The sequence below is a fragment of the Xiphophorus couchianus genome, chromosome 3 (assembly GCF_001444195.1).
Source record: "Xiphophorus couchianus chromosome 3, X_couchianus-1.0, whole genome shotgun sequence".
In the NCBI taxonomy this organism is placed as follows: domain Eukaryota; kingdom Metazoa; phylum Chordata; class Actinopteri; order Cyprinodontiformes; family Poeciliidae; genus Xiphophorus; species Xiphophorus couchianus.
The window spans coordinates 7,307,245-7,445,745 of NC_040230.1; the positions used below are offsets into that span (position 1 = coordinate 7,307,245).

General features: G+C 37.3%; 12 protein-coding genes across 31 annotated transcripts; 7 read left to right on the forward strand and 5 right to left on the reverse strand.

Annotated features, from left to right (window-relative positions):
- Positions 1-2,546: 2,546 nt before the first annotated feature.
- LOC114139779 (vitelline membrane outer layer protein 1 homolog) lies at positions 2,547-6,951 on the reverse strand. The gene is made up of 4 exons (XM_028009867.1): positions 6,688-6,951; positions 4,376-4,488; positions 3,549-3,855; positions 2,547-2,633 (listed from the first exon to the last, which is right to left on the reverse strand). The coding sequence occupies exons 1-4, from the start codon at positions 6,892-6,894 to the stop codon at positions 2,631-2,633; spliced, it is 630 nt and encodes a 209-aa protein (XP_027865668.1). The 5' UTR covers positions 6,895-6,951; the 3' UTR covers positions 2,547-2,630.
- A 5,889-nt stretch (positions 6,952-12,840) lies between these two features.
- Positions 12,841-24,694, reverse strand: brd2b (bromodomain containing 2b). 2 transcript variants are annotated; one of them, XM_028013041.1, is made up of 12 exons: positions 24,553-24,694; positions 21,005-21,293; positions 20,649-20,786; positions 19,613-19,757; positions 19,124-19,287; positions 18,482-18,979; positions 17,226-17,354; positions 16,888-17,133; positions 16,527-16,780; positions 15,691-15,998; positions 14,970-15,095; positions 12,841-14,379 (listed from the first exon to the last, which is right to left on the reverse strand). In XM_028013041.1, exons 1-12 carry the CDS (start codon positions 24,582-24,584, stop codon positions 14,249-14,251), a joined length of 2,460 nt encoding a protein of 819 aa, XP_027868842.1. In that variant the 5' UTR covers positions 24,585-24,694; the 3' UTR covers positions 12,841-14,248. The 2 variants fall into 2 exon arrangements, with proteins under 2 accessions (XP_027868842.1, XP_027868841.1); XM_028013040.1 differs by having other exon boundaries at positions 15,682-15,998.
- A 1,299-nt stretch (positions 24,695-25,993) lies between these two features.
- Positions 25,994-37,595, reverse strand: tap1 (transporter 1, ATP-binding cassette, sub-family B (MDR/TAP)). Of its 3 annotated transcripts, none has more exons than XM_028012495.1 (13): positions 37,530-37,595; positions 35,136-35,468; positions 33,929-34,136; positions 33,685-33,799; positions 32,844-32,974; positions 32,461-32,666; positions 31,969-32,166; positions 31,136-31,264; positions 30,861-31,055; positions 30,614-30,787; positions 29,840-29,999; positions 28,591-28,727; positions 28,273-28,503 (listed from the first exon to the last, which is right to left on the reverse strand). In XM_028012495.1, the coding sequence occupies exons 2-13, from the start codon at positions 35,454-35,456 to the stop codon at positions 28,273-28,275; spliced, it is 2,205 nt and encodes a 734-aa protein (XP_027868296.1). In that variant the 5' UTR covers positions 35,457-35,468; positions 37,530-37,595. The 3 variants fall into 3 exon arrangements, with proteins under 3 accessions (XP_027868297.1, XP_027868296.1, XP_027868295.1); XM_028012494.1 differs by lacking the exon at positions 37,530-37,595 and adding an exon at positions 37,229-37,508; XM_028012496.1 differs by lacking the exon at positions 37,530-37,595 and having other exon boundaries at positions 25,994-28,503; positions 35,136-35,456.
- Positions 35,565-51,640, forward strand: notchl (notch receptor, like). 4 transcript variants are annotated; one of them, XM_028012492.1, is made up of 11 exons: positions 35,565-37,167; positions 42,790-42,931; positions 43,235-43,567; positions 44,454-44,665; positions 45,019-45,349; positions 46,564-46,739; positions 47,284-47,345; positions 47,433-47,556; positions 48,050-48,147; positions 49,091-49,422; positions 50,008-51,640. In XM_028012492.1, exons 2-11 carry the CDS (start codon positions 42,873-42,875, stop codon positions 50,507-50,509), a joined length of 2,229 nt encoding a protein of 742 aa, XP_027868293.1. In that variant the 5' UTR covers positions 35,565-37,167; positions 42,790-42,872; the 3' UTR covers positions 50,510-51,640. The 4 variants fall into 4 exon arrangements, with proteins under 4 accessions (XP_027868293.1, XP_027868290.1, XP_027868291.1 ...); XM_028012489.1 differs by lacking the exon at positions 35,565-37,167 and adding an exon at positions 40,401-40,668 and having other exon boundaries at positions 42,775-42,931; XM_028012490.1 differs by lacking the exon at positions 35,565-37,167 and adding an exon at positions 40,402-40,668 and having other exon boundaries at positions 42,787-42,931.
- Positions 51,641-51,757: 117 nt separating this feature from the next.
- Positions 51,758-67,598, reverse strand: LOC114141730 (meprin A subunit beta-like). 11 transcript variants are annotated; one of them, XM_028012476.1, is made up of 25 exons: positions 67,403-67,596; positions 67,207-67,304; positions 64,558-64,576; positions 64,425-64,451; positions 64,282-64,307; positions 64,094-64,178; positions 63,531-63,648; positions 62,986-63,164; positions 62,569-62,787; positions 60,554-60,715; positions 59,914-60,144; positions 59,357-59,806; positions 59,092-59,265; positions 58,892-58,997; positions 58,724-58,768; positions 57,728-57,769; positions 56,619-56,678; positions 56,162-56,200; positions 55,663-55,704; positions 55,064-55,111; positions 54,930-54,971; positions 54,764-54,811; positions 53,920-53,967; positions 53,658-53,702; positions 51,758-52,830 (listed from the first exon to the last, which is right to left on the reverse strand). In XM_028012476.1, the coding sequence occupies exons 2-25, from the start codon at positions 67,273-67,275 to the stop codon at positions 52,752-52,754; spliced, it is 2,403 nt and encodes an 800-aa protein (XP_027868277.1). In that variant the 5' UTR covers positions 67,276-67,304; positions 67,403-67,596; the 3' UTR covers positions 51,758-52,751. The 11 variants fall into 11 exon arrangements, with proteins under 11 accessions (XP_027868277.1, XP_027868282.1, XP_027868279.1 ...); XM_028012481.1 differs by lacking the exon at positions 56,619-56,678 and having other exon boundaries at positions 67,403-67,598; XM_028012478.1 differs by lacking the exon at positions 56,162-56,200 and having other exon boundaries at positions 67,403-67,598.
- Positions 67,599-84,842: 17,244 nt separating this feature from the next.
- Positions 84,843-86,345, reverse strand: LOC114141612 (apolipoprotein A-I-like). 2 transcript variants are annotated; one of them, XM_028012254.1, is made up of 4 exons: positions 86,261-86,345; positions 86,104-86,152; positions 85,809-85,959; positions 84,843-85,703 (listed from the first exon to the last, which is right to left on the reverse strand). In XM_028012254.1, the coding sequence occupies exons 2-4, from the start codon at positions 86,141-86,143 to the stop codon at positions 85,127-85,129; spliced, it is 768 nt and encodes a 255-aa protein (XP_027868055.1). In that variant the 5' UTR covers positions 86,144-86,152; positions 86,261-86,345; the 3' UTR covers positions 84,843-85,126. The 2 variants fall into 2 exon arrangements, with proteins under 2 accessions (XP_027868055.1, XP_027868054.1); XM_028012253.1 differs by having other exon boundaries at positions 86,104-86,155; positions 86,261-86,337.
- apoa2 (apolipoprotein A-II) lies at positions 85,173-109,853 on the forward strand. 3 transcript variants are annotated; one of them, XM_028012258.1, is made up of 6 exons: positions 85,173-85,177; positions 98,177-98,185; positions 108,560-108,628; positions 108,711-108,755; positions 108,985-109,195; positions 109,380-109,853. In XM_028012258.1, the coding sequence occupies exons 3-6, from the start codon at positions 108,577-108,579 to the stop codon at positions 109,534-109,536; spliced, it is 465 nt and encodes a 154-aa protein (XP_027868059.1). In that variant the 5' UTR covers positions 85,173-85,177; positions 98,177-98,185; positions 108,560-108,576; the 3' UTR covers positions 109,537-109,853. The 3 variants fall into 3 exon arrangements, with proteins under 3 accessions (XP_027868059.1, XP_027868057.1, XP_027868058.1); XM_028012256.1 differs by lacking the exons at positions 85,173-85,177; positions 98,177-98,185 and adding an exon at positions 108,330-108,366 and having other exon boundaries at positions 108,455-108,628; XM_028012257.1 differs by lacking the exons at positions 85,173-85,177; positions 98,177-98,185; positions 108,560-108,628 and adding an exon at positions 108,423-108,555.
- Positions 88,785-90,183, forward strand: LOC114141611 (apolipoprotein A-I-like). Its single transcript, XM_028012252.1, has 4 exons — positions 88,785-88,885; positions 88,973-89,024; positions 89,135-89,285; positions 89,371-90,183. The coding sequence occupies exons 2-4, from the start codon at positions 88,985-88,987 to the stop codon at positions 89,945-89,947; spliced, it is 768 nt and encodes a 255-aa protein (XP_027868053.1). The 5' UTR covers positions 88,785-88,885; positions 88,973-88,984; the 3' UTR covers positions 89,948-90,183.
- Positions 95,752-97,700, forward strand: apoeb (apolipoprotein Eb). Its single transcript, XM_028012251.1, has 5 exons — positions 95,752-95,870; positions 96,016-96,081; positions 96,169-96,322; positions 96,401-96,688; positions 96,775-97,700. Exons 2-5 carry the CDS (start codon positions 96,039-96,041, stop codon positions 97,085-97,087), a joined length of 798 nt encoding a protein of 265 aa, XP_027868052.1. The 5' UTR covers positions 95,752-95,870; positions 96,016-96,038; the 3' UTR covers positions 97,088-97,700.
- Positions 102,883-104,030, forward strand: apoc1 (apolipoprotein C-I). Its single transcript, XM_028012259.1, has 4 exons — positions 102,883-103,052; positions 103,326-103,393; positions 103,493-103,628; positions 103,708-104,030. Exons 1-4 carry the CDS (start codon positions 102,898-102,900, stop codon positions 103,766-103,768), a joined length of 420 nt encoding a protein of 139 aa, XP_027868060.1. The 5' UTR covers positions 102,883-102,897; the 3' UTR covers positions 103,769-104,030.
- A 4,609-nt stretch (positions 109,854-114,462) lies between the features above and the next one.
- Positions 114,463-116,341, forward strand: apoc2 (apolipoprotein C-II). Its single transcript, XM_028009147.1, has 5 exons — positions 114,463-114,567; positions 114,843-114,903; positions 115,609-115,765; positions 115,853-115,957; positions 116,107-116,341. The coding sequence occupies exons 2-4, from the start codon at positions 114,855-114,857 to the stop codon at positions 115,935-115,937; spliced, it is 291 nt and encodes a 96-aa protein (XP_027864948.1). The 5' UTR covers positions 114,463-114,567; positions 114,843-114,854; the 3' UTR covers positions 115,938-115,957; positions 116,107-116,341.
- A 3,277-nt stretch (positions 116,342-119,618) lies between these two features.
- On the forward strand, positions 119,619-121,855 carry LOC114140561 (trypsinogen-like protein 3). The gene is given in 5 exon segments (XM_028010632.1): positions 119,619-119,709; positions 119,796-119,937; positions 120,221-120,474; positions 121,260-121,393; positions 121,524-121,855. Coding segments are annotated over 5 exon segments (756 nt in total). The 5' UTR covers positions 119,619-119,669; the 3' UTR covers positions 121,710-121,855.
- Positions 121,856-138,501: the final 16,646 nt, after the last annotated feature.

Genomic DNA, 138,501 nt, shown 5'->3' on the forward strand with positions numbered 1-138,501 from the left:
AATAATTATTGACGGACTACCTTTATAATTGACTTGCATTGATAGTATAATCCTAATCCCTGAGCTAAACAATGAAGAAAATCATACCACCTGCTGAAACAGTTCAGTTGGGTTTTTTTGCCATTTCCAGCTCTGAATAATATAATACATGCTTTTTTTTATAAAGTTCTTAGTCTTACCTCGTATACTGATCCGTTATACAGCATAAGAACTGGAGGTGCCGCCATGAAAAAGATAAAGTGGCAGCCACAATTCTATGAACACAATGAACGCATGAAGCAGAGAAGAGTCTAATGGAGAGGTGAGACTTATGAACCCAAAGTATAATTTTCTTAGAGAAACCCATATTTCTTTCAGATTTGCTCCATCTGGTTATTACCTTCATTACCATTTGAACCTCAGAATACATCAACTTGATAGTTATTTTCCCACAACAACACAATAATCCATTTCCCCCACTCTCAGATCAAAACAATGCAATTTAGGCCCAGGGCTGACCCTCATGCATCAATATTTCACGTGAAAACACAAACACACATCATAATATCCCTGTGGTGTTTACGAGCTACATTATATTTACAGTTGAGTCAACACAGCTGGTGTGATCTATAAGCCAAGAGCTGTGAGCCCAAGGGAGTGGAAGGTCATTAAGGAGACGGCTTTGCCTCCAACCAAAACGCCAACCATCAGACCCGTTCTGTTCCCTACAGGAGGCATTAATGGCTCTTTAGGCAGACTGGTGAGCCGCTGGAGAGCTGCTAAAAGATGGTCAGAAACACCAAGAATCTGCGGTTTGGGATATTAAACTCATGACCCAGAGCATTTTCATTTCTTAGGTTTCACTCTGAGAACCAGAGGTAATGTTATTCAATGCTTTGCTGACGGCAGGTTGTTCTGAATAATGAAGTTTACTTGCCAGTAAAAATAAAAAAAAATACATATTTTTACGACTGCTAGTGTTTGGGAAGCAGCAGCGTTTCTATCAAAACAAGCTCTGTAGGTTTCTGCACCCAGAGGGTTCATAAGGTCCAGTAAGAGTTGGAGCTTTAGCCTTTATGCTTGGTATGGAACTAATTTAAAATCAGTGCTGTCCAAATATCTGTATACATTTTTTTTATCAGGTGTGTCTGCAACTGATGAGATGTGGGTTCCAGTAGTGCTTTATGCAGTGCTGCCATCTAGTGATCAGTTAAGACCTTAATGTAAATAAAATTCATAAGATGCAAACTACAAATGCACTTTTTTTTCTGTTACTTGCACTGACTAATATATTCCTCATTACTACTTAAAGAATAGGTTAACAAAAGCTATTATCCCTCATGTCTAAGAATTGCATTTGTTCTTAAATACCAACCCACTATTTTACAAACTTCTAAGCTAACAATTGTATTTATGCTGAGATTACCTTATATACAGGTAAACTAATTATTTTATTTTTTTAGCAGTTTGGTATACTGGTTTAGTTTGGAGCCTTTGATAAAGAGGGCTACACAAAAATGCGTGCCACACTTCTCAGATTTTAATTTTTAAAAGATTTTACTCCCATAGTGATTAAACTTAATCTTTAGGCCCTATGTGTGCCTGAGATCTAATAATAATGATAACAATTTCCTTTTGTGACAGTGCTGTTATACAGAAAAAAAAAAAAAAATGAAAACACATTTGAAAAACTCAAGTCAAATAACTAAAATGACAACCTGAAGGCATTTGAGACGTATTTGTAAGGTGGAAAAGTTCAGCTAAATTTTCAGCATAATTTCTTTTTCAGAAATAGCATTTCTGGACTTAAAGCGGTAATTGACCAGGGATTGATGATATTTTTTGGACTCTCAGTTCATTTTAGCTAAAAGTAAACAGCAGACAGAATTTAGTGACACAGCATTTATCCAGCTGACATTAGCATCTTCATTCTTTCATGAGGGCCAACAAAGTGCACTTAAGCCTCCGTCTCTGGCCAGTGAGCTCCGAAGTTTAATATGTGGTCAGCACCGGAGTATTCATTATCACAGTCAAGGGGCAACACAGCGGTACGTCAAAGACTGGAATCACTTTGTCCTGATTTGCAAAATCTTTGAAAAACCATTACCTCATTGTTAGATAACATCCTCAAGTTCTCCCCCATGATCCTACACACACTCTGTTAGCCGATTAACTCCTCCCAGATTAATTAGAACCATTACTTCTGTGTTTTCCAGTTGTTGTCTTATCAACCTTTGTCAGACTTAAACTGTAAATTAATTAGCACCAATTCTCCTGTCATTTGGTAATTACCTCAGCAGCAGCAAGAGTTCAGTGAAAGGCTTACATCAGCACCTTATGCTTCTTCTAACTTTGCTGAAACCTCATTGGACATTAAGTGATAATACTCCCACACTGATGAGGTCTTCACCTGAAGAAGAGACGAATAGTTTACCTTGTTCAACAAGGAAGAGTTCTTATTTTTTTTAGGATTATTAATATTGATGAAATAGGTTTGATTTAAATATTAATACTTTTTTGTGCAAAACTGCAGAAAATGTGGTTTTGAAAGTAATCCACCAAAAATCTGTGATTAAAGATGTTTTATTATAGCTTTCCTGTTATAATGCTCTTTAGTTTGAAGGTATCAAAGACGTTCTAGAATCAGTTGATCACTGTGGAAAAGAACAAGAGAAATACTCATCAACATCACAGACAGATAACTGAAAAGGTATAGAGTTACATATCAAGTTTGGTGTCATAATTCAGAAATAATGTTCTAAATGAAACCCTCTTTTCTCTAATCTGCCTGTGCAGAGATGTGAAAAAGCCCAAATTCAATGGATTTTGTTTTTATCAGACCTAAAGGTTTCAGATCATAAAATAAATTTTACTAACAGACAGGATGAACAGCAACCATGAACAGCAACATAATATACAAGATTATGTTGCTGCATCTCAATTAAATTTAAATACAGACTTTGATTAGGCCACTCTAAATCCTTAATTCTTAGAGTCATTCAGAGATTACCTTACTAATATGGTTGCGAGTATAAAACCTAAGTTTTCCTTAAAAACCTATAGTAATCTCTGATATTAAAATTGCTTTGATAATTAAAATTTTCATGTGTGAGAAAAAAGGCACAAACAGAAGAAAGTTGTGAGAGGGAAAGCAGATTTGCCCTGCAGTTTGTTAGTGATGATTTATTGACTTCATGTTTTCCAAAACTATTTAATATTTGTAAAAATGCTATAAATAAATTATGTAGGCAAACCAAAAGTCTATGAAATTAGGAATCAACACATGAATGTGCTTTCAGATCAGTTGCTTGGTTTCCAAATATCCCAAAAGTCCAAAAAATAGATAATTTGTTTGAGGAAAAAAGAGTTAACAGATTCAGTTTGGACTATATTTGGATTTTTGGGTCAGTACTTAAGCTTAATGTGATCACGGAAAAAGTTATCAACGATGAAAACGTTATATTCTAGAAAATGATAGCCAGGCTTTACTCAAGGGAACTAAAAAGCATTTCTATTTTTAAATCTTCTTTTGAGTTTCAGGGTTTTGCATCAGAAACCTTTTAACACACCTGCTGAGATTTGTTACAACAGAAAAGCCGGACATCGTTGAGAGAAGAGTCGTCCAGGGCCCACTGGTACTCCTCCATCTTGGTCTCTATGCCGCAGATGCCTCCGTTGGTGCAGTCTTCACTCCAGTAGCCGTAGTCACCCCACTGCATGCTGGGCGCCTCCAGCGTTGGGTTGCTGCTGCAGCGGAACTTGATGTTGTTAACGGCCGTGTCGTCTCCTAACGGTCCCTGTTTGGGCTCCACGCGAATCTGGAAAGATGTCAGCACGCCGCCAGGGCAGTACTGAGGATGGGACCATTCTCCGGTACTAGACAGAAGGTGTCCAAATGCAGGAAGTTAGAATTAGAAAAGCAAGTATAATGACAATACAAGAATTTTGGTATTTTCATGACATTTTGATCAGCAACCAATTTATAACTGAAGAGGATTAGGGCAACTGAAAAAAAAAAATCTAGTTTTAAAACTCGATTTTAAAGCTTGTACCAAATTTTGGACTGGATTTCAGTGTGGATAAAGTGCAGGTTCACAAATGTTATATCAAGAAACCAACTGGAAACAACATTTGAACTTTTGTATATCTAATTGTATTACATGATAGTTTATGAATGTTCTGGAATTATGGAATGTTGTACATAATACCATCTCAATATTCTGAGCCTTGATATTAAAATTAAACTACTAATAGAGGCTGGTCACTTCTTTACGAGTGAGGAAACGTACAAAATCAGACAGTTATGGAGTGATGTGTCTGTCAGTGGGTTAGAGACCAGTTGAAATAGATTTGTATGGTCTCTTTGCTTTGTTATAAAAAAGTTCAACTTGCTCACTGTCCAGTGTGTGACTCGACGTAATACAGGAAGCTGCGGCTCTCGTCTTGGGAGCAGATGAGGCGGATCCCATTCAGGGCGGTGTCGTCCCCCCCGTACTGGTTGGTCTCCACCTGAGGAAATATGAACCAGTTCTCAGACAGAGAACTGGTCTGAGAACCAGTTCTCTGGTTCAGAGAACAGTTTATCTCTGTTCTGATACAGCAGCTGAGGAAAATCTAATCAGGTTAAATCATAGATGGTTTAGCTGGATTTTTGCACAGTATGCACACAGGGCTGTGAGTTAATGTCTTGTAGCAAGAGGTTAAACAGAACCTTCCACATTTATTGATACCCCTAATGAAGATATGAACAAAATATTAAGTTAAAAAGACCCCCTGTAGTTAATTTTGTCAGTGGGGGAAACAACCTTTTAAGAAATTATTGTTTGGTTTTTTTTTTATCTTTGGATGCACAGCTAGTGGCAGTGATGTTAATACTTTGCCCAACTCTTCAATAACCTTTCATATGTTATCTTGAGCATCCAGAGAAAATAACCTGTAACCTTTACTATTTGCACAACCTCTTAAGCTTGTTCAGAGTCCTGGATTCTCTCTCATGATCTTTTCTCTTCAGGTTACACCACAGATTGTCTGCAGGATTCAAGGGACGTTTTGACCGCTGGGATGACCATGGAAGAAGGTTGATTTGTCTGTGATGATTTCATCACATCTTTTGGATAACTAATTGATCGATTGATTCATTCTAGCCTTTACTTATACAGGTACACACAACAACAAATGCCATAGAGTGCAATACTTCAAATCAACATTACAAGCAAGACAAGAATCAAGTGCCCTAAGGATAGCAAATTCCAGATTAATGTTCCAAGCAGAACATTTTATAATGTAAGAAATGATCTTATTAAAAGCTTAGTGATTACACAGTACAATAACTCAATGAAGAGTCTGAATTAATATGAGTTGAGGCTACTGAATGAGAAACAGGCCCACAGCATCATGGATCCCCATTGTACTTAACAGTGAGCATAATGTGCCATTCATATATTTCTTTCTTTCATGCCCATTTACAGCAATTGATCCAGAGCAGCTCAGTCTTAGTCTCGTTTGACCAAAGCACATTTTTCTACAGAGTTCAGCAAATTTCCTATGTTTACATTTGTGATGTGATAGACAGAAAAGACTTCTCACTGACAAACTCTAACATTATGTCTTGAAATATATTTTTTTCTTTACTGAATAAATATTTAGTTTTTTTTAATTGTCATAGTAATTTTATGAAATAAAAAAATTATTTTTATATTATTTTTTCCTTTTAGATGTTGAGTAATGTGAGTGTATGTGTGTTGTACATCTGTGTTTTAGAGGCTACAGGCAGCTCTGTGCAAAGGTTACAGCCTAATCAAAATTTTGAGAAATTCAGGAGGTTCTCACTTTAGGTACCTTAGGCCAGTGGTTCTCAAATGGGGGTAGGTGTACCCCTGGGGGTACATGGAGGTACTGCAGGGGGTACGTGAAGCTTTTCAAAATATCTTTAAAAAATCAGTAGGCTCCTCATAAGTCTTGGGAAAAATTAGTTTGTAAAAAGTTCGATAAAATATAAATGTGTGTTCATGCACTGAATTATTATTTATGTATATATTTAATTTTGTACCATTACAGAGACCAATATAAATTAGCAGCGTTTTGCATATTTCAGTTTTGACTGGTTTTATACCTTCCTGGTGGTCACCGTCTTCTATTTTTCTTTTTTGTTTAACCATGCAATGTTTGCAATTTGGATGTATTTGTCAGGTTCACTGATATAAGTTGTTTGGCTTTAATAAATCAGACAGTGATTTTACAGCACTGTACCTCTTTTTTATTCCAAAAATGTTTTGCCCGTGTCAGGGGGTACTTGACTAAAAATATATTTTTAAGGAGGTACATCACTGAAAAAAGTTTGAGAACCACTGCCTTAGGCAATTGGGTTTGCATTGTAAAGTTATGAGAAATTAGAAATATACTATTAATTTATGAATTGCATTACGTAGTTGTCGTACTATTCGTATGGTTAATATTGAGTTAAAGTTAGTAAAGATGATACAAAGTAAATTAAAATAAGCAAAAAACTGACTAACGTCATTCTAAGCTACACTAAAGTTAGTATTTGATCAAATTTCTATATGCCAAGCTACATGAAGGTCCTTGACTTCAATCATTAAAAGAAAAAATATCTATTTTAAAGATTGTTTTTAGATTATGGATTTCAGTAGGGGTGAATTTATATTTTAAATTGAAAATATTTGTAAATGTACATTTTTATTCCTTTACCCTGACACTGAATCCAACAGCAAAGAAGTTATCAGGACACATCTCTGGCCAGGTCCAGTCTCCAAATCTCTCTCCGTTGTTCACAGTCAGCACAGATCTGTACTGTCTGCTGTTAAAATCTTTGCCGGCTCGCTGCAGAAACTCCTTCTCACAAAAGCCGCTGGAGGCCACAGCTAGCAGGACCACGATACTGAGCAGACTCGACATGCCGGCAACAGGAAAGTCAGTGTCTTCCCTCTGGAAGGCTAAAAAACAAGTAAGAGCTAAAGGTTCCAACTCAAAGCTCTTATAGCTTCCCTGTAGTTTCTGGTATCAGCATGAATCATTTACAGAGTCACATTACGGAACGGCGTGGGAATAAACAGCTGGAGGTGGAGAAAGAGAAGACGCAGGGGCTCTATTCAGCCTTCAGTGATATTTTGCAGCTCAGCAGTGGATCTTATCACCAGAAAGAGAAAAACAGGCAATAGAGTTCTTTAACCTGCAGGCTGCAACAAAAAGTTTGTGTTAACTTTAAAACGGAAAATGCAAAGACTAAAATAATACATCATGCATCATGGGTAAGAAGATATATTAAATAGGAGAAAGTTACTAAATTAAATTATTGACAAGGTGTTCTGGCAATGTAAATAAGGCGTTCTACAATCAATTAAACAATTCTACAAATTTAGCATCTGACCAAATATAGCTATTTTAGTGCAGGTTTCTAAAACTGGCTGAGAAAACTTTAAAACTCTGCCAAATGTTGAGGCTTTATGCTGGATATTACCTTATCGAGATAAGGTGACTGATATTACCTTTGGTATGATCCAAACTGTTCGCAACCCTTTCCTGTTTCCGTTGTGCTTTTTAAATGTCCCACATGAGCAAGAGTATGCATCAAAGATTTAACTTTACCTGTCTTTGTACTTCCTGCAACCTCCAACTATTACGTCATTTAAATAGATTGATTGATTTTGATTAAACTCTCACAGCTTTCTCTGTATCTAATTGAGATGAAGTTGTGGATAAATATCTGTCCAAATATCTGTCCAAAACTGAATCCAATAAAATTACTGTATATAAGATTTTTCTTTTCTGTGTATTTGATTAAGAACAGTGGGAGTTTTTTTCCACAAACAAATGTGAAGCATAAAAGTTTCCAATTTAAAAAAGCACACATATACGACTTACAGAAACAAAGTCTATTTATAATTTAAATTTGTTGTCTTTTTGCAGGTGAGCTCAAGAAGGTTTTATTTCATAGAAGCAACTCTGAATTTATTTAAGAAAATGTTTGTTTGTCTGACAGCATTTAGCTTTACATACCATACAACATTTATAATACAGCATGTAATGGCTATTAACTAGAGAATAGAAAGAAATATTCATCTTTGTGTGATCACTTTTGCATAATGTCCCCTTCCTAAAATAATGGCCTAAGTCATTTTTGATGTGATCTTTTCATGTGAATTGCAGAGAATAAAAGTATCTCCACAATGAAAAATCTACTCAGGTGCATTGAGGTTCTTTTCTTCACAGGAGTACTTGCTTTATCCTTTATTTAACATATTAATCTAATAATGTTTTAAAAATATAAAATGTAGTTTGGATGTAGTTATCTTCTTCTTTGCTTTATTTCATCATGGTGACAAGCCATCATCCAAAGTGTTTTTATGTGAAAAACAAGTTTGGTGTAAAATGAACAGTCTTGTGTCAACTGGAACATGTTTAAGTTGGAGATTATGTTCCGACAAAAACTGGAAGGCTTTGTACGATGATGTCATCTAAGACTTTGTTGACAGAAATGATAAGGCAGGAGTTGTGCCAAGTTGCTTTACATTTTGCTGCAATACGTCAGCTTGTCACTTTCTCACAAATCTGTTACCTGTAGGACACAGCTTAAAGGGACATGTATAGAAAAAAATTCTATCCCTCCTTCAAACTCTAACTCCAAGCCCAATTCCAACCCTAATTTCAACCCTCCTTCCAACTATTCTACAAACCCTAACTCCAACCATAATTCTGAGCCTCCTTTCAGTACTCTTTCCAACGGTGAATCCAAATCCAACATTCCTTCCTTCCCTCCTTCAAATCTTCATTCAACCCTCCTTCCAACCCTCATTCCAGTCCTCCTTCCATACCTATCTCCAACCCTTCATTTAACCCTCATTTTAATCCTACTTACAATCCTAATTACAACCCAATTCTAAAACTTTTTTCAAGCCTCCTTCCAACCCCAAGTCGAACCCCAATTTCATCCATCTTCCAACCTTAATTCCAACCCTCCTTTCAGCCTTAACTCCAACCCTCCATTAAACCCTCCTTCAAACCTTAAGTCCAACCCTAATTGCAATAATCATTTCAACCCTCCTTCCAAACCTCTTCCAAACCTCCTTCTAACCATAAATTCAAACCTAGTACCAACCCTAATATCAACCCCTTTTCCAAACCTCTTTCCATACCTAATTCTAGCCCTCCTTCCAACCCCCATTCCAACCCTAGTTCCACCCTCCTTTTAAAACTCTTTCTAACCCTTTCTTTCTTACATTTCTGCAAGTCTTCTCTAGTTGACTTCAAATGCTACGACAATTTTCAGTGAAAATATTCAGTTTAAGGCATTCACACTGAATTTTCACAGGAAATGCAAACTTTTCAAATTACACATTTTCAATCACTTTTTTGCAAGGAAATATTTCAATAATACGTTATTGACATTTAAATGTGAAGTAACATGTAATAATTAGATGGGATAATAATAAAATAGAATTTTTCTGTCAGCTTACACAATAAAGTCAGTGGGTAGAACTAAAATTACAGTAGAAGGTAGTCTGCAAAAAATCTGCTTAAAACAACAACAATAAGCATAGAAATAATTATTGATAAATGCAATTTTTATTATTAAATTTAATATAGTTCTAACATAGAAATATGAATTTCATGGCTTATGTACTTACAGTATTAAATTGTGACACTTTTAATTAAAGACACTTTAAAAAAACAGAAAAATCTTCCTTGCTTGTTTCAGATTAGATTTTGTAATCTGTAAATTATAATCTGAAGTGTCAACCTTCTCTTCTGGGACAACTGAAACTCTGACCTCTTCATTCTCTCCTCTATGTTGCCTTCACTTCCCAAAGACAAACACTTGAACAATGCTCTCCTGACATTTGGAGGCAGTGAGGTGTTAAAAATTATCCAAGCACAAAATTAGCTGAATGACCTGCTGCTTTAAAGTCAAGAACAGAGAAGACCCTTGTGAGTTAAACAGATTTCCTCAGAGCACTTAATCAGTCGTGTGGGGATAGTTTTCTTTTAAATGGAGAAAATGAAGCCAATGAAGTAGAACCGGAGAGTTTTAGAAGATAGAGTTTAGGAGGAGAACTGTTAAAACCTTAACTCTTATTAGTCCATCTCTCAGTTCAGACATAATTAAGAAAATAATCAACAAAGTACTCCAGCTGAAATAATGCATCCCACTTCATTAGTGACCAAACTCTTTATAATTGTTTTCATGTCATTGTTGGTAACTGACTGAATGATTCCTCTGAGAAGAAAGAGTAATTAAGCTGGTGTTCTAGCTTCAAACCAAAACGCTGATTTGGACTTTTTTTGTACTAGAATATTGCCTGCAAAATGCAGACTCCTGTCAATAAATTTATTGAATTGAGATTTGTCCTGGGATCAGTTCCCAAGAGGTTTTGCACAGTTAAAGTACAAATTTTCACAGGAAACAGTAATGAATTGGAGACTGACAACTTCATTATAACCTTTATATACAGTACAGACCAAAGGTTTGGACGCACCTTCTAATTCAATGGGTTTTCTTTATTTTCATGACTATTTATAAGGCAAGAAATCCCACTTATTAACCTGACAGGGCAGGTTGACCTATGAAGTGAAAACCATTTCAGGTGACGACCTCTTGAAGCTCATCAAGAAAATGCAGAGTGTGTGCAAAGCAGTAATCACAGCAAAAGGTTGCTACTTTGAAGAAACTAGAATATAAGGGGTATTTTCAGTTGTTTTACACTTTTTTGTTTAGTGCATATTTACACATGTTTTATTCATAGTTTTGATGCCTTCAGTGTGAATCTACAATGTCAATAGTCATGAAAATAAAGGAAACTCATTGAATTAAAAGGTATGTCCAAACTTTTGGTCTGTACTGTATATATTTGAAGTTTAGTTCTTAAAATGAACTTTGAAATCATTACTCAGTATCTAAGAGATTGATATGTCCTCAGAACATGCCTTAAAAAAAAATCTGCTGAGTTTGGGATTAAGTTTGAAAAGTCAAATTCATGCCTCAATCTTCAGACACTCCTGAAATAAAATAAACCATGTATCCCATCCATCACTGTGAAAATAATTAGATTCAGACCAAATAAATCCAACAGAGGTATAGTAGGGCATTGTTATTCTGTGTTGGCAATAAAACATAACTCGGCATGACAAATGTCATCGCAGATTAGGCACCGACTGCCAGATTGTTTTATGTCTGATTGTTCCTCTGTAAATGTACAAGTGATGACACAGAAAACTAGAGAATGGGAGGCACAGCTTTAGAATCCTAAATGTTGTGTTTTAATCCAGGATTCTAACAACTTATCCTAAAAACTGAAGAAAAATATTCTATTCTATGATTTAATTTCATTGTTCGACAACTCAAATGACCACACAGGAAAGGTTTTTCAATGTAATCACAAAATAAACAGGATAATCTTGACTCTCATTGGGCGCCATGTACAGAAAGTCAAAAGTGTGTTTATATTACCTGTTGTTGACAACTCCAACTTAAACTTAAGCCATTTCCTGTTAACATTTTTCACATCAAGCTTGAATAAAGAGAACAGAGGCATACCATGTACTGAACCTAGAGGAATGACAAAATTCACTCTGGAATGGGGAGAGGATGCATTAACATGTTCAAATTGGATATTTTAAGTGGAGATTTACAGCTCTTCTTGATTAAATAGAGCATTAAAATTAAAGGCATTACTATTGCATTTAATTCTGAATTTACAAATTATGTTTGTGTCCCTTAAATTTGAACTCAAAGTCCAAATCACACATGGTGCAGTTAAAGACTCTCGCTTGTCCCCACACAGTGGGCCATATATGACAGAGGGGAAGGCGAGCGTTGATCTGTGTCACATTATGTCAAAACCGTATTATGAAGAGGATGTTTTATCATCTCATCTCCTGCTGGCTGCTTTTCTGTCAAACCTCTTTGGCTGAGTTGTGGTGTTTGCAGGAGCTCTTCAGCGATTAATGATTTGTTCTCTGATGTGTCATTTTACTCTTATTTTTTACTTATCGACATTAACATTGGTTAATCTACAGTATTAAACCATACAGTTCATGGCTGGCTCAAGGTTGAATGAGGCCTCACTTCCTGTTAAGAAAACAGATTATGTGGAATCTGGGGACAAAGTTAATGGGCTGAGCTTAAAAATAATCACAGATTATTTGTTATTTGCTGAGACGCAGCTGTGAACAAACCAAAGCTCAAACACAAAGAAAAACCTAAATTTGTAGCCTCATTAGATGGTGATTCTTCACAAGATACACTTATATGTAGCTAAGAGGAACTAATTAGATGAACTATTCATGGAGAGCTCCGCGAGGAGGAACTTCAGTAACTGAACAGTATTTTGTGTTATAGTCTTGCCCTTACAGTACAACATTTTATTCTTAAGTTTTTATATATTTTAATACTTTTTATCTTTGTGTGAACCTACATGCCTCAATGTTATGCCGGTGTTTTGATGTTTACTTTCCCATTGCTTAACATTGAGAGATATTTCTATTCTACTCTACAAATGTCATTAAAATTTCTTGTATACCTGGAATCAAGTGGAATGTATTTATGACTTTTTATTATGACCCGTTTTGTAAAGTGCTTGAGATGACAATGTGAATCGGCACCATGTAAATAAACTGGTCTGAATTTTCTTACACCTTGACAGTTTCTAAAGTCCAAACAGCTCTTCCTGACATTGAAACTCATCTTTCACTTTGCAATTTTGGATTTATCTTTAACAAAGGACAGCTTGCAACAGAATGAAAATGTTTCACCTTGAACTGAAAGCCAGTAAATTCAGCATATAGACTGTAACATATCTGCTGCCACCTAGAGGAACCAAGTTATCATCACAATAAAAATGACAGTTTTCGAACAACTCCAGCACACTGGGTTTTTAATAGAAACTAGAAATGTCAAACAGAGACACAAAACTCACATTAGTCCTACAGAAGAGATTATTTGGTGTAATTTACAGTCCAATGAGAGGGTTTCCTCTAATAGAAGTAATTAGCTTAACAGGAGGCAGCAGTCTTAACAGTGTAAACAACTACTGGAATGACATTAATACATAAAAAGGGGAAAAAGTTGAAAAAGCAGAAATACATTACTTTGTGCAACAGCAAATACAGTTAAAGTATTTTATACAAGCGTTTCTTTTTGTGAACATTCAACAGCAGGTTCAACTTTTTGTAGTTTCAGGATCTCACTTAAATTCTTTAAGGGGGAAACTTAAAATAACTTTTTTAATAAGCAGCCACACTTGTTCCAGTAAGTGCAGTGCAACCAAAAATATTTGTTTGAAAAAAATGTTTCAGTATTAAAGATGTGTTCAATAAATAGAACATTCAGGAGCCCGATAGTTTTGATGCTTTTGTTTTTCTGTTTCTTTTGAAGAAGGAAAAACTGTAGCAGTTTTTCAGTTAGTGTTATTTTAATAATAAAAAAAAGAAATTTTAGGAGAACTCCCACTAAATCAGTCAAATCTGGAAAATGTGCAACTTACTGCTAAACTTTGTAATTACAGTAAGTCAAACTTATTCTATACAGTTCTACAAACCCACTACTGTACAGGATTGATGACTGACTACAGCAGAAATGTCACCGCAACACAGAGAGGAACAAGTCGTGCTTCAAACCGTTAAATGTAATTAACTTCGGGTTTTTACATAAGTATGAAAAGCACCATATGGTCGCTTTTAAACACCACTAAAATGCTGTTGGATCTGGAACATGAGAAGGAAGCACATAGTTCTGCTAACATCTGGTTCCTTCAACATTTAAAATCAAACCGGAACTGAAGTTAAATTTAAGAAAGCTAAGGTCCGCGACTAAAGGTTTGCTGGTTCAAACTCCAGGATGTTTTGAGATATGGGAAAAAATAACTTGTTCATCTGTTCAGGATAAACTTAAGTGCCAGCCAATTGCAGATCTGAGTACAGTCCGTTTTTCCACATCATTTTTTTTTTCTTTCTTTTTTTTTAAATAGCGCCTCCCTCTTTGGGGATAATAAAAATCTTCTTTATAAAAGAAACAATAAAATTGTACAGGTATTTACAAAGCCGGGGGAGGAAAAACCAAGGCATTTTGTGTTTGGGGATTTGCATCTTTTAGTCCCACATTCACAATAAATTTAGCTGATTTCTCAGTTGGAAAAAAAAAAAAAAACAAAACAAAAAAAAAAAAAAAAACTGTTTCAGGGTGTATTGTGTCCTGGGCCAGCCCAAGTCCCTGAGTTATCAGTGCTTGTTTTGTTTTAAGCTTGTGTTTATGAATTCAAGTCGAGTCTGAATCACTTGTGTCTGACGACGAGGACGAAGAAGAGGAAGAGGAAGAGTCTGAACTGGAGCTGCTGCCGCTGAGGCGTGACGGCTGGGCGTGCGCCTCCACAGCGTTGGGCTTTTCCACTGAGAAGAGCAAATAGAAGTTAGAAAGAGACTTACTTATAACAGGAAGACCATGTTTGCACCAAAATCACACCTCTAAAGATGAGCCAATGATTTTCACCACACCTCCAACACTGTCTGAGGATTTATGGAGATATGAACCAAACATGGTGTGCCTTCCGGCCAAATATCTCTGATGCCCATTATTTTTAGAAAGTGGAGGTTTTCTTGTACATAACTTTCCCACATAATTGTTCGGTATAATTGCATTAGTACTCTAATGAACACATGATGACTTCAGGAAAGGTTGGCAACAGGGAATAATAATTCCCACTGTAAAAATGATAGACTTACGCTGACTGCTGGTCTCCTTCCCAGACTGATTGGAAGCAACAGTTACTTATTTTTCATTTTAAACATGAATGGATGGATTTAAGTGGTTGAATCTTATCAAAACTCACCTAAACCACAAAAATATATGTATAAAAAAAGTTTTGTATTGGTAATATTTACTTAAACTAGAGTTATTTTCTTTTTTGAATCTAAATTTTTTTGAATGTTTTCTTTATAACAAGGGAAATTTGCATTTGAACAGCAGAGTGTGAGCTCACCTTTAGGCTTAGTGGTTTTTTTCACCGAGTTGAGCTGTCCACTGACGTCCTGCAGCCTCCTCTCCAGCTCCCTCCTCTTCTCCAGAGTCAGCTCCTCCTTAGACATACTGCCTTTATTCTTCACTTCTGCAAATAAACATTCACATGTTGATTTTGGAAAACATTTTTTGCAGTAGATACATCTTTTGCTACACATGATGAAGCGTGCATTAGTGTTATTGCATTTTAGAAAGTAAAATGTCCTTAAAGGACTGGAAATATTTGTTTATTTGCAACTTTTAATACGTTTGTTATATTGTATTGAAAAGGCTTAAGTGGTCAAATGAAAAATCTGCAGAATCTTCCACATTTTTTTATCCAATCAATCGATTAATCATCAGAAAAAACAGATTACTAAAATAATTGTTAGTTGAACTCCCAAACTACATTCAACTTTTAAATGTGGATCTCAATGAATCAAAACATGACGAAGGTTATTTTTTCCTGCAATGTAGTTAAAAGGAACATTTGGATTTTGGTTCATTTTTGATGAATATGAATTTCAGCTAAAGAAGTCAAATAAATAAAATGGATTCTTGATACTCAGTTCTGCTTACTGTAAGTACGTCTGTGTTTTGTACAGTATATAAGAATAACCCTTTTCAATTGTTCTATAAACACATAAAAACAGGATAGAGGACATTACCAATCAATAGATGGAGGCGTTATCTACCTTGCTCACCGTAAGGCTTACGGGGTTTCTTTCTCAGACACGTCATGACGTAGCGCTCCAGCTCCTTCAGTGTTGACGGCTTTAAGGTTTCAAAGTCGATTTCGATCTCCTCCGGGTTGGTGTCCCTCAGGGACGGCTCCCTGGACTGGATGATGTGGACCACCCGGCCGAGCTTCTCGCCTGGCAGCTTGTTGATGTCGAGGCTGAGCTGGCGCTTCTCGTCGTACGTCATGGGAACGATCTCCTCCTCTTCCTCCGAGTCGTAGTGGGGAAGCAAGGACGGGGCCAGCGTTGGATAGAAAGGTTTCTTTGCCGTCCTGGAGGACGAAATGAACAGCAGCAGCTGTCAGAGGTCAGGTTTGTTTTCGATTAAAAAAGAAATAAGTTGCATGAAAAAGACGAAGGTTTTGTACACTTTTCCCATAGTAAGATTCAAGAACTCAGATAGAAACAATACAAATGAACTAAAGAATTTTTTTTTTTATAGCAGGGATAAGGTAAACTAAAATATAGTAACGTTATGTCTCATTCGCATACACCCTGTACACTGGTCAGAAAACAAAACACTTAAAAAAATGTTTTAAATCACCCAATTTCATGAGCTTCAACATATAAAACATTTAAGGCAAGCTTTATTTCAATTCTACAAATCAATAACAAGGAATAATAAATGTTCATTACGATCTAAAATTGTGTTACGGTAAATTACATTCCCTATCCCTAACCCTAACCCAAGCACTTTCCAGGACCTTATACAGAAATCAAAGACTTTGCAAACACCTAACTGAAACTGAAGCGCCAGTAGAAACCCTGCATGGGGATTAAGATTGTTTTCTGCTACTAACTTGTTGTTCTTGTTGCTCTTCTTTGTCTGGGCTTTCTTCACTTGTGAAACGCCTGCTCTGGCTGATTTGCTCTTCAACATCTTGCCCGGCATCTTCCATTCCTCTGAACCGGCTCTGCTCCGGCCAGCACGGCTACGCTTCTCTATCTTCTTCTTTTTCTTCTTCTCTTTCTTCTCCTTTTTCTCCTTTTTTTTCTTGGGTTTGACAATGGGACCTTGGGACAGAGCAGCCAGCTGTTCATGCACGGCCCGGAGCTGTAAATAAAAAAAACAAAACACATTTTATAAATTAGTCTCTTTCACTGGGATGTTTTAGTGAACTAAAAAGGGGATGCGAATGACACGGTGGGCGGAACACTTACTTGAGTACACACCTGATCCTGTAACTCAGCCAGGCGGTGTGCACGCTCTTCTTCGCTGTCTGAGCTCAGGCTGCTCTCGCTCTCTTCACTGTCGCTGCTGGGCTCGCTCTCAGAGGTGGAGGAGGACGACGAGGAGGAGGACGAAGAAGATGACGAAGACGACGTGGGATGTCCGATGACGGACATGGCCGTGTGTTCCATCAGCGGTTCGTCTGGCATCTTGGCAAAACGGAACTCAAAAACGTCCTTAGGAAAAAAATAAATAAACGGTTCCTCATTCCTCAAACTGAGCGTCAGACATGAAGCGTGGTCTGGTCCAAGCAGAAAGATCCGCTCACCTGCAGCTTCCGTGCCATCGCCACGACGTCGTGGTCCGGTGGGTTGTATTTGTAGCAGTTTGAGAACATCAGTCTGACGTCGCTGGCAAACTGTTGGGCGTCCCTGTATTCACGGCAGTCCATCTTTCTCTGATATACAGTTTGAAAAAAAAAACATGTCAAAATAACTCCCAGGAAGCTCTTGGTTTAAATTACCATATTACAAAACAAATATATGAGACCTAAAAAGAAAGCAACTAAATCACAAAAAAATAATTATAGAATTTCAACAAATGTTATGGTCAAGTTAAAAATCAAATAATCTAAGTATTTTGTAATAAAAAAGAAGCACATATACTACATACTAAAGAAAAGAAACGATCCATCTTTAACAAAAATAAAATACTCAACTTAAAATGCTTAAAACTGATGCTACATTTCAAATTTGAAGGAAATTCTGTAGTAGTTGTGAGATTGTGTTCTACTTTAACTTAAAAATAAAATAATGTTCAGGATAGTTTTTTATTTTGAGTAATTGACCAACTACCCTGCTTGATAACAGGCTTATATTTAGCTTTATCCTTTAGTTCTAATGGACCATCTGACTGTAGCAAACAGCTATGAAATTACTTCAGCAAACACCAATGCCGACTCCTCTGTGTAATGCTTTGATATAAATAATTTAGCCCATTAACATGTTTTTTTTGTAGTTCCCATTATTTCTGTCCAAACATAAATCAGAAAAAATATTATTAATTATTAAACCCAAATTGCCTTGCTTTCCCCTTTGTTTGCTTTGTAAATTCTTGGATAAATTTATGTTCCCTGTATAAAGATGATATTTATTATTCTCAAAACAGGAGGATCTATTTAATGTGAAATGATACAGCAGCCTGCAGCAGGGAGACCTCTCCCACATAGGAGCTGGACAAACACAGACAAAAAGTAGAATTGGCTAAATACGTTTTTTTATACCGAACATGAGCGCAGGGGACACTGAGACTTAAAACTGTTGGGAATCCCAACATTTGTTAAATAAACTCTGCAGATACCAAATTACATGATACTCCACACTTTTCTACATATGTTTGCCAAATTCAGTGACACTCTGCATTTTCAGCTTCGTTTTGTCTGGATTCAAATAGGAGTCCAAACTTTGAGAATTATTTCATTAGACCATTTAACAGTTTATTAAAAGCAACATTAACATCATTTTAACAAGGAACAAAACTTTTTTTCCCCTTGCTTGTGTTGCTTTTCTATCCAGTCAGAGTTACCTTGATGGTGCTGAGGTCCATGGGACACTTGATGATGTCATGGTAGTCGTGAAGCCCCAGAGCAGTCGTGTCTACAGGTGTGTAGAAGGGCCAAGCATACGCCGCATGCTTCTTTGACAGCATCTCTTTGAGCAGCCCACTGCAGTACCTCAGCTGGGGACTCAGCTTGCCTTTCTTGGAGAGCTGAGGCTGGACAGAGTCGGGCAGGTCCTTCTTAGGCGGTTTGATGGGACGGCCGCTGCCCACCCTTCGGCCCGTCCCGGCCATCATCGGCTGCAGGAGAACGGGACCGCCGGAGCTCCTAACGAGGCCCATGCCAGGTGGGGTCTCCAGGCTCATGCTGCCCATGGAGGAGATGGTGTGCATGGAGGTGTCATGGACTTGACCCCCGTGACCTCCTTTCCCCAAGCCCACCATGTGCGTTGATCCCGACATGCCAACAGTAAAACCCAAGGTGGAGGGAGTTGTGGTGTCCGCTTTACGTTTCACACCTTTTTTCTGCACAAAAGAGAACCGCAATTTTGCTTATTTCTCTTATAAGCAAAAGCAATCACTCTAAACTTAGTAAAACCTACAAATAATCTCTTATCATATACATTTAAGGCACAGCAATCAAAAAACACATCAAGTATTTATACACACCTTAGTGGTAGGCTGTGTAGGAGGCAGGCCCATGATGTTTGCTGGTGGCAGACTTTTGGTTAGAACAGTCTGAGGAGAGTTGGCCAGCATGGAGTCACCAGTATCAGAGGAGGAAGGTGAGTAGGCGGACTGAGACACCGCTGGCACCTGCTGAGCCCGAGATGCTGCACACGGCGCAGAATGTAACACATGAGGAAAAGATACTACTGCTAGCAATTAATAAAGATAAAATAAATAAATAAATAAATAAAGCCATAAAACAAGTGTTATGTTCTCTTACACATTTTTTATTAATTAGATAATGAATTCTCATCAAAAAAAGGAGGAAATGTTTCAAAATTAATCTGGTTTAATCACATTATAAGAAAATAGCTGATAACAGAAACTTAGCTGAGAGTGAAAAGTTTCATGAGCACAGTCTTCAGAAAATGTTACATAAATTAAGATGGTACATTTTCAATACTCTTAATCAGACAATATTTTTCTCACAGTTAGACTTGCGGCCTCTTCCTCTGCTGTTCTTGCTACGAGGAGCAGGAGGAGGCAGCTCAACTTCCTCTTGGGGCATCTGAGCTACCTTCTGGAGGAAGATCTTCTCCAAGGACTGAGCCATCAGCACAATGTCATCAGTAGGCTAAACAGGGAAAACATTAGACTTTAGAAATATTGGTATTCTGCTACAAATGTACATTATATTATCATTTGAGAATGCCACACTGGCTTTTAGTGTAGAATGAGAATTAGTTACAGCTGAAAAGAATTAGTTGACATAATCAACTATGCAAACTGTAGTCAATATGTCTTTTTGTACAGGCATGTCAGAAAGGATTTAGGGGGATCATAACTGTAGTTTCTCATTTTGCATGTTTTTTTATAATTCTTTTTTTAGCGTGAGTCTGTGCTACGAATGTGTAATTTGTTTGTAAAAAACAAACAAATTGTTAGCTCGTTATTTAAATCAATTCATTTTTTTAAAATAATAAAACACACACCAAATCAGTTTTAGTAGCAGCAGCACAGTGGAACACTGTCAAGTGTACAGAAGATGGACACAGATGGACGGAAGGATGGGTGGATCTTAAGTGATCCACAGACTCACTGAATACTCCTAATAATTACACAGAATAATTCATAAAAATACCTTCAATAAATTCCACATTCCAAACTCAAAGACAAACATTCATGGATGACAGTTCTAGTTATTTCTGTTATTTGAACTGTTGGTTTAGAAAAGCAGTTCCTTAACCATTTCTCATTTTCTTCTTGTTTCAATGAAAACCTTAACTGGTCAATACATCAACTTGTGTATTTTCTGAGAAAAGCAGTTTGATGTTCCCAGCTCAACACATCTGAAGATGTTTTCTAGGTCATCAACATCTCTTATGCTATTGAGATTTAAAAACTGGCTCACAGTGCAATTCTGCCCCCAGACAGGTTTATTGCAAAGCTGCAGAAACTTCCTTTTTTTGCTTTGGGTTCTATTTTAATGTTTTCTCCCTGAGTAAGTTCAGAAATCTCAACCTACCTTGTTGTAGATGTAGCAGTTAGTAAACATTGTGTTGAAGTCCTGAATGCACTCTCCGGCACTTTGGTAAAAGTTGTTTTCCAAACGCTTCTTTATTGTCCCCATGTCCATCGGCTGTTTGATGATTTTATAATAATCCTGGAAAAGATGAAACAATGCAGTACTTAATTTGTTTTGGGATTTTAAAATTTACAAGAATGTGATAGACTGTGATAAACTATTCATTTTCTAGTCAAGTAAATAAGTGAGGAAGTTTACCCAAAAATGATGCATTTTTAAAAATATTTTAACAATGACGTTTGAGTTGATTTAATGCAACAAGCAGCAAAACCCATCATGGAAAAGGTGTGACCTACTGGCAGGTTTAGTCTGTAAGCATCCACAGGCTCATGGAACGGCCAGGCAAAGTGGTGCCTCCACAAACACTTGATGAGAGTTTTCTGGAGGTACTGCAGCTGGTTGGTCATGCGGCCTGGACGGCTGGGGTCCTTTACCGGGGGCTGCGGAGGGGCAGGGGTAGCCTGCGTCATTGTGTGTGGCAAGGAGGGGCTTTCAAAGTCCTCGTACAGCAGGGAGGGCTTGCGAATGCGTTTTCCCGAGCTGCAGTGCTGATCCAACATGCCACTGGACAACCCAACCAGAGAGCTGAGGTCAGAGAGAAACGCGAGAGAAAAAAAAGAGTTTGAATTATAGGAAGTCAACGTATCTGTGACAAAGACATCAAAGGGAAATAATCTGCCTTTATACACTTGACCCACTCATTCCAATTAGCCACATGAAAAGAAAAGCTGTCCTCCCATTCGCATAACTTGTCCAGGGAACTGGAATTCCTTCAACACTGCTACTTTTACCACTTTCATGAGAACCAGCACTGCATGGAGCCAACAGCAAACACACTTTCATCGATCATGTGATAAGGCTGGCAGATAAGGCTCCAAATCTTATCTGTACACTAAATAAATGATGACATTCAGGAAACAACTATTTTAACAGAGAGTAGTCTTAATTTTGTCATCAGTTTAATTTAGAGCTCAAGAAACTCTAGTTAGTTCTCAAATTCTATTTAAACTTGATTTGCAATAGTAGTAGTCACGCTGTTTACATTTGATTTTATATATTATTTTAAATAACACAAACTGCAAAGCTAACTGAAACAGCTGCAATGACTAAACAAAACAGAAGTGAAGTAGCAGCAATCTAGTTTACTCAGCAATATAATAAATCTTTTTACAAAGCTTGTATTGTTTAGAGCTGCTTAAGTTATTTAACTATTCTAAACACACTGGGTGTGGTTTTATTCTACAATGTTTTAATCAAAGCATATATTATTTGTTTTAATTAATTACATGGCTTTTGCAAGAACATTAATAACTCAAAGTATAAAGTATGTAAATCAGGAACCCCAGCTTTAGAAAATGTTAGCCACAAAAATGCAAAATGAAAAGCAAACAGACAAAAAAAACAAAACATTGTCTCACCAAAAACATGAATCAGTGTTGCACACCACTTCAGTCCATGCCTTTAAAGATAACTGGTAATTATCTATTGGACAGTTGACATGACCAGGTTGTAGGTTTCTAAGTCTTAATTGTGTTAAATAAAAAGTGAGACCATGTCAGTGTCCTTTACATGCCACAACATCCATCACGACCATATTCTATAGAGACCATATAACTACCCAAGCCACAGAGTTCAGCCAGTCAATGTTGTTAGGAAAATGTCACGTCAAACTTAATCCCATCAGGTAAAAGCAAAAAAAAAAAAAAAAAAAAAAGTACTATAAATCTAAAATGAGTATAAACACCACAATGTAAACAATCTGGACTACATATGATGTAAAAGGCCAAAGAATAAAAATGAAACTTTAACATGTTTTTTAAAAGGTTGTGTAAGCTACAGTCACTTTAAGATACAAGGTTAAACAAATGAAAAACGCTGTTGCCAAGTTACAAGCTGCATGTCTATTTAGCAAATAGCTTCACTAATAAACTAACATCTGCTCATTATACTCCCAAATGCTAAAATATAGAGCACCAAAAGGCAAAAGGTGAAATCTGTGCAATAAGCATGTTTACTTGAAAATTAATTATAAACTGTTTAATCTGCATTCAAATTTAGAAATCCGCATAACAAAAAAAAATTACTCATTTAATATAATTACTGAGTTTACTGCTTATTTGCATTAGGGTTCTTTATAGTTTTACCAAAATAACATTCAATTTATTCATTCACCGCCATGAAACACAATATAAATGAATATTTCTGAAAAATAAATAGTATTGCTTCCAGAAGCAATGAATGTAAATACATACATATTTTATCATTTCTTGTAAAATTTAAGACCTTGCAGAAAGTTATAAGTTTGTGATGTGCTAATTAATTTACTGACATTCAGATAGACTCATCACGTCCCTACATCCCTCTAACTAGAAATCAGATTAGGCAGAAATTGGATCTCACCCAATAAATCTAAAAACTCACCTGGCCCACTGACATAGAAGCTGTGGCAAAGCTTGTGGCCTGATTTTCAACATGAAATCAGAATGATGAAATGCAATAGGCAGCAAAAAAAATGGCCTGTATTTGCAGTAAACACAGTAGAATTTATTTCACTTTATAGCATTTCTAAAATATGGAATGAGAACATTAATTATACATTTCTTTACAAAAAACAAAGTTTATTTTACTCCCAAAAATCAAACAACTCCACCATGTAATTAAAATAGGTGATATTGCAAAAGAGTTCATTTGAAAAATTTGTTACAGCAGGGTACACTAATGGTAGCTTGCTGCTGTGGTTAGTTTTTTTTTCCCTGCATCTTTCAAAATGTGATTTTTTTTACATTTTTGCCACATAATGCTTTTCTGTAATAAGCTGGTAAGATGAATGATGCTAACAAGTTTACCATATCTTTTTTAATATGCTAAACATCATTGACTCACTATATGAATTATTGTCTTATACACACAAACCTGTGGAGTCATTTGTCATCCAAAAGGATTAAAATTTTAGCCTTATGCAAATAATATTTTGCATTCTACATGATTCATTGTTTGAAAATAATCAAATTAATGTTTCCAGTGTCTTGTCACCCTCACTGTTTTGCTATTAACAGCGCTATATCTATGTTTTAATATGTAATATCGCAATTTGACAATACAAAAGCAGTACAGTTGCAATTACAAATCGGACTGCGAGACTTCCAATCTCCTGGCTGATGATGGCGTGGTTTGAACGCCCCGCCTTCATTGTTTGTAAACACACACAGTCCTCAAAGACGAAAACATGTCTTTACTTACTAATTATTATTTTTTTGTTAATATCATAGCTTTACCGGCAACCTGGTAAACAGTTCTTGCTATTTCGTCGCATCATAGAGGAGTCTAATCCTTCAGAGCTGAAGCTGTCGCTAAGGCATCCAATAATATCCTCCCAAATCCAACGGTTCGTTGAAGGGCTATCGATTTGCTCTGGTTAATTGCGTATGTGGACGTACGCTCGAGCAGTTAATTGTGAAAAATCATCTTAATAATGCTTGCATAAAGATGGAGGATAGCATTGCCAGGCTCTGTGAGCGATGAATGACCCGCCTGACAGAAAGCCGGCGGGGAGCAGCCTGCTGAGACAGCCGATGGGGCTGCAGCTGTCATCTACCGACTGCTGCTTGTACACTGAGAGTTTATATAGCAAACGCATGACCAATTCCGGATATACTTTTAGAATACGTTAGCCAATTGATACAGAAATAATAGCCAGTTTTGAGAGCTAGCTAAATCCGCCTGTAACCGCTGGCTCAAGAAGCTAACGGTAACGCTGACGATAAGAAAAAAAAAATGTCCGTTTTAGAAAGCACATGAAGGCCAGTAAAATATCTTAAATCTACAAAAAGCTGCCTGAAATTACCTGTCTTGAGGTGGGTTGACGGCCGCTTCCATTAGGTTGAGGGCGGACTGTTATTACCATCAATTTCTCTCCTTTTTTCAACCGCTGTTGTCGCTGCTGTTCAACCTCACAACCACTACGCAGCTCTGAAATGAAATGGCGACTGGCTGCTTCCGCTTGAATCTATAAATACTCGTCACGTGGCAGTGTTGCGTCTGTCCGGTGACGTCAGCTGTACCTCTGGGTTCTCATTGGCTGGTTGCTGTTGTCTGTCAAACACACCTAGCGCATCAGTTCACTGAATCCAAGCTGTCATGCTGCTGTGGTTGCTTTATTTTTGAGGTTGCTCTTTCTTTATAGATATAAAGATTACTGTTGGCCTGTACAACAACTTTTGAACCCAAACAGTCTTTAGGCATGCATACTCCATATTTTTAATTCTGAAACCCTTAGGGGTCTTGAGCAAATTTTGAAGTTTAAATTTAAACGTTTACTCTGAAGACATATTTTTACAGACATAAAACCTGTAAAAACAAACATATATATAGAAAAAAATTGTATAACATAATAATTAAAGGTGAAAAAAGACATTACACAAGAATCAGTAATCATTAAATCTGATAGTCATAGATATTGTCTTGCAAAAGCAGCATGAAGGGCCATGTCATCTTAATGTGCTACCATTGTCAATTTATTTTTTTTATTATTGGTGTACAAAATGATCAGATACATCATAATTTAATTGTGGAGCTTTATTAACTTAAGATATTCACTTTTGATGACAAAATATTTCAGTTAATTATTTCCCAAATTTTCAGCCAACTTGAAAAGCTAAAGTTGCAAATCAAGCTGACTATAAATCTAACTAACAGAAGGGAGAGGTAATGGAAGTAACTGTAAAATTAAGAACTAGAAAAAGTTAGCTCCATGTAAAAGTGTGGACTTGCATGAAAATGGCCTCCCAAGGAAAGTTTCACACAAAATTGTTTGCTTACTTCTCCTTCTTTGTTGCTTAGGACAGTTGGAAAAAAAAATGTTTGAAGAAAAGGTGAATTCCCAAAATCAGGTGAAGAAATGAAAGCCAAAAGGACTATGATTGGTCACCATGAGTGGAGATTCAAGCATGTGGGAGTGAACTACAGAAGCTTTTCATGATTAACACTGGGAGGTTTGAGTGTTTATATAAATGTAATGCATAGAAATGCCAAATAAAAAAAATATAGAAATCTGTTGTGAAGCCAATGTCCGTACCCCCAAAAAACAATATTTTGCCAGTGAAAAATCAAAAATTTAAACTTGGATTTGTAAAAAGCTTTGCTGTTTTTAGCTTGCCTAATTGATATTATTTTTTTGAATGTCAACTGCACAAAGAGGAATTGAACAATCTTGTTAATTATAACATAAAAGTACATAAAGAAATATATTTTCCATGAAGCTTAAATGTTAAAAAAACAGCAAAACAAATAATAATAAAAACAGTTTATTGCTATATGTCTGTTTGAATCCAACAAAACAATTTCACATTAAAACATTTAGAAATTTTGCAATAAGAATAAAAGACAGAAAATGTACTCAAGCATATGAACAGAATCCTCACAAACCAAATTCTTTTCAAAATAACAGACATCATTTCTTTACATCTGTTTTGTTACCAGGTGGAAAAAATGAGATTTCTCAAAGCAACAGATATGTTTTTAAATGCTGCTTTGTTGTACAAAAGTCCCTTTCAATGCCTTTTATTCGTTTTCTGGTTTTGTGTATTACTGTATTTGTTATTATCTTGATAAAAGTGTTTATGAAGGACACTAAAGACTCTTTTCTAACTAAAGTGGTTGTCGGGGTGATTTCGAAGCAGGATATTGGAAAGCAACCAGGCTAAAAAAAAAAAGAAGAAATAACTCCCATGTTTGAAAAAAAAAGAGAATAATAGAACCCAGAGCTTCAAATTGAAACCACAAGTGAAAAAAAGGTTATTGATCAGATAGCGTTCCTGCTGAGTAACATTTCAACATTGCTGGTCAGCTTTAGGGAACTATGCACATGATGATTATAGGTGATTTATGAATGCCTTTGATTTTTATGCTTTGTCCTTGTGGAACACTAAGTGATCTTTATCTGTTAGAAGTGTTTTAAAAAATATTTCTATTTGTATTTGCAAGCATAATGATATTGGTGATTAGATAAACATGATTGCAACACAAAAAAAAAATAAACAGAAAAATGTTCTTTTCTGTTTTTTATTATAAAAGTTGTCTTTTGATTGTTATTATGGAGTTTCTGAAGTTGTTGTACAGTTATCCATATCATATATTTTCCTGCGCCATGTAACCAGCTCAAGAATGTGAAATACAGAACAAAAATATAGAAAAAAAAACTGACCACATAATGTTACATGAGAGGAATCTTTCCACCTGCTGGCCTGGCCCATGTGAGACAGCTAATAGGACCTCAAATTTGTTGTGAAAATCATAAAAGATAGGATTATATTTTAGCTTTACTAGCATTTGTAGCATTAAAGGAATGGTTGGTTTTCTTTTGTACTACATGCAAGATGAGTTTGACTTTTACTTTCCTTCCCCTTTAATGTCACGAGGACACCAGTGTCCTCATGGATGCATTGACTTACATGTAAGCATTTTGGAAGTGACAATTAAGGGGTTAAATAAAATCTCTGATCCAAACAATCCACATTTTTTAAAAGTAGCAAAATGTTGTCAAAAGTATTGTGGTATTTTCAGGACTATAAGTATATAAATTCAACAACGACGCATAAGGGAATCTGCTTCTGCAAAGCAGGTAATTCTTCTCACGATTGAAACATGTCAGTTGATGCTTTTAATTGGCATTTGATGTGTCATCCTGAAATGTGCCATGAATGAAATAACGGTTTGCTGGACTTCAGCTGTTTTTTAACAGAATAAACAGGATTGCTGGGGCCATGTTTTGGAGAGTTGGCTGCTACAAAAGAGATTCTATTTGAGTGGATTAACAGAAAATATTAGAGGCACTGTCTTAAATCACCTGAAAATCAATTTGTTTTGCAAAAAAGGTAAAAAATTATTTCCACAAGATGGAAATACTCTCGTTTACTCTTTTACATGGAAAGAGTAAAAGGCATGATATGTAATTTCTTAGCTTTACTGTGAAGCAGAACAAGCTCAGGCATGTACCTTGTCTGTTAAGTGCAAGATTAAAATTAAGATAAGTCTGTACTTTCTCCTGTGACATTTCTAATGATCAATATAAATAAAAGCCCTGAATAAATTAATCGTTAATTTTTGTCATTTAAGTTTCTGTTCTGTACAAAATAAATATATTTCACATTCCAATATTTTAGGGCACAACATGTGTGTTTTTACAGCCTTGTAAAAGCTGTGCAGCAGGATTTAGAAGTGGGCAATTTGACAATAATAAAACATTCAACATGCATGATTCTTTAAGTTTTGTGGCTTTTGTGAACAAAAGATTATGTTTCTTGTCTTTCTATTTCAATGAGATAGGATCTAAGGATTTAACTTCCTGTTAAAACATGTTGGCAATGCAAACCCTTTTCTTAAAGATGTAGTTCTCTTCCCTTTCAAGGTGCAATTGTCTTACGGAGTCAAACTCAAGCAAATATTTTCAGTAAAAAGTGTTGTTTCATATTAAGAGCATTTTTACCAATATGAGTTTTGCTTAAGTTTTCACCTGAACTCCAGATAACCATCCAACTTTAAGTCATTTTACAGTCACTCAGGCAGGTCACTGCTGACCACTGCTTTCATCTGTTGGACGTTTGAAGCCCTCTTCCTGTTTCTTTACCATTTCTGAATAAAGGCCACCTTTCTCCAAGAGAGCATTATGACTGCCCTCCTCCTCCACTGTCCCGTTGTTCAGGACAATGATATGACTGGCTGTCTTTGCGACACTCATTTTGTTGGAGATCATCAGCACAGAGCAGTTCTCTGCCAGCTTTGACAGAGCTTCACGGACCTGAGAAGTAAGATAAAGATTTTTCTTTAAAAAAGAAAAGATAAATAAACAAATAATAAAAATTCAGGCAAGTGAATTATTTTGTACCTGGTATTCATTTTCTGTGTCTAAATCACTAGTGGCGTTGTCCAGGATCAGGATTTTCGGTTTTCTAATTAAAGCCCTGGCAATGGCAATGCGTTGCTTTTGACCTCCAGATACTTGACCCCCCTTCTCACCAGCATCTACGTAAAAAAGAACACATACCATTAAAAAATAACATTATTAAGTAGATATAAATTTTTCAAGATATAATATAGACAGCTAATAAGACCTCATATTTTCCAACAGGCCTTTTGATTTTGTCTTGAAACTGAAAAATAATCCTAGAAATCACTGCTTTGATGCAGAGAGCTTATCATTCACAATCAGACATGGCACTGAACCAATAAGCATTTTTTGTGTGATAACATGCCTTAAGTGAATAGCTTAAACCTTACACATGCCAAGTTGTTGTATAATTGCTTATTACAGCAGCACAGTAGATTTCCCAAAGATGCAGGTATGCAGGAAAAGGTTGTGAAATTTAAGAAGAAAGACATTTCTCTTAAATTTCACATGCAAAATCGCATGCATTATGCATGTGATTTAATTTGCATGCATAATTAAATCGCATGCAAAATCACATGGGTTAGTTAGTCCCCTAACAAATACAAAGTTGTGTTGTGTTCTTTTTTTATGTGCATTCTCGCTAGATCTTTCTTCTGTATGGTTTCAGACATAATAATGTAGTTGCAGACAGACTTCTTTTTCTCAGTGTCTGAGCCAAATGTAGTAGAGTAGATTGCTGCTTATGCTGGTACTTCAGAAATTCACTCATACACCATAAAAATTGCGTGAGGGACAAACAATATGTGGGAAAACTAATTGAAGGCGGACTTACAGAGAGCAATGAAAGAAGTTTTTTCAATAATGTTTTCACAGCTATGAAACACAAATATGTGTAAGAAAACTAAAATTTGTATCTGCTTCCATTCACTTCTGCTGTGTTTTATACAACTGCTGCACTTCTCACCATTATAAAATATTTTGGTTAGGGATAGGGTTGGCAAGTTCTCATTGCCAACCCTAGGCTATACATGTTCACATAATCTTATGCTGAAGCTGGAGAGTTTTCTATCATTATTTCCTTTTGTTCTTACACTCAATTTGATCACTATATCAACAAATTAAAAAATATATTTGAAGTTTAGGATAAAGTATTGTGAAGCAGTAAAGTGACCTGTTTGAAAAGTCTTATCTTCACTGTAATAACACCATGAGTTCTTCTGCTATAGAAATTAAAGGTGGATCGAACCTGTGTCGTATCCTTTTGAAAGTCCAGTGATGAACTTGTGGGCACTAGCCTGCTCAGCAGCTCTGTACATGTCCTTGTCTGATGCGCCCTCGCAGCCGTACTTGATGTTCTCCCGGACAGATCGAGCAAACAACACGCAATCCTGGCTCACCACAGCAATCTATTAAAAATACATAAAGAAAGAGGGTTTAGTGGCTGTAAAGCATTGTTTAATCAACCAAGTATCATGAAGGAGTTTAGGAGTAGTTTGAAATTTGATTGAACAGTTTTTAACAGATTTTTACAGATTGGGGATGATCAATTTACCGATTTCTATTTGCAGATATCTATATAAATATATATGTGTACACATATGTGTGTGTGTTTTTTTCAACTTTTTAGTGAGAAAAATGCATTTGTATATGTTTTTATGTATGTTTTAAAGTATGTTTTTATACATCTTCACATTTCTTACTATATTTTTTGTCATTATGATTTTAATTTAGTCTTCAGTTTCAGAAATTTGACATGCAGGATTAGTACCATGAGGTTTTGTGATGTCACAGTTTTTGACCACTAATAAACAAGTTTTCTCTTTAATTCTAAGTATATTATTGAATGAAATCTAAAGAAGCTCTCTGAATCCATTACTGATGGATCATATTAACATATTTCTTTTCATGTAGCTATCCATTACAGCTGACTGCAATGCGGCAAGAAAATAAATTAAAAATTTGACAGGGAAGTTAAAATATTCCATTTGATTATAAAATTCTCTGTTCACCACCCACCCACCTTTTCATGTAGGTACTGGTCTTTGTAGTTTTTCAGTGGTTTCCCATCCAGCAGGATTTCTCCAGATTGAGGCTGGTAAAACCTCTCAAGTAGCTTCACACAGGTCGTCTTCCCTGATCTGTTTAGTCCAACAAGTGCAGTGATCTGTCCCGGCGTTACCTCCAGAGTCACATCCTTTTACAAAAGAGAATTTAGGTAAAACAAACAGTTTTGGGAAAGATAAAAAACAGCAGAGAGGGGCACACACCTTAAGTACAAGACTGTTCTCATCTGTCTTTCCAGAATACGAAAAGCGAACATTTTTAAACTGAACATGTCCTTTGAAATTCTCAGGAGCCAATCTGCCAGGAGGAGGTATTTGAGGTTTCCTATCAAGATATTCAAAAATCTTCTCCGAGGCACCAATTGCTTTTTTTACCTCTGGGTAGTAGCGCATGACAGCCTGGAAGAAAAAGAGAGGAGGTTAATAAAAAACTTTATGAATAAAACAAAATGTTTGTCTTTTCAGGGTTTGTGGCTCACCTCAACAGCGGAAGCAAACTGTAGCTCGTAGAGAACAAATGAGACCAGGTCTCCACTGCTAACAGCCCCCCGGGTCACCAGGGTCCCACCATAGTACAAAATACACACCTTCAAGGCCAAAGTGGTCATCTGCAACAACAGAAATGCCAGTTTTCAGAGAATAGTCAGTTGCTTTATTCTTTTGCAATATGACCTTGATCCTGCTAAAATTCACTAAAAAACAGCCATCTTTGAATTGTGAAATGAAAACAGTAGCTAAAACCTTTGCTACACCCGTTCATATTCTACTGGCGTTCGTGAGTGTTGCCCTACGTGGTGAGTTATATTAATGCTGTAAGCTGTGGGGAGATGAGTTTTTGTTATCTGTTCTAAGCGTGTACTCGGTGAATTTGCTAGAGCCAATTAGCCAAATGCTAGCTGTGTTTTGCTGCACTGTGATATTTGAATGCCGATGTTTATTCAAGTGTTCTAAGAGTAAACTTTGCCTTATAACCGGTTAGTCAAGTCAAGCCTAGCTCCTAAATCTATGTTTAAGTTTGTGTTTATTGAATATTGCAGTACTAAGTATTGATGTTTTGTTTTTACTTTATTTACAGTTTAACCGGCATGTCCTTTAAAAGCACTCGGCAATAAAATTAACAACAAGGGCTATCTTATGTTCTTTGTAACATAGGTCATGGAATATTTTTTCCCTTGGTGGACATATTTATTCCCGTGGCAAAACCAATGAGATTGCCAATGTAAGGTCTGAGATTATTTTCTTTTCTACATTAATTTCAGGAGCTAATTTAAATAAATGCTTAAAGCAGGATAAATATCAGGAATGTACTCACGCTGTTGGCCCAGGTAGAAGCTGCGTAAGCTACGGCCTCCTTTTTGTTGAGAGAATATGTTTCGTCCAGTCGTTGCCTGTACTTCTCTGTCTCTCCGTCCTCGTTGGCAAAACTCCTCACTGTCTTCATGTTGGAGAAGGTCTCGGTGGCCACCTGGTTAGCCTTTGCCAGAGAGTCCTGAACCTTTACAGCAATAGTCTAAAGCATGAACACAAATTAAATTAGTTTACAGAATAGACTTTTGCAGCATATAAACAAATATCATCCAACTTTGATATGTTTAGGAATTTATCAGGTGAAAAAAAAGAGATTCTGTTTTCTTTGTCTGCTGAAGTGAACATAAATGCCCACTGACATTATTTACTAATAAAATAAATATGTAATTAAGTAATATAGTATCATAGTAAATTTATAACAACACATCTGATAAAGTTTACAAAAAATAAATAAAAAATGCTATTCCAGTTGGAACGTTTCCTTGCGTGACGTCACCTGGTGGAAATGTCCAGTGAGCTCAGGGATGACCCAGATGATGGGAAGTCCCATACAGGTCAGCAGAGTCATTTTCCACGACTGGCTGACCATGAAGTAGAGCAGGAAACCGAAACGAGCCGTGTACCACATCAAGAGACTCAGCTTCTCGCTCAGTGCTTCGCTCATGTCGTTGGTGTCCGTGGTAATACGGGACACAAGCTCACCTGACATAAAACAGAGGTTACAGTTCAACATGAATGCAAGTTTTCAATTGCCATTATGTTGCATTATTGTTCCCTAATTATCTCAAATGCAACACTGAGACTAATTTGAAATCTGCAAAGAATATTGTAAAAATAGTTTTATCGACTCAGACATTTGCACATTGAAATTATTCCTACCTGTGGAAGTGGCATCGAAGAAAGCGATCTCCTGCCGGAGAACGGCCTGGAAAACGGCTCCCTGCACTGAGGTGTGAATGAGGCTCATGGTGACGTTATAGGTCAGGTCGCACATAAACTCAAACACAGCACTGAAACACACAGAGAAGAGGTTGAAAGCACACAAAATATCACTGAAGCATTTTATAGGTGGAATGACAGTGTAATTCCACATGTACAAAAAATTTTAGTAAAAGAAAAATAAAGACAATCACATTCATCACATTTTTAGCCTTATAAGTGTTAATTTACGATACGTTATGAGGAGAGTTTGTCTTCTTTCAAACAATGAAAATTCTCTTGTGGTTCTGTGCTAAAAGCCTTTTAAATGGCAGGAAAATAATTGTTAATAATTGTATTGCATTATGATGAGAAAAAAATAATTGGAACACTTTTTTCTCATTCAGTTAAAACTAAAACTTTTCAAAAATATTTTAAACTTTAGAAAGTGCAAATAAATTCTAATTTTTAAAATGAAAAAATTAATAAAATGAAAATAATGTCTGAACCATGACTCAAATGAAGATGTTCATATCAAACTGTAATTTTACAGTTAGATATGAATCCACCATCCTTCAGGAGGTATTTTAACAAATCACTTAATTTAACTCCCTTCTCTGACACCTGATTGGCTATTAGTTCTACTATCTTAGCAATAAATAAGCCTGTGCAAAGAAATCTGAAAATAAATCCAACATCTTCCCGCTTTAAATCAAAATGTAAAAAACATTTCACACATTACGATTATAGTAATTAAAAATGAGTATGAAGAAAATTTGTGATGACAGATTTGATGCTCTACCTGGCGAAAGTCAACACTGTCATGATTGTGATGGCCTGGGAGAATGCATCGGGTGCTTCTTCATTTATGATCCAGTCTGCCATACGACCAGTGTACTGGGGAATAGCCATCTCGCCTGCGTTTAATAGTTAAAAATATTACTGTATAAACTTTTGTGCTACACGAAGCTCAACAAAACACTAAACACTGATTTAAAAAACCCTGAAACAGAGGAGATTTTATAGAATGATGTCGACCAATGTACCGTAAGATGAGAGAACAACTAGAGCCAACACCACAATGAAGCGAGCCGAATACGGCAGCATGTATCCCATAAGCCTCTTCAGAGAGTCTCTACTGTCCGGTCCAGGCTTCTTCTCCTTCTTCTGTGACGGAGTTCTGGTCATAAAGGACGAGATGTATCGACTCCAGTAGAGCCATGACACCGCTGTAACAGCATAGCCCTGTAACACCTGCAACACAAAATAGTACATCGATTTTCAAGCCTCAGATATCTGAAATAATTTAAAACTAACTGTTTAAAGTAACTAAACTAATTAAAAATCACAATGACTACAAACTAATAAATCATTTCAAATTAGTTCAGGTTGGGACTGTGAATTGTTTAGATGATGTTTGTAGTTTAACCATGAATATTTATCATTGTGACATTAAAACACTTGAATGATAAAAAAATCAGTATCAAAATATTCAGGTCAGGCTTTTGAAAGATTGATGATTGGCTAGGAAGCTGCAATGGGTGCACCTGCTGACCTAATCTGTCATATTTCAAACAAGTCAATTGGTCCAAATGGTAAACAGAGCAAAATATAAAGGAATAGAATGGAAAACATAGTTTTCACATAAGATTTGAGTACTGTCTTTTAAATTCGTATCCATAATTCATGAAAACACTAAACTGAGGGACAAACTCACCACACAGTTAATGTACATGGCTATAAAATGGTTTGATGATAGCAACCACAGTGGTTAAATTAAATAAAAAAGGAAAATAGTTCCTACAACTGCATGATAGTAGAAAATCCTGCAATGGCAGTAATATTATTAAGTAATGCAATGACCAAATCAGTTTCAATATACTGTATGCTTATTTTCTTCTTTTCTTTCTTTCTTATCTGTGCTTTCATCATTCTGAGACCATTAGCATTTTGGGAAATGCTAAAGGTTCCATCAGCATGTAAACACAAATTTATAATACTATTATCCAATAATTATTGCATTGCAAAGAGTCATTTGTGATATGAATATTGAACACAGTGACATTATGATGTTAAAAATTCATAATACATTGTGCATAATAAAGGCTTTCTTGCCTTTTTTACTCAAGAAAGATTTGGAACATCATATTGTTCTCTTTGGGAAATGTTCAAAAATTAAACTCTTTTTTTATTTATATCAATCACCCCATTAATATACATACTGAACAGAAAGCAACAATCAGACCCACTCACCCGTTCCCAGGAGTGCCATCCCCACAGTTCTTCAACAGTGGATTGGCCCAGCTGCCAAAGGAGAGTGATGTACACCGGAAAGTGGAAGCAAAGGACGGCTATGCTTTGAAGTCCCTCAAAGCTTCTCACCCATGGGAGGCCTCCAGGGTAAGTGAAGGCAAGAAAACCCAGGATGAAGGCCCTGGTCAGAGCTCCCCCCCACAAGGTGATGAAAGGTTGGGGGAGGAGGAGAGGTGAGAGCTGTGCTAGACGAATGGCGTGCACAGCGCACACGTCCATGCAAATGCAAACCAAGGGGAAGAAGTAGCTCATTTTCTGCATTACGCGTAGATACTGCAAAAATAAACACAGAGAGAGAGAGAGATAGGCTCAGCTAGAAAACATACACAATAGACTCAATAAGAAAAATATTTTGATTCCAATCCTCACCTTGCAGAAATTTCACTTTTATAGACAGTTTCACTCATTTGGGGAAACAATATTGCTTAAGACAAAGTAATAGGACGAATATTAAAGCAGTCAGATATGTCTGTGTGAAGCCTGTGAATTATGAAAGCAAATCAAAATATATCTTTAGTTAAATTTAAATCAGGTGAGTCGCATGATAATAACAAAATTTTTGAGTGTTTGAGAAACACTTTTTTTTCTTAACTAGTGCTGAAGGTGAAAAAAGACTCACACCGGTGGTGAAGAAAAGTCCTCAAAAAACTATGTAGCACATCAAAAACACAAAGCTGAAGTTAGTTCTGTCTCGTGAAAAATTTGTTTCAACAGAAAACTTTATAATTATAAAAACAGGCTTCACTGAAAAATGCAAATATTAGTTGGCTACAAAAACAAGATTCGAGGCTTTGGGATCTGGGAAAAGTAAGTGTGTGAAATTGAACTGAAACTTTTATGAGTGATGACAAGAGTGAAGGGAGAAAAGAACTGGTCAAGACCAAACGTATATCAATTTATGTACTATGGTGGTGGGAGTGTTTGATTTGGAGACCTAGTGTTTATTCATCATGGATTCACCAAAATAAACATAGGTAGTCTGTACTCGTATGGTGTGTAAATGGGAAAATCCTCTACAGTTGAAGATGTTTGCAGCAGATGCTTGGCAAAGCATCACCAGAAAAGATGCATGCTTCAATCAATTGTTACATGTAGGGTGTAACAGAGTCCTAAATATGATACAATATAATGTTCACAAGGTGCAAGCAACAGGAGTGCAGACAAAAAGTTTATGTTCTGTTCATGTTTTATCTGATGAGAGCAACTTCTTACACATGGTAATGACAAAACCTGAAACAGCACTATTACTTTACCATACATTCAACATTGGCTTTCTTCAGGGAACTCTTCCATAAAAGCCAAATTTGGTTAATCTTGTCTTGGCCAAAGATTATTCCACCCAAGATGTAGATCTCTGTAGAGTTACAACAGCTTCTTCATTTAATGTTCTGCTTACCTACCCAGACAGTCTGGTAAGTTTCCAGCCATGCCTAACATTTCAGGTGGACTGAACAATGCAGTGAGATGTTAAAGCTTGGGATATGGTTTTAATACTTTGGACTTCACCACCTTATAGTCTTCTTTACACTGTTTGGTCTCCAATATTCTATAGCAAACCTCTATGACCTCAACAGGTCAGATTAATTTACAAACAGGTGGAATCTTCCTAATTAGGCATCAATTCAAGGCAATTTGTTGCTCTGTATTTTATTTAGGGGTGTCGGAGTAAAGGGGGTTCCACTTAATAATTGTACATTAGTTTGTGTCACATGCAATGCCAATTAAATATATAAAAGTTTGTGAATATGACAATACAAAACAAGAACTCATTTCCGCAGAGAGATGCTTTTACTTTCACTTTGACCAATAAAATGTTTTTTTTGTTTTTTACTTTCGTTTTTATCTACATCTATCTACAACACTGTTCAGCTTCAAATGCGGCACCGGTCAGGATGATACGAACAAAACAACTCAAACTCCCATGATGAATATCATAATTTACTTCAGACAAACCGTAAATATGCAAGCTACGGTGAGTACAGTAGCTAACACTGGTAAGCTAATGTTACTACGCCGAAACCCAGCAGACTTACTTGAATTCCTCTCCACAAGGTAAGTTTGCTGCCTCAGAGACTTGACAGACTCCAATAGTAAACCTGAAGTGTCAAAAATAAAGCTGTAACGCGTCTGACGTGGACAGGCTGTTAGGAACGTGCATGAGCCAAACGGTCTGATAAAGGTGAAACTGAAACCAACTATTTATACCTCTATATCGGAAAGTCCCCTGCAAGTCTGCCAAACAATGAAGCCCATCTAATATGTGTTATTTACAAACTACTGGCTTTAGGAGAATAAGGTGTTCTTTTCAATCCAATAAATACAAGTATACTTTACCTCACTGTTGCAAGACGTTTAGGTTATCGCAAATAGTTCAACAGCGACCCCCTGTGGTAACTTTCTAGAACTCCACTGTAACGTTATCACCAGAGTTGATTTCCTCCTTAACAATGTGTTGGTTCCCCTTCCCTGGTTCGTTGAGGCTTGAAGGCTCCACTACATCTCTGGTGGGTCGCGTACCCCAAAACTCCAGTAAGAGTAAGCAGCACCAATTCAATAACTCTCCAAGAGATGACTCAAGTACGAGTAAAAAAGTATTTCTAAACTGATCATAAGACTAAGATGAAGAAAAAATTGGAAAAACACAATTACAAAGTAGGAAATTCAAGTAGAAGAAAATGACTCCCTTTTATTATTTTTGACCCCCACAAAGCACAACAAGCTCTACAGATAGAAAAGAATGACAAAGCTTGGGTACAACAAAATAAGTCTTGTTTCATCATAAACTTTAGGTGTGTTTGTGTCTCATGGACGTTTGGTTGAAATGTATTTGTTCTTCATTCAATGAATTTATTCGCAGTGGGTAGACTATCCAGAACTTTTACTCAAGTGAGAGTAGCTATACCTTACAGTAATATTACTCAAGAAGATGTAACTACATCAACATAATTAGTTAGTACACACCTTTGCAAAAAGTTGGTGTGAGAACAATGTAATCTGAAATTATTGCTTCTGTGAAATGTTTTTATTTGCTCTGTTACATTTTTTTTTTTTTTTTTACATTTGGTGTTTCTAGCATTTTATACCATACAGACAAGATGGCAAGTTTGAAACTACAGGATGTCCTAAAATTGTCACCTATCTAAGTCACAGCTTGCTTTGCTTTTCTTCCAGTCTGGCTGTTTCTGCTGTTTGTGTCATCTGGATCCCTAAAACACCTTGATCTTTGACAGCTTCCTTCCTTATTTCCCCTTCTTTCATGTTTGAAGGATGGCAGAAGTAAAGTCATAAATGGTCGTACTATTTTAAGCTCCTTTTCTAGTTACCTATAAATCACCCAATCTGTTGTGTTTGGGTTCAACATACTGTTTGTTGGAAAAATAACAGAAAAGGGACATTGTATTATTTCACAATCGGAATTCTTTATTAAACACAGAGGGAAGGGAGTTCATAAGTTCCTTACTTCTTCCTACTCCTTTTTGAGCATGTTAAGATTATTTTAGAACAAAAATATGTATTTTTTGCATTCCTTGCTCATGTCTGTGATTTTATACTTCTATCATGTTAAAAACAGAATAAATAAAAATAAATAATTTATGGTTCAGAATTTTCCTTTTTTAGTTATTATTAGAGATTTCGACTAATCTAACAGTGATGTTTTTGGGTTGCAAGAGAAAGAAAGAAATCTGGGGAAAAAGTATGAATGTGGAGAAAATCCAGACTTCATCCTGAAAGACCCCAGGTTGGGATTTGACCTTCTTGCTGCAAGGCAATAGTATGGCCAACTGCACCAACATGCAACCCCAACCCATGTTTTGGTTTTATGAATTTGTAAAGAAATCCAAAAGCTGAAAAAAAAAATTAAAGAAATACTAACGAAACAGGAGATTTCAGAGAAATGAATGAGCTATCCCTGTTTGGGATGTATGTAATCATACATGTATGTAATCATACATTACAGGAGAAATCAAATTCAAACCTTAGAACTACTACATCTGAATTTATGTGATATAACTAAAGCTTTGTTGCTTAACAAACTCTGATCAAGTATAAATGAAAAAATGCCTCAATGACAAATTATACAGTTTCAAATAAGAGTCTACACATTAGTGGTTCTGTTGAAAAAACTAACAAAAACAATTAGTCCTTTTTTTGTCACTGAATCAATGTACTTAAATTAAAGATTGTATTTTTAAAAAACATTCAAGGTGAGATTCAACTAGAGCATTAAACGCTTGATCTATTTTGAGGTTTTAAAACTGCATTTTTTCTGGGGTGGCAATAAAAGTGGATGGCACAGTAATTCATAAAAAGACATTAACAAGGGAAATACAAGACTGTGCAGTAATCAGATAAGTCAAACTGTAAGCTTAATCAAGAACTAAAGCTATAAATCTAAAGATTGACTATGAAAAAAACCTGGGAGCCAGTTTCTCTGCTGTTTTGTGTCTTTGGACCAGAAATGTACAGGTCCTCCAATATCCCATCTTACATAGCTGCAGGGCTGCAGGGTGGTTAGCGCCTTTGTCCATGGTGGAAAAATAAAGCTATTTTTTTAAAATATAGCCACAAAAAAACTGTGGCTAGGATTATAAAATATGTATTGAAAGCTGGTTCCATAAACTCAGAAGGGTTGAATACATACAGGCACACCACACTTGTCAGAATAAGATTTAGAAATAAATGAAAAAAATATGTCTGAATTTCATTTTACTTTGTATCAGTGTGTCATATAAAATACAAACAAGATACACTGATGCTTGTGGCTGTAATGCAACAAAATGTGAAAATGTGAAAGGGATGATAAAATGTTTGCATGGTGCTGTTAGAGTCCGGTTGTAATCAACAATTTGTTGTTGAAATTAAATGAATCCAAATAGTTCAAAATTTTAGAGAACATTGGTAAGATTGGAAAAAAGGTCAAGATTTTTCTTCATTCCATTGTCATTGAATTTGGTCAAGAATCAAAATAAGGTCATACTTAGAACATTTGTGACATATGTGACACTATTTAGTAACATTTACTGATTTATCTTACAGAAAGGGCTTGGCCATTATTTCTGGATATGTGTGTGTGTGTTTAGATTCAAAAATCAAATTCAAACCACGCTGCGTCCTCACGACATGAAGAAATAGCCCTCCTAGCAGTTCTCCAGTCACATTATTGCAAAAACACACACAGGGGTTAGCGCCCTTCCTATGCTTCTGCACACAGTGGCAGGAAGTTGTCCAGATATCCGCAGGGCCTCTGAAAAAAAAGGAGTGAGCGAATAGAGTGAGCAGGGTGGCTGATACAGCGGTGATGACATTTGGTGACTTGACTTAGCGCGAGCAGCAAGACCTCAAGATGTTCTTGATGTGATGGATTAGGGATAGATTAGAAGAACTTTCAAACCCAGGTTTACAGAAGAACGTGACATGAACATGCTGAGTCTCAGGATGTTTGTCCTGTTGGGATTGAGTTGCACGTCTCAAGGTGAGTTTGGCAAAATATTTCATAAAATCATATTTTAATGTACCAGCTCTCTTTTTTCCTGTTCACATGGCTGGAGGTCCTCAAATAAGAGTCTAAGAAAATTTACTGTGTAAAAAGGCTGATTCTCATTTTAACTCCTATTACTATTCTGCTAAAGATTAAGGGAATATTTTGGCGTAACAATCTTCAACAGGTTTTCTGAGATTCTCTAAATATGTATTTACATAAAAATGAGGGCTAATATTTAATTCCTTTTGAATCACAGATAGACATTTACTGATCAAATGAATCATAGTGAAGTAGTCATCTAATTTCAGCTCTATTGTCAACGGGCTCTTTTCCCTTTATGGTCTTGCTAACACCTGCCAAGTCCATTGTCCAACTCCATCACATTCCACATTGCCTTGGTGACAACCTTCGACCTTTATCAAGTTCCCAGCCCACTCCGTTTCCTTTGGCTATTCGCTCCTTCTGGAAACTTCCTGTTTATGTCGGGCCCATTTCCTGTCCCCTTTAGCTGGCTGTATTGCGACCCACCTTGCGTGGCTTGACCTGCATTGTGGTGAATAGTTGCTGATGGTTTGAAACAATGAGTAGTTGAATGCATGGGAGAACCAGCCATCTGATAAAAACACGTTGGTTTGAAAACCTAAGGTTATATACACAAATACATTAACCCCGCCCCAGTTGTTTGGGTTAATTTATGTTTGCACAGTTAGGTGTGAATGTGGGGCTATTGTTCTCCCCAGATTATTCATTCAGAAATGCACTAATTGGGCATGACATCATGACCTCTATGCCCTTAAAATTATTAACAAAATGATTTAAAAATGTACCAAACTAAGGATTTGAGAGAGTTTGCCAAGGTCAAGTTGTGCCAGTTTGGTTAGACAATATCCAAAACTGATGTGATTGTGGTGTGTTTCTGGTTTGTAGTGATTGACGTCTATTAAAATCAATCTAGGGAAGGCACCATGGTGAACTGTTGTCAGAAACGGTGTTTCCCTTTGGTCTGTATAGTTGTGGGTCTCTCAGAGTGTATGCTGACCCCTGTTCACATTTGGACATATGAACTCAGAACTGGGTCATGAAGTGTGACCCAAAACATAGATCATGTTTTGGAATTGCATCTGCGTGAATGTGTGTTGTTCACTTAAAACAGTGGTTCCTAAAGTGTGGGGTGTTACAAATAAAAAAAGAAATATGTTTGAAATACAACTGACAGCAGAGAATACTCTACAATATAGAACTAAAAAAAACAGTTACACAAAAGTGTTTCACTGTAAAGATGGTTTGTAGTTTGTTTTGTTGAATCCTGAAGTGTAAAATAAACTTCAGTGGAGTTTGAAAACAAAATATGTGTATAGGTTTATGTCTGGTTGAACGATGTGTGTGCCCAGTTGATTTTGTTTTTCTTTTTTTGGGGGGGGGTTATTGTAATCCAGAGGGGCGCCCAAAAGAAAATCTTTGGGAACCACTGATTTAAAAGTTAGTAAGCCGGTGGAGGCAGTGTGATGTTTTATCAGTGTTCTACTTAGAATCCAAATAGATTCTCGCTTGATACATACCACCTTTTTAATCATTGTTGCACACCATGTAAACCCTCTGTAAAACGGTATATACATATTCTGGTGTCTTTGACCTCTTCCAGCAGGATAATGCTCACAGCCCTAGAGTAAAAATGGTTCAGGAATGAGGGAACAACCAAGAGGTGTTGATTTGGCCTGCAAATTTCCCAGATATTAATCAAATCAAGCATCTGTGGCTTGACTGCTGCTAACATTTTGGTGCCAGATACCACAACACACAATCAGGGGTCTAAAAAAGTCCACGTCTCAAAAGGACAGGATTGTTTTAATAGTAAAAAGGTCATCAACTGAAAGGAGGGCAGTCATTAGTTACGGGCTGCTAGTGTACATGTATGTTGTTTTCAGATAGATCAGTCTGCTGCAAGGTTGGATCCTTCTAATATAGAAATTTGCTGCAGTATGCAATTAAGTACAACATAAAGCCAGTTTGTCTTTTTTAGTAAATTGATGTATAAAAGGTTTATTTCAACAAGCCTCTAATTGCTGTTTGCGTCAGCTTTTCATTCATCCTAATCAGTATCAATTTCAGCAGCTGGGTCCAGTGATCCATGGGACCAGTGTCGCGAGAACAATTGCAAGGAGAAGTTCGGAGATGGGACATGTAACCGAGAATGCATGGAGTCACGTTGCCTTCGAGACGGATTTGACTGCCTGAAGAATCGTGGTCACTGCAAGTAAAAAACCTTTGTGACTAAATTAACTTTTCTGAACTGTAAATTATGGAAACCCTTTTAGCTTAATAAGGCAGATTTTAGTGGCGTAAAATAAGAATCCCCATCTTCTATTATTAAGATGTTACATATCAGCAGATGGTGAAAAAACATTACCTGCAGGATTTATTTTACATACGACCTGGTACAGATATTTGTAAAATTGGAGGGTGTGCTTAAACACTTTATTATTATGATCCTATTATTTCCATCACTAACATGTCTTTTCTTCTCATCCCTTTGTTCCCCATTCATCATATCTCTCAGTCCGGGACACACTCAGTACTGTCGAGCTTATTATGCCAGCAATCGCTGTGACCAGGGCTGCAACAACGCTGCCTGTGGATGGGATGGAAGTGACTGCTTCAGAGAGCAGAGCCCTCTGTGGGCTAAAGGCACATTGCTTCTTCACACCAAAATCCCAAAACAAAATCTCTCCCTTGCTGTCACTCCTCTACTCTGGACCCTCAGCGTCATCCTGCAGTCACCCCTGAAACTGAGGGGAAACATTTCCCTTGCAGCAAGCTTGAACTTGTTTGATATTTACCCTCAGAAGTTTGCTGACATGCTGGCTCACTCTTCACCAACAGATTCTAATGGGTAGGTAATACTCTATGTGTGGGATTTGAGACTACACCATTTTCTTATTTTGACAGTAATAGTACTAAAGACAAAGTTAGTTATGCAAAGCAAGCTTAATGAAACAGTAAGTGATACATGTTTGATGATAGATTATGCATTAAAAATAAGCATTTGGCAAGACTCTGGCTAAAACAAAGCAAACATTTTATATACATAAGAAATGGTTTAAATTCCTATATAATAACACATAAAATGAAAGGGTACCAACTGGACTGCCTTGAAGACCTCCATTAATCCAAGTAGGGCAACCTTAAAATTTGTTGTTAAACTTTTTCATGGTGCAATCAACAAATATTTTTGTGTAATTTAAAGCCCAACAAGAAGAAATGATAAGAAAAGTTAAATTAAGCAGTAACTGTTTGTTTAAATATTAAAGATAATTTGGTTCAAATTTTCAACAACAGCAAGAGATTTGTGTCCAAAGCTAATGCATTTTGCATTAAATTCAAATGTATTACTACATTGGTTAACCTAAAAATGTGCAGAAACCTGGAGAATTATTAATTAATTAGAGTAAGGTAGGGTTAAATACTTAATCCAAATCAACCAAAAAGATTAGTGGTATTGACTTAAAAATACAACAAGCAAAGTTGGAGTGACCCACAGTCATGTACTTCATTTTTATATTGATTAGTGATAATAAAGTATTTCTCATACAGCTGTGGACCTAGTGGGGTGAGGTGGACTACATCAATCATTTATCAAGACAGCCTAAACTGAGCAAACACAGAAAACTAAGGGTGGCAAAGACAACACCTTGGGGATCTTCATTAAGCGCAAGAAAGGCATAAGATTTAAGAGGTATCTGCTCTTTTGTACCAAATTTCTCCTGTTTCCTCTCTAGTTCCCTCCTGTTCCTACAAGTCGACAACAGGCCTTGCTCCAGGTCACCTTCTACCTGTTTCCCGTACGCTACTGAAGCCGGCAGTTTCCTACGTGCCATGATAATGACAAAGCCTTCAACGTTCCCAATGCTGCAGGAGCTGCAAGTCATTATCAGCATCAGAGGTGTCCAAGAGGAAATAGGAACCAGAGAGGAACAAGTGGAAGTTGAAGGTAGGCTCTTGTTTCCTGTCACCTACACACATGCTCACACACACTTCCATATTTCAAATGTAGCCAATCAAAACAATATAAAACAGCTTTGTTTTCCTGGTGTGCAGACTGGGGTGTGAATTTTTTCAATTGTATTCACAACCAAATAAAAAAAGGTATCAGCACACAAAGATGATTTTCTATGTCTTCACAAAGTAGAGGTATGAATAAACTGTAGAAATAAATTAAGCTTAAATTATTAGACAGTTTTTTTAGACTGAATGCTCCTTTCATCAGAGGTGAAATTATCTTAGATAACTGATGCTACTTTTATCTACTTGCATATTTTAATGTTTCCATTATTTCATTCAAAGAGCAAACCCCTGCCTGGATTTGGGCTGTAGCTGCCATTGCAGTTGGACTTCTGATTTTGATTCCTCTGGTGGTCTTTCTGGTGATGAGGAAGATGAGATTGCAGCGATCAGAGAACAACGGCAGTGTTAGGGTGAGACATCGGTCTAAAGTTGCTAACGATGATGACAGCAGCAAATCCAAGGCCTGGATGCAACACACACCACACCAAGAGCAACGAGTTCGATATAGCAGAGAAAAGGATAAAATTAGCCTTCGGAAGAAAAAGAAATACAAGGAAGCAGAGAAAAAGAGGAGGAGGGAACCGTTAGGGGAGGATGCCATTCGAATGCGGTAAGTGTTGCTGCTTCTAAAGATTGTGATGTGGTCTGAAAGAGCTGTGTAACCAAAACATTTGTCCTCTGCTTTCTTATGATTGTGGCTAAATTTTATTTTTGATTGTCAAAGTTTCTCATTTTAGAACACATTTAAAAATTGTGTTCTAAATGCATTTGCCTAAATGTATATATTTATTTCACACTAGATTCAGAGTTTTACAATATTTTAAGAAATACAGCAAAGCACTAAGATGTGATTTAAAATGTTAGACAGTACACTGCTCATTACAAGGTTTATTTGGTATACTAGATATGAGGAATTAACTGATAGGTGTATTGTCTGATAACATATCTCAATTTCTCTCAGACAGTTTCTTTTTAATGCAACAAAGAATGCTCAAATTGACCGTTCAACCTCAGAGTTTCAGTAGGAGTCACTGGAGTTTGATTGTCCTACAGATTTGTTTTGTTGAGCCAAAGTTAGTGTCTGCTGGAGGAGCTCCATCATCTGGGGTAGCCAAGAGAACAGTCAATACTCCTCCACATTAAGATTAATTGTTCAAGGTGGCATCAGGATATGGTCACATATACAAATAAATCAACTCGCTTGTGTGGATTTATTATTTTGTAGAATTTTTATCCTGTTAGCATTCTGTTTCATAGAGCCATGTGAAAAATTTTAATAATCACTCAACCACAAGGTTGACAAATTCTTGTAATTAATATTATTGAATTGGATGGAAATAAAGTAAATCACTTAACATAGGAACAGAAAGAAAGAAAAGCTTTATTTTTATGAAAAATCTAGATTTATTACAAGTGTCCTTTAACGTACTAAAACATTTTTTTCCAATGGTGACATAACTGGTGACATAAAAATTAAAAACTACAGTACTGATCTCAAAGAGGATTGATAAATAGTCAATAATTAAGGCAAACAGAAGAGCTCAATATAAGATTAAAGAGCTTTTGAATGCATACCAGTGTTCAAAATTATCTTCTACAGAAAAATGAAGATTATTGTATAGTTGTTAGATGTTTATATTCCCCAAAATCAACATAATCTACATGTGTAGATTTCTGCACATGTACAGAAATCTACTGTACATGTGCTGCAGAGCTCCCTGTGCATTTGCGGATAAAGAAGTGGTTAAAAAGGAAACCTAATAAACAAATTGTAACAGGATATATTGGAAAAATATGATTTCATAATACTATCTTTGCTTACAGGCCTATGAAAAGGGATCAAGAGCCAGGAAGTGACACAGATTTTACCCAAAGCTCAATGGAGGACATCAACATAATGTGCTCCAGGCGACTGGAGGACCCATCCATCTGTGACCACAGGACCGCGGACCAGAGACACTTTCGGCCTGGAGCTGCTCAAACCCGCAGGCCAATACAACGTAATCGGCCATATTTGTTTTAGAAAGAATACAACTTTTCCTGAAATGTTGTGCTAACTGTCTTGACAATAACTTTAACATTCAACACAAAAACACAATCATGACCGCTTGTTCTGCTCTTGGAGCGAATTTGCCAGAAGGATTCAAAACTCCTAAATGTTTTCCACTAGTAAAAAGCTTTTTGTAACTCTTGAATCCAACAAAAGTAGAAGAGGTTTTAGTTTTTCAGTTTTGCTTCATTCTTGATTTCAAATTAGAATATATCTGTTGTGGGGTTTTTTTACGCTTGAGGTTGAATTTAGCCCAGTTTATGCCCTGAGTAAGTATAACAGTATAATTTATCATCACTATGACTGTGAATTTATAAATATATAAAATGTAAACACTTCTTTGCAAAAGATAGTACACACACAGTCCCTACAGTAATCATACAGGCCCTTGCATAAAGCTATTTTAAAAGAAAATTTTGTTTTTAAGATTCACATCCCTTTTACTTTTGCCATTTGAATTTAGCATCACTCATTCTGAACTTTCTTTTAAACAGCTCCACCTAGAGGATGGGAAAGGAATGCCATGCCTCCTCCTTTGCTCAGTCCCCCCCAGCAGGTCAGTCATTACGAGTAGTTAAGCTGAAAACCAAATGTGTATTGCGGGTGTAGTCAAACGTTTATTTTAGTAATGTTCTGTTGGCAGTCAGCAGAGTGGTGTGGTCCCGATGGGTCTGTGGTTCTGATCCGAGCTGTGCGCAGTGGGCTGGACAGAGTGGTTCTGGAACTGTTGCAAGCTGGAGTTCCAGTAAACAACACAGATCATACTGGTAATGCTTCTTGACAACATCACTAGTTAGTCTGGGACATGATAATGTACCTCAGCCCCCAGTCTTCATGTAGAGAGTTTATGTCAAACGGGTGTAATTCACAATCATCTTTTTCTGACACTGAGGGGGTCGAGTAACTTGTGACTTACCCCGTCTCTCTCACATCCTCTTTTTGTGTCCCTTCTGTCCCTCCTACCTGTCCTTCTCCAGCTCCCCTACTCTCTTCTTCTGACTCAGAGCAAAGTTAATATTCTTGTGTTGATGGATATATTAGCTTTGTGTTTAATCTTTCTCCTTGCTTCAGCTCTTCTGTCCTTTTCTTTGTCTTCAACCCTCTGTCCTCCTGTGTCATCACCCCATCCTCCCCTAATTAGAGGTGTTCTCCCTCTTCATCCCCCATCTCCTTACCATCTGGGCTTAACTCTGTTGTGTAATGGTTGTTCACTGGCTGACTTACTCCCTCACCTCCCCTCCACTCACACTTGTCTCTCAGGGAGATCAGCCCTACATTGGGCATGCTCAGTAAATCACCTCTCCCTAGCAAGGACCCTCATTCGCTATGGAGCTGCTGTGGACCTTCAAGACAACAAGGTATGTGACTAAGCTTTATTATCCAGACATTGTCCAGGAAAGAATTCCCACCTGTTAAACCATAGCACATTTTTTATGTGATTGCTGCAAACTTCAATATATTTTTGGGGGATTTGTTTCACACCAATTTAAATTAACATTTGAGCATTTTTGTGCAAATTCTTTTGAAAATGTGTTTCAATATTTAAGCTGCCCTCACGATGTGTTGCTCTTACAAAGCTAGACAGCTAGCTAACCTTGAGTTGAAAATAAACCAGTCCGTGATAGTTTTCTAGTTTTATTTTGTAACTCTTTTGTTTGTTTTTTCTTTTGTAAAACTGTAACAAAGCACCAAAGTACACATCAACCACAGACAAGGTAAAGAAAACAACTAGACTACAGCAAATGAATGACTCCCAATTATCACCAATTAGCTAACAATGTAGCTTTAAATTTTGGTTGGGAAACGTAAAACTTTTCTATAAAATATTACACAATACTGAAATGACAATTAATAAAATTAACTTACAGACAAATAGTGTCCAAGAAACAAACGTGTCTTAAGGACAGTCGAAAACACCAAGCGTACAACTGGACGAGTTCTGCTTGACTGACCAAATTAAATACATAAACAATGTCCACTAGGTGTCGATAAAGTTCTATAATTTAACTTACAATTTACCATTGGAAAACTAAACAAAACATAACGATGGAGTCAGCACAATATTGATTTTAATTCTATCTCCCTTTAATTGGCTACCCCTAAAACAAATTCAGTGCAAACAGTTTCCTTTGGTTTGTGGCTGGGAAGTTTGTGGCTGTAAGTTGGCAGAATGTCTGAAAGCTGAAGGGGTATAAATCTTTTTGAAAGGCACTGTATCAGTTTAGAATTTTATCATCAAAAGATTATATGTAATAAATGATTTTGAGTACAGTTGCTTATACAATTATTTTTTTCTGTTAGGGTGAGACAGCGCTCTTCCTCTCCTCCCTCCATGGCTGTTATGACACTTCCAGGCTTCTCCTGCTTCATGGTGCCAACCTGGAGCTGCATGACCGGAGGGGCCGTCGTCCAATCGATGTGGCCAGAGAGGCCATGCACCATCAGGTCCTGGAGCTCTTGCTGGCTCACCAGATCCAGAGAGGGCCTGTTCCTGTTAACACGGCCAGCGATGTGATGTGGGAGGAGCGTGCTCTAATGTACTCGCCCTGGGTCAGTTCTCAGGGTCTCCCTGGAAGAAGCGCCTCATTCTCTGGGATGATAGCCCATCGAGACATGACCTCACCACCTCAGAAGTAAGCTTTCAGAAATTTGACTCAAACACACATCATAATTATTTTGTCAGACTAACCAAATAATTTTAGCAATTACAAATGATCAAAAATGATCAAACTATTTCAGAAAATGGTTGTGGGGGTGCTGTGGTCAGTTTGATGTAGAGCTGGTACGTACAATCCAATGTTCAATAATTTCAGTGAACTCCAGTTCAGAACCGCACAGCATTCTGGGGGACGTAGGTAGAGGAAAAGCTATAGACGTCTAACTTTGGTCAGCAAAGCAAAGTTCAGGTTGGTAACTTGACTAACTTGCTCTCTCTTTGGTTACCTAGCAACAACCTGTTGCCGCAGCAGCGGTTACATGTTTCGCTGCCTCATAACTGTTTAAAAATAAAAAGAACGAGGTGGAGTGAAAGGAGAGAATGATTACAACAGCTCAAGAGGAAAAACAAAAAACCAATCAAAAATATCGACTGATATGTTTTCAGCCATACAATGGAGATAAATTAAGCATTCTCTTTTTCTTAATTTAAGTTGTTCACCATAATTCTTTGATGCCTTCATCAATTTAATCATGTTTTCATGACTTTTCTTCGTTGCCAGTGATTGGTCAATGGGCCGAATGCAGTACCCACCGCCCCAGAACTGGAGACCCCAGCTCAATCAATCAGCCACGGCACTCGTTCCTCCAAGAGTCATGGGTCGTTCCCCTCGGCCAATCAGTACCTTACAGGAGGTGACATCAGAAGACGAGGATCGTGACAGGCATCACGAAAACCCCCGAGCCACTACACCTCACTTCCTCTCTCCCCAGCCAGCCCCTCGGCAGCGCTCTTTCTCTTGTACCCAGCATGCACTGCAGCGCCGCTCCAGCGCTCTCCAGCCTGAGCCGAATTACCTCATTGTGACAGACAGAACAGCCAATGAGCCCATTGAAAGGGTGGTGGTTTCACCCCCACCGACCACTGCCGCCCAACCAGATCGCCAACCAGCGATGAACGTTGAAAATACCAGCAGAGTGAATCAGGCCGCAGTGAGTTCAGTGAATACTGAGCAGAAACCCAACACAAACAGCTCCACTGACTCCACGCAAACAGTCTTGTAGGAAAGAGAAGCAGGCAGTGAAATACAAGAGGACAGAACTCAAATCAGCCATGTGCAAGATACACTGGTTGAGTCAAGAAAATAAAAAAAATCTCTTGGACATCTTGTTATTAATCAGTGTTTAACAGCCATGTTACTCCTCAGAGACATTCTTTACCACTTTTTTCACTTTAGGCTTTTCCTATTATGCAGGGAGACGTTGTTGTAAATATTTTTTGGGATGAATCCCACTTCCTTTCTAAAGTTTTTTTATATTTTTTTTCTAATCAACTAGACTTTCTTGTAATCTTATGAAATGGTCATAGTCCACAGTCTTCCAGTCTTTCTGTAGTTTTCCTTTGGAAAGAAGTTAAAAAACAGTCATAGTTGAAAGAAAAACCTTCAGGAAGACTGGAGAGGTATTGATAGAGATCACAAGGATATGACTCCTTTAAAAGGGAATTATAATACAATGAGAAATGGTTCAAGATGTTTGCACAAGATTGTGGATGTTGCAGCAGCTTGTGTTCTGATTATTGCAGAATGTTCAAGGAAAAATAATTTTAGAGCTGTGTCTAAAATCAGAATAGACCTGATAGATTATGTACAATAAACCAATTTCTTTTACATTTTTATGTGGATTTCATCATATTTATTTAATATCATTGCACACAAAGCAAATTATTAACATACAGTATATCGGAAACCAGTGTCTGTTGGCATTTATTTTGTCAGATGTAATGGGACACTGTATTAATATTAAAATTAGGTTTCGATCTTTTCTTTTGCTAAAGCTTACAGTTTTAGCAGAGCTCTGCAGTTATATATTTTTCCCAATACTCTTTATGGATTATTTGGAATACTTGCTTGCATTTACATTGTGTTCTCAATCTGTTTTTGTTTTGCACAGAAATTCAATTCCTAGTAAGGTAATTCAGTTATATCTTATTAAATTGTTAATTGATGCAATAAAACTGTTTCTATTTAGATTTGCAGTGCAGATTCAAAGATCTGCACTACTTAAAATGATCTGCAAAGCAAGTAACCCTAAATACAGTGCCAAAGTATACTTCTACTATCATGCCAGGTTTTTCTTTTTGAATTGCACATTCATATCAAAGGCACTAAAGGGAAACTATCGAGTTTTATTGAACTAGCTGCATATACTCCATGTGCATGACCTTAAACTAATAGTTTGTACATTCAGTCTTCTTGAGTTCACATCTGACACTTGTTATAGAGAATGTGATGAACTATGAATAAAATTAAGTTGTTTTAGTAGGTGTTTATTGATATTTGCTTATTTGTATCCTTCAAATAAAATCAAATTAACTCACTGTACAAAAGTATCAATGAGGACAAGACTACAAAAAACAAAAAAAATACACAGCTTTATAAACAAACTTTACCAACAGAAAAGAAAAGTGTATATTTCTCTAACACCAGTGAATAGACAAGGCATAAAGTGTTCAAGGAAGCTGACCTGTGCTGGTTATGTTCATATGACCACAACTTCACTGTTTTTCCGTATATATGAACTATTGAGAATTTTTCAAATAAAACATCCAAGTCTGGTTAAATCTACCAAAATCCCAAAGGAAAATGTGTTATTATTTGAAATAATACATAATCTCAAAGATGGTGGCAGCATCACCAACTCTGGTGAAAAAAGTATTAGATTTTTTTGTGTGTGTGCAGTGAAAATAACATCTCAAATGTATTTGATAAAAAGAAACGACATACGACTAATTGTTCAACTTTTGCAAAGCAAAAGATCACACATACCTAATAAAAATATGTCCTTTACCATTAAGCCACCAAGTACCCATGTTTAAATGTATTAGCATGTGGTTAAATATTTGTGAAAAGATGTAATCTTCAAACAGAATATTATGGGTTTGATTCAGAAATTGAAGAACTGTGAATAGGTGTATTTGTTATCATAAAACAAAATTATACTTCAAACAGGCTTTTGCTGTTTGAAGTAATCTTCAAAAATCTGCATGCATATATCTAGTAAAAATGAAGTCCCCTCACCAAAAATAGTTGGATAGAAGCTACAAGTTCAGGCATTATATGTATATATACCCTGATTTCCTAAGGTAATACAGTGTTTCCTAGTTTGTTGTTGAACAAAGAATTCACAATTTTCAGACAAAATGTCAACCTGCTCTGTCATTATAACATATATGCATAACTGGGAGAAATTTCTAATCATTTTTGCTGCCTATGTAGAGACAGAAGGTTTATTTGGGAGGCGTACATCATGACAGCAGAAGGATCAGTGCCAGCATGACAGTGAGGATGGGAGAGGCCACCATACCAGGACAGAAGCAAAAAATGCTATAAGAGAAAGAAAAACATCCTGAGAATATGCATCAATTCAGCCATGCTGTATTAAGTTTAAGTATAAGCTATGTGTTTTAGTGCAGTCGTAATAAAATTTTGTGTTATTTTACTGCACTTTGAACGTATGTGATTTTCAACAACCAGGTCAACACTGAAGAGGATCAAATACAATTTAGAAGGTGTTCCCACGGAAAATGTATTTCATCAAACTTTAAAATGTCGATCAGTTTTAAATTGATCAACATTGGACTTTGTGAGGGCCACCATGTAAAACAGTTCACGTATAGACACCATCTACAGTACAGACCAAAAGTTTGGACACACCTTCTCATTGAATTCAATGAGAAGGTGTGTCCAAACTTTTGGTCTGTATTGTACATAAGTGCTATTTGTTTCTCTTGACTGTTTTCTTCTCTATTTGTAGCTTCAATCACATATTTAAATAAACTAAACTGTCACAGTTTGGAGCTCTAATAAAGAAATTTCCAAATAAAAATCCTAAGTGATTTTGAGCATAATGACAAAGGTTTATTGTTAAACTCAATGTTTACATATTCAGTTGACTTTTTGTTAAAAGTGTGACATTTTAGCTTAAATTGCCATATTATAACTGTTTTTGGATTTTCTTTATTAAGACATTTGAAGACATCCATTCAAGGTGGATACAAAGTGGATTATTGTGGGCATGACATGAAAGTAAAAAAAAAATCTGAAATGAAAGCAATAATACTTTACAGAGAAATGGACAAATATGAATGACCCATCACAGGCACCATCTTTAAGGCTTTGAGAAATGAAATGGTCATTAAATTTGGGAATACCTGTCATCTGTCGTAGTAGGTGGTGGAATCGTCGTGGTTGAGATTCTGAAAAAATAAAAGCGTTATTGCACAATGTAATTCTTGCTGCCTATTAATATCTACAGCAGCATAATTTCAGCAACAAAATAAATTGTGATGTGTGAATTATGTTATCATTACCTTGACTAACCTTCTAAAAGTTGAATTTAAACATTTGATCATCTAGCTAAAAATACTGCAATATTTTCTACTCATACAAGCAGACCCATTAATCTGGGTATACCTGTTGTCTGTCGTCGAATCCGGTGGTGGAATGATGGTGTATGGGGTTCTACAAAAGTCAAAGGATTATTTTACAATTTTATTTTTTAGCAGCCTGTATATCTTTAGTACAGCACTTACAGCTAAAACATATATGTTATGTCTGTTTATGCTACGTATCTGTGTTGTATAGATTGTATCGGAAAAACTGACTTCACTTGAAACATAAATTGGTAAAGGCATAGATAATTCTAATTAAAGATTAAAAGTAAGCAATTTTATTTGTAGAAGCGATTACTTGGGGAAAGTAAATAGTAAATTTAAACTATGTCAACCTTTTGCTAATTTATCAATATGAATGTGTCCTAAACTAGTACGTTTAAAATCTTTTGTTGTTATCCTTAGATGAATTCTAATGTTGTTCAACTAAATAAAACCCTTTCAAAGCTTTGAAATATGCTAGTCATTTTTAAAAAAACGACTAGCATAAAACTACAAAATTTTGCAGTTTTATCAGATATTTGGGTTTTTGGCAGGTCACACAAATCCCAAGTGTTGCCACTGTATGGTTTTATTGCTTCCATTGCTTAAAAAAAACATACTTTTTAAGCATGGTTTTATTGTCCTTGGATTTAAAAGAGAAAGTGATTCAAGATATTTGTATTTAAAATAAAATGGGTAAAATAATTATCATGTCTTATAAGAGATGGATTAATGGTAGGTTAGAACTTGTGACAAAAAACAGAAGTGAAAGTTGCAAACACACATTCAACTAAGCAATTAAAGAATATTAAACAACCCATCACAAACTGTACGTAAAAGGTTTTGACAAATAACTTAAATAAAGTCATTAAATTTGTGAATACCTGTCATCTGTTGTGGTATCAGGTTTTGGAATGGTGATGGGTGAGATTCTACAAAAACCAGAGAACCATTGAACAAAATAATCTTTTCAGCCTATTAGCTGTGACAAAATACGTATAGCTACAATATCAACAATCCTTTTCAGGAATTTGTGTTGGTTGGCAAAACCTTTTGTCTGTAGTGGGAGGTGGATGGATGGTAGATGAAGTCCTGCAAAATTATATCCAAACATTTAAATATTTAGTAATATCAAATATATCTAGCAGGCTTTGACAAATACAGTGGCCATTAAATTTGAATACCTGTCATCTGTTGTTGTATCAAGTGGTGGAATGATGGTGGATGAGATTCTGGAAAAAATCATTAAAAAATATTCTAAGATTAGTACCAGGCTTAGCCCTAACCCTAACTCTAGGAAATTCTGCAAAAGAAACAATGTACAATACAATTTTTGCAGCCTATTACTTCTAGCAAAATACTTGTAGTTTTATGAATTGGCATGTATGTAAAGAATGTTACCATTATAGCTGTGATATTTTACTGACCTCAAAAAACCTTTCTTAACTTGTTTGCAGTTTTTCTGACAATCAAAATGTCCCTAACAGATTTTATCCTGTACTTGCAAACATTGTGACGTATGCTATTTCATAGAAATCTGAATCGATAATTCAAACTCAAATGAAAAAAATAGCAATTTCATTTGTAGGAGTGATTGCTTGTTAAATGTAGGTGGAGAATTATTTTAATTAGGCCCACTTTTTGGTAATATTTTTACTCATCAAGTCCTTTTGAGGGATTTGTATTAGTTATGTCTTGTAAAAGTTGCAATGCTTTATTTCAATTAGTCTCTGCATATGGAGATATTGGAAATGTGAAACTATGGCATCAAATGTGGCACTACCTGTTGCCTGTAGTGGGAGGTGGATGGACAGTAGATGAAGTCCTGTAAAATTATAACCAAACATTTAGCTACAAAGCAAAAATAAATACTTGACTTACTATTGATGTTACATACCTTACACAGCTCTTAAAATGTCACTTTCTCATTTAATCAGATCAAATTTTATGTTTCTGAGACAGAATTGTATTTTTTTTAATATTATGCAAATGCCAGAATAACCTTTAGTATCTTCAAATTCAAAAGTATACACACTTTAAGAATACTGTTGTGTGACCATTGGAAAATCCCTAGCCTGGTAAAAACAGCCCCCTGTACTATACTTTGCTACATTCAGGGACTCCAGGTTCCTGGAGGCATAGATTGTGTTGCGGTTTTAAATTTTACCCAACAGTGTAACAGTGGCAATACTTACAGTATATTTCCATTATATTCTACTTACAGTATAAAGGTATCAAAAGTTTGAGAAATATGAAATCAATAGGCATCAGATGTGGCATACCTGTCTGTAGTTGGAAGCGGATGGATGGTAGATGTAGTCCTGTAAAATTATAACCGAATATTTAAAGTAAAAGGCATATTTGTGTGTTTATATTATAGCTATAAGGCTAAAAAAGTTGATTTTGCATAATAATTCCTTTAAGAACAACAAGCTTAAATAACTAAATTTATACTTTGATTGAAAAGTAAGAAATTTCAGTTCTGATCAATACTTCACAAGTATTTTTTTTTATTTTTTATTTTTATTTCTACAACAAAAAAATGAAGGTAAAACATCTGTCATTTCTTGTTAGAGGTGAAAACTAGTGAGAACTAATAAAATTCTGAAAACAATATACCAGCAAAAAAGAAAGCAATAAACACATTATTTACAGAATAATTAAAAACATGGACAACCCATCACACCCACTCTGTCTTCTGCTTTGAAAAATATGATGGCCAATAACATGTGGGAATACCTGTTGCCTGTTTTTGTAGGAGCTGGTGGAATGATAGGTAGAATAATGGTGGACCACGTTCTGCAAAAAAAAGAAAAAATAAATCTGACTCATATTTGTAGCTACATCAATTGTCATGTGTTTAAAGTAAGCTATCATTGAAGCTATGGACTATAGATGATCTCATAAAACATTTTAAAACCTATTGCTAGGTTTACAGATAATTACATATAATCACAGATAATCACAATCTTGTCTAACATATTTTATTTAATAAAAAATGTGAACGTTCTATTTAAAGCTGAACATTTAGTAAATTATGTGTGGGAAAGAATTTTTTCAAATTATAACAATCAAACAGTCGCTCAACAAGACATGGGTCTAGTGCAAACAGTGCAAGAACTGGGCATTGGGACTGCACTGTAATTCAGGACAACCTCTGTACATCTATCAAAACTGTGATTCAGAAAGTAAATAAATAAAATGTGGGCAGGCCATATCCTGAACTATTGTAATCAATTTGATTCTGATTTTTAGACCCTAATATTTTGAAGAAATTAGGTTTTAAATGTGTCAATTCATGGCATATAAGATGTCGTTGCCTCTATATGTTTTTTCAACGAAGAAATTAGACATTGTAAATTGAAAGATTGTATTAAAACTAATTATTCTCCAGAAGCCTCATTCCTAAATTATTTCCCATTAAAATAAAATCTAAATACAATTACAAGCTGTATTTGGTGGTAGAAATATTTTTGAAAAAAATTATTTTGAGAAGGATAAAGTTACTCGGTTCTGGCAAGACATTTATGGGTTCAATCACAGAATGAAATGTGATTGAGTAAGCATAGCGTTTTTTGAAAATTAGATGAAAGGAAAAGTGTGACAACTTTTTCTTTTGTGTATTGAAAGGAATAAAAGGAATCCTTTTATGTATTGTCCCCTACACAAACAGATATTTTATTTGCAAGATGGAAATGAAATGCAAAGTGAGTCAAGGCCTCTGTATTTGCAATAACTCTGGACTCTTCATAACATTGGCAACAATTGATTTTCTTCATGCTTTGCAGATAGGTTCATCTGCAAACCATGAAGAAATGTCCAAACAACTCTCAACAAATTGGCAATACCTGTTGTCTGTAGTGGGAGGTGGATGGACAGTAGATGAAGTCCTGTAAAATTATAACCAAACATTTAGGTACAAAACAAAAATAAATCTATGGCTCATGGGTGATGCTGGATACATTGCATGTTTCAAAGGTCACTGTCTTGTTGAATTAGGCCAACCTTTTAGTTTTCTAAGTCAGTTAGAAATACCACCATTTTTAATATTTTCTAGATGCCAGAGTATCGAGAGGGAAAACCTTTTTGAAAAATTTTGTGCTGAAGCAAACGTAACTCAGTTATACACCAGTTCTGAGGGTTAGGGGCTAGGGTAAGGGTTAGGGGTTTTTGGAATCAGCCAAAACTCCAGGTTAGCCATTGTGAGAATCTTGTGGGAGAATACCCACAATTTGACCCAAGATAGAAGACAAATTTACCAATTCAATTAAACTGTATGTGAATGTGTGAATTAATAGAAAAAATGATCTTTCCCATATTCCAGCAATTGAAATAATTTTCGTTATTGTAACTGACATAATACAGGGAAAGTTTGGTCGAATTTAATTTCAAATGGTGATAAAAATAATAGTTGTCCTTTTCTGCAATGCAGGTAGAAGTTTGGTTTTGGCTGTGTATGTAGCCATGACACAAACCAGCTAACTTTTCTTTACAGAGAAAATTAACTTTACCTTGGTCACCTGCACATTTGACTTGTACTATATTATGATGCGTTCATCACAGCCTACTGTTCAATGTTACAGCACTGTTTCAATAGTTATATTCAAAAACAATCTGACTGATGGTAGATGAAAGTTATTAAAAAATACAAGAGAAGAAAGTGATAACTTGTTTTGTCTTTGCACAGTGTTATAAAAATAAACAGAATTTAATTTAATTAAACAATAACGATAGGAATAAAGCAAATTATTCACCACAGAAATGGGAAAAAATAACACATTTTAGTTTGCACTGGATATATTGCTTGATTTGAAAAAATAAAGTGTAATCAAATGTGTGAATACCTGTCTTCAGGTGTTGTAGAAGGTGGGTTGATGCTTGGGGATACTCTGTAAAAGTCAGAGCAAAAACTGAAATCTATATGTATTTCTAAATAATTTCCTTATAGAGCTTTGTCTGTAAATGCAAACTTGTCAGAATTAAGTTATAATTTACTTGACAATTTGTTTTACCGTGCAGAGCATGGACTTTCATTCCGATTTGGTGGAGGATTTGCTATGTTCACTGGTCTTAACTGAGGACATGGTAAAGTTGTTCCATCGATTAGTGGGGTGAGATCTATCAAAGGACAAAACTATCAGTTATAAAAAAGACAGTCTTGTGACATTATATGTAGTTTGCAAAATTATTTTAATTAAAACATTTCACCTACCTTCAAAGTTGAACATGAAAATGGCACTTCCTCCCTTGAGGAACTCTCTGGATTGCAATTCTTGTAATGTTACAAAATAGTTGTATCCAAAGAGAGGCCCATTATAGATTAGTTCTCCATTCTCATTAAATGATCCAAATTTAGTCTTCCTGGGATTGTCCCAGACAGAGGAATCTGTTTATATGACACACAATACATGAGAATACGCGTTCGTTTTTTAACAACAACGTTTCTGCAAAATATCAACATTTTATGATAAACTTACTAGATAATACTTGATTTTCATTAGAAACAAAACTGTATTGCTTGGACATTTGCAGTTGCTTGTTCGGGTTTTGATCCATCAACTGGAAAATCATATGTCTTTGCAGACAAGGATATTGCAGCTGGTTATCATTCTTACTAGACAAGAGTTGCACGAACAATGAAACAGATTTTTGGTTAAAAATAGTGGCTACACGGTATGCATAGCCATCTTTGGAGAATTGTCGTGGGCTGTAAATTATGGCTCCATTTCTGCTTGTGTTTAAAAGAATCTCCAAGTCATCAATTTGCCAGGCAAAGTGTGGACACTCTGTCTCTGAGAGATTGATGTCATCAATTGAGAAACCTCCTGTGGAGTTTCCTGCTCCTTTCCGAACCTCAAACACCACCTGGAAGTCCTTGGTGGCATTCAAGAAAACATGGTGGAGCGTCCAGTGAGATGTTGGTGAACCTAGAGTAAGAGGTTTTAATTTACTATGCTACACAATTTTAATATTACAACATGCAAAAGTAGAAAGCAAAGACTTAAGATTTTGTATTTTAACAGTCTGACTTTACCAGTAATTTGTTCCATAAGGCGGAGAGTTCCTGTGGTGTCCTGCTCATTCTGAAACTCTCTGATCCAGATATTAAGTTCATCTAACGTATTTCCGCTGTGGAAATAGTAGAACTGCAGACACTGGACATTACATGCCCTGGTCGGCTTCACTACCTCCGTTTCCAGTCGAGCTGAATCTCCCTCTTGTCCTGATGTTGTGCTCACATGGATGAAGTACCCAGTTTCTTTAACTGCAAATACGTTGATCAAGATAATGTTTCTCATAAATCAACTTCATCTATATCATAGACAACTCAATATATTTTAATATGTTCAGGCAGAAATTATGTTTGCATAACCATGGTAAAAATCACTCAATTTTGCAATAAAGCTAGTAGTAGGACAGGAAATAAACCTCCCTTAACATTCCATCTTTATGATTCCTAAAGAGGGATTGTTTCTTCATTTCATTTTATTGAAATGGTCTTCAATATATTATTACTGAAACAATCTTTGCTCAAAGATGATTTAGAAAGGTGTAATTCAGCAAAAATACCAAACAGTTAAATTATATATTATTGGCTCAGATTTGTATACTTTCCATTGCTCTTCAAAGCCATAAGGGGAAAATAGTCATAATATACAAAGTGCAAATCTCACCGTTATCTCCATTTCCACTTGGCAGACTGGTATGGTCAGAACTGGGGCCTCCATAAACTTGAGTAACAACTTCCCAGCTAATCCCACCCTGTGAGCAGCGGCTCATTTGGCACATCGTTCCATTCGAAAAGCCACAGTAAGAATTAAAGGCAACAGTTGAGCCTAAGATGGCAAAAAAGAAGAATATAATATATTTTACAATATATTTTCATTTATAGCTAATATTTAAAGCTTAGCCTAGGCCAAATTCACCTGGCCTAGGCTAAGCTTTTCAAAATTACACAAAGTTGTTTTTATGTAAGACAACACATTGTTATTAAAATCTCCAAAAAGTTCAGGTATGAACCAAACATTGTTTGACCGGAGTATACTGGTGCATCTCACTAAATTAAGACATCACTGAAAGAGCTTTTCATTTGATTAAGTCAGTAAAACAACTTAAACACATTAAACAATTTTACTGTGTATACAGTTGCATATTTCAAGCATTATTTCTGAAAATTTTAATGATCATTTTAAAATAAAAATGAGTTTCTCATGAAATTACAATATCATGTAACCCCAATGAAAAGCTTCTTTATAAAAACTGAAACATTACTTTTGGCCATTTTATGGCCTCCAGGATCAAGACTATGATTGAAGAAGAAGAATTACTTTATTCATCCCAGCAGGGAAATTATTTCGCAGTTACAGCAAGAATTTTTTATACACAGATAAACACACAAACGATAGGAGCTGCGTCTGCAGGCAGCCAGCTGAGCCGGCGTCATTTTTGAAGGAGGACATGCGGCAAAGGTCGTCAGGACCGGGAGTCGAACCCACGACGTCCGCGGGTGTAAGGCCTCCAAATGTGGGGCGTGCTAACCCCCTGCTCCACCACCCCCTGCTGGCTTGATGGTTTTCTACCAGTAAAGGACAACTTCCACATAGAGTGTGAAACCACAGAATGTCATTGCCAAAGCAGCTGCCTTTGTTGTATTCAAGTGTTTTATTGATAAATGGAATGAAAAAAAAATGTGGCAGAAGGAGAGGGACAAGCAATCAGGATTCCCACAGCTAAATTAAGATTTCCAAGACTGGAAGAAGAGTGGAGAGAGTCAAACCAGAATCAAAGTTATCTGAGATCCAGTGGGAAATTTTCACTGTAAGTGATAATTTATCTTCTGGTGTTGGTCCAATGTGTTTTATCTACACTGAAGTCAAAACAATCACCTACCAGGACGTTTCTGCATTCTTCCCTCTGTTGACAAACTATGTGGAAATGCAGATTTACTTTCCTGGAAATACTGACATCTGTGCTTGATCATGTAACAAATTCACATGGCCTAAATGCCACAAGTGAGTACTGTTAAGAAGATGAGTGACATCAGAGCTAACACTGCAGACAAGATGAAGACCACTGTTAAAGCAACAAGCATTAAACACCTCAGCAGACCTGCAGGCTGATCAAATCCATGCCGTAGATTATGCAAAAGGATCCCCAACCAAAGGTGGTTTATATCATTTACAGTACATGGACATGTACTGTCCATGTACATGTCGGTAGAGGAGCTTTTAAGTCATCTTATGGTTCCAGGAACACTGGAGGGACCATATTTATCAAATTCAACAGAACTAAACACTTGACATTTGTTACTATTTCACTTTATATACTGTATATATATATATATATATATATATGTATATATATATACATATATATATATATATATATATATACAGTACTTACTTTACTTTGCTTTTAAAATGGGATTATTAAGCAAAATAACTATAAAAACTATTTTTGATGATGTTCACATTTATTGAGATGCACCTGTAGCGTATTTTACAGGAAAGATGAATTTGCTGCACCCTTTGGTTTCAACATACAAATATGTTAAAAAATACAAACAAAACTCAAATGTTAAGCATAGCAGCTTGTCCAAAAGTACAGAAGTTATGATAGAAATTATAATTTGACCACAGCACTTTAAACAATCAATTTACAGCAGGCTTAACAATGTTTTGTGACTTACTGCAGTTGTAGCGGAGGTTCAGCTCTAGAGCATCACTAGAACTCATTTCCAGCCTTTGACCAATCACATCTTGGAATTTGGGGTTGATGGTGATAATCGTAGGGCCATTGCCATTTGAGAATGCATTTTTGCCATAGTGCATCACCGACATGTAGTCATATGGGACTCCATATGTAGTGCTTTCATTACTCCTAGCCTTGACGAAATTATTCTCTTTCCCTGGGTGGCACAAAACAGACTGCACTTTAAAAATACTATGGTATATGATGCTCTCATTACAGCCAACTTTCATGAAATTCCTCTCTTTACCTAGATGACACAAAAAATACACATTTTTGCACTGAGAAAAACTTAATTAATTAAACACATCACAGATTTTAACAGACTAAAAAATACACAAAAAAATAAGTGTTCTACCTGCTAGTATGTTGGCGAATTCAATGAGTACATAATCATCTCTGTCATATCTAGACTGTTCATGGTAGAAACCAAGAGCATGAAGAAGCTCGTGCTCGACAACCCCAAGGGTATCACAGCCTGCACCAATAGAGAGGTCCTGGCCATTGGCAAGTTGTCGACCAATATATGACCAGCAACTGCAAGGGAGAAAGGCATTATTCAGGTATTGTTGAGACGTAAAACCACAAGCAATTTGTTCAGAGGAATCTTGCTCTCAGTATAACAATACATTTCAAAAATACAGACACAGTTTGTTTAAACTAATAACACAAGGATCAATGTGTTATTTTTCATGTCTGACCTACACTGTCATACTGATAAGAAGTGAATAAGACACTCAAGGAAACATGAAGAAATCTGACAGTGGGCAGATCAAACTTTGCTGTACACTGAACTGCTGCACCATTGTAGAAGACTCATGTTTCAGTTACACAAATAAGTAAAAATTAACAAGTTTAGTTGAAAGTAAGCAAAATAAGAAATCAAAGATAAAGATAAATTACCCGTCTAACTTCTGGATCTTAATGTAGTATTCCTCAGAATCCCAGGGTTTGAAATCAATGCATGACTTCACTCTGAACTGTTCAAAGGCTCTCATGATGACTCCTTTAGCATTCAAGTCTTTCATTTCATGAGGAATTTCAAAATGTTAGAGAATAAAGAACAAACACATAATAATTTTTAGATAGTATGTAACGTAGCATTTCTGTTACTTATTACACGACAATAAATACCAATAATGTTAATTCAAAACAAACCATTTGGATGTTTAAATCTTTCTCCCTCAAACAAAGAGTGAATGATTTTACTTGAACTCAGTCATGCACAGCATTGAGCGCTTCAGCATTTGTTATACGTTTACTCTGTTGTGTCAGTTTGGCCATTCAGTTGCAACTGATGGCCATTCAAACTGAGCCAGGTTCTCCTGCAGCTTGTCTGCTGTTCAAAGAGAGGTGTTCCTTTCCACTGTTGCCACATTCTTCTCAAGAAATTAAAACACTAAAATGCAACTACCCAGAAGTATGGTTTGTCTAATTGTCTTCTATAAAAGAAACATAATATTTACCCAGGCCTTTATCCAAGACATATGGCACTGGGGATGTCCATAGTTGATCTCCAGGAAGAAGGGTGCTCCTTTGAAAGTTTGGAGGCTAACAAGGAAGAATGTGGTGCATAGACATAGAAGACAACATGCCTACATAAATGTTGTTCTAAAAGCTGCATTTAGTCGCTTATAGTAATACTAAAACATACCTCCCGGATGTCGTCAAGAGTCAAATCTAAGATCAGGGAATAATGTTACTTCTTTTAACAAAGAAAGTTGGATAGCGTGTTAGCAATTCACAGACAAAACTCAAAAAAGGTTTTTAACAAAAAGTTAAGAAAAGTCACTTTACCTTCCTCATTTGTGTTGTTTTCAACCCCTAAAACACAAACAGGCTTTTCGTAAATTCATATTACCAATAAAAAATCACTTAAAAACAGTAGTGAAATCTACAGAGTAATATAAAGAAAATGCATGAAACTTACCGACTATTTCTCCATGTAACTGGAGTCAAAAAGAATTAAAATTAATATATTATTAACAAACAAAGTAAACCAAAATTTACATTGTTTCAGGTGTTTCTGTATCTTGAATATATTTGTAGGTTTTACAGGTTTAGACTAAAATTTTACAACATAGTAAACACTAGATCATTTACACATCAAACTAAGACAAAAGGTTTTGTTTTTTAAATGTTCCTACACTGAAAACAATTACTCTGTGGTGAAGTAAATTTAACATACGGTAGCTAAATCGATGAAATCATAAATAAAAATTCAAGTTAGTATCTTCACACAAACATACATATGTAGTATTGAGGTCAAAAATATTTGTTCAGGATGCAAGATATTGTAATTTCTTTCAGAAAATAAATTAAGTATGAAGAGCATATCTTTTTAAGTTCATCCACACAAAAAACACTCTTGTTAGTAATACATTTTTTAGGACACTGATTTATATGTGACAGTAGGGATTGTCCCAACAGCAAGATGTCCCACAATGCTTTGTACCAGCAGCAGTAGCAAATAATTAAAAAACATTTTTATTTGTTGAAAAAAATTGTTTTAAGATGTTTAAGGTGTTCATCAAGAATGAGGCTAGCTTGCTAGCTTTTAGCATTTGCATTTGCATACAGGAAACTGCACCACAAGTGAGTTGTATGCTCATTTTCATGAACCCTACTCAGCGATGGTATAGCGTTGTATATTATTGTGCTTGTTCTACACAAAAAGTGAACAAACAATCATTGCTTTCCATATTTTCTGCCAAAGTTTGAAACAAATAAAAAGCAGGAGTAAGAAACTGTTTCACTCAAATATATATTTTTAAGTAGTTTCTAAAAAAAAACCTAGGCTTTGGTTGTTTATTAAGTAACTACAACATAGTCAAATATATTAAGTTAACATAAGACTTTGGTGTACTTGCAAATTTAATTTACTACATTAAAAAAGTAGAATAATTAACACAAAGTTCAGTGTTGCTGAATCTACTTGACAAAAGTTTGCTTTACTTGGATCTTCATTTTATGTAACAAAATAAATAAGTACTTCAAACAAATAACAGTCTTGCTTGTAAACATATATAACTTATGCAAATAGTTGCCTTCATTTTTTAAGTAAATAGGGCAGCATATTTTTATTAGTTTATTTCCAATAGTCGCTGGGAAAAAGGCCAAAAACACACTGAACAGTTTTCCATTTCTCTCATAGAACAACACAGACACATACAGGACAAACAACCATGCGCTCACACCCTCATACATAAGGGGAGTTTTTAGAGTAACTACACTCTTTGTGAACTGCCTTAGAATAGAGCAGGAGTTTTTAAAGAGACGTAGGCACAATTTCTAGGTGTTAAATTATAAAGTCAAATTTCTTTTAAGTCATTTTAGATATATACAGCATTTTTATAACAACTGAAAGTAACATAGTTACCTGATTGTGCTATGTAATGATACTATGTGGCTGGAAAACATATAATAATGCCACTTTAAACATATGAAGCTGTCAATTGATCTTTTTTGTAGCAATTATTCAGGCTGGTGGTGACAGAATATTGATTTGGGATGACTACTATGTCACAAAGCTTATTAAAACTATTTTTGTGAACATAACAATGTACACACAAACTCTCCACAGTCACCAGATCTCAATCTGGTAGAGAACCTTTTGGGTGTGGTAGAACAGGAGATTTTTTATCATGTATATGCTGCCAACAAATCTGCAGTACCCTGTAAAACATTTGAAGGTGGCTTAACTTGAAGAGTCAGATCAATGTAACATACTTCCATCTCACTCAGAGTGCAACACAGGACACAAAAAACATGCCACTAACCACACTAGAACATTTTTAAAGTGCTAACCTCAGAACCCTGGTGTTTCAACTCTGGGAGGTATGACACAATTAATACAAAGTTAACATAACTTACTACTGTATGTTTGTCTTTCGCAAACTCACACATTTCAGTTCACAAGACTTATCTGACTTAAAGAGTACTATAGAGTAGGCACAACTAAATGTGGCTCAAATGTTTGACAGTGTACCTGCATGATGCTGTCATGACAATTGGGACTCTTAAAATGGCTGTTAAGGGTATTTTGACATAAGACCTGAAATGAAGATCTTAAATAATAGTTTTCTTTTTTAGATACTACTTTAGATACTACTTTGTCAAACTCTTGGAGATTGGACTTTTCAGGTTGTGGCCCTGTTGTGGCTCTGGAAATCTCTACTGCTGTCCCTGCACTGCATGAACTCCAACGACCTTTAAAAGAAACAGCTAAGATCACTGTTATACCGAGAGTATTTAATTAGGTTGCTACCGTTTATATCATGTTTTTTATTCTCGATTTTATGTTTGCATCTTTGTAAAGCACTCCATGATTTTAATGTCTGTGACAGGTGCTATATAAATAAATTTTACTTATTTATGTACTAATTAAACTAATTAAACAGTTAGCAGCCACTGGAAAATGCAGATGGATTGCTGGATTGAATTATTACAATCATTTTCACCAAATTTTCATCATTTTTCTTGAGTTTTTTACTATTACATAAAACAGCAAAATTATTCTTATTTCCTAATATCAAACCGGTTGACATTTAAACTGCAGTTTATGCAACAATATACTTACGCCAGGGATGGAGAGTCCTGAAGAATGTGCAAGGTGTACCAAAAGAAAAATGTAGCCTTTCATCTTCATGTTGTCTTTAATCTTAATCTAACCTTAAGCTTCACAGAAAATACATTAGATGTTAAAATACTTTAATCCAGTGAAGATGCATGACTTTCACTAGATTCCATAAATTTTACAGTAATTAATTTCCTACCTGTATGAAGACTTTCAGAAGCTCAGAATCTGTTCAACTGAGATTCCAAACGAACAGGAAGGACTTTTAAAATCTCATTATGTTGCAAAACAGGTTGGATCATTTAAAAGCGTCAACGTCATACTGAAAGGCTTTGCTTTGAGGTTGTTCTTATAGTAGTCGGCAGGCCTTCTTCTTTTGCAGCTGTCACACATTATTTCCTGTTGGGTTATGAAAAAGTACTGAGAAAGTCACTTAACATAGAAAATGTATATTGTTTGCCATGAAGAAAAGATGTAAAATATATGATGCACTGTCTAGTTGTAATTGTTTGACAAATATAAGGATCAAATCATAAAACAACACAGAATATGATTCCTGGAAATTGCCAAGTTACTCCTGTAGTCCATAAAGGATCTATGTGTCTCTTAGATACCTTTGCTGCTTTTCTATCTGCCTAAGCCAGCGAACCCTTTCTTCTGTGACATCAACAAGGCATTTTTGACTAAACATCTGGGAATCACTGGGTTTTCTCCTTTTTGTGGACCTTTTGCTGTACATCTGAGAGATGATATACTAAAATTCTATCTGGGACCAATGCCACCTTCAAAGTCACCTAAATTTTCTTTCCTCCCAATATGAAGGTTTTGGTTTTGAACATTATGGGCTAATTAATAGCTATTAATAGGTACATAATATCCAAAATTCTTTATCAAATGATACTTACAGAGCAGTTTATACTACTTCAAAATGCTGAAGTAGAAAGTTAAATTAAAACAAAACACTGCATTAAAGTTACTAAAATTAGTCAAAGCTCTTTTAAAAGTAGCTATTGTTTACTCACCAGAGTTGATTTACTTTATAAACAGCAACATCAAGAATTTACAATCCAACTTTGTATTACATTAGACAGAGTGTGAGGACTGATACTTAGATTCATTTAGAGAGTAAGTATCTAACGAGATTACAATAAAAAAAAAAAAACTTTATTGTGACGGACTGAATTGCATTAGTTTTGTATTTCTGTGAACGTCCAATGAAAAACAAGTAGCACACACCAGGGATCTTTATCTTCAGTGTTTTCTGATATGCTATGTTTGGGATGACCATTGAAGTCAAAAGTCATAAAAGAAAAGGAGTGACGAGACATTAACCACTTCCTGGTACATTCCCTTTCAGCTCAAACCCGTTTGACCTGTCAGGTCCACAACTTTTTGGCTGGTCCTCTGCATGTAATTAACTGGCAATACTAATCATCATGTGAAAAACAAAGAGGGATGATTTTTGAGGATGATTACAGTCTGACCTACCACAGTATGACTGAAAATTACATGATAGCTAGACTTTTATGCAAACTTTATATTCTGAAGCCTGTGGTATTCAATTTTTGATAAGCTGAGAAATAAATTTCTAACTCTTATTTTTTTGTCTCTTGCTTTTGTTTCTGGTTCCTTCCACGGAACTAGCATACTTGGAATTTCTTTTGTGGGCTTAAGAATTTTTTAGGCATGTACTGACTGTAAATCCTCACAGAACATGCAAACCAATGTTATCATCAAACACAACTTCCAAGAATATTCAGCAAGCAAACTTGCGAAGGGTCCAGTTGAATTAGTTAGAGGCACAACAGCTTTAACTGAAATTTGATTTAGAATATGTTTTAACCAACAGCAGAAAGAACACAGTATATCAGAAACCATTAGATTTAATGGGAGGGGGAACACAACCTGTCAACTATTGAAATTGGGCATCAGTCTATTCTTTTTGTTATGGCTTATAGCTAAAGCAGCTGTTTATTCTGAGCTGGCTCTGTATTGGCATACAGTGCCTATAAAAGTACTCATCCCCTTTGAATATTTTCTCCTTTTCATCGCTCTTACAAATCCATCATGATCAACAAAATTGGACTTTTTTGACAAAAAAAAAAAGACAAAAGTCCTTTTCATGTCAATTTGAAAGCGGTCCCTTCAATGTCCCTTCAAGTCAGTATTCAGTAGATGTTATTTTTGTCTGTGTGGAGAGGACTCAATCAGGCTTGCACAAGATTATTTTATTCAGATACAACAACCAAGCCTGCCAAAAACCTGTAAAATCTTGTGGGAGTAATTGTTATCGTCTCACGAAATCAAACTGAAACCTTTAGGCCATAATTTCCAATGGTAGATTTGTTACAAAATCAACAGCACATCAACAAAAGAACACCCACAGAGATGTGGTGTGGTGGCACCATCACACTTTGGGTTTTCTTTTAAACAGATGACACCAGACTTTTGACAATGTGAATTAAATGATTCATACTTCCAAATTTTAGTGTGTTTTCACACCTGATAGTAGACTCGGTTCGACTGGAGAGAAAAATTACAACATCTGTGGCATTTTCAGCTGGTAGGGTTTGTTTTCATGCTGCATTGCAAAGCAAACCCTTTGAAAAATCTGTTTCAATCCTGTTTGTGGAAAAACTGCACCAAAAAACACTAAAAGAAACAACACGAAAGCCACTCAAGAAGTCTCTGAGTGCAACTTTCTTCTTCACAAAAGACACATAAAAATGGATTTCTAGCAGTTATTGGGTTCCTTTTTTGTCTTTGGCTGAAGACCACGAGCCTTTAGCTCAATCCACTGCACATTATAAATATGAATCAATTTTCCCTATATCTGTTCCTGTTAACCAATTTATTAGATTTTATTATGGGTATGACTCTTTCTTAATGTTTTCAACACAATTTGTTGGTGAATTATTATTATTACACACAAACATGACTCAATTTGCAAAGTCAGTGGAGCAGTTGTCTAGTTTCCCTTTTAAAATTGGGCAAACCCAGGTAAAACAGATGACAAAGCAGAAGCTCAGTTAAGACAATCTGCTTTTGGTAATGATGTTTTGACCTCTGTATGTGTGTGCTGTGCAGAAATGACACTGGCAAAAAGAAAAAAACAAAAACTAAACCCTGCACTAAAATAAATAGTGCAGGGTCAGAGAGAAGATTATGAAATGCATCAGTTACTGTATAAAAGAGGCATTGTTTTATCTGTTAATTCCTCTCTGAAGAACTTTTCAGTGGTTTGGCCTCAGTAACAAATGCCTTCCTGGTTAGTGATAGTAACCCCCACAGAAAACCCAGATGAGGCCTACAGGGTTCAAATTCTTCACCGTCGAATTCCTGTTCAGCAGCTACAAGATAAAGGGATAATATGTTTAATTCATTTTGGAATAAGTCTGTAACATGATAAAATGTGAAAAAACGCCAAGTTATTAATCCTTTCCACATGCACTCTATCTATATCTTTGCCCATGAACTTGGTTGAACTTGATTGTCACATGCATGCAGGCAACAACACCTGACTGTTGTCTGTGATGTCAGAATGACACAGTGATGAATGATTTCCAGTTTTTCTTCCAGGTTCAAATTATATCCTCATTCTTTGTCATGACTGTGTCTAAGTACATCTGTCTGATCTAATCTTTCTCCAGAAGTTGCTTGTCACCTTTTGCTTGCTATGGTTCGGGTTACTTGCAAACTTTTATGCATTTTATTCAGACAAAACAGGATTTAAATAGAACAAAAGTTTTTGTTTTGTTTTGTTGTTTTTTCTTTTACAACAAAGATCATTTACGTTCCCTTTTTGAGAAAAGATTTTTGAAACCAGCACAAGTTTACTAGATTTTATTTGCCAAAATTAGAAAACATGTAAAAGAATTTCAGATTTCTTGCTAGTGTAAATACGTAATTTATTAAAAGATGATTGTTCAGTAAAAAGTCAAAGTTTAATTATACATTTCAAATTGAACTGATATGTTGTATGTTTCACACCAAATGAATTAAGTGTACTTTGTTCAGACCAATTATTTTAGTTATTTACGAAGAAAAACATTTGTAAAACCAGCTGTTTCATCACATCACTAAATGATTATATTATATAGTGTTTTGACCATAGAATTCTCACTGTTTGTATAAAATTATTTTAACCTTTTCCCAGATAAACAGAGAACCACAAACAGTTCAATGTTTCATGCTTGATGAACCTAAATAGACTGGAAAGAGAAATCTATGTTCCTCATTCCATGGTTGTGCGTCTCTACCTGCATTGTCACACAGCTGTGACAGTGGTGGTAAAGATCAGTCCAAAGATGGTCGGTCAGTCTCCCTTCCTATCAGCCCAACCTGAAACAGAGTTTCTGTTCCAAACAGATTTCATTGTTTGAGCTTCACTTATCAATATGTGTGCCTATGTAGAATCTTCACTGTTTGTTGTGTTCTTAGATTTATACAACTTGTTCTTGTGTTAATGAAAGCGGGGTTTGTTGGGCATCTTTCACACATTTGCAACCTACACAGCAAAACAAAAGAACATCTTTAAGCAAGGATAACTTCACAAGAGGAATCAAAGTCAGCAGGGTTGATAGAGTCCTAAGCATAAACTAATATTAGACATCTTTTATTTTTAAGGGTAAAATCTATTAACAGCATGTGACACATGCCTAAAACCACACCTGTGTGTTAGAAAAATTATCTAAGTTCATTTACTTATGAGTTTATTTGAAAGGTTATGTTTTCATATTATTATTTTGTGTGTTGTTTACTTGACTCCTTTTCTTCTGTGAAACACTATTAACCATTTTTAGGATGTTTGCCTGGAGGCTAGAGATGGTTGCACATTCCTGTGTTATGAGCTTCATGTGAAACTGAGTAGTTGCGGTCAGCCTCATGCCCTTGTAAGGGCATGCCCACAGAAGGTTCCAGAACACCCTGTAGCAAAGGTCATTGGTCAAATTCTTTGTGTGACTATGTGAAAAAGCCCAACCTCCTTCCTTGTATTTTCTAATAAAGCCAAATGCAGATAAAAATCGGGCAGAGTTGATCCCAGACAGTGTTTGACAGCGACTTTCCGTGTCTCGGGTCCACTCTCCTGTTCTGCAGAAAAGAAAATTGTGTCTCTGGTTGATTCTTTGCAGGTTAGGAATTAAAATAAACCTATCACTGTGTTTTCTACATTAGTGGTACCCAACCCTGGTCCTCAAACCATGATTAGGTGTCTTCTTTTTGCCACACGCCTGAATTACATAACTGTGTGATAAACAGCAGAGGAGGTCATGCAATCAATAGATTCAGGTGTGCTGGGACAGAGACTCATCTAAAACATGTAGGAAAGGGGGCCTGAGGACCAGGGTTGGGAACCACTGGTCTAAATTACAGTAAAAAAAAAAAAAAAAGTCTCTCCACTGCCCACCAGTAACTCCACAACGTCATATTACTGCCATCTAATCTGTCACAATCCAGTTCAGCCAGCCTCCTTCATGTACTGAATGTTACACAATGCGTTAGATCACACAACTGGCTGAACAGACCTTCTGTCATTGCTTCAGTAAAACCTAAAGCTGCAATGCAGATGCAACTTTACATATGCCATTACAGAGCTGTCTCTACCTCTCTTGGCAGCTTAAAAAGGGTCACTCAATGTTACGTCAGACCTACCTAATGCTGGATGACCTCTGATGTAAATAACAGTAATGTCTTTTTCCTGCAACTAAAACATTGACTCAGTTTTAAACACAGCTCAAGAGTTATTTTCAGCTCTTTGCTTCAAGTTTTTCTTTGCCTGTCAAGAAAGAAAAAATAATATTATCAGAAAAGGTACATCGTAACTGTAGTTATATGTGCAATACCAATGTTTATGTAATTTTACAAAGAAAACAAAAAAGCAAAGATGTTTGTAAACTTATCAATTTGTTCTTTTTTCAAGTTTGTCCACAAGTAGTCATTACAAATCAATAAAACGTATGAATTCCTATATGAAAAAGCCATAATAATTACTTTTGAAGCACATTATTGGCATATTTACTCTTGCAAAAGAAGTTGGTGCAGTTCTGTCCTCAAAAGTGAATGCATGCAACTGCAAACTGAGGGAGGAAAGATAAAAAATTCCCATCTCAGTGTTATGTTTATCTGCGCAAGTAGCATTCCTGCTCTTTAAAATTTACTTTTGTCACGCAACAATCACAACTGTCAAAATATTTTATGAAAATATTTTGTGATAGATCAACACAAAGTAGAACATACTTTTGAAGTGGACAAAAAGGGATATGTGGTTTCATTTGTTTCCATGTATAAATAAAAATCTTTGTGCTTTGCATTGATCTTTCTGTGCCAATACTTTGAAGAATCACCTTTCAGGTACATCTTTCAGGATGCGTCTCAAACGGTCAAGGCTGTGGATAGTGTATCCATATTTTTCTGTCCATTTTACAATCAGGCTCTACTGTTTTGGTGTAATGCATTAAATCCTAATAAAAGGCAATGGACTCCTTTTAAAGGAAAAACGCATTTATCTAGTGAATTTATTGTAAATTACCAGACACTACAAAAACAAATTCCACCATCTGAATAATGTACAACCTCAATTAGACAAAATAACCAGTTGCAAATTGTTTTGTTTACTTGAACATTTGTTCAATTTATTTTTGGGGCTGAACTGTTTTCTCATTTAACTGAGTTAGACTCTCTTTATCTTATAAAACCATTACAGTCACAAAAACAACAACTTATTTTAAGAAGACAAACACAAAGATGACAGACACTGTGTACTTTACTTGACAATGGGATTATATTCTAAAACAATGTTAGTACTCCATAACCTTTGTCCAAGCAGCTCAACCACACTTAATGCTGCAAGCACTGTTCGGAAGCTCAGCAGAGGAGGATTAGTCATGATAAAATGTGTTGACAGTAACTGTCAAATGATGGGAATCTTTATGAGCAGTAAGGTTATTGTTTGCTTTCAGTACAGCAGCTGGACAACTGTTTGGATTGTTCCCATACCAACAAATAACTCTGCTGCTTCTCACATGAGCTCATTTACAGTCATGGAAAAAGTGAACTCCCCATGTGTAGTTGTTACTTTTAATTATTATTCTTGGGAGGGATTAACTCAATTGTTCTAAAACTTTCAATTTTGCTTTGTCTTTGTTTGATAAATTAACACTTGATTGTCTGCTTTTTTAATACATGACTTCAGACTTAACTAAATATAATAACCTGTTGTGGTTCGGGGTTCCTTTGGTTCTTTTGTGGGTTTTTCTGTGCATACACTCACCTTTCACGACAGATGGCGCCATACTCACCCGACTGGAGTGTGTGTGTAGACCGCCATCAAGCACACCTGAACCTGATCAACTCATCAGCGGCGTGTACTAAAGGAGGCTCCTGCCAGTCCTTCAGCGCCCGAGTGTTAGCCAGAAACGGTACCTCTGAGCCTCCTAGAACTAGCCTCTGATCTTTCCTCGTTGATCTGAATCCTCGTTGATCTTAATTCCCCAGTGACTTTTTTCCTGTTGTTTTCTGCCTTCAGGTTTTTCCCTCCGGAGAAGCTGTTACGGATCCTGTTTGCTTCTCTGATCGAGATTCCCCTCGTGACGCCGTGGGTCCTACCCACTGGTTGCCCGAGCCCCCAGACTCACCTCCTCTGTCTGATTACAAGTTCCCCCCCCCCGGATTCCACGACTGGCAGTTGCACCGCTCCTTTGTCCCCGCCAAGCCCGAGCCTACCTGTCCGCCCTCCGACGCACTCCCCCGTTTTCTTCCTGCACACCAGCCGTCAGGCACCGGACCACCTGGACCACCTAAAGACAAAGACCCCGAACCTCCCAGTAAACCCTCCTGGATCTCACACCATCGAACCACAAAGAGCCGGTCGCTCCGTGAAACCGTTTCCTCCCTGGACCAGACCAGAGCCTCCACATCCTTTACCTACCGTTTCACAATAAACCAATTACCATACATACCTCTCCTGTATTGTGTTCTGCATGTGGGTCTGAAAATAGTAATCCATCATGACAGAACACTCGGGCCAAACACTCAGTCCAGCAGACGCAATACGGAGAACATTGTCCGACCAACAGTCACTTCTACAAACACACGAAACCGTATTAAGAGAACTAAGCAGACAGCAAGCAGAGACTAATCAACGATTAACCGAATTAGCACATTTTCTCCAGGGTTCCACTCCTCGGGCTCCGACCCCAGCTCCCGCACCCGATCCAGCTCCGGTCCCCGCAATCCAGCCTACGTTTTCCGACATCCGTCCTCCAACTCCGGAGAGATTCTCAGGTGATATAAGTAAATGTAATGGATTTCTGCTTCAATGCTCAATCATCTTTAACCATGCCCCACAAAGTTTCTCCCAAGACGGCGCAAAGATTGCGTACGTTCTGTCTTTGTTGTCTGGACGAGCGTTATTATGGGCAGAGGCCCGTTTTCCGGATCCAGCTCAGTACGGGTGCTCGTTTGAAGATTTTTTAAAGGAGTTCAGACAAGTTTTCAGCCACGATTCTGACAAATCCTTTAATTCCCGTGAATTATGGAACATTAAGCAGGGGCACCGAACCGTCGCTGACTTTGCGGTGGATTTCCGCATTAAAGCTGCAGCGACTGGCTGGAATGCAGCGGCATTAAAGAGTGCATACTTTAATGCCCTGAACGAATCATTAAAAGACGAACTAGCTACACTAGACGAACCAAAAACGTTAGACGAGTTGATAGATTTAACTATTCGTCTTGACATTAGAATCCGGTCTCGCGCTAGAGAAAGGAGCCGGAGAAATCTGCCAGTGAAACAGTTGGGGGGTTTGACTCTCACTCCGGGGGTCTCTCCTCCCCGAGCTCCCCAGGAGCCCGAACCCATGCAGGTGGGGCGGACTCGGCTAACTCCTGAGGAGCGGCAACGACGCATATCAGCCCGCCTATGCATTTATTGTGGTTCCCCTGGTCATTTTCTCGCTCAGTGCCCTGTCCGTTTAAACCCCCAGGTCCGCTTTTAGAAACGAGGAGGTTGGCGGACCACTTGTTAAGCAAAGACTCTCCTCGATTATTATTACCTGCCACAATAATTTATCACAATCATTCCGTCCCGTTGTCTGCCCTTGTTGACTCTGGCTGCGAACAGAACCTCATAGACGAGTCCTTGGTTAAACAAATGGCCATAGAAACCGAACCTTTGTCTGTTCCATTGCGAGTTACTGCCCTAGATGGGAAGACTCTTCCACAGATCTCCCACCAAACCAAACCACTTCACCTCATAATCTCCGGTAATCACAGTGAGTTCATTTCATTTTTCGTGTTTCCCACATCCAACTCGCCTATAATCCTTGGGTTTCGATGGTTGCAACAACACAACCCACAAATTCACTGGTCAGACAGGCGTGTAGAATCTTGGTCCACGTCATGTCACTCATCATGTCTCCGCTCAGCTGTTCCCCCAGGTCCTCCGCCGGCTGAGCCGCAAGAGGCTGATCCAGTCGACCTGTCCATCATTCCTCCAGAATACCATGATCTCGCTCCCGTTTTCAGTAAGTCTAAGGCTCTCTCTCTACCTCCTTCTCGTCCGTACGATTGCTCCATAGATCTCTTACCCGGTGCCCCATTACCTTCCAGCCGATTGTATAACATCTCCCGTCCTGAAAGAGAAACCATGGAAAAATACATTAAAGAGTCGTTAGCCGCTGGCATAATCCGCCCATCTTCGTCACCCCTGGGAGCAGGGTTTTTCTTTGTGGGGAAAAAAGATGGCTCATTGAGACCATGCATTGACTACAGGGGACTAAATAATATTACAGTTAAAAACAAATATCCCCTTCCGCTGCTGTCATCAGCTTTCGAACCAGTCCATGGAGCAACAGTTTTCTCCAAGCTGGACTTAAGAAATGCTTATCACCTTCTGCGCATTCGTAAGGGAGACGAATGGAAGACGGCATTTAAAACACCCATTGGGCAGTTTGAGTACCTTGTTATGCCGTTTGGATTGTCGAATGCTCCTGCCTTTTTCCAAGCTCTGATAAACGATGTTTTAAGAGACTTCCTAAACATTTTTGTATTCGTTTATCTCGATGACATTCTGATTTTCTCTAAATCCTTAGATGAACACAAGCATCACGTCCATCTGGTTTTGCAGAGACTTTTAGAAAACAAGCTATATGTCAAGGCAGAAAAGTGTGAATTCCACAAGTCGTCTGTGTCATTTCTGGGTTTCATTCTTGGGGGCGGACAGGTAAGGCCGACGGAGGAAAAGATTCGGGCGGTCCTGGAGTGGCCAAGACCAGAGACCCGCAAACAGCTACAACGTTTCCTCGGATTTGCCAATTTTTACCGTCGTTTCATCCGCAATTACAGTCAGACAGCCTTACCTCTTACCGCTCTAACCTCTACCAAGATTCCTTTCAGTTGGACCCCGGAGACTGAGGCTGCCTTCTCTCGTCTCAAGAACCTCTTTGCCACCGCACCCATCCTCATTCAACCGGACCCCTCTAGGCAGTTCATCGTAGAAGTGGATGCGTCTGATTCCGGAGTTGGAGCAGTATTGTCTCAGATTTCACCCCAAGACAATAAAACTCACCCCTGTGCCTTTTTTTCACGCAGATTAACACCACCTGAAAGGAACTATGATGTGGGGGACCGGGAACTACTAGCCATAAAATTGGCCCTGGAGGAGTGGAGACACTGGCTGGAGGGGGCAGAGCTTCCAGTCTTGGTTTGGACCGACCACAAGAATTTGTCCTACCTACGTTCCGCGAGACGGCTAAATCCACGACAATCACGCTGGTCGTTATTCTTCTCCCGATTCAACCTCTCTATTTCATATCGCCCAGGATCTCGCAACATAAAACCTGATGCCCTTTCCCGTCTCTACTCACCTGACAACTTTGAGAAGGTTCCAGCCACCATCCTCCCTCCCAGTTGCACAGTTGCAGCAATAACCTGGGAAATAGAAGACATTATAAAACAAGCACAACTGTCCGACCCAGCTCCTGAGGCCTGTCCACCCAATAAGACCTTCGTTCCTTCCTCCGCCCGGGCCCGTTTTCTTCAGTGGATCCACGCATCAAAGTTTTCTGGTCATCCTGGCATCAGTCGCACCATCGCCCTAGTCAACCGAAGGTTCTGGTGGCCGTCCGTTCACAAAGATGTCCGGGATTATGTTCGAGCCTGCACCGTCTGTTCCCGTAATAAGACATCCCATCAACCCCCGGCTGGTCTCCTTCAGCCACTTCCTATTCCAAAGCGCCCATGGTCCCACATATCGATAGACTTCGTCACCGGGTTGCCACCCTCCAAAGGCATGACCACCATCCTCTCCATTGTTGACCGCTTCTCCAAAGCTTGCCATTTCGTTCCCCTCCGTAAATTACCCACGGCCTTCCAAACGGCACAACTTCTGGTCAAACACGTTTTCCGGCTTCATGGCATCCCGCAGGACATCCTATCGGATCGAGGACCCCAATTCATCTCCCAGGTTTGGAAGAATTTTTGTTCTGCATTACACGCCAATGTTTCACTCACATCTGGTTTTCATCCGCAGTCCAATGGCCAAACAGAACGTCTCAATCAGGATCTTGAAACCACCCTTCGTTGTTTCTCATCCTCCAACCCCTCTGACTGGTCTCAATATCTCCCTTGGGTGGAGTATGCCCATAACAGCCATGTTTCCGCTGCTACAGGTCTGTCCCCATTCGAAGCATCCCTCGGCTATCAACCACCTCTACTCTCAGCTGAGGAAGAGAATATTTCTGTCAGCTCCGTCCGTCACCACATCCGTCGCTGTCAGAGGGTTTGGAAGGCTGCTATAGCCAATCTCAACCGCACTGTCGAACAGATTAAACGCCAGGCTGACCGCAGGAGGATTCCTGCTCCCACCTACACACCCGGTCAACAGGTTTGGTTGTCCTCCCGAGACATTCCCCTCAAATCTATGTCTAGAAAATTAGCTCCCCGTTATATTGGTCCATTTACTATAGAAGCCGTAATCACTCCATCCGCTGTCCGTCTCCGTTTGCCTACTTCCCTCCGCGTCCATCCCACCTTCCATGTGTCCCACATTAAACCCGTCCGGACCAGCCCGCTCTGCCCTCCAGCCGACGCCCCTCCTCCCCCCCGTGACGTTGATGGCCACCCTGCATATTCCGTCCACCGGATCGTGGACTCCCGTCGGCGAGGTCGCGGCTGGCAGTACCTCGTCGACTGGGAGGGCTACGGTCCGGAGGAGCGTTCTTGGGTCCCGGGTTCTTTTATTTTGGATCCATCCCTCATCACCGACTACCGTTCCTCACTGACGTCCGGTTCTTCGAGGCCGCCAGGTGGCGGCCATTGAGGGGGGGGTACTGTTGTGGTTCGGGGTTCCTTTGGTTCTTTTGTGGGTTTTTCTGTGCATACACTCACCTTTCACGACAGATGGCGCCATACTCACCCGACTGGAGTGTGTGTGTAGACCGCCATCAAGCACACCTGAACCTGATCAACTCATCAGCGGCGTGTACTAAAGGAGGCTCCTGCCAGTCCTTCAGCGCCCGAGTGTTAGCCAGAAACGGTACCTCTGAGCCTCCTAGAACTAGCCTCTGATCTTTCCTCGTTGATCTGAATCCTCGTTGATCTTAATTCCCCAGTGACTTTTTTCCTGTTGTTTTCTGCCTTCAGGTTTTTCCCTCCGGAGAAGCTGTTACGGATCCTGTTTGCTTCTCTGATCGAGATTCCCCTCGTGACGCCGTGGGTCCTACCCACTGGTTGCCCGAGCCCCCAGACTCACCTCCTCTGTCTGATTACAAGTTCCCCCCCCCCGGATTCCACGACTGGCAGTTGCACCGCTCCTTTGTCCCCGCCAAGCCCGAGCCTACCTGTCCGCCCTCCGACGCACTCCCCCGTTTTCTTCCTGCACACCAGCCGTCAGGCACCGGACCACCTGGACCACCTAAAGACAAAGACCCCGAACCTCCCAGTAAACCCTCCTGGATCTCACACCATCGAACCACAAAGAGCCGGTCGCTCCGTGAAACCGTTTCCTCCCTGGACCAGACCAGAGCCTCCACATCCTTTACCTACCGTTTCACAATAAACCAATTACCATACATACCTCTCCTGTATTGTGTTCTGCATGTGGGTCTGAAAATAGTAATCCATCATGACATAACCAAGTAAATGAAATGTGTACATTAAACCCTTGAAATGACAGAAGATGTACTTTCTTCTTAGCTTGAGTAAAACAAATTGATCTTTTGTGGCATCACAAAGATTTTTAATGTTCCACAGCATGAGCTGAGGTTGAACAGGTTTTACAGGGTGAATTAGATTATTAAAAAAGGCAGTGTCATTCAGTAGTCTATTTATAATGAAACTGTTTTATAGTTTCATTTCACACAGAGTTAATTGCTCACTTTGCTAATTATGGCTTACAGATAATTAAAATCCAACAAATGAGCCAAATGAAAAGCCTGCCATTCATAGCATAAACAATAATACTTGGTCAACACTCCTTTTGCATGATTTACCATATCAACAAAGTCACTAAAATAAATGAAAATTTTGACAATATAGTAATATACTGAGAAACACCTGTATAAGTAAAAGCTTTGAGGGTAATTGAACTGATCAATGACTGTAAGAAGTTATGGATCAAATCTTCATGTGTCTGCAAAAAAAGCTGTGTGGTCAAAAGGGCTTTGGACAAAAAGTCCAAAACTTTTGCAAGCCAGAGTGGGTACGTTTACCAAAGTGATGTAAGATCTTGATATAAAAAGTAAAGGTAGGTCAGCAAAATCTTAAGTTTAAATGAGTCCAAACGTATGCAGCTAAGTAGAAGTTGGTTTTTGCAGCTTTTAAACATATTTTCAATCTTAGAAACTAGTTTTAACCCCCAGAATTGAGGTAAACAGCATGCTTCAAAATTAGAGGTGGAAAAATGTTTTCAATTATTTGAAATGGTCTCCTTTGTTTGTTTTAGCAATGGATGGACAGACAGTACTGCTTCCTTAAAGAGATTATACAATCCAGAGATGACATCCCTGGATGTCTCTGTTCCCTTTATTTTTCTTCATTTTTAGATGGAAAGTCCTGTTTTGAGTTTCCAGTTTTATTTTGTCTGATCAAAGAAATCAATTCATACTCCACAACATCTGACATTCTAATTTTTAGCCAGTGTTTGGTGCTTGCAGTCTCTGTACAGAAGAGGGCAGTAGAGGTACTGCACATCTCAGCTCTGGCTGCTTCCCTACAGTTTTGTGACAGTTTTATTAGCACGGTTCAATATATTATGCAAGAAGGTAAAACATAGCACATCTTTTATGGAAACTGATTACTTACATTACGGGTGTAATAAACCATTAAAGAGGTGACTGAGACTATAAAATAAATGTGATTGATTGGATTCATGAATGAGAGCACACTCTGAGGTGAGGTGAGGTTCTTCTCTATCTTCATCCATCTCCCACCGGTTTCAGTAGGACATATTCAGTACCAGAGACTTTACAAGTAAAAATGACTGGTTCACAGAGAAATCACATTCACAGCAACAAATAAACATGATATAATATTTTGTAGTTTATTGATTATTTTTGTTTTTATCACTGCACATCTGCTAAATTTAGAGAAAATTGTTGGATAAACTCACTTTTACTGGGCTGAAGAACTATGTGAAAACCTCCCGAAGAGCGATACGGCGGCATGAAAAAACAAACAGTGACCATCTCAAAAACTGACCTCTGAGCACCATATAACTGTTTCAGTTTTGTTGATTCCCTTTAAACTATTTGTTTGTATTTCTACTAATTTTTCATGTTAAAATGTTTCAGCTCTGTAATGTAATAAATAACATGCTGTTTCTCATTACTGGTCAGCATTGCAACATGTGCCACTATAATATATTTACAAATTTCCGCAAATAACATGAATACGTAAAATGAGAGATGATAACCACTATCCTTTGACTTTGGTTTTGATTGCAAGGCTCTCATCCAATAATCATCCAATAACATCCATAAGGCACAGCGGGTCATGTGTTTGAAGATGACTATCTTTTAAATCAGGCCTTAGAGCCACAAATGTGACATCAGGTTGAGAGTGCAATAACACTATTCTGACAAATGTGGGTGACAAATTTGTTAACAATTGAACTTAATCTACTTAATAGTAACTTCAGATTAAAGTTAGAGTTGATTAGGTTAAGCTGCTCTGCCACAATTTCAACACGGGGTGGCAGTGTAACACCTTCTATCATTTGAAAGGTTCCCCCTTAATCATGGGAATCCAGTTCTGCAGTCAAATGCTAAGTTAAACTCTAGAATCAGTCTCAATTGTTGAATAAATATAGTACAACATAACAGGAAAAAGTGCATCAAATAGCAAAACCAAATTAGAACTTGTTGGACTGGTTCATGAATAAACAGAGAAAATATAACCTTAAATGCTTTTATTCATTTTGAGTTAATAGATCTACAACAGCAACCTTAGCAATTAACACAGGTACTCAGGTGGTGTGTCAAATGTTGAGACATCAAGAGAAAGTTTTGATAGCTTTCCCACACATAGACTGGCTAAGTGGAGAAAAGTGAGATTTACAGAACCATAACAAAACTACCTCATGCAAAGCTACACAGTTATCAAGGAAAATGAAGGTACTGACAACAACTGGCTTTAGAGTACAACATTTAATCTGAATGTTGCCAAAATGTCATTCTTTTGAATTAGTTTGTATTGCAAGCAGTTATTTAAAACTATGGTGAATCACAAGTGGCCTGTGTGTTGGAGAGTGCTTTTAAATCCCTGAGTATGGTGCCAGTTTGTTATGTCTCCAAGCTGCTGCACTCAGTTGGCATTTCGCTAGAACTCCTTGTCACTGTATAAATCTAAAGTTACTTTTGCCTTATTGGTCATTGGTTTTGCAGATACATCACCTTTCGACGACCTTCATTTGCATTCTCTGCTGTGCTTATTTTTTTTGTCTTTGATGCTTTTTTACACATTTCTTGATTTTGGTCAGGAAAGTCATCATAGCTAGCCTGACCACAACTGAAAGAAACAAATCTTTAGAATTGATGATATATGTCTTTTAAACCTAAATTACTATTATCCTCTTTTTAGTGTCCATCTTTTCAAATGTTTTTTCTTTAAATTGGCTTTCTCTTTTTAATGAAATCCACAGCAAAGGTGACGTGGCATATAAGACTGAATTCCCCTTTTTTGCCATCCCTTTTCACTGGGTTGTCCATCTGTGTGGATGGACAACCCACTGGGTGCATTTTGTATCAAAAACAGCATTTGTCTAATTCTAACATTTCTTTCAAATTATTATTTCACACCTGCTTTTGTTCTCATTTGTGTAATCTCTTGTAAATTCTCATTAATGCTTCATAAATGTGAAACGGTAATATATTTTACTGCCACTAGGGTGCACAGTTGAGTTTCTGTTTTCTCTCTTCTCAAATTTTCAGGTTTTGTTATTTGCTTGTAAGTCTTGTAAAACCACAAAGGGGAAAATGTTTGAGGGTCTGCTACAAACCACTGATCTACAACCCTTTCTGGTCTTTATTGGCACTGGGTCTCTTTAAAACTGGAACTAATTCACAAGTAATGACTTCTTACCACCATTAAAACAAAACCAAGTTTCTTATTTGCGTGCCACATCATGTTCTAGAAAACTCACATCATGCCCCAGATTTTTTAACTTCTCATTGTACCAACAGCTGCCTTTACCATGGCCATTTGGACCAAGTTCTTAATGCCTCACACTGACTGATAAGGCAGCACGAACAGCTCTAATCAGCAATAAAACAGGCTGGAACATGAAAATGGAAGATAAGATTTGCCATTGCAGAGCCTCACAGGGTTTCAGTTAGCTTCTTTCTTCTTAGAATTTCCCTGGAGCTAACATTTTCGGATAATTACACTGTTTACAGAGATAACAAAAACACAAACTTTATCTGTACCTCATACAAATGGGTGTGTTTGGTTAAAATGTTTGTGCTCTCAGCCTGGAATCAAGTATTACAGCGTTTTGTGTGAAAAAATGTAAAAAAAAAAAAAAAAATTAAATGTGTAAAACTTTCTGTCAAAACTGTTAACAAGACAACATTTTAACAACATTGTGAAATATATTTTGTAATGTGTTTTTTGATGCTAGTGGAGTACAAACGTGTTGTGTGCGCGTGCATGTTTGCTCTATCATTGCTGGACTCTAACCCTCCACGTTGGATGCTGGCACTGTCAGCATGGAGGTGAGGGGGTGGACTGAAAGGAGAAAAAGGTAGATTACACAATCTAAAACAGCATCAAAACAAGCATGTAGTGTGAAAGTTAGGCATGTAATTTTACCAAAATATTTTATATGTGAAGACATCTGCTTATCTTACTTTCTCTCACAATCGTGTTGGTCCATCACGTCTTTTTGACTTTAGTGATAACACACTAACGCTTTCATGGCAAAAACAATAGGGAGCCTGTGGAGAAACTCCAAGGCGAAACTGTGATACAAGCCAAAACATGTTGAGGCAAAGAGTATAAAGTCAAAATACTTGTTGCCTCTTGGGAAAAACACAGCACATGTCTTTGTGGTAGCTAATGAGAGGTGTGTGATTTATGAAAGAGCAAATATCTTCCCACTACAGTCTCTTATATAATTGCATTTATACACAGATGGACAAAGTTCAGACATTTTTATGTAGTATTTTATTTTAGATAACTTAAAGAAATTACAAAAATGCTCACAATTTTTTTCCACAACACAGAATAAACAGCATATATATACATGTGGTCCAGTGCAGGGTCTTGCTTCTTTTTCAGTACTCAGCAATAAATATAACGTGGATATTCAGACAGTTTGGTTTCATTTACAGTACAACATTGGTATCTCGATGTTCATCCTCCATATGGTTGGTGGTGGAACGCTTTTTCAGGATTGTGTTAAACTATGTCTGCAGAGGCTGAAGATGACTTAGTTGGCTTCGACGAATGACTGGTAGAGAGACATGAGCTGGGACTGGAGGTCCTGAGCGTAGGGGTCCAGTTTCTCTCTCAGGTCCTCAGCATAGGGAGCCACAATTTGCTTCACCAGACTGGCTCTCTGGGTCAGTTCTACCTGGACCTTCTCGGTCATGGGGGCTACGCTTTTCTGGAACGCTTCCAGGTGCCGGTCAACCTTTTGCTTCAGGTCATCTGTATAGGGCCCCAGTTGAGCCTGCAAGTCCTTCACGCTCTGCTCCAGGTTGGTCTTCAGCTCTTCGCTCTTTTGAATCAAAGTGGACCTCAGCGCCTCAGAGTCCAGCGAGTCTGCGTAGGGAGCCAGCTCCTGCTTGAGCTGCTCAACTCTCTGCTGGATCTGGGCCTTCATGTTCTCTGTGTAGGGCTCCAGTTTGCCTCTGACGGAGCTGAGCTCTTGAGTCAGCACGCTTTTCAGCATGTCAGCCTCTGTGGTGATCTTGTTCATCAGGTCCTTGGCTGCGGGGGAAAGTTGCTGCTGCAGGGTCACAGCATACTTGCTGGCTAAGTCAGCACTCTCTGTCAAGCGGGCACTAGATGACCAAAACAAAACAAAATGACTGTCAGGATATCTACGATTGTGTAACATGCTGCAGAATATAAGCCTCCCCCCTCCAACTGTCCCTCACGCAACTTACTTAACTTCCTGTCCAATTGGTGAGCTCCTAATCATCTCCAGAGTATCATCAGCTGTTTGTGTGGCCTTGGCAATGTAGTCCCAGAAAGCATCAGTCAACACTTCTAACTTTGGCTTTGGAGCATCAGCATAGAAGAGGTTGGCATTGCAGCCTTCCAAAATAAAGATGTCAATAAAGGTTATTTTCAGACCTAATTTATTTTATTACTATTTATTTATTTGTTGTTATTGTTATCAGTCCTTGTTTATTTTATTCTTACTCTTTGAATTTCTGTGTTTAAATAAGAGCATCTTACCAGAGAGCACTGCAGCGATTAGCAACACAAACACCTTCATGACTTCAACCTGCTGAAAGACATTAATATTTAATAAGCAATTCCTACTAATAAGGCGACATCAACACTTTTAGATTTTTCTGTAAATATGTAGTCTGAAGCGCAGTGCTTGTCTCACCTGCTTTGGGGCGTGTGTATCTTTCAGGGCTTACCGTGTTAGTAACTGTGTCTCAGTGTTGCTTTCGTGTATATATATAGAAGTCAGATGACTGTTGTAGTCAAGAGCCCAAAGTCCAGGAGTCCCTGCCATGCTGTCACAACAGCTCTTTTTCCTATATCTGTTGTTTTTTTAAAGATATATTTTCACTGAATAGCTGAATGATGGAAAATATATACAGAAAAATCTGTTTTAATTTTCAGTAGTGTCACTTCCTCCCTAAACTGTTTGCAGAAAGCTTTAAAAGTGTCCAGCTTTTAAGGTGTCAACATAGTCCTGCACTACCAGTCACTAGATAACTTAAGATGACCCTGTTAGACTTCTGGACTTTGTCTTCAGGTCAAGCTTCACGAATTAAGCGCTATCAAGATGGATCCACTTAAATTGTTCATTTCTTAATTTTAGCCACTTGAATCCATGGTGGATATTTTCTAAATGGAATTAAGTTTTCACTAAATATTAAAGAATTTTATCTCATTTAAGGGTTTTCTTTTATTTATTCAGGAGGTACCTGTTGGACATTTCTATTTGGAATGGTTTTATGAGTTGACTACTAAAGGAGATATTTTTAAATGAGTGTCAGGGAAATACAAAGCAGTCCAGGACAGCTTTGTCCCAAAAATATTTAGGTTAGTGCCCTGCTGGAACATAATGCTCCGCCCCAGTTTTATGTCTTCTGTAGCCTCTAGCAAGATTTCCTCTCAGTTTCCTCCTTTAGCTTTCTTGACAAAACTATGTGATCTTACAAGGTGTTATAAGTAAAAATTTTATTTACTTGTCAGATCTAAACAGCTTCTCTGTCCATGTTAGACAAAAAGCTAATTTTCGGTCTCACCTGACGAGAGTATTTCTTCCACATGTTAGCTGTGCATCCTACATAGCTCATTACAAACTGCAAACTGGACTTGTTTGGCTTTATTTCAACAATGGCTCTCTTCTCTCCACAAATCTGAGAGCACAGATTTGTGGAGAGCACAGCTGATGATTGATTCTTCTAATTGTGTTTTAAATCAGTGTATGGATTTCTTGGCTGATCGCCATATCTTGGTTGGTTTGCAGCTGTGATATATTCTTTCCATTCTTGGATGACATCTTGAACTGTGCTATGGGATATATTAAACTCTCTGGATACTGTTTTTGAGATAGAGTCAAAAAGTACTTCCATTTGTGGAAAAGAAGAGGAGATGATGGAGGAGTATAAATAACTTGTTTTTCACCTGGGTGAAGACTCAACAGTAGACGTGTTTCCATTGATCAATTGGAATCACAAAAATAAATTTCTTAATGGCAATAAATTAAAAAAAATAAAATAAAATTTTTTGCTAAAAAGTGTTTGTGTGTGGATGAGGTGGTTTTTCGGCTGTATAACAATTATGTGTATTTTTCAAAACTTAAATGAAAACACTTTTTTTTGCATCACACAATGTGATCAACAACTGGTTGTTACTATGGGCAGAAGAGATGAAGAAGACAACAGGAAGTGGCAGGAGGATGATGGCGATGCATATTTTTTAACAACTTATCTCATGGACAAACGTATTCACACGTGATTTCAATTGTGTTACTCTTTTAATGAAAACACCACAATTACAAATTGTGATTTTCTACTCTTAGCAGAATATCGACAAAGTTTTGCGCACATATGTAATGGGAACACCACTAATGATGCCGTCTACAAGAAAGTACAGAAAAAACTCCTCAAAGAAGCTTCAGTCCACTTCCTTTTGCTTCAAAATAATGTGCTACTTCTCATTGGTTTCTTGCATAAAACCCCAATGAAAGATAAAATGCACTCAAGTTTCTTGTAGCAATTTTACAACACATTAGAAAGTTCAAGGGACAGGTGCACTTTTACTACTTTTAACACTATAAATGGCCTAATATTGTTCTTTGAGTGAAAGATTCATAAATCAAGAAAACTCTAAAATGTGTTTATGAGAATTGACCTCTGACACATCTAACTGAAGCAGAAGCTACTTTGTCCCTCAGAGGCTGACGATGCCTGAATGTACTAACCTTTGGTCAGACAGATATGCAAGACTGCTGAACATTGGCATGACACAAAAGCAACAACTATTAATTACCCTGAAAGTTGTTGGCATAATATAAAGATTATAGAAATATACTGTATGTCTGCTTAAAGTTGGAATTCAGTGACAGTAATGTTGTGGATTCTGTCTGTAGTAAAGAGCTGAAGGTTTTCAGATGAGCATAAGGTCAAATAGAGTTAACACTATGGATTTAGCTTCACTGCACTGTAATCATGAAGCACAAACACATTTTTAGGCAATAACAGTGTAATCTTGATTTTACATTGATCATTTCCTCTTAAAGTGGTAATTGTACAGGATCAAACCAATACTTAAATGACATTTCTGGGACAGAAGGGGTCTGTACTTACTTGTTACATAGATTGTCTGCTACAAAATATCAGCAGGGAAAGAAGGGTGAGGCAAGGTGACAGCAAAGCACTACCTCTTGGACTTTGGGATCATTACTGTCCGAATTCACTATATAAGCTGCAGAGCTTCATTACTTCGACACCAGCACAATTGAGCGGATTTACAGACACTCTTGTAAACTCAGGTAAGAAGAAGAAATGGAGGAAGCTCTTTTCATCTAAGCTTACTGAAGGAAAATGCTTTTGTGACTTATTTTTTTTTCTTGTTGTAGCTTCAAAGAGCCATGAAGGTCCTTGCTGTGCTCGTCCTGGCCGTTTTCACCGGTAAGTAAGCTGGGGGCAAATCAAAATGAACCTTAAAGTCTTGTTAATGACTGAATTGTATCTTCAGACAACTGCCGTAGTTTCAAGTTATCCTTCTATCCGTCCAACAGGCTGCAATGCCAACCTCTTCTACGCTGACGCTCCCAAGCCACAGCTGGAGGTAATGACTGATGCTTTCTGGGACTATGTCGGCAAAGCCACCCAGACAGCTGATGACACCCTTCAGATGATCAGAAAGTCCCAGTTTGGCCAGGATATCAGGTATGACATACACCATCACATGAAGCATGGTTTTTATTTAGATTTTGCAGAGTGTAAACTCACTGTCTCCTGTCGCTTTGTTCAGTTCCCGTCTCACCGACGGCGCTGAAGCAGCCAGCCAGTATGCAGTCACCCTGCAGGAGCAGCTCCCACCCAGAGCCCAGGAACTGATCACCAGAGTCACCCAAGAGGCAGAAGATCTGAGAGATCGCTTGAACACCGACCTGAACAACGCCCGGGAGAAGCTGGAGCCCTACACTGAGAACCTGAAGGTCCAGATCAGAGAGAGAGTGGAGCAGCTCAAGCAGGAGCTGGCCCCCTACACCGAGAGTTTGGATACTGAGACCCTGAGGACCACCGTCATCCAGAAAAGCGAGGAGCTGAAGGCTCAGCTGGAGCAGAGTGTGCAGGAGCTGCAGACTCACCTGGGGCCCTACACCGACGACCTGAAGCAGAAGGTTGACCAGCACCTGGAAGACTTCAAGCAGAGAGTCGCTCCCGTGACCGAGAGAGTCCAGGATCACCTCACACAGAGAGCCCAGCAGGTGAAGGAAATCGCTGCCCCATACGTAGACAACCTGAGGGAGAGGCTGGACCCCTATGCCCAGGACCTCCAGACTCGTCTCACCTCCCTCTATGAATCCTACATCAAGGCCAACTAAGTCAAACTCCAGCTGACTCTGAACCAAAAGAAACTGCATCAAATAAAACAGAATTTTCTCCCGGATGCCACAAACATGGCAGTACAACTTTAATTTACCTGTTTTGGAAAAGCTACAGTTGTTAGTTCATGTAATAGTGTCAAAAAGGTGATACATAACAAATGCATGTTGGTCTGTGACCACAAGGTGTCCGCTCCCTAATTTATGAAAATAAAACAAAAGCAAAAGAAATTTGAGATCCTTGTGTATTTTTTTTATGAAATGGGTTGAAGTGTAAAATTTCTTTGTAATATTTTATTTTCCAGCCTACAAATACAGAATATGTTTAAAGGTTACAAGAAACAAACAAAATTAAAACAACAGCAACTGTTGCCTTTATAAACAAGCAAAAAACACATATTCTGTAAAAATTATGCATAAAGGTGAGATTTTACAGGAATTACACCTTTTTTCAAGATCAGCTGCTAATGCTTAGGGTTTTATGGGAAATTAAAGGTAAAGAAAACCTTTATATTTAATCTTACATATTGCTGTTTATTTAATTATTATGTTCCATTATAGGGAAGGGTTTTAAAAGAACATAAATGTGTGATGAGGTTTAGACTGTAAAGTGTCTTATTGCAGACAACTCTTCCTAATTACTAGTAGTTTTCCTGTCAATATGAGCTGTGGATTAGTACTGCTCCTCCAAAGTTACCATGGTCCTTTTGCCAATACTTTTTGTCAGAGTTTTGCAAATAGTTATCTCATGAATAAGTTTACCTCTCTACTCTAGGCTGGAGACAAGGTGAGGTGGACCATGCTATTCTTGGAGAAACCGGTTTGAGCTGGTTCAGAGACCCCTCTACTCCTCATCTTTAAGCTTCTGTTTTATGACTGACCCCCAGCCCGCTTTCAATACAACCAGGCTGCTGCAGGGGGACAAGTTGGAGTTGTCCTGAGGCACAACTGAGACTCTCCCCTTTTGCAAAGGCTGAAGTGATACTACTCTGTGTGGTTCTTTATATGTACAGGTTAAAATGCTCAATACTTTTGCCAGGCACTGTAGGTGCTGCAGTGGCAGATATATAGATTTCATGCAAAATATATTTTTTATCAAAACCTTTTTTATCATTAGAGAATCTGTAATTAAAGCAGGGTAAGGAGAATGAGGTCTTAGCATAAAATAAAGTGTTTTCAAACTGAAGTATTCAGTTTAGTCAGTGATACTTTGAATCCTTAAATAAAACCTGCTTTAACACCTAGACATTTTTAAAATTTAATAAAATAACAAAACAGCTTGTCTTTAACACTAGACATCGATGATAAGTAAAGACATTAATGAATACTGAGAAAGAATTGAGTAACACGTCTTTTCTATGTTCCATTTACAAAAGCTCCCCCAACACCCTTCTCCACGCCCTCGTATGATTCTCTTGTGGGTACTGTGGAGGGCATGTTCAAATTTGTTTTCACCTGCAAGTTTGGATGTTCATAAACACATCCTGATCCTTCCTTGTTTTTTTGTTCTAAATCACTTCTCTTTTCGTGCCTCCAAACCTTTCAGCAAGATTACTCCCACGGTGACTTACCCAGTGGCAAACAACATTCCTCTGTTCTGCCCCCAGCTGCTACAAGACCGAAAAACACTGTTAACCCTCCACAGACTAAACAAGAAATAAGACAATACGTTTTAACTCAAATAACACTTGTTTGGAAACCCAGGTTATGGGGTTTTCATTTCAGCCAATTTTAGGCAGCACTGACATTCCATATAAGTATTTTTAAGAGGCTCGTTTAGGTTGAAAACCTAACAAGGGGACACACGGTTGGGTTCTGGGTCACACACATTAATGTCACAACTGCATGGATAGAGTAAGCATGTGGAAGAAAGTACTTTGTTAAAATGAGACCAAAATCAATGTTTTTTCTTATATTTTAAACATAATGTTTGTTGGAAATCTAACTGCAAAGCTTTGTGAACACGCCAAGCTTATGGCATCATGTTGTGTGAACACTTTTCTCCAGCAGGGACAAGAAGCCGGTTAAAGTTGATGGGAAGAAGGATGTAGCTAAATGGATGGCAAAGAAATTCTTTGGCTACAACAGATCAAAGCATATTCATGTGTTTGAATGTCCCAATCAAAGTTCAGACCAGATCCAATCAAGAATGTTCTGCAAGGCTTTTAAATTAATGTTTGCAGATGTTCATCTTCTAATTTGACTTAACTTGACCTATTTTGCAAAGAATGTGTAAAAAAATTGTGTGCAAAGTTGGTAGATAGAGAAAGCCCAAAAGACTTGCTATAACTGCACTTAATAACTCAAGTTTTTATTTCTAAAAATGTTTAAAAAATCATAATTTTCCTTTTGTTTTATAATTATGTGCTGATTTGAGTTGGTCTATCAAATAAGACAACAAGTAAAATAAAGTTGCAGGTTTTAATGACATAAAATGAAAAGAAATTAAGAGATATGAATTTGTTGCAAAAAAAAGAAATGGGATTAGCTAACGCACACAACTGTATTTCCTTACTTTTAATGTTTCTTTTTTGAATAGTAGAAACAAAGGATGCAAATAATTCCCACTTTTTATCCCTATATTTTTCAGAACAATTCATATATATTTTAAAAGGGACAGAAAACATTTTATAGATACCTTAGCACTAACTTACAGAAACATTTTCCCTCGTCTTGCACCAAGATGCATATCCAAATAAATGCAACCTTTCACACATTATATGGTGTTTTTCCACTTCAGTCTTGTTGATTACATATTCTTCCTGACATTAGCTGAGCTCATGTCAGGAGGAATATGACAATGACAAACTCAACAATTCCTAAGATTTCCTTCTACTCCCATCAGCTGATACCTCTGAGTCAGAATCAGATGGTAAGAAGTTTTTTGAGTTCATTTTTGCCATATCAAACAAAGTGTGTGCAGCTTTCTGTGCAGAAAACAAAACATGTTTGTCTACATTACAGTGAACATGTGCTTCTAATTAACCTGTAATAACATTACTAACACATCCAAACAAGTTCCCTTTTGTTCAGTGATTAAAATCCCATCAGCCAAAAACCACATTCATCGGGGTTACATTCATTCAGTGCTCTGCCTGCCGACCCCTGACATCAGACATTTGGTGTTTTCCTGGAGCAAAAGAAGAAGCATCTGCAGATTGGATGACTCTGTCAGATTTTCACTGTATTACCTCATATGTCTTCTTGAATCTGTCCCTTTCACTTCCCTTTATGTACTGCCTTTTGTCCTGAAAGCCCCTGAAAAACAAAACTGAGCAGTCAACCCTAAATGATCTGCCTGAGTAAACTCTGACTTCTTTGTGTGTTGTGTGCTAGAGGTAGCACATTCCATCTACACAATACAGGCACCATTTTTATTAGATTTTTTTGTGTTGAAGCAGGTTTTGACTGTAAGAACGTTTCTCAGAAAACACTGTTTTTTTCTGGTGCTGTTGTTACCACATTTAATGTGTTCAAAAGAGATTAAAAACAAGATTTTTTTCAATGTGTTCCCTTTTTGGAATAGATTGGTTATCATCATGATTTCTGTGTGACACAACTCCTCATTCCAAACCCTCATTAATCACTATTGTGTTGGAACATTAGGATCAAAGAGCTTTAGCTATGTTTGCTGTTATCACATTCAAGGAAAGTAAATAAGTTTTGTCATTAGAATACAGTCAGGCCGGGTGTGCTGTGGAGGCACAGGGGTTAAGCACAACCCACATATGGAGGCCTTAGTCCTCGACGTGGCTGTCGCAGGTTCAATTCCCGGCCTGGCAACCTTTGCTGCATGTCTTCCCTTTCTCTCATTTCCTGTTAATTAACTATCAAATGAAGTCCACTAGAGCCAATAAAACCTCTTTTAAAAAAAGATACAGTCAGGCAATTTATTACACTTTTAACCAATCAATAGATAGTTACAGTGACGTCACTCGGTTATCACACGGTCCTGTTACCGTGACCTCACACCAATTACATGCACAACATATTTAAACTTTGTTCCTATGTAAATTGGATGTCTGTGAAAATAACACTAAACAGAAACTTAAAAATCTAACAACAAAGCGGTCAAGTTCTAAAGGGCAAAGATGTTTAAACGTGGCCACATACGCAGTCTGGGTTCCACAGACACAAAACCATTTATAGCTTCTCTGATTATGAAGTTATGACTGCAAAGCACCACAGATTAATTTGGTTTCTCTTTCAAATTGTGTAACAGATCACTTCAGCTACGCATTAAAGATTTAATTCTTGTTTATGGATTTTGAGTCTTTTCTTGTATCTGGCAGCAAAAGCAACAACAATGTTCTAAGGCTCTAATTAGAGCGATAAAATAATAGACTTGTCTGACTGAAAGACCAAGCATGTCTATAATCAAAGTAGCAACACAGTCCATGACACATTTGTGCAGCAACACAAATATTTACTGCTTAGCTAGTTGTAATAAGCACTTTCTTTTAACCACAAACCTCATTTTACTTTGCAATTTACTTTTCTCCTACACTCTCTGACGTAAAGCCAATTTTGTAGCATTTATTTTATTCCACGGCATCCACACTTAATGTTCCCTTATTTACTCATTTTAATCCTTTTTTTGTACAGTGGGATTTCCATCCCACAAGCCTACACATGCACATCATGCCATCAGGACATCCTATTTGTTTGAGAATCACATATCTACTGTTTGAAACATGAGACTGGCATAAAAAAGGGAGCTATTTGTGATGGAGATGGTTTTGTAATCTCTTTGTGGCGATAAATGCTAATGCAGGTCATTTGAATGAAAATGTGGATGTGAAAAGCTGCTTAACATCCTGGTGTTAGACGATGCTTTTGGTTGAGAACTGATTTGTCAACAGAGTAAGAAAACCCAGTTAACAAAAACCTGCAATAAAGAGCAGCAAAGAAAGTGTTCAGACTGACTTTCTGGTTAAATGCAGAGACATACAAATATAAAATAAATAAATCATGTTTGTGCAAAACAAGAAAAAAAAAACAACTCTTAGATATTTTTTAAACTTAGATCACTCTGTTTATTCAACTCATAAATGCCAAAAAGCTGTAGCTTTGTCCTTTTTTCAGCTTCTCATCTTTTTTACATTTCACATGACAACTACATTACGATTTATTTGACTAAATTATTCACTGTACAATAAATGCAGCTAATAACATTTCACTTCACCTGTAAATATGTAAGTAATTATACACAAATGTTTGTTTGCTGTTTGATTTACTACTCTTAGACAATGCATTTCAAATGTCTATCTCATTAGTCTAACTTGTGTTTATTCATATTATTCCAAAATACTAAATAAAATAAAAAGGGCAATTTCTAGTCTCTGGGAGATTTCTGGAAGATCCCCCCCCCCCACACACACACACACACATCCAGCTCTGGTTGCGCCCCTGATTTCTAAACCTTTACAATCATTCGTGTTATATGTTACTGTAACAAAATAATGTACCTTCTGGGATTAATACAGTGTCTCTCGATGTACTCTAATCTAATGAATTAACGCCTTGTCGATTTTATGAGGACAAAATGCGACGCAGAAAATTCTGCTGCAGATAGTAGGAATCATCGCGCTGCAGGTTTTAACTTTCACCTTGTTGCTTTCGTGTCAGAGCCACGCAGCGCGGTCAGCGCCTCTAACCAGCCTTGCAAACTGCTGAGAACTTCGGACGCAGTGTCGGTGGTGGCACGTTGCGTGCAAGGACACGCGGATCTGTGCAGACAAATCACCATCACGCCATGAACGCACGCGCGAGCGAGAGCGTGAGCAATCACTCACCCCATCAACCTCCCCATCCTCCTCCTCCTCTCACCCCACCCGTTTCACGCGGAACAGCAGCGGCACCCTGGGACTATAAAAACCCTCCGCCACAATCCTGGGAGCACGAAGGAAGCTCAACCTCTCAGGTGAGTGATGCAAGGAAGAAATAAAATAAAATAAAATAATAATTTTAAAAAAACTTAAATGGCTGTTCGCCTTGATCTGATTCTGAATTGTTGAATTTAGCTGCTGCTTTTTGCAATTTCTGAATACTTTTTGTTTATATTCCAGGTGTATCTTTCTGTTCAGCAACCATGAAGGCTGTAGCTCTGATCCTCGCTCTGGCAGTCATCACTGGTAGGTTTTGAGTTGCTTTGCCACACAACATATGTTGCAACATTTTTTTTTCTAATTATTAATGCTTTGTGTTTATGTCCACTGTAGGCTGCAATGGCCGTGTCGTGCGACAGGCTGAGACCTCTTTGACCCGCGTGGAGAACAGTGTGGAACGATTCCTGCAGTACATCACAGACCTGAACCAACAAGCCGATGGAGTCCTGGAGAACCTCAAAGTCCCTGAGCTCAGCAAGGAGTTGGAGTGAGTGATGTCTTCTGATTGCATGTTCTTCTCTGCTTTGGGACCACAGTAGTCTGATGTTTGGTCTGATTTCTCCAGAACTCTCATCACTGACACCATGAGTGAGCTTACAACATACAGAGATGGCATCCAGAGCAGGCTGGCCACCTACACTGCAGGTTCCCCAGATCAGATCCCTGAGGATCTCCAGCTTCTGGCTAACAGACTGCAGAAAGACATGACAGATGCCAAGGAGCGCAGCACTGAGTACCTGAATGAGCTCAAGACCATGGTTGAGCAGAACACAGATGATGTCCGCGGCCGCATCACCGCCTACACAACAAAGCTGAGGAAGCGCCTGACCAAAGACACTGAAGACATCAGAGAGTAAGTTGGGTTTTGGCAATCTGTCTGAATCAAGCTTTCATTTCTGTGTAACCTAAACGTCCCCCCTTTTTTTTTCTCTCCCTAAGCACCGTGTCCACCTACATGAGTGAGATCCAGTCCCGCACCAACCAGAACCTAGATACCGTGAAGGAGAACGTTGAGCCCTACATCGAGCAGGCCAGAGATTCCGCCGCTCAGAAGCTGAAGGACATCTCCACCATCCTGGAGACCCAGGCTGAGACCATCAGGACCCAGCTGGAAAGCAGCATGAAGGAGCTGAGCACCTCCATGGACAGCAAGCTGGAGGAGCTAACGGAGCTGCTCTCCCCATACGCCACCCAGGTCCGCGAGCACCTTGACAATGTCATGCAGAAGGTCAAGGAGACTGCCACTAAATAAAGAAAAGTGGTTATTAAGGTTGTAAATGATTGGTGGTACCAGAGGAAGGAATGAAGATGAAAGTTACTGATGATGTTTTGCTCTTATGTTCAGGGGTTTAAACAGAGGGAAGGTAGATCATCTCCTTTCTTTATTTTCTTTACACTCCCTTTATGCAAGTATTTCAGTCAACAACAGTATATCTTTCAGAAAACAACAAATATATTTTTTCTGTTTTGCTTTTTCTACTTTACTACTGTTTATCCTCATTAGTTTTTCCCGATTTTTTTTTTTTTTTTTACATTTTGTTGCTGGGTTTAGATGCAACACACAAAACTGTCTTTCATTTCAATACATGCACTGAATAAAAGATGGATTCATATACAGCAAGGTATCTGCTAATTCCTTTGCACATGGGCAGAACTGTTAAAATCTAACTTCATATTGTCTGTTAGTTCTTGCTGTACTTCATAGAAGAGTGGACAATAAACTGACTTCATGCATAGCTGACAGTCTTTTTGCAACAACTTTCTACGGAAGCATTCTTTGTTGTTTTTTCATGATGTAAGCCCACAATGCTGCTCTCTGTCAATGTAACCTCCAAGTTTGAGTAAATAAAGAATTCAGAAAAGATGTTTTCACTTGCATGGCTTGTTTCTCTCATCAAACATTTAAGACTGATGTATTATTTAAAATGACATAGATCCAGTTACACGCTCACCTCAGAGGGGTGTCAAATGACCTTTTCACTTTCAAAGTATTTTGACTATAAAACAAGGCAACCTCAACTGTTTGTTTTCTCAGTTTGTGGCGATTGCATTAACTTTAACACAATCAAACAAAGCCTTTTTTTCTGGGTGAATGTCTCATTTTAGAGTTCAATGAGGACCTTCCAAAAAACGAACTACCACATTTTAGCCAACCTCTTGCTTAACATTTACTGCATGAGAGAAGGATACATGATATATATTGCCATCCTGACATGAAATACAAGAATAAAGCCCAAAATGAAGGCTTTTCTTCTCTGCTGTTTCTGCATCTAATCACAAATCAATTGTATTTGCACTAAATGCCACCCCTGCATCCTCAAGCCCACTTTTTTGTGTCCAGTTCAGACTTGTTCATATTTGCTTGCAGATTCCTTTCTCTTGATCCCAGCAGGTATTTGGGAACAAGCTGTGCCATTTACAGTGACATTGTACCAGTTCCAGCTTTATCTGCACGTATGCAGGTTTGGACAGATGTGCCACTCAGATCAACAAACACACAGACCTCATGCATGCTCTCATTCATTTTTGGGATGAGATCGATGGCTGCATGTCATGCCATTTCACATTTCCGTTAAGTTTCTGTGCCTGAACATGATCATTTGTTACATAAGAGGATGTGTTGAAAAAGTCTTGCCACATATTCAAGCCTATTCACTGGTTTCTGCTGTGCTGAATGCCTATAACATCAAAATAAGCATTTGCACCTGCTGAGTTTGATAACCTCTTTATGTCCGTCAAACTCAGCAGGACTTTTCCTTTGAAGTTCAGAGCAGAGACCAGTAGGGGACACCATTCACCCCCTTCACTGACCAACATCCGTCCTCTGACCCCCCTGTGTACGGATCCGTGCTGCACAAACTTGCAGCTGTGTTTTCTTAGTTGGAGAGTTAGATAAACTATATGCCTCATGAAAAAAAGATGTGAAAATGAGACTTCATGAAAGGGAAATACTTGATTTAAACAATATTTGATTTATAAGACTGAAATGAATGCATTGTGTCTGAGTTTTGCAGAAATTTCCAAACATGGTTTCAACAAATTGTCTTAAAATATCTAGAGTGGGCATTTACATTTTCTAGCAGACAGTTTTCATGTTTTTGCATATATTTGGACCCTTTTATTATGACACTCCTTAGAAAATAAAAACTGAGTTCCTTTTCAAATTTGTTTAAATAATAAACAGTTTATAAGTGTGTAGTTTAACCTCAGTGTAAGGGTGTTTTCACACCTGATAGTTAGGTACGCTACCAAGTGTGAAAACTATTAGGACAAGATTGAGGACCAAAATTGCAATATTTGTTTCATTTTCAGCAGGTACCATTCACCTTCACCTGCACTGTGTCAAACGAACCAAACCCTTTGAAAAACATGAGCATTGTCTGAAGAAGACATTGAGCTATAATTTCTTCTTCATAAAATGCAAAATTAAATATGAAATGGCGTCAGAAAATAGCAATTGTAACATTTCTCTTTTGTAGTTGGTAAAAGACCATGACCCATTTCTTCTGCTAACACTAGACTTACCTGCTTGTTTTCATCTTTCATCCACTTCCTGTTTTTGAAGCTGTCTCTGGGCCCCTTAGCATTCACATATGCATTCAAATCACAAGAGTTCACTTCAACCAAATTGAGAAGTAGGCTTACCAGAGTTAGCTTTTTTAAAATCTGCATTAGCTGCATAAACAAACTGGAGTTAAATTAAAGCAGACTAAACATGGCTGGTGTGAATGCACCATAAATCTGTTCTGTGAAACCCCCAGAGACCAAAGAACACAGCAAATGAGTGAAGGATGAAGTTGTTGAGGAATTTGAAACATGGATAGTTTGTAAAACAGAAATAATACTAAACACTGGACATCTCACAGAGCATTGTAACATCTATCACCCAAAATGTATGGTACCACTGCAACACAAGACAAGATCTGGTGGAAGAATCTATTTGCAGGGCAGCTTTTACACACACTAGCCTTGATAACTCTGCAGTAGGGCCAGAGTTCTCTGGTTCAGGTTGGAGGCCCTAGCAACATGATTTTCAGCTTATTGTGCAAGAGTGGTGAGATTGTTGAAATGTTGCAAAAAGCTTAAACAAACATGGAGAAGGAAGTACTTTGGCCAGAAGGGACACATTTAAACCTTTAGGTCCAAACACATCATCTGATGTGAGGAGGAAAACTAAAACCATCATCTAAAACACTCCAAAATGAACCATCTTGTGTCAGTGTAGTGGAGACACTTTTCATCATGAGAGACAAGGAAGCTGGTGAAATAATGGGAAGTTAAATGCAGGGCAACTAAAAAATCTGTTAGAGGTTGTGAAAGACTTGAAGCAGGGCACAGGTTCATTCTCCAGATGGACAGTGACTCGGGACATGCAGCAACAGCGACAAGGGGAATGGTTCAGATCAAATCATATCAATATATTAGAATTGTCAGACAAAATTTTAATTGAGATTCTAACCTAAAAATTGATGGTGAATCCAATATGACTGAGATCAGTTTGTATAGATTGCAAGAAGAAGTTGTATTTACAATAAAAGGTTGTTCTTAAAAAAAAAATCAATTTAACACTTTTTATATTTTTATCAAAAGTTTTGAAACCAGTCATCTTCTGCTTTGCAATAATGTACTCATTTTTGTGTATCAGATAAAAATACTGCCTGAAAATATTATTGACATTGACAAAGTGTGAAAAGTTTCAAATTTCAGAATACTTTTGCGGGATGCTTTTGTGAATAGTATCCTATTTACAAAATAGGATATTTTTGTAAATAGGATACAAACCTTTTGTTGTTCAGAACTTCAAAAGTTATGTGTGCTGTTACACAAGAAAAAGTTGTATTTGTTCTATATCAAAATTAATAAGGGGAACTGCTGATATAACACTACAAACGTTTGGCAGATTTAAAAAAGTGGATATTTTTCATAGATTCTTCTAAGAAAAATCATTTCACAACATCATGAAAAACATGTTTACAGTTTCTTTCTGTGTGAAGGGGCACTTTGTTCAAAGTGAAAGAATGACTAACACAATGAGCAGCTGTTTATCACTCATGAAATAACTCTCTTTAGGGAAGCTGTGTTTATTTTCTGGCAGAGTGAAACTTCAAGAGTAAGCTGCCAGTTGTTTTGAGGATTACTCATGAAAGGTAAAAACAGGAAAACCACAATTGGTCTGCTTGTTCAGCACTTCTGCTCGGTCTGTTCCTATAGGGTGTCTGCATTTTGAGAACTGCCCAGCAACAATCCGGGAAAAAAAACAGCAAAAAATAAGCAGGTGGTAACTAGCCCATGACTGCTAGTAACCTCTCCTTAATCATCCCCATGGTGAAATCTCTTTCTTCACTTCATTTTTCAGTGCTCTCTAGTGCTGGCACACTACAATGGTCTCCACGGGGGCCTGGGCAAAACACAAAAACAGGCTCGTTATTGCAAATTAGAAGCATGGTAGACATCCACTTTAACACCCAATGCCTCCTACAATTATTCAAGAGGGGCTCATATGCACGCAAGGTCAGGACCCATACTTTAACCTAATTGGCCTCTTCTGAACAAAAGACGAGAATTGGGGGGTTTCAAGACCCTAACCGTAATGCTAATGCCTAAATTGTGGGCTTTTTATCATAACAATAGGACTGTCTGGTTGCAGTGATTAACAATAGATCGACCATTGTCGCCTAAGTCAAGATTGTCCATTTGATTTGCCATGTAAGATAAAAAGCTTTAATTGTGGGTTACTGCAGTGCGTTGACTGTGCGTCTCTTTGCCGTCACAAGCTGGCTGGAAGAATCAGCCACGTGGTTCTGTCTTGGTCATTTCCTTTTTTAAATAAAGGAAGGTGTACACAAACCAGACAGTGAGTGTTGCATTGACATATCTAATTCGAGAGGCAAATGAAAAAATAACAAAGCAACAAAAAATGGGTTCTGGGTCATCTTGCCCCTTCACCAATTAATAAGCCCATTTCATAGATATACATAACAATTTAGACACTTCCAACTTCATAAACGTGAGAGAAAGTTTGTATTCATATACTAAATTAAACATTTTCATACATTATGGAGATAAATGGCCATACAAAATACCCAATCACAAGTAATTTTATTTAGCTGTATAGTATTATCATTTCATGTAATCTGTACATTTGATATAGTTTAATTTGCTGGATTTTTGTATAGATGCTTCTTGAAAAGGATAATTTCACAAACACAAGCCTAAAGATTGATCACAAAATTGCCAAATGTACCAAAAGCAAGTACTAAATGCATTCTGAACTAATTTGTTTATGGTGCAGTTCAGTTTTTACTGCATGACGTCACCACACACAGGTCTACCACAGCAACTACAACACCTTTTGTATGGATGCCAGCCTTTCTAAATGTTTTGATGTTTGTAATGAAAGAACAAATACTAAGTTAGTTTCAAAATAACTATTTTTACTTGGACATCACCCTAGAACCTTTGAGTTCATACTTAACTTTTTGTCGATTGCAATTTGCATGTGTAAAACAAACTTTTCTCAGCTCTATCACAGGGACCCATGTCCTCTTATATTGAGCTGTGGGTCTAAACAATCTCTCATATTAAAAAGAATCACTCTTGGAATCAGCATAGTGCTTTTAGGTTGTCAGTTTGAAGGTGCACAAAAGGCACAAACAGTGGGATCGTGTAATATAACACAAACTATTAAAGTCTAGTTACCTTCCAACATAGTATTATCAAGTCATTACATGGAGTTTTTTTGACACAGAATTAACTCTTGGCCAACTATCCAGGTCCAAAGTAGCTTACACATAGCTCATGTCTGTATTTCTGTCAGCTGTGAACTCTGCTGTCTGTCTATATCACCTCCCTTCTTATCTGTTCAAACCACTTTTTTGCTGAAGGTTCAGATGAGAATTTTACTCCCATTTCTTCTCATTTTTCCCTTAATCACAAGACATTATTTGAGAATTATGCTCACCATTTCATCAATATGCACCAGTTGTGCAACCTTTTACTTACAGTAGGCCTGTTTCATCAGTGAGCTTCTTTAATGCAATTAGATGAGTGCAGATCAATGAAATGGGCAGGGATTCCTCAAGGCCGTCACGCCTACGTGTTGACCTAAATCTGGTGTTTTGCATAACACTGCTGAAGCGGGAAAGGGTTATAAAAAGCAGGGACACTCTGACCATCCAAGACACACCATTTTTTTTCTGCACAGAGACGGAAAAGAGGTATGCTTTACACTTTATCACTTAAAAAATAACGTTTTTGTAACTTTGTGCTGAACAAACAATAAGTAAATAAGGCAAGGAAAAAAAACAACTAAATAATGAATCTTTTGTTTTTTGGAAAATGCTGCACTTCTTTGAAAGCTAAACTTTAATTGTGTATTAAATAAAGTTCTTGCAGGAGAAAAACAATCTATTTTAATGTTTTTCAAAGAACATCTGTGCTTGCAATTTAATGCAAATTCATAACATGACTCTTCTGCTTTCTATCCTTAGGAAAAAAGTCAAGATGAGACTGTATCTTGCAGCTGCCGTGCTGTTGCTGGCTCTCGTTGCATACACAGGTCCTTAGTGTTTTCATACAGAAAAGTCTTGCATGTTTCTTTCTGCTATCATCTTGTATGAAGATTCTTATTGTCCTTGTTTTTTTCACTGACTTTCAGAGGCTCAGGATGACTCACTGGCAGAACGGTTCTCAAACTTTGGGGATCAGATCACAGAGTTCAGCAAGAACGTAGCTGAAAAAGCCAAGACCCATTTTGACACCATTACAACCAGTGAATTTGCAGAGAACACCAGGTAGACCAATACACATAAAATGCATGTAAGTTCTTTCTTGTTAAGTGCATGACTCAAATTTCATTTTGAACCTTCACAGGAATTGGTTCACAGAGCAGTTCCAGAAGATTAAGAACAAGGTAAATGAAATGGCTCAATGAACTGGTGGTCCAGTCAATGACCTGCCCTCTGTTCCCAACGCCCACGCTGACAGATGACTTGCTTCTACACCATCTCAAGGCTGAAGTCACGTTGCTCAACAAAATGGATGAAACTAACCTATTTCTGCCAATTTTTAGCCTGTAATCTTTCTTTGGGAAAACTGTGTGAAAGTGCAATAAAATACATGGAATGGCATAAAATGTTCTGTTATATCATTATATTTCTGTATAAATAAAAGGAGAACTTCTAAACAAACAACAAGGCCCTTGTAGATTTTGTTTCTTCACATTTAACTCAATGATTAAGAGCAGACAGAACAAACTGAGCTATCCAAGACGCCTGATAACAAAAGTTCAGATAATGTCAGTAGACAAATGACACTTTGAACTAAAATAAGCAGATTGGTTGCTTCTGCATTGCTGCAGAGAAATATAAAAAAGGACACATTTAAAGAGTTTAGTTTTAAAAAACCTAGTTCTAAGATGAGAAAGAGACAAATATAAAAACATTTAATAAGATGATAAGAAACAGTGACCAAATATTTTCTCCCGGAGCTGAAGATTTTGCTGATAATTGCTCAGTGTGAATTCTCCGGAGGAATAACAACATTTCTGAATTTGTGAAAGAAAGCCACATTCTAATTCTGGCATTCTGATGTCCATCTGCATTTTGCTATTGGCCACTGGAAAATAAGCAAATACAAATGTAATTTTTTAAACTACATGTAAAACAATATAAGTCCGAACACCCAGAGTATAACATCCTCACCATGCAATGCATTTTTTCAGCAGTACAACAGCATAGTCAAAGATCATGGGTAGATGGCTTGGGGAGAAGGATGGCTGGGGGAGGCACCTTCCAGTAACTACCCTCATCATACAGACAAAGTTACAACTGAATAGTTTAGACCAATAATTGTGGTTCTCAGGATTCACTGTCCTGCATGTTTCAGGTGTTTCCTTGCTGCAGTGAATAACATAGTAATGCAGTAATTAATGGCATGCTGAGGAGGTAATACAGTTATTTGAATCAGGTGTGATAGAGCACAAAGACATTCAAAACCCACTGGATCCTTAGGACCAAGACTGGAAACCACTGGTTGAGACTAAGGCCTCGCTGTGTGTTACAGTCTAAATTTAATTGAAAATATGTATCACCAAGATGGTGCTTCAAATCTAGTAATAAATAATGCACAACATACTGCCATATCAAACACCTCTGATATCAAACATATCTAATAGATAACGGTTTATTTCTGTTGGTTGTAAGGACCAAAGGGCAAACGCCAACATGGTAGCCTTTTGGGCATTTCATAATGCCCCTGGTATAAAGTCACTGTTTATGATGTGTTAATAATTCACCAGTTATCCAGGTTCAATGAAATCTTTTTCGCTGAAGAGAACAGTGACAGAGGTCAGTCGCTTGTACACAAAGGCATAAGCTAATACATTTCTAGTTTTATCCAGCATCTCTCTTACCTGATCTGAAGGGATGCTGGGCCTAATGATGGAGTTCCAGGTGAAAGGGTTTAAAATTCTTAATTGTGCTAGATGGCTGAGATACTAGATTTTTAAGTATTCTGGTCTACTAGAAAATAAAGTTTCAGACAGAATTGCTTCCATTTAGAACAAGTGAGGTGAAAAGCCCATGTATCTACTAAAAACTCAAATCAATATGAGGTGGACTCTGGCCTTTGACCGATCTTTTTGTACCCGTCTTCACTAAAACACGTATCTCTTCTTTGGAGACTTTGCCTGGTTTGTACACATTTCAGCACTTCCCAAATGGGGTGAGATATGCAAGCCAAAGGGTGCATCGACATCTAACGTAGGCCCTAAAGAAGATGGCAGCAGTTCAGAACCCGTAAATTTACAAAAGAAACATTTTGCAAATCTTTGCTGACACAACAATCTGCAATGTAATATAACTACACTAAATTAACACAAAATGTGATACTTGAAAGATTAAACTAGATGGTTCCAAAAGTATTTTGAGTTTTAAGCTTTTTAAATCCCAAGAACTGGCAGCTACTTCAAATGTCTTTGCATTGCACGTGTTTGTAGTCTTTGTTTTTATGAGGGAACAAACATTAGGAGTCAGACTGGAAAAATAAACCCACTCACTGGAACAGGTTCAGACATGTTGCTTTGCTGTCACTCTGTGATTTGGCAATAAAATATTGAAGCACAGAAAAAAAGAAAACAAGCACAGGATCAATGATCGTGCGGTAAGGACCAATGTTCACAGTCTTGCACCAACCTAAATCAAATACAGCAGCCTGATAAGATTTGATTCGCTTAATTTCTCTGTTGATGAAACATGGGGAAAATGGTAAAAACTGTTTTTTTTTTTCTAATTGTGTTAGTAGCTAAGTAAGACATGTAAAACCTTATTTTGTTGTTGAACCAGTCAGTAAAAGTTACTGTGATGTTCTGATGGTTTTAGCAGAAGACAAACTGACTGCTGGATATGTTTCTCTTTTTTTTCAGCACTTGCTACTTCAGACAATCTTCCTTCTCTTGTTTCTTCTGCAAGGTACAACTTGAAAAATAAATCACACAAAATTGTCATTATCAAGGTTTTTCATTTATGACATTGAGTTTGAGTTAATTTACTTCACTTGAATTGATTCACCTGCAGCATGGCAGCCAACTTCGGCACAGACAACTGCCCCTGATCAACCAGACTCCAGAGGAATACTGGAGAGGCTAGCAGACAGAGCTGGGTGATTTATTGATGTTTTTGCTTGTTTTAATTTGTGGAGGAAATCTGAAGCACTTTACTCACAGAAGAATATAAATCCTATTTTTGAGTGGTTCAGTTTAAGTCACAGTGGCTTGAAAAGATCATATATTTCATTACAGATTTCTTCTGCTTTTGTCACTCTTAAATGAATCACAGCTGATTCATATTTAAGAGTGGGTGGAGGGTGTTACATAGAACCAAGTTGCTTGCAATGTTTTTATCTTTGCATAAATAAAATTTTTACTTGAGTAGTCTTTTATATTCACTCATTTCATCTTTGTCCAATATCAGTTTCTTTAAGTGTGACAAAAAAAAATGGAAGAAGTGTTTAAGAAAAATAAACAAAAAAATCTTTGGTGTTTTGACAAAGTATTAAATAATCTTTACTGGTATATTTCTGTGTGGATTTAAAAATTTACATTTTGATCTGTGTACAGGCAAGCCAAAGCTAAAATCCAGTCCATTGGAGAGACTGTGTTTGGCTTCGCTAGTGCTTATTATGAAGATCACATCCAACCAGTGGCTGGAGGTTATGTTGAGTGGGCCTCTAAAGTAAGAAGTTCGCTGTGGGAGAAGTTTCAGAAAGCCTCCGACAACTACATGCCACCTACTCATCAAGCACCTGAAAATTAGAAAAACAGAAAAAAATAATTGCTTTATTATCAGTTTTTACTTTCACTACTTTACTTTCAATTTCCTGCTGGTCTCCCAACTGTTGATGACTGTAAGGAATGATGGCATTATTAAATAAAACTTAATTAAAACAACTTTGCCTCTTAAGTGAATTCTATTGTGGAAAATTGGAGAAAGTGGTGAATTTAAATGACTTAATGGGATTTTATTTGACCTAAATGATACATAATTGTGAAGCAGAAGGAAATGATACACAATTTTAACAAAAAAAAAAAGCAATACAATTTCATTAATTTTTTTCTATTCCAAAATAAAAGCAAGTGCAGACTGCAAAAATAAGTCCACTTCTGTGCAATTTCATTTCAGCATAAATTACTTGGACTCAAAATATAATGTCAAAGCAACAAAGTAGTGTCTAAAGAAGAGTGGCAGACTTAGCATAACTGATGGAGAGAACTGAAACTTTGAGTTACTGAATCTCAGCCAGGGAAGTAACTTAGAGAGTTCCTGTAACACAGAAAGGGACAAAACCCCTACTTTTGGCTGCTTTAAGATTCTACTGAAATAAAAAACAAAAAAACAAAAGAAAAACTTACTTTCTGCAAGATACTGACTGCACACAGCTGCCCTATTAAACCATACTTAAAAACATAAAAACATTTTAAGGAATCCATTTATTTGCTAATAGATGGTGAGTGATTGAGTCTTACTCAGATGGCCATCCAAATGCTAGAAAGGATGCACAAAGAGGTAAAAAAAAATAATCATGGACACACCACATATCACCTTCCAAGCTGTTTGTTTTAAATTAACAGGTTCAAAGGTGAGGTCTTGGGGTTCAACACAATTTGTCCAGACAGGTCAGGAATGACAGACCACTTTTACTCCAATCTTACCGAACCGACAGACTTGCTGACTGGAAAATGCTGATCTAATCAGCATTATCTTCTTTCACTGAAGGTAATGGGCCAATTTAAAGATTTCTCCTTGTTTTTTTCCACAAAGCACCGTCTTTTTTCTATTTTTTTTTCCACAAAGCACCGTCTTTTTTCTATTTTTTTCGACAAAGCACCGTCTTTTTTCTAAAGACACAATTTCTTCAATATCAGCAGCGCTCCCTTTGCATCTTACCATCTGAATGCAGATAAACCTACATCTCAGAAACATTGCACAACCACAATTCCAGATGCACCCCGGATGGCCATGTACACTGGACTTTGTAGGTGGATGCCTTTGAGTGTGTGTGTGTGTTTGCGTGAGCGGATACAAGTGTGTGTGTAATATCACCAGATGACGTTTGTTTGCAGTCCCCCCTATATCATCTCGTCCAGATGTGTGCTGGGGTTTACAGACAACTCGCCTCCAGAGAAGACTGTCACGTCTTGGATCTGTACATCCAGCAACCACAGTAGGTGCTCAGCTCTTGTTAATGAGCATAACTCTCACTTCTTTGAAGCATATTTCCCTTTTGTACAAAAGAAGTGAGCAAAACTTTTCAGAAAATATATTTGTATCTTTCTATTTGTTTAAAGGTTTGTTTTCCTTTTGCCTCTCTCGTTTCAGAGATGAACACAAAATTGATCCTCGCACTTGTCTTCGCTCTTCAGGGTAAGGCAACATGCAAACTACATCTGAATAATTATGCATGAAGTAGATGAAAAGTAAAACCTAATGATCAAAGAACTACAAATGTTCCCTGATATTGCTGTAGCATGCTGAAAACGTTGCTTTGCAAGATTTATACACAGAAACATTGAAACGTTTCTTTGAAAAATGTGGGATTTACTTCTTTTATTCATTGTCAAATCATAGTTCAACTCTTTTTGCTTTATTTTAGTCTCCATGAGCCTGAGTGAGGTTCCTGCACCAAGCCAGGAACTTGTAGACAAGTATGAGAACATGAAAGCTACTTTCTACAGGAGACTGGTCAATGCTTATGGCAAGCTGCATGGTGCCGTTGGAGAGACTGACCAGGCACAGACCACCAGGGAGTTCATCGAGTCTCTGAGAGACAAGCCTGAACTGCAAGCAATTGCCAAAGTTGCAAGGTCAGTGGTCTCTAAGAGTTTCCATTTGAAGAAGGCATTGATGTTGAATTGTTCTTGTGCTTAGTTCAACCATTATTCCTTGTTAAAAATCAGAAGCATCTGTCAATTTTTGCTGACAACACCAAATAAAGGTTTTTCTATGTGACATGTTTCAAAAAGTACACTTTTTTTTATCTTCCTGCAGTGGTCTGGGCGCAGAAGCAGCTCCAGTGGTGGACAGGGCTCGCTCATCTCTGCTCGGTTTGTACGAACAATACCTGCGTCCCCATGTCGGAAACAGCTTGAGCGAAGCCATCGACCAGATCAAGGTCTACCTGGATCAATACATGCCCGCTGAGTAAAACAATAACAATAATAATAATTCAAAAAGAACCAGCTAAAGCGGAAGTGCGTGTCAGATGCCTGTAATAGATGATAGCTGATAGAATTCCACCGGTTTAGCCAGAGAGGAGCAATACTCAATGCAAACACGATTCTTTTGCCTGTTTTTAAATCAATGTCTTTGCCAGATCATGCAGAGTTACAAGCATGGCAAACATGTCACCATGTGCGCAAGTTCTGCATGTATAGTACTATATGTTTGATACACTAACAGTGTCTGTGTGACTGTGTACGTATGTGCGTGCGTGTTCAATAAAACGTACTGAAAACTATGAAACGTGTCCAGAAATCCCTTCATTAAAGAATCACTTGAACAGAAACAATGATGCAGATTTATTTTGTTACATTCACTTGGTTACTACCTAAAGATAATCTACAGTCATGTTGCATTATGACAATACTTATCAGTCCTCACTTCAGTTTAGCCAATAAATTCCTATTTTACAAAAATGAGTATCTTTTCTTGTATTTTAAATGTAAGCATGATGTATTAATTGTTAGCTAAATGACACTCCAGGAAGAAAATTTACAGGCTTATTTTGTGCACAGAACATTTGAGCCACCAATGTATAAGATTGTATGAATATCACAAGTGACTGCTTAAAAGCTGCATGTGCTGATCCAGCACTTCAAATATCTTTCTGGAACTAGTGATGCATCTAGCATTACAATGATAGCATATGGTGCAACAGCCTGGGGAGGGTTTGTGGCTTTTTACCTAATTTAGGACAAACAACAGATGGACACAGCTTTGAAAATGAAATGAAACAAGCAAAAAGTTCTTATTACACAGCACACTTCACGCAAAAAAAAAACTAACAGCAGACAGGAAGGAACATGATGCAGGTTTATAGTGACAGCACAAGTATGCAGCTTTAGTGTTTCTCCTCAGCAGGACTGGATCATACCCAGAGCTTCGCTGACATTTTGAACCCTGCAGCTGGACACAAACTGCCCTGAGCAACATGACATGTGAGTCTGAATCACATGATCGGCTGCATTGTTTGCTCAGACTTCAATCAACATGTAGGTGTTACAGAGAGAAGGACTCAACTGTTAACTTCAGCTTGTAGAATACGTTACAAAATTATTATGAGCCATTGAGCTTGTTAACAATAAGTCACAATTTCACCTTAAACTTAGTAAAACTGTATTCATAGTGAAAGCACACATTTCTTTGTTGAAAATGCTCTTTATCTTAAGCTCAACCCACTTTGTGTTTATGTATTTTTATGATGGACTAAAACATACATGATTGTGGAAAGAAGATTATACATGTTTTCAATTCTTTATTTTTTTAAAAGTTCAAACCTAAAAAGAGTAGTACAAATTTATATTCAGCACATTTTCACTTTTTAACCGCCTAAATGATATCCTGAACAAGCAACTGCCATCAGAGGCCACATAATTAGTCAAAAGTTACCCATGTATGATACAAACACAGTATAGCTGTTTTGTGTAGAAATCAGAGAATGAATGAATTAATGAACAAGCGGCATCACGAACACCAAGCAAAACAGCAGACAGGTTGAGGATAAAGTCAAGGAAGTGGTGACAGACTGGCTAGATTATTGAAGAAAAGCTAAAAAAACGTCCTCCATAATTTTCTGCTGTCCATGTAGGGGACATTGCCTGTGGTAGGAGGTGTTTGGGTGAGTAGTGTAACACACCGTGAATATTAAACGTATGCTCAACCTTTTGTTGTGATCTATCTAAATTCCAAAAAATACACACAGAATTTCTACTCTTGAGGTTGTAAATCAATTAACCACAGTGGAGTCTGAGACGCCTGTCAGAACGATATGAATACTTTTCAAAGTGCCAGTTTAAGGAGACAGAAATGTGTAAAATATCAGCTGTGACCCAATGTTTTAGATGCAGTCAGCTGGGTCAGACCTGACAAGAATATCATTCAGCAGATAAGGCATTCACAGACAGGCATAAACAGAGTATGATTCTCTTCAAAACATTGTTTATATTGATAATAAAGTGCGTCAATGGAGTATCTCTTTGAGACAAGGACCAATTAAGTCATATTAAATTGTATCTAACGCATCAGTGACGTAAGTATTCAGGACAGGAAAACAATTGTATCTGACCCACCATTGTAATCTGGTTGACACGTCATTGTTCTGTATAAAACTGAGTTTGAGTTTCAATGTATTGCCTTTCCCTGCCTGGGACTGATCCTTGTGTTGAGCTTGTGTTCGCTGCCTTTATCTCTTGAAATGAAGAGAAGAATTCAGCTGACTCATATCTCCCTTAATTAAACAAATGTTTACGTTTTCTTAACACTGTCATCTGTTTTAAAGGAGGTTATTTCTATGCATACAGTTGTGGCCATGGCAGACAAACTTTAGTATTTCAATGTTTTTGAAACATTTTTGTTAGATATTTCTATGATATAATAAATTTCAGTAAAAAAAACACTTCAAAGTGTTTTACTGAGAAACAAATCCTACATTAATGTTTTACAGTAACTTGATGTGAGTAGGGATGAGAATCGAAAACCAGGTGTCAGTAGAGAGAAGGATGTTTCTGATGTTGGTTGCAGTAATGTCATATATTTGTGTGATGACTTACTGCACACGCATTTTGATTTAGAAAATATTCGAAATGGCGGCATAATAGAAGCGCTCCAAAGTATAATTACATTTTACCAAATGAGGATACAGGGGCCGGCTGCAACATGTGTAGTTTTAACACAATAAAAGCATGAAATACCTCCAACAGTTGAACACACATTATGCAACTGATTTGTACGAAAGTAAAGTGCTTGAAATGTTGCTTAGCGACGGCGGAGACTCTTGATGATGGGAGCTTCCAGCACAGCGTCTCCTGCTATGCGTGTCCCTGGCAACGTTAAGCTCATCCACATCCTGATTATTGTATTAACATCAGCATCATACTGTGTGAATAATATCCAAATAACAAACTGCTTTTTATTTCCAAAATACAATTTTTATCTGAGAAACAGGCCTCGTGTGAATGCATATTCTTATTTATTTAATATGACTAAATCTTTCTGACCATGCACCAAAAACTGAAATGTTTTAATATCTGAGTCACTGATGGTAAGATATTACAAACTTCAATTTGTTTCATAAGGATTTTATTTGACGAGCCAGCTCAAAGTAGCACATAATTCTGAAATGAAAGGAACTAAATATAGGTTTTAATTGCTATTTTCTTTAGCAAAATAAAATTTAGGTATTGCATGGCTTTGCATGCAGGCTCCTTAAGTTAAAATTTCATTCATTTGTGGCTTGTCCATACCAGCTGTTCAGATCTATAAATTCTAATTTTTACAAATTCTTCTTTGCAAAATACGTAAAAGCCTAGTCAAAACTGTATGTGTGCCTTGGAGCTTTGCCATCATTTGCAATCTGCAACAGTTTGTTTTCCAGTATTGACCCAGCCTGATCATTTTTTCCATCAATTCTGACTCAGCTACTAAACTACTAAAATCTTATTTTGTAAGAATGTTAAATCCTGTATTTCTCTTCTTACAAATCCTTAAAAAATGGTTAAGGTCTTGTACTAAAAAGGAAAACCATATTTAATTACATTTGTTGTCTTATCACATACGTTGCTACATACGTAGTTTGATGGTATCGCTGAGATTTATTTTTTCAGACATGGTTGGATTGTTGTTCTGCAAATTCCATGAACTGAGATGAAAAAAAGATTGTGGTAATAATTTAGCAATAGCTAGTATTAGTACATATTAACCAGATTCAAAATATTTACAGTCAATATATGACCACAGGTTAAAGGTCGGCAGAGGAAAAAACAATCAAAAGTAAACAATGAATGTGTTCTCTGTAATAAAAAAAATACACGTTCTTACTGTTTATTTAAAATAAAATGAATTTGTAAAATGTGAATAAAAGTAATAAATTGGGAATGTAATGTATTTGCTTTTCTGACATTTTAATTTTTGAATCTTAAAAAGAATGACAAGATGTTTTAAGGTTCTTCGAATGGCACTCAAATGTTCTCAGACTTATGTGTAAAAAAAAAGCTTAATTTCAACATAAGCATAAAAAATTTACTATACAGAGGCTTGAACTTTTGTGTGATAAACACCGAATATTTGATCATAGTTCATAAATGAGTAGATTTTTTCCCTATTTTTTCTCCCCTAGACTTTTGGGAGAATGTTTTCTAGACTGTTGATACAAACCTGGAACGTTTTGAAGATGAGCATCATGTTAAATCAGGCATTAAAACTAACGGAGCCTTTTAGGAAAAACTACATCAAAATATCAGTCAATCATATGGCAGCAGGGGCAGAGGTTCTGCTTCAGGACATGGGTGTCTTACTATAACTGATATAAACATGAATTCTATCAAGCAGAAAATCCTTAAGGATCATGTCTCTGCATTAGTTCATGCACACTTCACCTGCAGGAAAAAGATCAGAAACACATTAAGGTGGCGTTGTCAAAAGGGTTTTTTCTAGTGTGAGCTGTGGGGACTAACAACCTGACTCAGGACTGATGACGTGTTAAACACACTGTCGACTTAGGACCAGTTTAATAGTACATAGGACTGAACACATCACTCCTGTTATGCAAGTAACAATGAACCTTCCTATAGACATGTGAGTGGCAGAAGCTCCTGACCTAATCAATAAGAAGGATTATTGACCGAGGCTGATCTCAGTTTGAGTTTACATGAACAGATTCAGCAGAATAAAACATCCCCGCAGCTACGTATTACATCCACCTGACTGTAATCGTCTAGTCAAGGCATTTACAGTCATTTTTTAATATACATGTAATCACAATCTCCTCTTATATGAAAATGCAATGACACACTTCACCAGGACAACGCATATCAGAAAACAATTCTGGGTTATCTCCCCGGTGGAGTGCACTTTGGCTCTGAGAGCAACAAGTCAACACATTTACACTCCTATATAAACAGCTCAGGCCAGCGGTGCCTCCGACTTTGTTTTTTTTTTCTCATTTCTGCACAGGAAAACAGTGAGTACTGAACATTTTGCCACATTTCTGGGAAAAAAATTACATTGTGGTAGACCGGTTAGTGTGCATTTATTTGAGTTTGGCTTGTATTTCAGAATATTCAAATAGGAACATATTTTATTTCTTAGTTAGAAGATGGAAAACAGTCAACATGTACTGTTACTGTATTATTGAAGCGTCAGAAGCATGAGTGGGGAAATCTTTGAGAATGTCTCACCCTAGTGGATGAAGAGGTGTAAGGTTTCAGTTTGTGTTTGCTGTCTCTCTGTTCACAGATCCAAAGCACCATGAATAAACTGCTGGTCGTTACTGTGCTGGTTGCACTTCTTGCTATCAGTAAGTGTATTTTTACCCATATTAAAACACGGGTTGAAAATGATTTTAGTAGACCAAAGAAAACAATGTATATTAATCCACTGATAAAGTTGGAAAACTAAGTTGTGTTTCTGTGTTCCTGTGTTTTGCTTTAAGTTTGTTTGTGTAAATGTAGAATAGAATAAACAAAGGACAAGTAAGCATTGATTAGAAATTACAAGGTTGAATAATTTACATTAAAATATTCCAATTTTTATTGGCATTAAAGTAAATGTACATTAGAAAATATTTTTAAAAATTGAGCTACAAATTTTAGTTTGGCAAAAAGAAAAAGGAAAATTGTGTTAATGTTTTTAGCATAATTCCTTGTATTATTTTCCATTCTCATTGCATTTTTTACAGTGTCACCCAGCTAGAATAAACCTGGTGAAAAAACATAATGTGGCTTTGAAAATCATTGAAACTTATTCCACATTTTGTCATTTAACAATCACCAACTTGTACTGAGATATCATTGTGAAGAGGGTTGAATGCAAATGTATATTTTCAGCAATGTTCTAACTTGTGTTGGTCAATCCCATACAATTCTGACAAAATACACAAACGTATGTAATTGTAATGTGACAAAATGTCACATTACAATGTGACTAGGACTAGGAATACTTCAGCAAGGCTAATGAAAATTGTTTCGAAAGTCAAAACCAGTTCAGACCACTTCTCTTGCAGGCGCCGATAGCTTTCGTTTGAGAAGGCAAGTGGAGGAGGAAGAGGGAACGCTGACCAAGATCTCAGGCGCTGTCAAGTCCTACTACAACAGCGCCGTGGACACCGTCAATGGATATGTGGACAACATTAAAGGCCTGAATCTCCAGGAGAAAGCAAAGTAAGAGGGTGTCAGTAGCTTCATTGATAAAGCCTGAGCAGAGGCCCGAATTCAAAAACCAAATTGTTCCGTTTGTTTTGTCTTCAGGAATCTTTACACCGAAACCAGTACAGTTGTGAGCACCTACGCCGGCATATTCCAAGACCAGCTTTACCATTTTTTCCACCACTAGGACAAGAAAGTATAAAATAAGTAAATAAAAAAACAAAACTTTTTCAAGAGCATCGCACTGCTCATCCTGCACATGAAAATGTCTACACACCATTTGACACATTAACGTTTGGTACTCATCACCAAACGGAGCCTCACAACTGAAATAGTGGACAATGTGCTTTTTATAGTGCTTTTTTAAACCACTGAACTGATGACAACACATATTGGAGACATCCTGACTACACAACCTGCCTAGAGGAAATGGATGGCCAAATGTGGTGAACACATGGGGCACTCAATGACCTGCAGATAATCTCATGTCCACCTAGATGTATTGTATTCCCTCTTAATTTACTTAAATCAGCCATTTCACCCCTCGATGAGTGTAATGTTTGTGTCATATCTTGAAATAAAATATTTATACAAAAAAGGCATCTGCAGTTTATTTACAGGAACACGCCTTCATGTTTTTACACTCTTTAAGCCTGTTTGTGTCTCCTTTTATCTCACAACGTCCCACGTTTCTGTGTTGATTAACTTGCAGTCACAAACAAGTCTTTTCTGGGCTCGGGCAGAATCAGAACACAAGTTTCTGCTCCAATTAATAATGAATGAAAAGATAAGTCAAATATGAATGCAGTGAAACTAACACAGATGACTCAACAACAGACTATGTGGGCTGTTTCATCTGTGCAGAAGACTATTGACGCAAGATGGTTTTGATTTTTAATGATGCCTAAATCTGCAAGACACAACCGCTTCTGAGGCAACAGCACAACAAAAAAGCAAATGAGAGAACAAAAAGTTTATTGATGCAATTTTTAAATACCAAAAAGTTTTACTGATTGAGTTTTAGATGTGTATGGTGTTTTTTTGTAGGCCTTTCTGTATTTTGGATAAAAATCTATATTTTAATTTTCACACTTTAGTAAACACAATAGACAGGTTCAATCTAATATGATGTCAGTATTTTCATTTGTCTATGAAAATATAATCTTCTCTAGATTCTGTCTTTTGGGAAATAATAGGGAATAGTACATTCTTTTACAATTCCAGAAGTTTCAGGTTTTGATTTTTTAATGAGACCTTGAAAAAGCAGTTTGATTATTTATTTATTGATGCTGTTTTATTTTATTTGTTTGTTCTTATTGTAAGCCCTGGAGGACTTATGTCCTCCTGGATATATGTTTATATCTTTTATTTGATTTGTTATGTTTTTACTATATTTACATTACACATTTGTTTTGTTAAATATGTTCCTTTTTAACCAACTGACTGTGTGAATATGAAATATTTATTTATTTATTCAGTATTTTATGCTGCGATACAGATAATTTCATACACGAATGATGATTTAATGGAGGAGACTCTCCACACAAATGAATGTGTTTCAGAAATGCAGCCTTAAATTTCAGATTCTTGAATCTCCTCTGCTTTGTCTCAGTCATTTCTGTGTTCATTCATTCATTTTCTATACCTGCTATGTGCCTGTCAGCTTTGTTTGCTTTTTTGTGCATCCTAGACCTTTTAAATTTCATTTATTTACACTTTGTTTTATTCGTTGTATTATTCTTTGGCATTTAAATATATTTTTCACTTAAATTTCTTGCATTCAGACCCTAAACCTCTTTTAGACAAATGTTTTGTCCCGTGTTACCTTTAATTGAATATATTGTATTTCATATTAATTTATCCTTCCATCCACCCTTGCATGCAGCAAGGATGGGGATCTAGGGTTTTCTCATCAGTTCAACATTTGGCTGAAAAAGCAGAGGCTGCACAGGGCAAAACAGAACCTCCTAGAACAGACAACCTTGCATACACACACTTAAGGGCACTTCAAAGTGACCAATTTAACCTAGCACATTTGTTTTTGCACATTGGGAGGAAGACAAAAGCACCCAGTGAGAACCCACTTGTGCGCCAAAATATACAAACTCTTGCAGAAAGATGTTGGAAAAGATTTAAACTCAGGGCCATCTTTCTGCAAGGCAACAATGCTAAAACCTCCAATTATTCAATGGGGCCGGGGCAAAAGCAGATAGCTGTTTTTGCCCTTGTGTGGTTGTATTGTGCCCCATTGTGGCACAGAAGAATATAACACTTCATTATTACTATTTAAATCATGGGCTTTATTTAAGCTCCAATGAAATGGAACACATCGATCTGAAACACATATTTAACAGTTCATTAAAAACGGTTCTCATTTTAATTCTATTTGTGTCGCAGCTGTCAAATAAGTTATAAAAAATATCTTATTTTATTTAAAAAAACACACATTTATTCTTGCACAATCAGAAGTCCATCAAGAAGGTTTAAATAAACTTTGAGTCTCTTTCTTTCTGCATTATTTGAAGACACAACCTTGGCCCAAGGCTGTTGAGGTAATAAACACTGACCTGACTTTTACAGAAGGCACACACACAGATAACCTCCTATACAGTGATGCTTCCCTTCATTGATTTGTTTAATTGCCTCAAGGAAGAGAGAATAGGAACGATAAGTTGACTTCTGGAAACAGGGTTTTGTAATCTCTGTTTTTGCCTTTGGGTTAGCAGCCACCAACCTTTAGAACAATCTGTCTCTCTTTACTCAAGCAGATCACACTCTTAATCGCTTTAAATCATTCATAAATGTTATTATTTTTGCATCTCAGAATTTCATTCAGACACGGGCAACATATTATGACTATTAACATGGTGAAATATTAACTTTAGAAAAGAGACATATCAATCTTGGCATAGCTCTTATCTTCTTATTACTTCATGGAGTTGCACAAAACCTTTGTTCATTTACCGAGCACACTAATGTTGGGATAAAGGAACCATAAAAAAGTGAGAATAGTCTGTACTCATCTTTATGTAATCCAAAAATACATTAGCTCACAAACTGATCAGAAACAGCACTGGTGACTGGCTAAATGATCTGATCTATCTCCTACACAGCATCCTTCACATTGGTTCGCACAATAGATGTATCTTCCCATGTAATATTATTTCACAATAAAATGTGTTACTCTCAAAGTAATATTGAAGTAATTTTACAAACACATCATTTCTAAGTCAAAACTAAGTAATTTCTACTTTTTTTTATCCCATAAACACATACTATTAAAAATGTACCAAAATACAAACAAGCTTATCTTTGACTTTAATCAAAAAGGAACAATATTCAATAAATATAGAAAACAAAATTTAACATATTGTGCCAGATTACAAAGCTTTCAGCAATTCACATTTACATTCCCTGCTTCTGTCTCCTTGAGTTTTGGCATAACCTTTGTATGTCTGCAGTGGTTTGTTTAACACTGAATGGTGAAACAAGATCAGCTCATTTTGTATTATCATCCTCTCACCAATCCTCTCACAAGATACACTATATCTTTTTGGTATCATATGGATTTTAAACAGACACCTGCAAACCCACACCTGGAGCTAATATCTGTCCATGTTTCCAGTTCAGGTGTGAACAGTTTCCGTCAAATCAGAGGTGGCCTGGGTCACTTGTTATAGGGGAAGAACAAAGTCTTCCCTTTAGATAAAGGAGATTGTCAAATCTCTTTATGAGAAACGAGATGTGTTGCTTAATAAAGGTGTTGGATATTACTCTGATAAGATACAAGACTGACAGGGAAATTACGCAGAATTTTTATAAGAAAACCGGCTCCTCCCTCTGTGCTATAAAGTTCTCACAAATAAATTGATTTGTTGTAGGCTTTGTCTCTCCATCGGAAGAAACCCAGAGAAACACAATGTATCTTCTCCTCCTGGCTGCTACCTTTGTGCTTTCAGGTAAACCTTTACAGGATGCTATAGAAAAATGCTAAGATTTTAACCATTATTTATAGCTTCCTCTTGCTGTCATTGGTGGTTTGTAGGAGCCTACCCCCTAGAAGATGTGAGAGAGTGCGAGCCTCACTCAAGGCCCTGGCATGTGAGGCTGCATGGTGGAGGAGTGTCATGCAGCGGAGCGCTCATTGACCAGTGGTGGATAGTGACTTCATTTGAGTGTGCACCTATGTAAGTGTCAGCAAGTAATGGCAACAAAACAAAAAGCTGTTTAAAAATAAATATTGCATGGCTTTCGTTGTGAAGAATAGGGAGATATAGTTTCAGTCACTAGGGTAGTCAGACCCAGAAAAGCTCAAACTGATTGTTTGGAAATCTCAGTTGGGTTCCAGCTTAATTGTAGACCATTATTCAACCTCTTGTTCATGTCTGACAAAGACATACTGTTTCTCTCTTATTGTCCTTTTTCTGTCTGAGTTTGATAAATTATATGCCTCTCCTTGGTTCTTTGCAGATCCTATCAGACTGTTGCTTCTCTTGGGGAACATGACTCAAGTGTGGAGGAAGGCACAGAGTAGCACATCTTAGTTTCTGACGTGATCCAACACAGCCCCTACCGCTCGCCTCTCCACAGCCTCACCATGGTGCGTCTGTCTGCGCCGGCCAGGTTCAACCAGTTTGTCAAACAAATCCCACTACCAACCCGCTGCCCAGAGACTGGAGAGATCTGCTCCATCAGCGGCTGGGGCTCCACAGAACCAAACCAGTGTAAGTGGATTTAAAGGCGGTCATGTTGATTTTGATCTGAATTTCTTAGCATTTAGGGAGCACAGCATCAAATGTAGCATTGAGAAACTAACTTTGTTATGTAGAAGAGAAAAAAGGAAAGATAGAATCCAGGTTTCGGAAACACCATAAATTTGGTGTTTAGTTTCTTATACCAGACCTACAATGATAAAACAGAAATACAGAGTACCTACTTTGTTGCCCAACAATAAGTTTATATTTTCAGAACCTGCTTCAGTTTCTGCTCTGGGATTATCATCTCTGTTCTTCTCTCAGATAGGGGGAACATCAGTTCTCCAGAGGTTTACTTGGGGCCTGAAAGGCTGTGGACTTTGGTTCAATTTGTTGGTATCTAATTTTGAATGGCTAAAATTCAAACTCAGGATATACAAAAGTTTTTAATCTGGAGCTCATTTTTATTCTGGTCACTTGAGTCTCCAAAGAGGAAAGAATGTTTTTTTTAGTCATTTCCATTTTTAATCAATTTCTAATTACCTGCCAGAGCACCCAATCAGTGATCAGAACTAATTAAAGGAGGTAGACTCTGAACACAGGATTTGCTGAAGGATTAGATCTTCATGCTCCATATAATCTGTTAAACCGTGTAGAATGAAAGATTGTTTTGTTAAATAACTGCATTGGGTAGCAATTTGACAAGCAATGGAACACAGATTGTAAACTATTTAAAACAAAGATAAGATACCTGTGTGAAATGAAGTAAACAGTTTAAAATAAGTAACAACTTCCCTTCCCTCTCCTTAAATCAGATGACCCCTCCCCGCACCTGAAGTGTCTTACTGTGCCTGTTGTGGATGACATGACTTGTTTGAATACCTTCCCTTCATATCTGTACTGGGGTGTCATGGTCTGCGCCGGTCAAGCAAACACAGATAACTGCCTGGTGAGCATCAACACGAAGCAGAGATACTGATGCTGATTGTTTCTGATCCCGTCCACCCCATGCTCTCCAGAGCTGTCTTCCATCACATAACCTTCAGTTTTAACAAAGCGTTATGTTGTGTCTTTTTCAGACTGGTCGCAGCAATGTGATGGTGTGTGCTGGTAAACTGCAGGGTTTGACGTGGTTCAATCATGGCTGCAAGGATCCAGCTCACCCCACAGTTTACACCAAGATGTGTGAATACACCAACTGGATTAAAGAAATGATGGCCACGTATTCTCCCGAGGCTACAACCGCTTTCCCCTGGACAACATAACGCAGCATTGGCACGCACATCTGCATTTAATATGAGGAGACTATGCTTTTTTAAAAGATCGCTCCTCACAACTGGATATATTTCCTTGCTATGTGGTTTGTTGAGGTTTAATGAGATTCTCTGTAAATAAAAGACACTTAAATGTTTCCTGTTGTTTTGATTTTATCCATTTTGTTTTACCACTTTTGGCTGCTTCCTACAAAGGTTTCAAAGACTTTTGTTTAGCCTCACAAACTGAAAACCAACAAGTTAGGTAACTCTGAGCTTAATATGACAAATAACAACCAATTGACCACAATTCCCAAAGCATGATGCTGCCTCTGCCTTGTTTTCTTTGCATAGTGTATCCCAGTGTTGCATGTTCTCCAGGGAAGAAATGCTCACAGTCAAATCTGCCTTTTTAAGTGATGGAAAACAAGATTCATCTGACAAGGCTACATTCTTTCAGTTCACTGAGGTCTAGTTCTGATACTAAAGCTTTAATTGTTGGTGTTTCCAGAACTGGACTGGGTCAGAATGGGGAACCTGGCTGCTCTTTGGCTATATCCAGCCAAAGAGCTGCATTTTGACACTTTTCATATCAGAAGAAGAACTAACTTTCTCTGCAGTTTGAGTAATAGTGGCGGATCTATTGAATTTCACTCCCAACATGCATAGGTGAACCTTGGCCATCTCACCACTGCTTCTTCCTTGGACCACTTTTAATAATGCTACAGCTGCTCTGACCCAGTGGTCTAGTTATCACACTCTGGCCCTTGTAAAGCTCTCTTATTTTGGACAATGTTCCACTGGGAAAACTTGAATAATGCCATCCAGGTGTATGTTATTGTGAACTATAACACCTAAAAAGGAGAATGGTTAATGATCGTGTACAACCTTTCTAGATGGTTTTGGCCTCTTTTAGAAGAATAATGAGCCCTGCTAAAAAGAAAATAATGTTTTGGGAATTGTTTGAAGAGCACCACCATGAGCTTAATGTGTTGGTTTGGCCTCCAAATTCCCAGGGTTTCAGTCTAAATGTGCATCTTTGGAACAAAGGATACATATTGCAAATAATTGAAAGATCTGCTGCTAATATCTTACTGCCAGACACCAAAAACCATCTTACTTCCACTATTAAGCTTTCAAAATACAGAAAATAATACAACTTTAAAGAAAAATGAAGGATAAATTTTATTCTATGGTATGTTGATAATTGTGGAAAAAGCACAGACTTCAATGTAATGGCAAGAAAAAAGTTCTAACTGGCAAGTTCAATATCATTCTACTGTGGAAATATAAATTATTCACTAAAAAGATCTCTGGCATTGTGGAATCAATACCTCAAAGGGTCTGGACTGTTTTGGCAGCAAAAGCAGGGAAATTATAGTAATAGGTAGGTGGTAATGTTGTTATTTTTATCATAGGAGGCCAAAAAAAAATTCTTGAGAAAAAAGCAGTGCAGCAAGAAATTAACTGGACTAATTTAACTCTTGCCAAATCATACTGACCATTCTAAGTTTTTCACACTAGAGCCACATTCATCCATTTGCACTCACAAACAAGCATACATTTAAATAGTAACACAAAGATGAAAAGGTATCTTGGGGTGAGATGCCTTGTCCATGGGCACAAACACATGTGATAAGGAGAAGCTGGAATAAAACCTGCAACCTTCCAATTGCAAGAAAACCACTCTGCACATTGAGCCACAGTCGCTCCAATTGTTTAACGTTTATCCTTCTAGTGACTGAAAGGGATAAAATAAAAGATAACTATGCAGGAGATATTATAGGGCTTTCTAATAGATTGCTGGATGTCATTGTATCTGATAAAGTGTCTCAAATGTAATTTCTATCTTTCACAATGAATTGCGCCTGGAAATTTTAATGCCAAGGCTTGAAAATGCTGCAATAATAAAAGGTACAACTAGAGGGCGGTAACGCCTAATGATTCAGGCACAGCGAATTGAGAGAAAGAGTGAACAGGTGATGGAAATTCTACATTTTTAAGGTTTTTCTGTGAAGTCTACAAACACGCCCAGCCATTTGCGAAAGAATGTTACAGCCATAAACACATGGATGTGATCTAATGTTACCAAGAAACAAAGAACCCGGGGGAACACTTGGGGTAAGTCAGTTTGACATGCAAACACACCAATAGACACATACATGCAAAGTGAATGACAGCTGTGTCCATAATCACCCAAAACAGAGGGACAACTCTACCATCTGCTTTCAGCATTTCTCTCCTGATCCACCCCCCTCCTTTTCCTGTTTTTGCACCTCAGTGGGAGAAAGAAAGCAAACTGAAGGGCAAGTGGGATGTCACTTCAGAAATCAGTGCGGTATTAATTGGTGTGATAGTTTAAAGCACTTTTGTGTTTCTTTTTTTTCTATCAATTTGAAATATCACATTTCATAATTAAAATATTCCACTGAATGCTAGTGCTAATATATTATTAATTGATAACTTTTATTAGCATCATAAGATAATCATTCCCTTAAACAATAAACCAAAAAGAACTGGTCGGAAATCTGAAAGGACTTTTTAACTAATAACTGTAGTAATCCTTGATAAACTTTATCTCTGACCTTTCGGTTGTGTTTCCAAAACGGGGTTGTGACTTGTAAGACGGCTCAGGCTAGTGAGGGTTGCAGTGCATGAGAGGTTATTCTGGCTTCTCTTCTGACCTCCTGGAAATGTTTTGTAGTTATTATTATATAATAGGTGTGCCGGTCAAGAAAATTGTTCCACATTTTCACCATTTGTTAACATGGGTTCTAATTGTGGTTCTTCTTCCAAAGTGCATTCAGAGGTTCAACAGTCTGGTTAGGTTTTGTATTCACTTACATTGATCTTGTCATTAAAATGTGTTTGAGCTGGAACATTAAAGTGTGACAAAAGCCAAAACAGAAAATCTGCATTCTTTGCCACAGCAAACTACGTCAACGAACAACTTAAAAACATTATCCACAAAAAAAATTAGGCAGAAAGTAATGAGCCCCTGTAGCTAAAACCACTCATTCTTTATGGAAGCCTTTGTCACAACTTTTTAGACGTTTTAACATTCTTCTCAACTAAAAATTAACTCATGGAGATCATAGATAAAAAGTCACTAAAAGTTAAACATTGAAATGGAGCCTGTAGGAATCATGAAAGCCCCATTCAGTCATTCAATTAATCCACTGAGGAGTCGACATTGACCTCTAGCAAATCTAAATGTGGGCCAACAGTTATCATCTTCATGAACCTTGCTCAGTGTGTCTCAAATGCCTTACTGGTGTCAAAATGTCAATGACTTCCAAAATGAGATTCCTATCCTCAGTTGATGGCCACTGACCAAAAAGTATCAATACTGATGTCATTGAAACAACACATGGATGTTTCTTTTCCATTTTAGAACTTTAATTAAAAATGTGATTCAGTTTGTGCACGCATAATAATGTTTCTGGGTGACAAATATTCCACTAATCTCTCTCAGTCTTGTTAGACTTAACATGTTGACCTCTACTAATGGTTAACTTTTGCTCTTTACATTCCCTTTACACTCCCTTTAAAGAAACAAATTATAAATTGTAGCTAAGTTTCTAAAGGTCCTCCCAACCTCCTCCTCTGTCTTTTGGCAGCCATAACTCAGGCGTAAAAGCCTGGCTTACAGCGAAAACAAATATCACCCTCATTTGTCCAAACCTCCTTGGTGGAAAAAAAACAACTGATGAATGAGGGAATTAAAGTGAATGATGACCCAAAGGAGGAAATATTTTTCTTAGGTTGTGACAGAGCTTATCAGTGGTGCATGGGTACAATTTCTGCAAAGCAAAAGCAGGGCGTCTTCTTCCATTATTCCATCTCCCTTCATTGCTCCATTTCTCTGGCAAACTGTCACCATCACTCACTGACGGCTTACATTCCCAGCATTCCCATGGCACCTAGCTCACAAGTGGCAAACAAGTGCACAAACCAGGCAAAAGTGCACAAAGCAGATAGACTTTTTCACCAACATCCCTCCGTCAAATGTTTTCACTTCCCCAAAAACTGACAGGTCTTTCTCACACAGATGAAAATTAATAGGGTGAGCTGGCTTGCAGTACATTAGCTCAAGCTGATGCATGTTTGTAAGTGTGTGTTTCATTGCATTAGGCTCACTGAGAGTAGCACAGGCCAAGTCAATCATGCTGGATCTCTCCCTGTTGTCCCATTGAGACCTGCGGCTCATCAGGGGAGATAATTAGTCTGAAGAGCTTTAATGATACTTGCCTAATAGCTACGAGAGCACACTGAGAGGCAGCAGTGTGTATGTGCACACTGCCATGTGAGATGTGGAGAAAGCGCAGATGTGGGATGGGTCTCTGAAAGGTGGTGAGTAAGCGAATAAGTGATTAAAATCCCGGCTTGTAAATACATGCGTTTATGTGTGAATGTGCATGCATTCAGAGGGTGATAATATTCAAACTGATGAGATAATGAATGCTGGGGCTATCAAGCTCCAACCCACACATGTGCAGAAACACTCGGAAGAGTCTTGCTACTCCCTGGCTCCTTGTTAGCGGGGAGCTCTTCGTTTGTTGATGCCTCCTGCACAGAGTAACCTTGACACAAACCGAAGAAACATAGCAAGAGGGAGAGACAGAAAAATATCGAGGTTCAGGGGATTGGATTATCTATGCATATTGAAAATTGTTGCGAATATAAATGAGCATGTGCACTTTGCTAGAGACAAGCAGTTTAGTAAATACTGTTATAAAGCACACTGCGGTGCCTTGGCTCATTTTGGTTTCTGAGCCTGGAAACAAAAAAATAGTGGCATTTATGTATTCTCTCATTATTTTTAAGATGCTTTCCCAACATTCTAATTTCACAAAGTGGAATCCAATAAATAGTAAAATGTTTTCCATTTGGTACTATAATTTATTCAACAAAAATAATAATAAAAAAGAAAAACAAATAAAATCATTCAGACTGTAAATTTATAATTATCTCATATTCTCATGAAACTTTCCAAATCGTATAAAACTGAATCTTCTGAATTAAAAATGTTTATAAATAAATAAGCAAAGAGATCTTGGAGATGTTTCAAACAAGTCTAATATCAGTGTAGAAGAAAGTCACTAAATATCTCCTCAAATGTATCATGTTAAGTAGGGATTCAGGCTGGATTTACAATAAGCCTTCATCTCGCATCAAGACCGGGGCTTGAAGAAACAGATAGCTCCATAACCTTCATTCTGAACAAAAATAATCCCCTCAAAGACTGCTAGACAGACCTTCTTACTAAAAATTTGGTAAAATTAATGTTTTTATAAAAGCATACTTTGCAATGACTAATTAGAGGCTGCAAAAAGCAACTAATTTTATTTCATTCGTGTATAGGTTTGTATATATGCAAGACTTTTTATATACATAAGTGAAGTGTCCTGTAAAATCAATTCATACATAGAGTTGCAACCTATCGGCAACCATGTAGGTTGAACTTTTATGCACTTCCATAAAAATCAGTCAATATCCTCTTTTGCTCTGCCACAACAGAGGCTTGACTGAGACCCAGCAGGTCATATCTTCACGTTTTCAGTTTAAGAATAGTCACCCTCACTGTTGCCAACTCTGTTGCAACTTTCTTACTATATTTAGCAAAATTTCTGACAGAAAAATCAGTATCAGACAAAATCAGAATCAGCAGATCAGGCTTTATGACGATCAATGATCAGCCAGAAATCTGCAATCTGTTCACATCAATTAAACGTTTCCACATTTTGTCGGGTTACAACCACAATATTCACAGTGGAAGTCAAAATGTTTAATTTTAGTTTTCTCTAATCAGAGCACCTTCTTTAAAAAGCTTGAGGCAATGTTATAGAATAACGCAGATTAACTTGATTAAGTTGTACAACAAATTCTCATAGCTTGTGGATCTCTGCAGCGCCTCCTAAGAGCCACTTGGCTTTCCTCTTTCTCACTGCATTTGCTGTTGTTCCATGCTCTTACCATTTCCATATAAAGAATTGAAGCTTGAAATACCGTTTAATAATCTTGGTTGAATTGTTCTTTATGATACTTTCTGCTCAGTATTCTCTAACAAATAGTCTATACACAAATGGAGGTTAAAGAGTTCACTACCCAACTATTACTTTGTGTTGGTCTGGTGCAAAATATCCAAATAAAATATTCTTATTTATTTCTGAGCATTTAGACAAGAGAGCAATTTTCTCTTAATAATGGACTAGCAAGTTCCCAGGCTGTACTAAGGCAGGAGAGAATATAAAAACCCCACAGAGAAAAGAGACAGGCAACCTTCTACCTGATAGGTAGCCGGAGATCAATAAGCAAGCATATTTTTGTTTTCTTAGTCTAACAGAGTCCTTGACAATCTTAATTTCTGTATCAACAAGAGAGAAAAAATAACAATAAAGAGACTTTCTGAAAATGGAAATAATAACTAAGGCCCCAAAACACATAAGAACCAGAGGCAACAAAGAATTATCATCTAAATGGATAAGAAGGATATCAGAGAGATGTAAAGATGTTCAAATAACCTGAAAAGAAGAATAAAATGGTTACGAAACCAACCTATAATCCGAAGTCACAGTCACAAACTGATTACAAATGACAAAGGTGCAAAATTGGTGGTCATTTCTTTCCATTGAGAATCATTGTTAAGGCAATCTGTGGGATCTCTTTTCCATGGATGAGCGCATGCATGGGACTTTTGTTTCATAACCTGTTACTTATCTTTCCAATCAAGAAGAAACAGTTTCTAAACAGAATGTTTTTCCAATAAACCCCAAAGGAGGCAGTTTGAAACTTGCAAGTTGAAACTTGCGGGCATGTTTTTCCGATAACTCCCAAAGGAAGCAGTTTGAAACTTGTAAGTTGAAACTTATGGGCAATACTTGGAATACATCTATCTGACTATTTCAGGTGAATCAAGGGAAATTACAATGTACCCTGAAAAGCACTATTCATAGTAAAGCTCGCTCTAGCTACAGCATCAAAGTTGTGACCCCAGCAGGATTCAATTTAGTTTCCTTTACAATCTCCACCACAGTTTTTATTGACAGATGCCACTGCTGTGCATGCTTGAGAATTAACTCACCAGTTTTATGCTTAAATTCTTTCCATTCAGATATGTTGCTCTGGAAAGTTTGATACCAAACATTCTGCACACTACAACAGGTTGTTTCTTGTATGAAAGAATGTGTTGTGCATCCTTGAAATGTATGAGTTTGAGAAAAAAGAATTTCATGTAAAAACATTACCTTGAGGGGATTCTTTATACCTCAGAGACAGAAAAGACCACAGTCAATGATGCTATCTAAACACACTAGAACACTGTTTCTAACCGCAGTGATCACACAGAGTCGGATGGACGTCTTTCACGCGCAGACACAAAAAACGTCTCCGGCTCGTTTCAGAGTGAGATGTCCCACAGCTAACGCCAGGCGAGCCTGACATACTCCCCCCAAGCTAAGCTGCGACTCACTGATAGGTCTGTCACACAGTAGTCGACTCATATATCACAGCAAACCTGAAAAGTCCCCACCTGCAGGGAAAAATCGTCCACAAAAGATTGAAAATGACACCACAAACAGTTTTACTTATCTGAGAGCTAACCAAAGCAACTCTGGTTGAATGTTTAGTCAGTCAATGCTTATTTAATCTTAGCAATTCAGCTGTAAAAAAAGGATTTGACACAGATGCATAAATATTGAATTACTTTGGATCGTCTTGCTCAGAAAATAACCAAAAAAGCACTTAAAAATAATTGATCCAGTCTGTGCAGGGAGCAGCTGATTTACTGAAAAAGCCTCCAAAATCATGTCCACCTTCATGGTCATGCTGCCGCCTTCATTTTATAGCATTTTTAGCTTAATCCTAAAAAATTTGGATGGGAAAGCAGGGAGGATAAATGAAAACCTGCGGGATACGTCTATAATCTGACAGTTAGGAGGCAAATGAATTACAACCACGATAAAGTGAGCAGCTATGAAACATCTAAGAATGTTGAACAGCAGGTGCCATCACTTCAACTGTAACGTCAAAAAACATCCAGTTTGAATGGAAGAAGAACAAATCATGTCAAAAAAATAATAACTTAAATGTTTTTCTGTAAATGATTGTTATCCTTCTATCCCACACTTTCTGAAAGATCTCAAGGTGTTTCCTGGGCCACAAATTGAGGGGTTTCCCCTCAAATTGGTTCCAGTATTAAACTGGTGCAAGTGCTTATTTAGTGCCAGTTCATTCTGGTTCTTTTTCTGCAATCTCAGGCTATTGGTGCTACCCTGGCTCCAACTGGAAATGGGCCAGAGGAAAGAGCTGCTAAAGGCTCCTGATGAAAGGAGGCCAACAACCCATCAAAATGTTTTGACAGTCATGTTTAAAGTTGAGTCATTTTAGTCTTTCATCTTCCAAACTTATGGTGAGAATAACATCTAAAAACATCACACCTCAGCAGCACTAAAAAAAAAAAAAATCAATAAGCAGTGGAATAATATAGGCTCTCTGCTTCTCCTAGCTGTTTATTTCAATATCACCCGTCACAGAGTTTGATTTGTTCTATGGGCTGCATAAACTGCTCTTACAGATTATATTTTAAACCGAAAACTGAATCCATAAAAAAATTCCACCTCAGTTCGTAAAGACTGTTGGCCCTTTAAATGTTGCCAGGTTGTGGTAAATCCTGCTGTAGCCGTTGCAGTACTGCTGATCATGCCAGAGTTGTGAGGCATCCGCAAACACTTGTTTGAAACACAATAAATAAACCTTTACCTAGACATAGTAGGACATTTTATTGTAGGGAAAGTGAGATAAATACTTTGACTTCAGTGTGACTCTCCTCACAAACTCAGAAGACAGAAGTGAAGAACTGACTAGTATCTGAACCTAGGTGGAAAAACCTTAAAAGTCTCTTATGTAGCTCCTCATCCTACACTCTCTGCAGCACTATGACTTATACTATTACTGCAGATGAGACCCAAATGATGTCCTGCTCCATTAAGCCATCCCTTCTGAACAAGAAACTTAGATACTTGAACTCCTTGGCTTGAAGCAAAGACATACCTCTGACCTGGAGGGAGAAATGTACCTTTTAGAGGTCGAGAGCTTAATCATGCCTGGCTATCTCACACTCAGCTCTAAACTATTCAGATGTATGTTATTATGTTATTTGCACAAATCATATTTATCATATTTGCATTCATGGATTACGTTTTTCTGACATTTCTTGTGTTTCTGAACTAAAAAATATCAGTTTAGCGTCTGGTATTGTTGCTACAATCATGATATGGATCATTTTCTGTGCAAGATGTTTTCTCTCTAAGGCTTAATTTCCTGCAGGCTTGGAAACAAAAGTGAAATCTGTCATAATGTGAAAATTGATTAAATCAGTATTGAGCTTCATTATTTGCAGTATTGGCTGTATATGAATCCAGAGAGACTGTAGATGCAGCTTAACAGCTAAACTTTGTAACATAATACATAACCCCAGTTCTGACCTCTGCATGGCAAAGGTCAGCTTCCCATATGCATGTCTTGGTGGCAGTTTTCCAAGCTATTCAACACAATGACGCAAACATACAAGCACACGCTGGGAGAAGAGTGGGATGTAGGGCACATACAATTAGTCAGGAATGCTAGCTCCCCTCTCTGACTTCTCAATCATCTCAGTTTTAAAAATGACATTTCATTTTACAGTTCAGACCTGAATAAATGTGTATACATATATATATATATATATATATATAGTGTGAGTATAGTGTGAGTATTTATAGCAGGGTTTTTATTCAAACAGAAACTTTAATATATTGAGTGGAACTTCTGTCTGAAGTCACAAAGCATCACATAGCTAAGGAGAAGGGAAAGAGAAACACGGTTTTTCAAATTATGTACAATAGGAATGAACACTGAAGTGCAGTGTGCAGATTAAATTACACTACTATATAATTCAATTGCTAATTCAGTTTTGTGTGTTTTCCCATTAATTATTTAATATAATTACTTGAATTGTTGATTCATTGTAATGACCTAACTTCTTTTCAGTTCTCATTAAATGATCAATTATTATGAATTTAAAAGACCAGGACTTAATCTGTTTCTTTCACTATAGCTTGTTTCGATCAGAGATGAGGCCATGTCACCCAAGGGACGGGAACAAAATCCTTAGGAGTTATGGCTTGAATCAAAATCTAACTGTATTATGTATTAATATAGAGAGATATGTTCTGACAGGAAACTTAATCAACAAATAGAAATAACAAAAACAAAGACAAACAATGAAAAACGAAAAGCACAATCTAATTCTGCTGACCAGAATTTGAAGTGCTTTGGCTAAAACAATGAGAAGACCTTTGATAACTTATCAGTTAGCCAATAAAAACTCTGAGACCTTTCAGACTTTTCTTCACCCCTGTGTGAAAGATATCCTTGCTTTTTCTGATTCCGAAAGCAAAAAGAGAAACTATGGTCCATCACCGTACTTTCTGTGACTTTGAATCATACTGTGGTCAGTAACATAAACAATCCCAGCTGTGTGGCAGGAGACTTCAGTTTCTCTTGTTCCTAACCTCACCACCATCTAGAGTCTGGTTAATAATGCTCTCTCAGCACAGGTGTTTTTAGCTGGAGGCCACACTTGGTGAGTTGTGGCTATTGAATAAAGGAGACGATTTTTTGGCAAAAACAGAAAGGCTCTTTCCTTAGCAGGGTAGGGAATGAAGAGTAGACAGACCTAATTGACATAAATAGGTGCTGAAATGCCTGAATACATCAAACTATTTCTATTTTCATTTGTAATAAAATATCAAAAAACTATGATTCTTTTGTACCGTCAACAGTAAAATATACTGAATTTACTTATTTTTGCAAGTCATTCTACTGTTCTGCAGTATTCGAAAAATGCAGCCAGGCAGCACTGAGAAGCAGAAGGGGAGTTATGGAGGTAAATAATTTAAGTAACTGAGAATACGGAAAGATACACTTGCTCTTTTTCATGCATGAATGCTGTTACATTTTTCATCCTATATGTGTAACAGAGATATTTTACAGAGCTATGCTCTCAGATCTTGCATCAAATAAAGTGGACAGGCCTGATAAGCAGATAAGGATCCGTCTGAGAGAAGTACCAGAGCTCCTTACTCACACATAAATAGTCAGGAGGCTGATATGCGAGGAAGCTGCAATTGCTCTTTTTTTCCGTTACAGCATATGAAGACCCATCTGGTCTCATAATAATCATCACTAGAAGGATTTCTTTTTGTAAATGAAGTTCAGAAGAGACATAAAATAAAAGTTAAAAAAAAAAAACATCTCTCCATGTGTGCTCATCCTTGTTGAATAAAACAAGGAAAATGCACCTCAAACTCTGTTTACTCCACCAGCTGGAGAGAAAGGAGTGAATACCTGAGTGTGAGGAAGAGAAAAAGGAGGATAAGCTCAGCTACAGTGGAAAAGCCCTATTAGTAAATCAGTGGAGCACAAGATAATAATTATCAGGTGCACTCCTGGGACATCTCTAAGTTGCTCTAACTGCCACCGCTATTACTATTACAACACACGAGGGAGCGCACAGAGAAAGAAGGGACATATAGAGGCGTAGGAGGGATACAGGCAGGCATCACCGGCTGATGTAAACATGTTTTTTCTGGCACCTGTGTGTGTCTAACCTCAGGCAGTTGGGCATGTTTTAAAATGTATTTTTTCTTTTATTTTTGTGTTGTGAGAATTGGGAAACAAAGGTCAACTGCAAAGAATGTGCTATGCTCTTTCATAATGCTGCAGAGCTCAACACGCTCCCAGCTACAGGCGCCATTTCTGTTCGTCTTGATTTATCATATATGTTAAAGACAGGAGCAGAGGTGGGGGTTTTTTATGTGTGGATAATGTGTTTTAAAGTGTAGATAATCAAGAAAGACACTACAGTGTGTTTTTTGTTCAGACAGCTGCTGTAATGTAACGTCAGCCAGTTGCAGGAGCCTGTCGCATGTATAGAAGTTCTCAGAGGAGGGAGCAACGCTCAACAGCTGCTCTTCATTCCTGCAGGCTTCTTTCTCCTGCTCATTCCTCTTCTTTAAACACCAACTTTTCTTCTCTGATCCTTTCCTTTCGCTATCTCTCCTTCAGACCCCAGGGAACTTTTTTGTGCTTTTGGCAGTGCTTTAAAATCCAGCTCAGAATGTCTGCGGATATGAGAGGAATCTGAGTATTTCATACCACACTTTATGGCTTTACTGGTGTTCAGATAAGTATTGCGGTTTATCAAGAGAATGTCTCTAGAGTTTAATTGCATGGTTATGCTTTGAGGGGACAGGCAATAAAAATAAGTCCCTTAAATTGATAAGATCAAAGTAATGTAACAAATAAAACACATCGCTTTAACTGCAAAAGTCGCTAGGTTTAAGCTGTCACATTTCAGCTCAGATAGCAGTTTCTATTAAAGTAAAAATTTCAGGCAACTTAAAAATATCCTCAATAAACTTGAAAAGATTTTCAGAGGAAGACCAACACAATGAAGTGCATAATTGTTAAGTGAAAGGAAAATATATGTTTTTCATGTTTATTTGTGCATTAACCTAATATTAACCTAAGTTACACATTGGCAAGACAAATGCTAGCCCTCCACAAATCTGACAGAGCAATGTGTGGAAGGAGGTGCTTTGGTCAGATAAATTGAAGTTATTTTAATGTATTTTTTTGTTTGGATGAAACTAATACATGGTGTTGGGCGTACCATGTTGTGGGAGTTATTTTCTTTAAAAACAGTCAAGATTAAGGTAGATAAATGCAGAACGATCCTGGAATTACAGTCTGTAAATCAACTGACATGGGCAGAGTTCATACTTCATCAGGGCAACAACTCCAACTGTACAACCAGAGCTGCAAAAGGAGAATTTGATTTAAACATCAGTTTAGAATGGCCCAGTCAAAGTTCAGACCTGTGTCTTTGACGCCTTCTATTCAATCTGTCTGAGCGCTTGCAATAAAGAATTGGCAAACTATTCTGCCTCTCAGTTTGCAAAGCTGGTGATGACATAGCCCAAATGTCTTTCAGCTTTAATTGTTTACCAAAATGTGGCTTTATAAGGAGTTGACTAAGGAGGGCTGCATAGAAATGTGTCACACAGTTTTCAGATTTTCGAGTTAAAAAAATCTGAAAAACATGAATCATTTTTCTTCCACTTAACAACCATAAAATTGCTCATATGTTTTTCTGTCACATAGCACCCCAGTTAATACACTTTGTGGAAATGTTCCAGGAATATGGGTGCTGTTGAAAGGCAGTATTAGACTTCAAGTTCTGACTTAGTGGATTTTCACTTTTTCTTTTCCTGTTCAGTGAAAGTCTGAAGCCTTTAATGCACTGTTCTTTTGAGGTTTGTCTCCGATTTTCAATAATCTTTGGGTCAGGGAACAATTGCTACCATGAAAAAAAAAACCCAAAAAACCTTTCTCCTGCACTTCTTGCAGTACTCTATTTTAGAGGCATACTGAGCACTGCCAGATATGTCATTCTTGGTTCACTCTTAGTGTTTATTTTATTTAAATATTTTTAAGTATTTGCTTGAAGATTTTGCTGATACAAATCAAGGGGCTGCTAGCACTGATGCTTTATGAAAAATTGTCCATATCCCATAATCTACTTGTGGTCAAGTGTATGCGGAGTGCTGTTCAGTAATTCTAATATATAATATCTAAGGTATTTTGGTTGCCAATTGCCTTAAAATCCCCCAAATTCTCTTTAATCTACATGGGTAAAAAAATGGAAGTAGGGTGAGGTAAATAGCAACATGTGAGTATGGCAAATTTTGCAATATTCTTGTTTTTTATGGTTGTTTCTATACTCTGTATTTATTTCATGTACTTTTTTGTATTAATCATGATTTGTTTTTGTTATTGTTTCTAGTGTTTTCATGGTTTCCTGGTTTGATCAGTTACCATTTATTTTGTTTTAGTATCTCTATTTTTTGACTCTGGTTGCCATTGTGCTTTTCTTGCAAGTCCTTTGATCTATAATTGAAATTGTTACAATAGTAAAGAATATAACTGATTGGCAGCAGATGCTGGCCAAGCCAAGCTTCATTAATTTATCTTCAGACAATTATTGTTAACTCTAATAAAGAAAGTAGTAGTTGGCAGAACAGTTTCCTAAAAATCTAATTAACTTGTTTTTGTTACTTTTAAAACAAAGATCCATTCTGATCTGTGCATGGTTCCTTCTAGTTTTGACACTGATCTGTGTGAGCTCTTTGACAAAATGTTACTGCCATAAAGTTGACCCGATTCTGAGAAAAGGTGACCTTTTACCTTTGTGAAGTGACAAGCACCTGAACAGTGCTTTACAACAGCATGCATACTCCTTGAACCTTTTCACAGTTAAAGCTTCAACAGGTTTCAGGCTGTTTATTGGGATTTAATTAAAAACAAAAGGATGCATGCATCACATTTTCTTGCAAATAAAAATACTCAAGCATTTACATTCAACCACTTGAGTCAATAATTTGCAGAACTAACGTTTTCTCCAATGACAGCTGCAGGTCATTGGGGGCAACTCTATTTTTTTTTTTTGCTCGTTCTTGTTTGCAAAATATCTCAAACTCAGTGAGATTTGATTGAGTATCTGCAATGCAAACATTGTCTTTTCAACAGATTCTCAACTGGATTTAGGTCTGGTTTTGAAAGGCGTGATGGTGCCACCAACGTTTCACATAGGACTGTTTTCTTACACAACTTGTATGGGTCAATACATTAATTTTTTGTCTCATCTGACCAGAATACCTTCTTCTAACAACTCTTATCCTAACCGGGCATAGGAAAACTTTAAAGAGACATTTTTATAAATTTAAATAAAATTTTTAAAATAAATTTCCTGTGTGTTCTTTGACACAATTATGCTATTAGCTCTCTAAGGTTATCTAACAAATATAAACATCTATACAAAACATCTGTACAATACTTATAATACTTATATTTTTAGTACAGATACAGTTACAACTAATTATTAGAGTTTATTAATAGGTGAGGCCTAATAACATTCTCCTTTGAACTTAATTATGTGTCAGCCATCAGATAAAATCCCATTTTAATGCATTATAGAATGTGTTTATAATGTGGCAAACTGTGAACGAGTTCAAGTGGCATGAATACTTTTGCATTACACACTTGGTATGCACTATAAAGGGCTCTTCAGCTGACACGTTTTACAGTTTTCCAAGTTTTAAGCACAATATGTTTACATTTTTATTGCTTTTATCTTTAAACCCCTTTTGGAAACGTATCTCTATTCCCTGCATTCGTCTCTCATTCCTTCAGACACAGCACAATGTAACATTTCCAATTAAAATGAAAGCACACCCAGCTGTGCCTTAATAACCAACCATCCCACAGGTGGTCTGGAAGTCCTGACTGACACCCACTCACATGCTTGATGAAACTCTGGCTGTGGGAAATCAGACGCTGCTTGCCTAACCGACATACTTGGTGATATAACAGATCTCCATAATATAGATATAAGAAACGCAGACGAAAGATACACAGACATCAGCTTCTCTGCATCATAAGCAAGCAGCAAACACAGTTGGGCCCACAGGATATGAAACCTAAAGAAGAAAGCAGATAAACACATTTATCACAGGTTCTTTCATTCTTTATCTTTGCTCAACACACCTCCCCTCTCTCCTGTCCTCCATCCAACTTCCTCCCCAGCCTGTATTTGAGTAACGCAGATTTATGACATATTAACAAATATTAAACAACAATCACTACTTTCATTTCCTGCCACCCTGACAGGTATTCCTCCCTCCACATAAACATGCTTCCCGTCTTCGCTTGCTACTTTTCTGGAGCCTCTGCATCAATAATATTCTTCCCCTGACATAAGCAGCCTGTTATTAATCTCAACACACATGCTGATCTTTATCTTGCCTTGTTTGTTCACTGAGGTTCTGTAGGCTGCTCGTTATGCAGGATGATGGAGTACATAGTGTCTCTAGGAACATTTCCAACATGGAATCATCTCCATCCTAATGCACATAAAGTCTAGTATTCTGTAAAAAGGAATGCTACGTGCTTTAAAAGATTAGTCATGTAATTATTTGCGTTTTAAATAATTTTGTGCAGAACAGTTTGTGAATGTATGATTTAGTAATGGGTTGCATTTCAACAAGTTTAGCTACATTTTAATTAGAATTTAACAAATGTAAACATGAATCATAGTTGTTGTGTTCAGTGTCCAGCAGAGAACAGTAAGGCTGTTATGAGAATATGGGTTAGGTTATGAATAAAAATCTAAATTCTTTAGACGTTAAGTGTCATGAGGCTGTGGCAAAAAGAGGTTTAGCTATTTTAGCAACAGAGCTAATGCTAAAGACTTAGCCTAGGAGGAGTTGTTAGTAATCAGTGGCCCATTAGATCCGGACCCATGATGACATGGGAGGAAAAATAAAAACTCGTGGGCACGACTTAACTCATGAGAACAACTTGGGGAGAGGTTCACTGTAGCTTCATGTGTTGGAATTTCTCATCTAAAAGCACGCTGACTTTTTTTTTTCTGCGTAAATTAAACTCCACTCCACCTTTGGCTTAGTAACGTCCGTGCTGCATCATCACCTTTACAAGGCTGAATTAACAACTTAGAAGGCTTAGAGCTGCTGAGTCTGTATGAGTTTAATAGCTCCAGTTGGAAATTATGATTTATCCTGAACATATTACATTTTGTTTATGAGAAAATGACACAATTTTAGTGCCATGATACAGAAAGTATCTTATTTTCAAAGAACAACCTGCACTAATTGAGCTTTTGGAAACACTTAAGATAAAATTG

Bases quoted from the DNA above. Each gene is read 5' to 3' on its own strand.
- LOC114139779 (XM_028009867.1), bottom strand. From the start codon at position 6,894: ATGTCGAGTCTGCTCAGTATCGTGGTCCTGCTAGCTGTGGCCTCCAGC. The intron at 4,489-6,687 runs GTAAAGGAATAA...ATATTTCCTCAG, and splicing joins CTGTTGGATTCAGTGTCAGG to GTGGAGACCAACCAGTACGG. The intron at 3,856-4,375 runs GTGAGCAAGTTG...CCTTCTGTCTAG, and splicing joins GTCGAGTCACACACTGGACA to TACCGGAGAATGGTCCCATC.
- brd2b (XM_028013040.1), bottom strand. From the start codon at position 24,584: ATGGAAGCGGCCGTCAACCCACCTCAAGACAG. The intron at 18,980-19,123 runs GTGTGTATAAAT...TCTTTTGTGCAG, and splicing joins CTACACAGCCTACCACTAAG to AAAAAAGGTGTGAAACGTAA. The intron at 17,355-18,481 runs GTAACTCTGACT...ACTGTATATCAG, and splicing joins TGGACCTCAGCACCATCAAG to AGAAAGATGGACTGCCGTGA.
- tap1 (XM_028012496.1), bottom strand. From the start codon at position 35,456: ATGCAGAAAATGAGCTACTTCTTCCCCTTGGTTTGCATTTGCATGGAC. The intron at 31,056-31,135 runs GTGAGCCACAAA...TTTTTCTTCCAG, and splicing joins AGTTTGCTTCCGCTGTTGAG to GCTGTCATGCGCTACTACCC. The intron at 30,788-30,860 runs GTGTGTGCCCCT...CTTTTGTAAAAG, and splicing joins AGAACAGTCTTGTACTTAAG to GATGTGACTCTGGAGGTAAC.
- notchl (XM_028012489.1), top strand. From the start codon at position 40,611: ATGAACATGCTGAGTCTCAGGATGTTTGTCCTGTTGGGATTGAGTTGC. The intron at 42,932-43,234 runs GTAAAAAACCTT...CATATCTCTCAG, and splicing joins AAGAATCGTGGTCACTGCAA to TCCGGGACACACTCAGTACT. The intron at 47,346-47,432 runs GTCAGTCATTAC...TTCTGTTGGCAG, and splicing joins TGCTCAGTCCCCCCCAGCAG to TCAGCAGAGTGGTGTGGTCC.
- LOC114141730 (XM_028012476.1), bottom strand. From the start codon at position 67,275: ATGAAGATGAAAGGCTACATTTTTCTTTTGGTACACCTTGCACATTCT. The intron at 54,812-54,929 runs GTTTTGCCAACC...TGGTTTTTGTAG, and splicing joins CCTCCCACTACAGACAAAAG to AATCTCACCCATCACCATTC. The intron at 53,968-54,763 runs GTATTCACAAAT...TGACTTTTGTAG, and splicing joins GATACCACAACAGATGACAG to AACCCCATACACCATCATTC.
- LOC114141612 (XM_028012254.1), bottom strand. From the start codon at position 86,143: ATGAAGGTGTTTGTGTTGCTAATCGCTGCAGTGCTCTCTG. The intron at 85,960-86,103 runs GTAAGATGCTCT...TTATTTTGGAAG, and splicing joins AATCGCTGCAGTGCTCTCTG to GCTGCAATGCCAACCTCTTC. The intron at 85,704-85,808 runs GTAAGTTGCGTG...TTGGTCATCTAG, and splicing joins CCAATTGGACAGGAAGTTAA to TGCCCGCTTGACAGAGAGTG.
- LOC114141611 (XM_028012252.1), top strand. From the start codon at position 88,985: ATGAAGGTCCTTGCTGTGCTCGTCCTGGCCGTTTTCACCG. The intron at 89,025-89,134 runs GTAAGTAAGCTG...TCCGTCCAACAG, and splicing joins CGTCCTGGCCGTTTTCACCG to GCTGCAATGCCAACCTCTTC. The intron at 89,286-89,370 runs GTATGACATACA...CGCTTTGTTCAG, and splicing joins CAGTTTGGCCAGGATATCAG to TTCCCGTCTCACCGACGGCG.
- apoeb (XM_028012251.1), top strand. From the start codon at position 96,039: ATGAAGGCTGTAGCTCTGATCCTCGCTCTGGCAGTCATCACTG. The intron at 96,082-96,168 runs GTAGGTTTTGAG...TGTCCACTGTAG, and splicing joins CGCTCTGGCAGTCATCACTG to GCTGCAATGGCCGTGTCGTG. The intron at 96,689-96,774 runs GTAAGTTGGGTT...TCTCTCCCTAAG, and splicing joins GACACTGAAGACATCAGAGA to CACCGTGTCCACCTACATGA.
- apoc1 (XM_028012259.1), top strand. From the start codon at position 102,898: ATGGGCAGGGATTCCTCAAGGCCGTCACGCCTACGTGTTGACCTAAAT. The intron at 103,053-103,325 runs GTATGCTTTACA...TTCTATCCTTAG, and splicing joins TGCACAGAGACGGAAAAGAG to GAAAAAAGTCAAGATGAGAC. The intron at 103,394-103,492 runs GTCCTTAGTGTT...ACTGACTTTCAG, and splicing joins GGCTCTCGTTGCATACACAG to AGGCTCAGGATGACTCACTG.
- apoa2 (XM_028012256.1), top strand. From the start codon at position 108,345: ATGGCCATGTACACTGGACTTT. The intron at 108,629-108,710 runs GTGAGCAAAACT...CTCTCGTTTCAG, and splicing joins TTCCCTTTTGTACAAAAGAA to AGATGAACACAAAATTGATC. The intron at 108,756-108,984 runs GTAAGGCAACAT...GCTTTATTTTAG, and splicing joins ACTTGTCTTCGCTCTTCAGG to TCTCCATGAGCCTGAGTGAG.
- apoc2 (XM_028009147.1), top strand. From the start codon at position 114,855: ATGAATAAACTGCTGGTCGTTACTGTGCTGGTTGCACTTCTTGCTATC. The intron at 114,904-115,608 runs GTAAGTGTATTT...CTTCTCTTGCAG, and splicing joins GGTTGCACTTCTTGCTATCA to GCGCCGATAGCTTTCGTTTG. The intron at 115,766-115,852 runs GTAAGAGGGTGT...TTTTGTCTTCAG, and splicing joins AATCTCCAGGAGAAAGCAAA to GAATCTTTACACCGAAACCA.